General features: G+C 51.4%; 5 protein-coding genes and 1 non-coding gene across 9 annotated transcripts; 3 read left to right on the top strand and 3 right to left on the bottom strand.

Annotated features, from left to right (window-relative positions):
* The first annotated feature begins 23,869 nt into the window (after window positions 1-23,869).
* On the top strand, window positions 23,870-30,662 carry POLR2I (RNA polymerase II subunit I). Its single transcript, XM_044989300.1, has 6 exons — window positions 23,870-24,046; window positions 24,714-24,768; window positions 26,360-26,433; window positions 27,621-27,695; window positions 28,523-28,574; window positions 30,442-30,662. Exons 1-6 carry the CDS (start codon window positions 23,988-23,990, stop codon window positions 30,502-30,504), a joined length of 378 nt encoding a protein of 125 aa, XP_044845235.1. The 5' UTR covers window positions 23,870-23,987; the 3' UTR covers window positions 30,505-30,662.
* Window positions 30,663-33,636: 2,974 nt separating this feature from the next.
* Window positions 33,637-36,557, bottom strand: OVOL3 (ovo like zinc finger 3). Its single transcript, XM_044989111.1, has 4 exons — window positions 36,455-36,557; window positions 35,706-35,854; window positions 34,477-34,660; window positions 33,637-33,926 (listed from the first exon to the last, which is right to left on the bottom strand). The coding sequence occupies exons 1-4, from the start codon at window positions 36,555-36,557 to the stop codon at window positions 33,637-33,639; spliced, it is 726 nt and encodes a 241-aa protein (XP_044845046.1).
* A 7,662-nt stretch (window positions 36,558-44,219) lies between these two features.
* Window positions 44,220-86,989, bottom strand: WDR62 (WD repeat domain 62). 2 transcript variants are annotated; one of them, XM_044989286.1, is made up of 30 exons: window positions 86,841-86,989; window positions 81,164-81,255; window positions 78,589-78,651; window positions 78,155-78,212; window positions 77,583-77,753; window positions 75,950-76,084; window positions 75,200-75,382; window positions 74,752-74,912; window positions 73,689-73,863; window positions 72,125-72,262; window positions 70,828-71,000; window positions 68,572-68,663; window positions 67,719-67,844; window positions 66,216-66,283; window positions 65,707-65,828; window positions 64,125-64,200; window positions 60,772-60,883; window positions 59,955-60,018; window positions 59,054-59,176; window positions 58,104-58,237; window positions 57,704-57,756; window positions 56,289-56,492; window positions 55,595-55,746; window positions 53,692-53,816; window positions 53,263-53,421; window positions 51,392-51,518; window positions 50,363-50,474; window positions 48,702-48,768; window positions 47,445-47,530; window positions 44,220-44,926 (listed from the first exon to the last, which is right to left on the bottom strand). In XM_044989286.1, the coding sequence occupies exons 1-30, from the start codon at window positions 86,898-86,900 to the stop codon at window positions 44,660-44,662; spliced, it is 3,678 nt and encodes a 1,225-aa protein (XP_044845221.1). In that variant the 5' UTR covers window positions 86,901-86,989; the 3' UTR covers window positions 44,220-44,659. The 2 variants fall into 2 exon arrangements, with proteins under 2 accessions (XP_044845221.1, XP_044845220.1); XM_044989285.1 differs by lacking the exon at window positions 86,841-86,989 and adding an exon at window positions 84,196-84,320.
* On the bottom strand, window positions 73,223-73,360 carry LOC123350690. Its single transcript, XR_006573798.1, has one exon. It is a non-coding gene; the product is annotated as a small nucleolar RNA SNORA16B/SNORA16A family (small nucleolar RNA).
* A 6,661-nt stretch (window positions 86,990-93,650) lies between the features above and the next one.
* THAP8 (THAP domain containing 8) lies at window positions 93,651-106,633 on the top strand. 3 transcript variants are annotated; one of them, XM_044989001.1, is made up of 4 exons: window positions 93,651-93,862; window positions 95,633-95,825; window positions 96,958-98,052; window positions 104,549-106,633. In XM_044989001.1, exons 1-4 carry the CDS (start codon window positions 93,780-93,782, stop codon window positions 104,693-104,695), a joined length of 1,518 nt encoding a protein of 505 aa, XP_044844936.1. In that variant the 5' UTR covers window positions 93,651-93,779; the 3' UTR covers window positions 104,696-106,633. The 3 variants fall into 3 exon arrangements, with proteins under 3 accessions (XP_044844936.1, XP_044844938.1, XP_044844935.1); XM_044989003.1 differs by lacking the exon at window positions 93,651-93,862 and adding an exon at window positions 94,808-94,880; XM_044989000.1 differs by lacking the exon at window positions 93,651-93,862 and adding an exon at window positions 94,808-95,067.
* A 5,827-nt stretch (window positions 106,634-112,460) lies between these two features.
* On the top strand, window positions 112,461-138,719 carry CLIP3 (CAP-Gly domain containing linker protein 3). The gene is made up of 14 exons (XM_044989288.1): window positions 112,461-112,583; window positions 115,512-115,666; window positions 124,514-124,653; window positions 125,398-125,491; window positions 126,790-126,951; window positions 127,730-127,848; window positions 128,861-129,097; window positions 129,510-129,645; window positions 129,854-129,982; window positions 131,897-132,031; window positions 132,208-132,331; window positions 132,853-132,917; window positions 133,651-133,723; window positions 135,354-138,719. The coding sequence occupies exons 2-14, from the start codon at window positions 115,531-115,533 to the stop codon at window positions 135,406-135,408; spliced, it is 1,605 nt and encodes a 534-aa protein (XP_044845223.1). The 5' UTR covers window positions 112,461-112,583; window positions 115,512-115,530; the 3' UTR covers window positions 135,409-138,719.
* The last annotated feature ends 1,665 nt before the right edge of the window (window positions 138,720-140,384 follow it).

Raw genomic sequence — 140,384 nt, 5'->3', positions numbered from 1 at the left:
GGTAGAGGCGTGGGGGTTGAGCCGGCTCCGCAAGCCTTTAAGCATCCCCTCCATGCAGGGGGCGCCCCTGCCAGTATGGTGCTGGCCTAAGGACACAGCTCAGCTATTCTCTCTGTCCCCCTCCACCCCAGGGCCCATAGGGGGTGGATCCAGGGTGAGGCCAGAGTATACTGTGTGCTGGTTATTCTCTGTCCCCACCGGGACCACAGGGTGTGGAGCTTGGATTCCAGCAGCAGCCCTGAGGTTGCACTAAATGACACCAGGGGAGAGCAAGGCCCAGAATAGGGGGAGCACAAAGAGGGTTTAAAGTCACCTGAATCTTTTCCATTCCTGCCCCAACGGAGCGGAGTCGACTGAAAATGAGGCTCAGGCTAGTGTATGTGGATGTTGCCCTCCGCTGGATGGGATGAAAACTGCTACTGTGTGTCATAGGGCCTATACTGCTAAGTGCTGGTGGGGATTCTCCGGAAGCTCAAGTGGTAGGGATCTGGGGTTTGGAGCAGGAGAAGCTCCACAACAGTCCTAGTGGATTTAGGCAGCTGTGTGTTTGTGAGAACCTCCAGGAGAGGGTAGCAGAGTAACATTTCCTGTAGCAACCTCCATGCTTCTTAGAGTCTCAGAGCTTCCCTGTCCAAAATCATGCTGAAGCAAAAACTAATCCCTGCATAATTAGGGTGACCACACATCCCGTTTTGGCCAGGACAGTCCTTTTTTAAAGCCCTGTCCCGGCCATCCCGACTTTTTTGGCACAATTGGGCATTTGTCCCGTTTGCTCCTGCCAACTGATGAAGCTTGGGATGGGACCAATGCCCACTTTTGTCAAAAAAGCGGGGTGCAGAGAAACATGGGAGGGCGAGCGGCGATGCCAGCACCACACGGGGGGGGAGGGCGCCTTGGCAGAGCAGTGACGCCAGCCGCAGTGGGGCAGGCAGGTCTCAGGCAACTGGCTCAGGCCATACCTGCACGGGGAGCAGGGGGCAGGGCTCAGGTGAGCTGAGTGCCTGGGGTCAGACCCACGTGTATGCGTGGGGGGAACCTCGGGTGAGCCCTACACCGGGTCCCCTTTTCCCTTTGGGAAATATGGTCCCCTAAGCATAATCGATTTGCCCCACAGATAGTCACAGTGAGGAGTTAATTACCGATGTACAAATCTCTACTAACCCCAGGAGAAGGGCTTGTCTACACTGGAAAGGCTTCCACAGCCCAGCTTCAGTGTGGACCTGGCCTAATATCACGAGAGCTGCTTACAACTCTCTGCGTTCAACACCAGCTGGTTCTGACCCACCTCCCTCCTCCGCTGGTTCTGACTCACCTCCTCCCTCTCTGGTTGCTCCGGTTCCCACCTGGTTCTGACTCATCTTCCCCCGACCCTGGTTCTGACCCACCTCCTCCCTCCCCAGTACCCCCTCATCCCCCCAGGTTCCGACGCACCTCTCTGTAGATCTCCTTGTTCCCAACCCATCCCTCCCCCCGTCCCTCTGACCTCCCTGTCTCTGGTTCTGGCCCCCACCTCCTCCCTGTCCCTAGTTCCGGTTCTGACCCTCTTCCCCCTCCTGCTCGCCTCTGGTTCTGATCCACCTCCCTCCGCACCATCCCACTTCCAGACAGGAGCCATGGTGGTACCAACCCAACCCAGACTCACCCAAGATCTCCTTCCTTCTCTCTGTATGAGGCTGATCCGTATAGACCCACTCAAAGTCATCCCTGGTGACCCGGTTCCCCATGCTGCGTCCTCTCCACAGGAACCGGCCCAGTTCCCACGGTGGCGAAGGAACCAGGACTCCCGGCTGGGGCAGTGTCGCCTGCGCGGGTGTGCTGTATCCTCTCACTGACTTTCCCAGAGGCACCGCACCGCAGACACCCGCCTGAGCTGAAATGCCTTCCTGCTTGCCCTTCCCCGAAGCACCTGCCAGACCTGTTTGGCTGGGCATCCGAACTCCCTGGGGTGGAGTTGGTCTGTAAGTTCCTGGTATTGGGCCCGGGGCCAGATTAATGGCTCTGGCCACTAAGGGGGCATCTACGCACAGTTCTTTTGAACGGGAGCCCGAGTCTGCAAACCTGGGCCCCGAGACGCGCTGCCGCAGGCTGTGCAGCCGTTCCCTTGCGCGGTCACCGACGGCCTGATGCGACCGGCCTGGGCGTCCTTTCCAGAGCCTTTGAGGGGGCCCATAAAAGCCAGGCTCTTGGGGGTTTCTTCTTGGGAAACAGGCTGGCAGAGCCACCGCGAAGATGCGGCTTCCAGTGACCCGGCACCACAGTCCCGCCGGGTGCCAGGAGCCGCACCGATGCGCCGGAGGAAAAGGACACCACCACGGGCTCATCCACACAGGAAAATGGACTGGAACAGCTCCTGGGAAACAGGCTTTTGCTGTGGCAAGGACGGCCGGTCGGGAGGCATTGGACGGGACAGAAAATGCCGAGCCGTCGAACCCGAAGCTTTTCCCACAAGAGGAGCAGCTTGGGCTGAGCTTTCTCGGTTCCACGATGGAATTCCTTCTCCAAACCAGCCAGCTGCCGTCGCCTGGTGCTCACGGCGCTCACCTCACCCGCTGGAGACGGGTGGGCTCCGGGTTCAAATCCTTGCTTGGCTTGATTCAGAGCAGCGGCTTGTACCCAAATCTCCCCCCTCCCAAGTAGGTGCCCTAACCGTTGGGTTATACAGTGGGTGAATATAATGAGTATTTCATCGAATTACCCCAAGCCAGAATAACGTCCCTCTGTAGACAAGCCCCAGAGAAGTGAAGCAACTGGCCTGTATCTTTGGCTCTATGGCACTTATAAAAAAAAATTGCTCTGCCAGGTGAGATCACAGGCCCAGCAATACCCATATCCTGTCTCTGAGAGCAGCTAATCTCAGGTGCTCCAGAGCAAAATTCCAGGAACAACCTCCCACCCCCACCCCCACTCCCACCCCCACCCAGTCATCAATGGTGCAATAATCTGTTTGGCGGGGAAAGAAGAAGAGCTCTGTGTAAACTCAAAAGCTGGTCTCTCTCACCAACCAATAAAATATATTATCTCCCCCACCTTGTCTCAGCAGGGAAAAGAGATTGGTTTCCACCCTGAAGTAAGAGGGCTGAGGTTGGAGGCAAACATTAGCCAAATATTCCTAAACTTTTTGACTCGAGAACATCATGTGGCATTGAGTTCCACAGGCTAATGATGTGTTAATGGGGAAAAGGGAGCGCTTCCTTTTAGCATTGCTTTCACTCTCACTGAGGGTCTCCTGGTCCTTGTCAGAAGGAGACGATGGGGACGAGGCTTCCACATCTATATGAAAGCTGCAGGAACAGATTTTAAAAAAAGGACACAAAAGTAGCCATTTTAGTGCACATAGTGGGAGGAGGCGGTTCTGGAGGTTTATATACCATGGTCTGACAGCTGCCACCTGAAAATGCTCCCACTTTGGTTGTGGTGTTACTGCTCAGGGAGGACTGTAACCCCGAGAAAAACGCCGTGTTTGAACGATACCCGTTCTGATCTCACGCAGAGAAGTGTCCCTGAGCTGAGGCACAGTGCAAGCAATGGAGAGTCTGGAAATACTGAGAAACGGCATCGTCACAGGGTTCGCTACTCACAGCTAGGGGCACCTCCTGCTGGCCGCTCTGGGGATTAGCTCTTTCAGCCCCACGCCCTCTTCTGGCCGTTTCTCGGCTCGTCGTCTCGCTCTGTGGCCCCCTCTCTTGCTCCTGCAGCACCCCGTCTTGATGGCTTAGCTTCCTGGCCACGTCACAAGAGTCCTCCCAATCTGGGGTGCTAACAAAGTTCGTACATCCACTTCCCTGGTTGAGTCACCCCCCGGTCCTCCTGGCCAGTCTTTGAGATCACTGCCCACCTGTGCCACTCATTCAGGAATAGGGGAACCCAGGCCCACCCTGTACTCCGGCTTCCAGTCCAGGGTCCCGAACTCCTGCAGCCATGGTCTGTGCTACCCTAAACCTTCCTGTCTCTCCCCAGGACAACTTCCTACCTTGTCTGTCCCAGGCTTGCATTTTCCATCCTTCCTCTTCAGTCCAAAACCCCCTTATCTCAGGGGGAGCAGCGGTACCTCTTCTCCTGCTACCAGCTCCCTGGCTTCCCAGAAACCCCTCCTGCCCCAACACAGGGGAGCTTCCCCTCATCAAGGTTTTCCTCCCAGTGTAAACTATGTTCACCCCTTCGGTGCCAGCGTGGGGAGAGAGGCTGGGGACAGGTATGTGTACCTGGTAGCGTGGGTCCCGTCTGAGGGCCCCAAACTCTCTCCATGGTGTAATAATAGAATAAATTTTGACTCAGGAGTCTCGTTAGGTGCTGCAGAGCTGAAATCACTGATTCCTAGGTCTAAGCATTAGCCCTCCTTTGGGCTAGTGGTTCTGAGTGTGCCAGAACTGAGGCTCCCCCCGCTACGAACAGCTGAAATCACTGAGAGCTGTGTTAAGCGGCGGGGGTCCTGAAGACAAGTTGGTGAGGGGCTAGCAGGATGGCTAGCGGAGAGGCACGGCTGGCAAGAAGGCGCAGTTGGTGGTGACATTTTTTTTCTCTCTTTTTTGGGGGGAGGGAGAGCTCGATGGTTTGAGCATTGACCTGCCAAACCCAGGGTTGTGAGCTCAGTCCTTGAGGGGGCCACTTACGGATCTGAGGCATAAATCTGTCAGGGACGGTACTTGGTCCTGCTGTGAAGGCCGGGGACTGGAGTGAACTCGATGACCTTTTGAGGTCCCTTCCAGCTCGGTGAGATAGGTATATCTCCATAGAATAGCCCATCCAGGCATGCTCAGAGACGAAGCGTTCTCACTAAAAGACAGCCGGAAAGGGAGCCCTGTTTGCTGAACCTCACAAGCCATAAAGACACAGATCGTCTCTGGGCCAGCTACTGCCAAGTGCGTAGGGGCTCTTGCGCATAGAGAGGCGCGGGCCCGGGCCCAGCCACCCAAACTTGGCAGCCAAGTAGAATCAACACCAACTTCTCAGGTGCCAGGTTGCGTCACAGAAAGCAAACGGAGAATGGAAGTCAGGGACACGTGCCAGCATACCGTAATACTGAGACATGGAAGGCAATTTTATGCAAGCGATGATGGGCAGAAACAGATTGAGTCAATGATACGGGGTGAACTTTCCCTGCTAAGCATTATCAACCTCTGACTCACGGAGCCATCAGCAGATACTCTGCTCAGGCCCTGGGTGTGGGATGTTGTTTGTCTGAGACGGGATTTACTAAGAAAGGGAGATGTTGCCTATGGTGCTACTGTGGCCTGGTCTACACTACGCGTTTAAACCGAATTTAGCAGCGTTAAACCGATTTAACCCTGCACCCGTCCACACAATGAGGCCCTTTATATCGATATAAAGGGCTCTTTAAACCGATTTCTGTACTCCTCCTCGACGAGAGAAGTAGCGCTGAAATCGGTATTGCCATGTCGGATTAGGGTTAGTGTGGCTGCAATTCAATGGTATTGGCCTCCGGGCGGTATCCCACAGTGCACCATTGTGACCGCTCTGGAAAGCAATCTGAACTCGGATGCACTGGCCAGGTAGACAGGAAAAGCCCCGCGAACTTTTGAATTTAATTTCCTTTTTGTCCAGCTTGGAGCTCTGATCAGCACGGGTGGCAATGCAGTCCCAAATCCAAAAAGAGCTCCAGCATGGACCGTACGGGAGATACTGGATCTGATCGCTGTATGGGGAGCAGGGGCGGCTCTAGGATTTCCGCCACCCCAAGCAGGGCGGCACACTGCGGGGGGCGCTCTGGTGGTCGCCGGTCCCGCGGCTCCGGTGGACCTCCTGCAGACGTGCCTGCGGATGCTCCACCGGAGCCGCGGGACCAGCGGACCCTCCGCAGGCATGCCTGCGGGAGGTCTGCCGGAGCCGCCTGCTGCCCTCCCGCGGGACGCCGCCCCAAGTGCGCGCTTGGCGCGCTGGGGTCTGGAGCCGGCCCTGATGGGGAGGCAAATCTGCTGTATCAGAGCTCCGTTACAGAAGACGAAATGACAAAGCATTTGAAAAAATCTCCAGGCTATGATAGACAGAGGCCACAGCAGGGACTCAGCACAGTGCTGCGTGAGAAGCGTAACGGAAAGCCAAAGAATCAAATGGACGCTCATGGAGGGAGAGAGGGAGGGGGTACTGAGGACTCCAGCTATCCCCCCCCCCGAAAGAAAAGGGGAAAAAATAGTTTCTCGCCTTTTTTCAATGTCACCCTATGTCTACTGCATGCTGCTGGTAGACGGGGTGCTGCAGCGCTGAACACCAGCATCCCCTTCCCGGTGGCAGATGGTACAATATGACTGCTATCCATCGTCATCATCAGCCCGTGAGTGCTCCTGGCTGGCCTTGGTGAGGTCAGCCGGGGGCGCCTGGGTAAAAATGGGAATGACTCCCAGTCACTCCCGGCAGACGGTACAGAAGGCCTGGTAACCGTCCTCATCATAGCAACCCTGGGGGCTGAGCTCCATCAGCCCCCCCACCCCTTTCATGTCTAAAGAAAAGATTCTGTCCTGCCTGGACTATCATAGCAGCTGGAGGCTGCCTCCCCGTCATTTTATCTCACTAAAAAGTCAGCGTTTCTTATTCCTGCATTCTTTATTACTTCATCACACAAATGGGGGGACACTGCCACGGTAGCCCAGGAGGGTTGGGGGAGGAGGGAAGCAACGGGTGGGGTTGTTGCAGGGGCACCCCCTAGAATGGCATGCAGCTCATCATTTCTGCGGGATCTCTGGGGCTCTGACACGGAGCGGCTGTGCTCTCTGGTTCTCTAGTACACTTGCCCCATATTCTAGGCAGGACTGACTCTATTTTTAGACAAAACATAAAGAAGGGAATGACCCAGGGAGTCATTCCCATTTTTGTCCATGCGCCCCTGGCCGACCTCAGCGAGGCCAGCCAGGAGCACCCATGACAGCAGCAGACGGTACAAAAGGATTGATAACCGTCATCGCCAATTTCCAAATGCAAACGGTGCAAAATGACTGATAACCATCATCTCATTGCCAATTTACAATGGCAGATGGTGCAATAGGGATGGTAATCGTCTCTGCTACCTTGCAAAGGCAAATGAATGCTGCTGTGTAGCACTGCAGTACCGCCTCTGTCAGCAGCATCCAGTACACATACGGTGACAGTGACAAAAGGCAAAACAGGCTCCATGGTTGCCATGCTATGGCATCTGCCAGGGCAATCCAGGGGCAAAAGGGCGCGAAATGATTGTCTGCCGTTGCTTTCACGGAGGAAGGATTGAGTGACGACATTTACCCAGAATCACCCACGACACTGTTTTTGCCCCATCATGCATTGGGATCTCAACCCAGAATTCCAATGGGCGAGGGAGACTGCAGGAACTATGGGATAGCTACGGGATAGCTACCCACAGTGCAACGCTCCGGAAATCGACGCTAGCCTCGGTACATGGACGCACACCGCCGAATTAATGTGCTTAGTGTGGCCACGTGAACTCGACTTTATACAATCTGTTTTAAAAAACCGGTTTCTGTACAATTGGAATAATCCCATAGTGTAGACATACCCTCAGTCTTTGAAATTAGGTTTGTCTACGCTGGGACATCTAGGAAAACTAATCCAGATCAACAAAAGGGGTGAATTGGCTGCTTGTGCTTGCTAGAAAACAGGACCGTCCCAGGGCTCCGCTCTCTAGGCCATTCACCCTGAGTCTTCCCAGCTTCCCTTCTCTCCTATGCCACTTCCCGGTAGCACCGAGCCAGGACTCTGCTTCTGGGACTCCCCTCCCCAGTGCCACCCAGGGCCAGCTCCAGGCACCAGCGCAGGAAGCAGGTGCTTGGGGTGGCCAATGGAAAGGGGCGGCACGTCTGGATCTTTGGCGGCAATTCAGCGGCGGGTCCCTCAGTCCCTCTCGGAGCGAAGCACCAGCTGCCCAATTGCCACCGAAGAATGAAGCGGGATGGTTGAGCTGCCGCCAAAGTGCCATCGATCGCGGCGTCATCTTCTTATTTTCCCCCACTTCGCCGCTTGGTGCGGCAAAAAAGCTGGAGCCGGCCCTGGTGCCAACCCTCTTGTTTTGGGCTCTGCTTCCTCTAACCAGGCTGCTTCTTCCCCGTCGGTCCCTGCCAGGGCCGGCTCCAGACCCCAGCGCGGCAAGCACGCGCGTGGGGCGGCCCTTTCCCGGGGGGGCAGCAGGCTGGGCCGGCGGACCTGCCGCAGTCATGCCTGCGGGAGGTCCACCGGAGCCCCAGGACGACCGGACCTGCCGCAGGCATGACTGCGGAGGGGGCGCTCGTCCCGCGGCTCCAGTGGACCTCCCGCAGGCATGACTGCGGACGGTTCGCTGGTCCCGCGGCTCGGCTGGACCTCCCGCAGGCATGCCTGCGGCAGCTCAAGCAGAGCCACCGGACCTGCAAACCGTCCGCAGCTGCGGGAGGTCAAGCCGAGCCGCGCGACCAGCGGACCCTCCGCAGTCATGCCCGCGGGAGGTCCGCGGCTCCGGGGCGCCTCCCGCGCATGCCTGCTTGGGGCGGCCAAAAAGGTAGAGCCGCCCCTGGTCCCTGCCCACAGCTGCCAAGGGGCAAAGTGGTGGGGGTGGTTATGGGGCGAGAGGGAAAGGATCAGCATTGGGGTCAGCACTGACTCCAAGGGGAGAGTGCCCCCACCCCCGCTCCCTGCAGTGCAGTGCCCCCTAGCACTGCACTGGGGTATTGGGGTCAGCATGTACTGCAAAGGGAGAGCGCCTCCATCCCTGCAACACAGCGCCCCCTAGCATTGCACCGGTGCCAGCACTAGCTACGAGTGGAGAGCGCCCCCTACTGAGCCCCTCCACTGCATGGTGAATAAATGTACCCTCTAGCGCCACTCCCCTGCAGGACAGGGGCAGTCTCCCAGGGGGGCCATGGTGGGACGGTTGCGCTGCTGCTGACCCTTCTCTGAGCAGGAAGCCGCCCTGAAGAGGTTTGGTTAACCAGGAAGCAATGCTTCCATTTGCAAAACTCTCCCGTCCCACACCTGGTATCTCTCTGTTCCCCTGCTCTTGCACTTAGGGCAGGAACGGGAGAGGGGGGAATGTAACATTAAGCCCCCCCCACACACACACACGCTTGGTATGGGACATGCCTGGTCTCTGGGGTAAGATAGAGGACTCCCTGGTTCTGCAGGACTCTATGAATTTTCCCACAAGAAATCTTGATCTTCCTCAAACTGCATTTTCCTGTTGGTTGGGAATTTTCTGTTTTTGTTTTTTTCCCAGCTCCAATATTCAGCCCCCCTAAATATGTGGGCCTGGGCTTACATGAAGTCCAGTACTCAACCCATAGTGATTACTGTCTACCCATCCTTCCACGCTGTCTCTATCCATCCATCTCTCCATTCTTCTGCAGTAGCTTTCTAGCCATCCAGTAGCCACCCAATGATCTACCCCCTTACCCACCCATCATCTATCTAATCTATCCTCATACCCACCCACCATCTATCCCCATAATCACCCACCCATCATCTATGTAATTTATCTATCCTCTGTGACACTCTGTATCTCACGGGAACACCCTGCACCTCCATGTTCATCCTTATGAATGTGTGGTATCCAATGCAAATTTTGTCATGTTGGGTGTCTTCGGGAGGCTCACAATGCACTGAGCATTGTTGTTATAGTAATGTTATAGGTTGTAATTTCATGTATATAGTTATGAGGCTGAAAATGTGTCCTTGTGGCTTAAAACAAGCCCAGGCAAAACTCTCCAAGAGCAGAGGGGCAGTTCACACCTCATCAGGGCATGTACCGGACAAACCCAGCCCAGCCTCACAGGAACAAAGGACGCTGGCCTAGGCCGCAACAAAGGATCTGTTGGACTCTCGAGTGAGTCACCCCTTATTCCCTTGGTCAGTTTGGGACTGCGATGAGGTAATGCAGGGGTGGGGTGCAAAGCCAAGAGGGAGGAAAGGACATGATAAAATGGAGAGACGTTTGCCATGCTCTTCTCTCTCTTCCACCTCCATCTACAGACACCACCACCACGCAACTGAAGCACTGATCAATCAGCAGGTAAGTATGCCCAGTGGTCTGTGATGGGATGTTAGATGAGATGGGATCTGAGTTACTACAGAGAATTCTTCCCTGGTTGTTGGCTGGTGAGTCTTGCCCACATGCTCAGGGTTTAACTGATTACCATATTTGGGGTCGGGAAGGAATTTTCCTCCAGGGCAGATTGGCAGAGGCCCTGGAGGTTTTTCGCCTTCCTCTGCAGCATGGGGCACGGGTCACTTGCTGGAGGATTCTCTGCAGCTTGAGGTCTTCAAACCACAATTTGAGGACTTCAATAGCTCAGACATAGGCTAGGGGTTTGTTATAGAAGTGGATGGGTGGGATTCTGTGGCCTGCGTTGTGCAGGAGGTCAGACTAGATGATCATAATGGTCCCTTCTGACCTTAAAGTCTATGAGAGCCTGGCTGAAGGGCACCCAGCCAGCCTGTGGCGAAAAGCATCTAAGTTTGTAAGGGCACTGAAAGTGTTAAAATCAGCCTAGAATGGTGCAGCGACTCACCCCTGCGGCGCCTCCTGCTGGTCATCCAGGAATTAGCTCTTCTTACCAGCTCTGGCACACCCTCTGCCAGTGTCGTGCCGTCGCTGGCCCCTGTGTCCCTCCCAGACCCTGGTGCCCTTTTACCTGGGGTGCTGGCTCTCCAGGCAGTACCCCACAGATCTGGGTCTCCCCTCCCTGGGGAACCCCCACCCTCTATCCCCACCTTGCCTCAGCCTATGGGCTACTGCCAGTCATCATCTAGCCCCCTTTCACTGGGGCCAACTGCAGTCTATATAAGCCAGTCATCATAGGCAAGGGATTTTTTGACCTGCCGCCTTTCCCTGCAACCCAGTACCTCCAGGGGCCTTGTACAAGGCCCTGCAGCCTGGGGAGTTGCTGGCCCGGAGCACCCCAGCTCGTCTGGCCTTTCCCCAGCCCTGCTCTGCTCTGCTCTGCTCTGCTCCAGTCCAGTCCAGTCCCCTTTAGCACTCAAGCAGCCAGGTCCAGGTCCATCTCCCTCCTCAGCTAGAGGGAGACTCTTTCACCTGGCCCACTGCCCTCTTATAAGGGCCAGCTGGGCCCTGATTGGGGCGTGACCACAGCTGAGGCTGCTAGGCCAATCCCCCAGCCACAGCCGTGTTTACCCAGGCGGGGGGCAGCCGTCCCACTGCACTGTGTTTTGCTTTTATTTCATTTGACCACATCTGACTTGTGTTTTGACTTATAATCACTTAAAATCTATCTTTTGTAATGAATAAATCTGTTTGTTTAGTCTACCTGAAGCAGTGCATTTGGTCTGAAGCGAGTCAGAGACTCCCCTGGGGATAACAAGCCTGGAGCATATCAATTTCTTTGTTAAATTGACAAACTCATATAAGCTTGCAGCGTCTAGCGGGCATAACTGGACACTGCAAGACGGAGGTTCCTAGGGTAGCGTCATTCGGTTGCAAAATCCAAGCAGCAGCTGGCCAAAAGTGCTTACTCTCATAACTGGGAGCAGCTTACATGCCAGAGGCTATGTGTGAACAGCCCGGGATGGGGGGTTCTCACAGCAGAGCAGGGTAAGGCTGGCTCCCAGAGTCGAGGGTTGGAGTGACCTACCAGATAACAGCAGCGGAACATCACATCCTCATACCCACCCACCCATCTATCCCCGTACCCACCTATTCATCATCTATCCTCAAACCCACCCAACCCATTTTCTATCTATCCTCATACCCACCTATCATCTATCCCCATACACACCCACCCACTCACCCATCATGTATCTATCCTCATACCCGCCCATCTATCCCCATACCCACTCACCCATCATCAATCTATCCCCAAACCCACCCAATCCATTTTCTATCTATCTATCCTCATAGCCACCCACCCATCATCTATCTCCATACACAGCCACCCACCCGTCAAGCTATCTAATCAAATCTATCTGCCCGCACCCACCCCCCATCTATCTATCTATCTATCTATCTATCTATCTATCTATCTATCTATCTATCTATCGCTAAACCCACCCACTCATCCTTTATTGATCTATTTTAGGTACTTGTCTGGCCCCTCATGGTCTGTAATGTATTTTATCGTCCCAACCCCTGGGAGACAGGGGATTGCTTCCAGAGAAGAGCTCAGTACTATTATTTATTCTCCAAGGAGATCGAATTACCTTTCCACAGGGCTCTGCTCCCACTCACTTTGAAGTCCTGGGCCATTTATTTAGGTGCCTAAATATAGATGCCGGAAACTAATGGCAAGCCCTTGTGTCTGAGCATGATGCCCAGAGCCAGGAGAAAGACTCTCCAACATCCCAGACAGGGATGGGTCCTGCATTGCTGTAGGCGCCGGCCTGCCCGATTACACCTCTAAGCCTTAACTAGACCAATATTTAAAAGCCTTGGCAAGAATCTGTGATTTTGAGGGACTGGCTCCAACCCCAGCAAGGAAGTGTGACTAGCGAGCGAAGACACGGCTCAGAAAGGAAAGGGAATTGCGAGGTGTCACTGAACAGAGCACAGAGCAAGGTGCCAGTGTGGTCCAGCGGGTAGGGGCCCAGAGTGAGGACTGAAGCCGTACTGCCGGCTCTGCTGCTGGTTAGAACCTCAGATGCATCGCCTTTCTGGGCTGTTTTGTGTCTTTCGCTGAGGGCTCCTTGGAGGACTGTCGGGGCAAAGTGATGCCACAGCATCACGGGTGAGCTTGCAGCTCAGATTCTCACATTCCAGCCTCCGGACCATGGCAGCGAGGGCCTGCGTCTTTTCGTTATGGCTTTTGCATCTCCTCGCTGGAGATCTGACAGCTGTTGTGCTAGACTAGGGGTTGGCAACCTTTCAGAAGTGCGGTGCCAAGTCTTCATTTATTCACTCTGATTTAAGGTTTCACGTGCCAGTCATTCATTTTAACCTGTTTAGGCCTCTTTCTATAAGTCTATAATATATATCTAAATAAGGTTTTTAAAATGTTTCAGAAGGTTCATCTAAAAGTCAATTAAAATGCAGAGCCCCCCGGACCGGTGGCCAAGACCCAGGCAATGTGAGTGCCAGTGAAAATCAGCTCGTGTACTGCCTTCGGCACATGTGCCATATGTTGCCTACCCTTGTGCTAGACTCACGATAAAATCCATCTCCGACGGAAAGGAAAACTATCTGTCCAAAGGACTTTGCCGGCTCCCCTCTCTACAGCATCTGAGCACCTCGCAATCTTTAATGTATTTATTGTCACAATGCCCCTGTGGTAGGGCAGTGCTGTTATCTCCATTTCACAGATGGGGAAACTGAGGCCCAAAGAGATTAAGTGAAATGCCCAGTGTCACACCAGAAGACAGTGACGGAGCAAGGAATTGAGTCCTGGTCTCCCAGAGACCAGGTTATTGATCTAACCACTGGGCCATCCTTCCTCTCTGGTGTTACCTGAAAGTGCTGTTTAGTAAACTCCTACTCACCATGGTCTCTGCCTCTAGCCAAACCAGCTGGTTCTTACACTTCTCAAGGTGCTTATCTAAGGTGGATATTCCTTCCCTATACATGAGGGTAGGAAATAAAAGCAAAACGATTTACTTAAGGCCAGACAGCAGGTTAATGGCTGAAATACCACCCACGCCTCCCTGCTGGACCATACTCCTTCACTTTACACTGCTCTCGGGTGGAGTTCAAAGGCCCAGCCCCTAGCAGAACAGGGCATCAAATCTTACTGGGGATTCTAGCGTCTACTGTAATACAAATTGTAAATAGCAGTAATGTAATACACTCACCACGCATGCCTGTAGCCCTGCTATGGCTGATCTGAAAGGGATAACTGCCTTCTATTGCTTCCAGCTGTTGGAATGAGTCCTTTAGCTCTCACGGTTGAGATCTGGGTTTGGAGCTAAAGATGGCAGGCTCCATCCCTGCTGCTGACTGACGGGTGATACAGCAGTCATAACAAGTGACCGGTCAGGAAAGAGGCACCAGAAAGATTTGAAAGTGCCTTACAGAGAGAGACTTAACGAGCTCCATCATAGAAATGTCAGGTTGGAAGGGACCATAAGAGGTCATCCAGTCAAGCCCCCTGCGCTGAGATAGGACCGAATAAACCAGCCCACCCTGACAGGTGTTGTCCAACCTGTTCTTTAAAATCTCCAGTGATGGGGATTCCACAACCTCCTTTGGACGCCTGTTCCAGAGCTTCACTCCCTTGAGAGTTAGAAAGTGCTTCCTTAAATCTCCCTTGCTGCAAATAAAGCCTATTACTTCTTGTCCTACCTTCAGAGGAGACATGGAGCAAAATGGATCACCGTCCTCTTTATAACAGTCCTTAACATCTGTGAAGACTGCTCTCCGGTCCCCCACCAGTCTCCTTTTCACAAGACTGAACAGGTCTAGTTTTTTTTATCCTTTCCTCACAGGTCAGGTTTGCTAAACCTTTTCTCATTTTTGTTGCTCTGCTCCGGGCTCTCTCCAATTTGTCCACATCGTTCCTAGACTGCGGCCACAGTTGGACACAGCACTCCACCCAAAGCCTCACCAGTGCTGCTACCAGTCAGCTCTGTGTTCTTGGGGAACCAGGGTGCAGTATCCAGCCTGACTCATGAAAGACACCCCCCACCCCCGCCCCAGCCTCTGCTTAAACCAAAACCCATCAGAGGAAAAAACTTGCAGAGAGCAGTGAAGGGCGTTGGGAGACACACCTAGCCCCCTCCTGACAAGACACCTCCATTTGCATACAGAATGAAGAACAGAGACAACTCCCCTAGCCTCATCTGCATGAAAGATGGGACAGGGAGACATCTCAATTTGCATACAGAATGGAGAACAGAGAACCGCACTGAACTCTGGGACCAGAAAAGCAGGGACGCACTGCATCCTGGGAATCTCTGCTCCAAATGCTAATGAACCTACGCCTGCCCACACCCCGCTCAGCAATTATCAGATCAATTCTAGTAATGAATCCTTGATTGGTATCCAAAATACTGAAGGAGCCTAGTTGTGAGGTCCCTGGAAGGAAACACCACCCATAGCCAAGAGTGATCAGCTCCCATTGTCTAGGCTAAAGAAAACCCTGGAGTTATCAGTTTACCCATAAACAAATCTAGTGTTCTCCCTTGAACCATTGTTGTTTCTCTACCAAAATCCCTACTCACCCTCCAGTCAGGATTCTGATGCTTAGATCCAAACTCTGCATCAGTTCCACTGGGACTCCGTATTCTCCTGACTGATCCTGCTGGGGGCTCTGCCTGTCTCCAGCACTCAGGACCCTGCGCTACCACCATCACTTGGGAACCCCGACCAGTTCAAGCCTCATGGAGTGGGTGAGATCCCCTCTCTTCCTCTCTCTCTGTTTTCCTTTCTGCCTTAGGTATTAACCTGTCATAATGTAGGTTATGTTGGTTTAGGCTCCTTGTGTGGTTATCACTATTATTCAATAAATAACGTGTATGGTTAAGCTGGTTGCTTCTCTCGTTGAACTTTACTGGTTTGGGTTTTAACTTCCCCCATTCACTCTACAGCAACGCTTCTTTTACCTAAGCTAAAGATCCCTGCAGCGCCCCAAATCCTCTAGGGTTTGCTCATCCAGTAGGCTACGGCCAGTACAATTGTGTTGTGAGAGTGGGGATAGGGACGTGCTGAATCTGGGACAACAGGCGCCAACTTTCTCGGGTGCCGGTGGGTGCCTGTGCCCCCCCCCGCCCCTTTCCCCGCCCCGGCCCCACCCCAATTCCAACCTCATCCCCAAAGTCCCCACCCTAACTCTGCCCCCTCCCTGCCCTTATTGGATCCCTTCCCCAAATCCCCGCCCCAGCCCCGCCTCTTACCACAGTGCGCTGCATTCCACCTCCTCCCCCCTTCCTCCCTGCCCCGCAAATCAGCTGATTTGCGGCGCAACTGCTGGGAGGGAGGGGGGAGAAGCAGGACACGGTGGCACGCTCACGGAGGAGGTGGAGGCGGAGGTAAGCTAGAGCAGGGGGGGTGAGGCAGGGAGCTGCCGGTGGAAGCTGAGCACCCACCAATTTTTTTCCGGGGCTGCGGAAGTCGGCGCCTATGTCTGGGACGCATAAGGGTAACAGCTTGAAAGTGCTGCTTCCTCCAGCCCAGTGAGTCCAGAGACGTGTGTGTGTGTGTGTGTGTGTGTGTGTGTGTGTGTGTGTGTGTGTGTGTGTCCGCGCGTGCGCCCAGCCCTGGGGAACCTAAGTCCTCCATTGGGAAGGGACTTGCAGAAGGGAGAAGTTAAGCTCCATATGAAAACACAAGTGACACAAGCACATTGATAGAATTACAGAACCTGGGCTGGAGGGGGTTTCAGTTTGGAGCTGGCTGGGGAGGTGGCGTGAAGTACAGACGTGGGTGTCTGGCTCACTGCCCCCCAAAATGGACCCGGCTGAGGGGTCCTGTTCTCTGTACCTACAAGCTCTGTTTTAGACTGTGTCCCTGTCATCTAATAAACCTCTGTTTTACTGGCTGGCTAAGAGTCACGTCTGACTGCGAAGTTGGGGTGCAGGATCCTGTGGCTTCCCCAGGACCCTGCCAGGGTGGACTCGCTGTGGGAAGTACACGGAGGGGCAGAGGATGCTGAATGCTCCAAGGTCAGACCCAGGAAGGTGGAAGCTGTGTGAGCTTCTGGCCCTGGAGACAGTCTGCTCACAGAGAGGAGACTTCACCAGAGTCCTGCCTGGCTTCGTAGGGAGCAGTTCCAGAGCATCGCCCCGGGGACTCCGTGACAAATGTACAGCACCGGGAACAATTGTAGCTGAGGCCTGGCCTGACATGAGTAATTAACACCTGGAGGGAGGCCTAATTTTTCAGATGATATAATTAGGGATGTAGATAAATCTCCCAGTTGAAAACAGACTGTTTGTGCTCAATAAGGTAAGTAACTAGGTCAGTAGGCTAAGACAGAGACAACTAAGATAAAAGACGGTTACTCACCGTTGTAACTGTTGTTCTTCGAGATGTGTTGCTCCTATCCATTCCAGTTAGGTGTGTGCGCGCCGCGTGCACGTTCGTCGGAAGATTTTTACCCTAGCAACACTCGGTGGGTCGGCTGGGCGCCCCCTGGAGTGGCACCGCTATGGCGCAGGATATATACCCCTGCCGACCCATCCGCCCCTCAGTTCCTTCTTGCCGGCTACTCCGACAGTGGGGAAGGAGGGCGGGTCTGGAATGGATAGGAGCAACACATCTTGAAGAACAACAGTTACAACGGTGAGTAACCGTCTTTTCTTCTTCGAGTGATTGCTCCTATGCATTCCAGTTAGGTGATTCCCAAGCCTTACGTAGGTGGTGGGGTCGGAGTGAGATGTTGCAGAACGCAAAACTGCTGAGCCAAAGGCTGCATCAGCTCTGGACTCTTGGGCCAATGAGGCAAAGGTGTGGACCGAGGACCAGGTAGTTGCACGACACATCCCCTGAAAGGGTATGTGAGCCAGGAAGGCAGCTGAGAAGCGTGAGCCCTGGTGGAATGTGCAGTAAGATGGCTCTATGGAACATGGGCCAAAACACAGGAGGTGCGGATGCACAACGTCATTGAAGATGAAATCCTCTAGGAGGAGACAGGTATGCCCTTCGTCCGGTATGCCGGTACGACGAAGGTTTGGGGGCGTTACGAGAGGGCGCTGTCCGCTAGATATAGATTGCGGATGCCCTACGGACGTCTAGGGAGGGCAATTGTTGCTCTCCTTGCAATGAGTGTGGCTTCGGAAAGAAGACCGGAAGGAAGATATCCTGGTAGATATAAGAGGCCGACACCACCTTAGGGAGGCAGGTCGGACGTGGTAATAACTGCCCTTGTCCTTGAGGAACACAGTATACCGTGGGTCCATTGTGAGAGCCTGAAGCTCGGAGACTCGTCTGGCTGCTGGAAAGGCTACAGGAAAACTGTCTTCCAGGACAGGTATATCAATGAGCATGTTGTCATTGGCTCGAATAGGGCAGTCATCAAACTGGTTAGAACCAGGTTGAAGACCCAGGTTTATGGTGGGGCCCCACTGGGGGGGGGTATAAACGCTCCAAGCCCTTGAGGAACCTAGAAACCACAAGGTGTAAGAATACGGAGCGGCCAGTCTCCGCTGGGTAGAAGGTAGAGATGGCTGCCAAGTGTATCCTTAATGATGATCGCGCTGCTGTTTGAGAGACCAGAGGTAGTCCAAGATGGAATGGATCGGGACCTCGGCGGGAGAAACATTGCGTGTTTCGAAGCAGCAGGAGAAACGCTTCCACTCGGCCAGATACGTTAACCGAGTGGAAGATTTTCTACCACCCCGGAGAATCCTGTAGAACCGAGGCAGAACAACGTAACTCGGATCGGTTTAGCCACGCAGCAGCCATGCTGTGAGGTGCAGGGATTACAAGTCTGGGTGGTGAAGCTTGCCGTGATCCCGCGTCATGGGGTCTGGGCAAAGAGGCAGGGGAAGAGGGTTGGCTACCGACAGGTGTAGCAACGTGGTGTACCAGTGCTGCCTGGGTTACGCTGGAGCGATCATGATCAGGTGCGCTCTGCCCCCGCGGAGTTTTAGCAGGACCCTGTGAATCCGCGGGAACAGCGGAAAAGCGTACAGGAGATGGCTCATCCACGGCATCAGAAAGTCTCCTACACTGAGCCTGGGGAGAGGCCTTGGAATGAGGAGAACTTCTCTCTCTTTTCGTTCTCGCAAGAGCGAAGAGGACTATGCGGGGAAAGTCCCACTTCCGGAAAACGGAATGGATAATGTCCGGAGGAAACGACCACTTGTGAGACAGGAAGGATCTGCTGAGGCGATCCACCAGCTGAAACACCTGGTATACAAGGCAGACTGCTCTCAGCTCTCGGACATTGATGCGGAAGGCCAGCTCTTGCGCCGACCGAAGGCCGTGAGTGCGAAACTGACCCAGGTGAGCACCCAGTCGAGAGATGGGGTGTCTGTCATGAGGGGTGAATGGAACAGCATCCCTGGATACACCAGGGAAGGCGCTGACTCCCGGTCAAGGGAGCCTAGGATGCTCGGGGGGGAACGAGGTGACCATGAGTATGCTATCTCTGCCCGGGTGGTACACCAAGGTGAGCCACGATTGAAGTGGATGGAGGCGAAGCCTGGCATGTTTGGTTACAAACGTGCAGACAGCCACGTGACTCAGGAAACCTAGGCGAGTGTGAGCCAAAGTTGTCGGGAAGGTCCGTAGACCTTGTACAATTGTCACCCTCGCCTGAAACCGAGGCTGAGGTAAGCAGGCTCTGGCGAGACTGGAGTCCAGGATGGCCCCAATGAATTCCATTCCCTGTGTGGGAATCAGAGTGGATTTTTCTACTGATCATCAGGCCTAGACACAGGAATAGGTCCGTGTCGATGCCCACATGACTGGTAACTTGGGCCCGGTGGTCCCTCGAATGAGGCAATCGTCTAGATACAGAGAACGTGTATCCGACAGTGGCGAAGAGAGGCGGCGACTACAGCCATGCACTTTGAATACACTTGGGCTGTATAGAGTCCAACCGGGAGGGCCGTATACTGGAAACGACGGTAGGCCCCAAACTGGGGGTACCTTCTGAGTGGAAGAGAAATGGCGACGTGAAAATACGCGCCCTTCATATCGAGGGCGGCATACCAGTCTCCGGGATCCAAGGATGGGATGACGGTCCCCATGGGTACCATGCGGAACTTATCTGCATCGTGAACTTGTTGAGTTCCCGCAGGTCTAGGATAGGTCTGAGACCTCCCTTCGCCTAGGGGATTAGGTTTCGTCCTTAGGTACCTCCTGTATAGCTCCGATGAAGAGGAGCGTCTGCACCTCTTGCAAGAGGAATCGCTCGTGAGAGGGGTCCCTAATGGTTAGAAGGATCCTAATTTCGGCTCCTTTGGGGTCCTGATTGACGCCTACGACCGCGTAAGCCATGCCCGCTGGCAAAGTCCTGTCTTTGTCTAGGCGTAGGGTAAGAGCGGTGAGGCTGGGGACAGAAAGGTCGGCGCTGAAGCCCCGGCGTGTGCATGCCGAGAGAGAGCGCAGAGTGACCCTGCTGCCCTTTAGGCTTTGCAGCCTAGGGCCAGTGTTTTCAGAGAACAGGCCTTTGCCATCGAAGGGCAAGTCCTGTATAGCGTGCCACAGCTGCGAGGGAAGGCTCGATAACTGGAGCCATGAAATACGCCTCGTGGCAACACCTGAGGCCAGAGTCGTGGCAGCGGAGTCAGCTGCATCCAACGAGGCCTGGAGGGAAGCTCTCGCCAGCTTCTTCCTGTGTTCCAGGAGGGCATCGAACTCTTGACGGGAGTTCTAAAGAACCGACTCTGTAAATTTGCCCACCGCCACCCATAGTAGCGGCTAAGCAGGGCTTGCTGGTTTGCTACACGAAGTTGCAGGGCCCCCGCCGAGTACATCTTACGGCCCAGTAAGACCATTCGCCTAGCCTCCTTGGCTTTAGGGGTTGGTGCCTGCTGGCCATGGCGTTCCTTCCCATTGAGGGACTGGACGACAAGGGAGCATGGGGGGGGAGATGTACATATAGGTACCCGTACCCCCTGGAGGATACCATGTACTTGCGTTTCGATTAGAGGAGGGCCCGAAGAGTACGTTCCTGCCCCCGCCTCATCTGGGGAGGAGGAAGAAGAAAGGCCAGGGACCAGCGGGTCCTGTGTGGGCTCGCGCTCCTGGACGACCTCCTGATCCGGTGGGATCTGGGAGCCCGGTGGCTGAACCGGGGCTTGCTCTGTACCGGTCGGAGGGGGACGGCCAATTGTCGCCTCTGGCACCCAGAGCTCCGATGGAACGGAGCGAGATGGGATCACCGGTATGCCTCTGGCGTGGTAGTACACCCAAGGTGTCCAGAATGACCACTGATAGGTCTCCTGGAAGGCTCTGGAGGGTGCATCGGAAAACAGAGTACTGCGCATATGAAGTGTCCGCACGGGACGACACTGATGCGTGGCTGGATGGCCCTGGAGGACCTGAAAAGCCCTTGGTAGAGTCTCCCTCTCTAACTGACGTCGCTCGACGCGGCACCCGGGATCGGTACCGGGAGACATACCGGTACCGAGAACGGGACCTGCCACCGGAGCGGTGCCGGGCGGTCGACCGAGATCGCGAGGCTCAATGTTCGGGAGTGGCTACGGGAATCCCGGTGCCTGGGGCGGTGCCGGGAGCTGGATCGGTGCTGAGTGTACCGGGCCGGCGAACGGAACGCTGACCGGTGCCGCGAGTACTACTGGTACCGAAATGGAGATCGGTGCCGAGACTGTGAGCGGCGTCGGGACCTCGATCGGTGACGGGACCGAGAACGTCTGCAGGACCGCGATCGTGAACGGTGCCGCTCTGCGGTGCCGAAGGGGGGTGGTCTGATCAAGGCAGGCTTGCCCATCGACTATGTAACCCGCACCGGCGGTGCCGGGGGTTGAGGCAGCGCAGACGCTGTCATTGCAATCAGCTCCCTCGCCGTGGACACTGTCTCCGGCGTGGAGGGAATAGTGAGCTCGACCACAGCTCGCGCCAGGGAGCTTTCAGGCACCGGACTCAACGGCTCTTGCGTGGCCGGGGTCGACAGTGCCGGTATTGTCGGTGCCGTGGCAGGTATCGGAGGCGGGCGGTCCGACCTAGTATAGCGCTCGGGCTGCGGAGCAGGGCTCTGACACAGCTTAATAGTGAGCTCGACCACGGCTTGTACCGGGGAGCTTTCCGGCACCGGACGCAACGGGTCTTGCGTGGCCGGGGTCGACAGTGCCGCTATTGTCGGTGCCTCGGCAGATGTCGGTGCCGGGCAATCCGACTGAGCATAGCACTCGGCTGCGGAGCAGGCGGCTCGGACGCAGCTTCATAGCGAGCTCGACCACGGTCCGTACCGGGGAGCTTTCCAGCACTGGACTCGACGGCTCTTGCCTGGCCGGAGTTAATGGTGCGGATATTGTCGGTGCCGCAGCAGACATCGGTGCCGGGTGATCCGACTGAGCATAGCGCTCGGCTGCGGAGCAGGCGGCTCAGATGCAGCAAGGATATTGTGCCTCTTCATCCTCCAGGAGAGGGAACCATGCCGAGGGGACGTCGGAGCCAGCGACGGTCGGTGCCGAGAGGCCTTGGCGGCACCAGCGATCCGGTGCCGAGGGAGCGCTCCTTGAAGACTAACCAGCGGTCAGCGCTGAGAGCGGAGGAGCAAGAGCTGCCTCCCTCAGGAGCTGTTTGAGACGAAAGTCCCGCTCCCCTTTGTTCTTGGATTAAAGGCCTCACAAATGCGGCACTTATCTGTGAGGTGAGATCCCTCAAGGCACTTAGGAGAGGCTCTCTTGTCAGCAGCGGCTTGTGGCCGGCCGAGCATTACAAAACCCTGTGGACTGGGCATCGGACCCGGCACCGGGTGAGGGGAAGGGGATAAACCCCGAACCCCTGTGAAATAAATACACTATACTATACTACAAACAAATAAAGTTAACTACAACTATAAACATCTGAACTATATACTTAACGAGAGAAACTACGAGTAGCTAGGGAAGTGGAGGTCAGCTAAGCCGCGCTCCACTGTTCCAACGACCGTCACGGGCGGTAAGAAGGAACTGAGGGGCGGATGGGTCGGCAGGGGTATATATCCTGCGCCATAGTGGCGCCACTCCAGGGGGCGCCCAGCCGACCCACCGAGTGTTGCTAGGGTAAAAATCTTCCGACGAACGTGCACGCGGCGCGCACACCTAACTGGAATGCATAGGAGCAATCACTCGAAGAAGAAAAAGGAGAATTTGCAGGGAGCTATTTCCTATGACCTAGCTAGCCTGGGGACATTAGGAATGTAGAGATGAGGTAAAGAGGAAGTCAAAGGCTGGTCAGAGCGTGGACAGCGCGTGCTGCACAGGGATTGGTTCCTGCAAAGTAACCAAGCCAGTCCAAAAATGTGTGATGCAATGTATGGTAAATGCAATGAGATATGTGATGTATACAAAGGGAGAAGGTTTCTGTGAGGTACCCTGCAGCCATCCCCCTGCGTTTGAATCTGATCAACTCAGCGTAGGGCTGTGGTACGCCAACCAAAGACACCTGAGTGACGGAGGCTGGAGTCGAACTGAATTCTTGGGAAGCCGAGTGGAAAAGGGTCTCGGAGGGAATCCCAACAAGGCGGGCCTAGTCCAGTGGCTCTCAAACTTTTGTACTGGGGACCCCTTTCACACAGCAAGCCTCTGAGTGCAACCCCCCCTTATAAGTTAAAAACACTTTTTTATATATTTAACACCATTATAAATGCTGGAGGCAAAGCGAGGTTTGGGGTGGAGGTTGACAACTCACAACCCCCCATGTAATAACCTCACAACCCCCTGAGGGGTCCCGACCCCCAGTTTGAGAACCCCTGGCCTAGTCCATGACTGGGGTGCCTAGCTACTACCGTAATGCACCCAATAGCAATAACAATGCCCAGCTTTTCACCTCTATCTGCCTCTTCCCAGGCAGGTGATAAGGGCAGAATCACCCTATTATCCCTGTTGCTCATAGGAAAGGAGGGGGGAGAAGGCAGTTCCCTCCTCCATCCCGGTGAGAATGGCTTTGGGTAGGTGGCTGAAGGGAAGGGGAGAGAGCTCAGCCAGATGCAGCGGTAGGTCTCAGAGATGCTTGAGGCCGGTGGCTCCAGCCCCAGATCCCAACACTGCGGGGAAAAACGTGGCACCGATGATGTCACAACTGAGTTCAATATCGCATCACCACGTGATGACATCACGATGGGGCAGTGTTGTGTCACTGGGCGATGACATTACGGTGTTGTGTCACTGGGCGATGACATCACAGTGGCATCTCAAGACATCGTGGCTACACAGATGTCATTGCATCATCACCTGGGCGATGACATCACAAGACAGCCTGACCACGGGATGACGTCACTACCTGGCACGGGCATGGAGTGGCGTAATATGGCCGGGGGAAGGTCATACGTTCCCCTCCCCCACCCTGCCGGCCACATGCAGGAGCCCTGGGCTCTGGCAGCCGCCGCTTTCGGGCCTCTCTTGTCCCTGCTGGCGGCCCGTAGCGGCGCGGCCGAGGCGCGCCTGCGCGAAAGCGGCCAGGCCTCGGCGGAAGGCTTCTGAGCCTGCGCAGTGCGCGGCCCGGGTCTGGCGCGGTTGCTATGGAGGCGGACGGGACGTACGAGCCGGGCTTCGTGGGGATCCGCTTCTGCCAGGAGTGGTGAGCGCTGGGGGGCGGGGCCTGGACCCCCCCCTCCCAAACCACCCCGCCCCCCGGACCCCCCCCCCCGGGGGCCAGCCCCCCTCCCCCAACCTTGCTCCCCCCAGTCTCCTTTGAACCCCTGCGTCCCTCAGGCCCCTCGGGTCCCCCCCCCAGGATACCCCCCCCGCCAGGTTCCCCCTCCCCCCCCCCCGGCTCCCCTCCCCGCCCCCTGATCCGTCCCCACCCCCTCCCCAGAGAGTGGGGAGCTGCAGAGGGTTTTTGCCTTGTGACCAGGCCAGGCACGTGGCTTGGAGCAAGAGACCCTAGACTAGCACCGAGGAGCCTGTAGCTGGGTGCCCTGACGCGGCAGTAGGCCCTACAATAACATGCTCATGGGGTGCAGCCTGGGACCCTGATTAACTGCAAAGGCCCTACAGTAACAAACCTGTGTGTCTGCAGCCTGAGGAGAGAATCCCCAGAAGCGAGCCAGGCCGTGCGGTCCTACAATCCACACGTCCCCCCACAATCACAGACCCGCGTTGTAGCTGCAGTCAAGACGGGGACGGGGAGGGAATTTTTGCCTCCCAGGGTCTAATATAAAAAGCTTGGGAAGTGTAGCTATCGCCTGCCCGCTGACCCGTGCAGGGACCTTGCTCCTCATTGTCGTCCTTTGTGTCTGTAACAGCAACAATATGCTGTACCCCAAGGAAGACAAGGAAAACAGAATCCTGCTCTACGCGGTGAGTTTCAAATGGCCGAGGCCAAATTCAGCCCTGCTCTGAGCCCACTGAATGTAGCAGAGTTGGTCCAATTTCATACTGACTCTGCTGTTAGTTTAGTGTGAGGGCGAGATGGCTGAGGCGAGGGCTGATCTTGGCTTCCCGAGGGGAAGAAACCGCTTTAAAAGATCCTAGTGTTTAACCTCAGATGCACCTGGGCTGCTTTCTGCAATAGCCTGTTGAGGATTTTGTTGTCAGATGGAGCTTGCTATGGGAATGCTTGGCCGTATCCTGCGCTCCCCTTCCAGGTCTGAGCCCGCCATCCCAGTCCTTTCCTTCTGAGAAAGCAGGGTGGGATTTCCTAAAGCACTGATCCTCTAAGGTATTTCAATAACTCCCATTGATTAAGTGCCTAAATACCTTTGAGATCTGAGCTTGAAGTGACTTAGGAGTGCAAATCCCATTGAATTTCAGTAGGATTGATGCTCCTAAATCACTTAAGCTCTCTTGACACTCCCTCCAATCCCAACAGAGGGAAGAGGTGATTCTTATACTTGACACGACCGTTGCATTGATTTTTATAAGGGTTAACTGGGCTCATTAAACGACTAGTCACTGCTGTGTGTTAGGAAATGGTATGTATTTGGGGAGAGGTTTTCACTGATTCCTACTGGCTTTTTCTCTTCATTTTACTTCTTCTCCCTCCAATCTCTTTTTCCTCCTGGTTATGGAGGGCTGAGGATCGCTTCCCCCTCTGATACGGGTATCCAGATCCCGCAGCAATGGGTGTGTTAGGAATAGCTAGATCGGTGGTGAACTTCGTGCTGTCAACAGCGAATCATTAGGTTGAGGAGTTGCGTTCTTCCTTCTTTGCTCCCAGTTTCTGTCTGTGCAGGAATAAGGAGTCCAGCTCTAATATTCCCTTCTCCACACACACGTGTGCTATACCTCTGTGCCTCCTGTTTTGCCACAATTTCAGGGTTATATTTAGAAGGGTTTAAGTAGAGATTTCCTGCCAGGAAAAGCAGTGAGAAATAAAGGGTATATCCAGGTTTTAGCCCCAGCCTGCCCTTATCATCTACACAGAAAAATCTCTGATGCAGGTCTGGAAATGCATTAAGTCCGGGCGAGCTGGAATGGCTGGAGAGGGGATGTTAGAGCTGGGTGCTTCTTTCACTTGGGTTGGAACCTGTCTACTTTGCAAAATCACTGTCCTGCTGATAGTCCTCCAATGCCCTTCCCACAATACCTCTGTGAAGGACAGACAGTTAACACAATTGACTGGGAAAGAATCCGAGAGCGTCTCAGCGTGAAGACCCACGGGACCTGCCCCAGACAGACACCGGCGAGTGCACAAACAGCGAGGACAGTAACACGGGTAGGGTGTGGGGTTGCTTGCACCTGATCTTTGCCAAGGTTGGTGCTCAGATCTGGGAACCAGTCACCTCGGCTAACTGTGCCATGAAGACCTACCCCTAGGTTTGTCATGGGAGGAGGTGCATCTAATTGCTTATATTAGCGAGCCTGAACAGAGCTTACTTCGGTAGCAACTTCCGATTGGATATCCCCATTCCAGGGTACATTTTATTTCTCTCTCGGTTTCCTTCCCAAGTGTCGAAACTGCGATTACCAACAGGAGGCCGACAACAGCTGCATCTACGTCAATAAGATCACCCATGAAGTGGAGTGAGTATGAGAGGGCTCGTACCTGGTGCTGAACAAAGTCTGTGGCCATTCCAAGTCGTTGATGTTCCCCTCCCCCATTTACCGAGCTGTTGATTAAACACACCTCTCAGGGAGAGAATGTGGTGCGGTGGTCAGAGCCAACGGCTGGAGCAGTGACTGCGCTATCCCAGTTGGAAGTGTAACTGTGGCACCGTGAATAAAAGTTTATAAAATGTTATAATGGTTTATAACAAATGTTAATGAGCAAAGATGTAAAAGGAAGACAGACTAAAATAGTTTAAACACCTTATTAATACAGTGTCAGGACTGTGTTAAGGTTATGCCTGGTAAAGAAAAGAAATGAATGGACTAAAATTGGTGTAGGGTTGGGAGTCAGGAATTCCCAGCTTTAGTCTTGGCTTTGGGAGCGAGCATGGTCTAGTTGTCAGAAACGGGGGACTGGGAGCCGGGACGCCTGGGTTCTCGGTGTGAGTGTGCTCTAGTGGTTAGTGCAGGGGAAGGTGTGTCAGGACTCCTGGATTCTGTCGCTAGCTCTGCCATGCTGTGTGATGTTAGGCTGGTGTCCCCCTCCCTGTTGAATGGGGGCAGCCCCATTGATCAGAGGGGTGATGATAGAATCATAGAAGATTAGGGTTGGAAGGGACCTCAGGAGGTCATCTAGTCCAACCCTCTGCTCAAAGCAGGACCAATCCCCAGACATATTTTTACCCCAGTTCCCTAAATGGCCCCCTCAAGGATTGAACTCACAACCCTGGGTTTAGCAGGCCAATGCTCAAACCTCTGAGCTATCCCTCCCTCCCATGAAGCACTTAGAATTGGTGCTGCACTGTAGAGGGGAATGTGGGTCCAGTTGCCGTGAAGGGTGACAAGCAGCCCTTTCACCTAGTAGAAAAAGTCTTAAGCAGCCAGTGGCTGGAAGTTTGAAGGTAGACACATTCAGACTAGAAATAAGATGCGTATTTTTAAGGGAGGGTAATTAACCATTGGAACAACTGGCCTAAGGACAGGATGGATTTTCCGTCACTTGAAGTATTTAAGTCAAGACTGGATGTCTTTCCCGTAGGTCTGTCAGTCTTAACACTGCACCTGTTGGGTGGAGTCGTATGATTATCACGGTCCCTGTCTGCCCTGAAGGCAGCTCGTTACTCATAGATTCTTAGCTCCTAACAGGTCTGTTTTCATTGCAGTGAATTGACACAGATCATTGCGGACGTTTCCCAGGACCCAACTTTGCCCCGGACAGAAGATCACCCCTGTCAGAAGTGAGTGTTAACCCCTTTGGAGCCTGCTGCCAGCCATTCTTTTAAGTGCTTGTGGTGTGGAAATTGCCAGTGGCCTGAGGGTTACATTAACTGGTTAGCTCTGACATGCAAGATTTCCAAGAGTCGGAAGATAAACCAACACAGTCACTTATCTGGAAACTAGCTACAGTCCTGCTGGTTCTCACACACTAAGCAGGATTTCCTGGTGGGGAGATCTCCAAGGAAAACCCTGGCTGCAGCAGGCTCTACTGTTCAGTAGGGAGGGCTGGCCCCTCCAAGGCAGCTCCATGTATCTAGAGATGCCATTTCTCAGATACACATGTTAAACAGAGAGCCTCCCTACCTGTGACCATTAAAGATCCCAGGGAATGAGTCGGTTGTGTGTGTCCAGGCTCGGGTAATTGCATTCTGCCTCCTTAAATTCTCCACACAGTTTTACTAGCAGGTGGGATTGTGTCTATTTCCTGGACTCCCCCTCCAGCTCTTGCCCCCTCCAGTTTTCCTAAAACCCCTGCTCGAGCCTGCACTTCTGCACTGCAATTCATAACCCTGCAGCCTGAGCCCTCATGGGACTTTTATTGCAGTGCTGACATATCCTGGGATAGGAACTGTCTGTACAGAACCTAGCACCATGGGGCCTGATCTTGTTTGGGCTTTAGCCACCACTGTAATAAACATGGTTAACAATAACATCATGTGTTTAACCACAAGACTCCCAGTGATCCCGCTGGTTCGTTCCCAGCTAAACACTGCTGCCAACCCAAATCCGTTCTCTCGGAGCTTACATCCCTACTCTGATTCAATGCTGACCTGTCCCTTCTTTCCAGGTGCGGGCACAAAGAAGCAGTATTCTTCCAGTCTCACAGCGCAAGGGCTGAGGTGAGGGGATCTGCTCCTAGGTTTGGAATAATGTAGAGTTAGCAGTTAGGGTCTTATTTCCATGTAGCTGCCTGTCTTGGGCCCATGTGGAGCGGTTTCAAAGTTGTAACAGGATCCACTGGCTGGAAGTTGAAGCTAGATGGACTAGGCTGCATCCCATCAAGGAACGGATTAGTCTGAGTGTGATGCACCTCACCACCAGCTGCCCTTAGCACGTGGAAGCTTGGTCTGTGCCTGCCAGGGCTTAGCTCTCTACCACCACCAGCCTCCCCTCTAGGCCTACGCCTTTTGCAGGTTAACAACAGACACTGCAATCCTCAAGAATCCCCCTGTAGTGTCCAACCCCTGATCCACTGGACACTCACAGAACTCTCAGCTCCTCCCCACAGTACATCACAGCATATCAGTTACACCACAGAACACAGCTTTGCTCAACTCACAGCACTTAATTTGTTTATAGAGAAAGTAAGAGTTTATTTAATGAAGATCAGCATCAAAGGATAGACATCAGAATTACTGGAAACAAAGGGTTACATAGAAAATAAAACCATCCACGCATCCTAGAGCCTAAACTTAACTAAGACGATATTTTCATGCCATAGAGCAAAAGCTCTCTCAAAATCCTTCCAGCGTATTACAGCCAGGCCTGGCTGGGATCTTCCGTTCATGAAACAAGCACCCGTTCCTCCTCTGTGGAGTTTGTCTTTACAGTTATAGTCCAAAACTCCATTGTCCGCAGTTGCAAACAGGACAACCCTGTTGCATGGGTTTTCCTGCCTAGGGTCGCCCCTGGAGACTCTGCGATCACTTGATTAGCATTTTGCTCAGACTGTAAATGGATGTCCAGTGTGACCCATACAGTACTCACTTTACATGTAGGCAGGCAGCTAGATAAACATCACTTGCCTGAAAGAAACCCAGTTCTCACCTTTTCTGGTGACAGGCCCCAAGCCACAGACCGTAAGAACATAATGTTGAGTATAGATACCCAGTTCCTTGCATATTATTGGTATGTACATTTTGCAATGATTATGGACACCAGTGAGCCACAGGCTTTTAGTAGAGACTTTGTGACACTCCTTGGAGAACTAGTGAGATACCAGACCCAGGGGATCCCTGTAAACCTCCTGCATTTTAGCATAACGAAGAGAAGGTGAAGGGGTGACTTGAGGGGTCTCTCAGTACTGACAGGGCTCTTCAGTCTAGCAGAGACAGGTCGAACAGTCAGACTCAGACTGATGCTAGAGAGCCGCGGGTGGCTCTTTAATGTCTCTCTTGCGGCTCTGCAGCACATATTAAAGCACTTAATTATTAACCAATCAGGATGCTTGTAATATGTTATTAGCCAATTGTAGTTGATAAAATAATGTGGTCATTTTGCTGTGATAATTATATATTCCCATCCTCCTGTTTCAACATGAATCTAGAGTACTATAGAAAACGAAACAATGAATTCCCATGACTGTGGCTCTTTCGGGTAATGTTGCTTGTTAATCTGCCTCCTGAACCACTGAGGTTGGAGTATCCCTGGGCTAATATACTCCAGTGGCTGGAGGTTGAAGCTAGAGAAATTCAGACTGGGAATAAGGCATTCACTGAACAGCGAGAGTAATTAGTTGTTGGAACACGGATCCTGGTGGATTCTCCATCCTGGACAACGTGTAAATCAAGATGGGGATGTGTTTCTAAGAGACCCGCCCTAGGAATTATTTTGGGGCTATTCTCTTGCTCAGGCTAGGATGGAGGTCAGATTAGATGATCACAACTGGCCCTCCTAGCCTTGGAATCCGAGTCCCTGCACGCTCCACTAGTTGGCATCAAGATGTTCCTGGGCTGCACTCAGTTGTTGCATTCTCCTGTTGTCTAGGACGCCATGAGGTTGTATTACGTATGCACCGCCCCGCACTGCGGCCACCGCTGGACTGAATAAAGGAGCAGCTGTTTGAGACCTGACATCACCTCTGGCCCCCGGTTGTTAGAAACACTTGGGCTCTGTTCCCTTCTTGGAATAGCCTCTGCTCCTGGTTCTGCCCTGGGGTCATCGAACGGTGGTATTTTTGTTAATAAAAAGGTTTTATTTTTCAAGTCGCACCAGCACGTACTTCTGTGAAATGCGGCCTGTCGTAGCCTAAGACTGTGTCTTCACTACCCTATTAACTAGAGGGACCTGCCTCTCGGGAGAGAGGGCACAACCCCCTGGGCAGGATCGGTCACCTTGCTCTGCTTTATCATTAGATAGAATTACCATGGAATTAGTGTGTAAGTTTGTCCTGGCTTGAGCCTAACCAGGCTAATTACATCCCACCTCTGTACATTCTCTGCATTTCCTGTTGCATGTGGGAATGTCCAACCCCTGCTCCACCCAGCCACCCTAGGGTCCTGCCCCCTACCAGCACATCCTGTGGTAGGTAGGACTGCAGGGAGCTGCTCAAGGGCAGCCAAGATGAAAGTGGGATGAACCCAGCAATTAAAGGAAACCAGTTCTGGGGGTGGCCTGCTCCAGCTTTGTGTCTGTGGCATTTATTCCCAGCAGTGGCAAGTCAACTTGGACCTGTGACCGATACCAAACTCACTTTGGGAAGAGGAGGCAGATCCAGGGCACAAGACCCTCGTGGTGGGCATTTTGTCACTCGCACTCTGCCTCGCAAAGCTACAAACCTCCCTCCCTCCTGTTCTCTGCCTGTGGCACCCAAGAAGTTAGGCTCTTGTTAGTCTAACCCGGGTACCTGGGTGGCCTTTGCAGGGGCTGTGATATGCAGAGGTCAGATGAGCTGATCAGGGCAGTCCTTTCTGACCTTAAATTTGAGGCTAACCCTCGATGGGCACAACCAGGGACAGAAGCTGAAGACTCAGCTGATTAAACGGTATAAACCAGTGGCACTTAAATGCTCTGGGAAAAGCTCACTAGGATTTTATTACTGGACCAATGACTAGAGCTTCCCCAGACTAGAACAGAAGGCTCAAGGGAAGATTTGGGCTCCGAGGAAAGGTACACACCTCTTTGCCAGGGGTGGGTTTTGTGTTTTTTGGAAGCCCCCATCCCCTTTGTCTCTAATCTGTTTTCCTTCTTTACCACCACTACTGTACCCTTTGCTTGACCAACGGCTACCTGGGATGCTCAGTACAAATCGGGCTTCTCTGGTCGTTCCGCCCATTCCCATGCTTTCAGGATGAGGGCAGGGTATGGCTATAGATCCGAGATGCCAGTTAATTTAACATGCACGCTGGACCCCCTTCTGTGCCGCATCAAAGCCGTTTCCAATTCAGCATTGATCTGGGGCTAATTAGCAGCCTCCTTAGGGAAAAGAGAGTAAATGCTTTACAACCTGAGGGGAATGCACTGTACCTAGGGGTCTGTCTGAGCTAAAGGTGTGATTCCCAGCTCAGGCAGACATACCCACACCAGCTTTGATCTGTCGAGCACACTAAAAACAGCAGCATAACCACCCTGCGTGCAATCCTGTCAGAAACCTGTTGCCACAGCGCTAGTTTTAGGGCGCTCGCGCCATCAGAGCTACCGTGGATGTGTCTGTCTGTGCTAGAAGTTATACCTCCAGTGTCGCTGTACCCTGCTGGAGGCAGTAGGGTTCAAAGAACAGAGCTGAAAAAAGGATCTGTCAAGGGCTACAAGCAGCTGGGTGAGGATTATACCACAGTAAAGGCAGTTAGAACAAACAAGTTGTGTCCCGTGCAGTGAATACTCCTCTAGGCTCTGAAAAGGTGATGCTGCCGGGATTGTTTCTAGGGATCCGCCCTCTCAAAGGCCCCTCAGGTTTGTTGTCCTTTCAGCTCTTTCCTGGTTGAAGGTTTCCGTTGCTACCAACAGGCGGCTGTCTCACCAAGAGAGCAGCTAATGTGTTTCGGCTACCGCGATGCCTTCCACGGCAGCAGCTGCTCATCAGGAACACAGGGACCAGCCAGACGGGCTCAGACCCGAGGCATGTCGCCCACTATCCTGGCTCTGATAGCGGCCAGGACCAGCCGCTTCAGCTGAAAATGTAAGCACCTAGCGGTGGCAGTTATGGGATAATCTGCCCCCACCCTAGTTCTCTCCTCCTCTCTATTAGGGATCAGCTTAAACCATGCAGCAGGAGGTTTATCCCCTTGCCTAACGCATGAATGCTGGCTATTCTCCATGTAAATATCCAATCGCTTTTGGACTTAGCATGATCCTGTGACAGAGAGTTCCACAGGCTAAATAACGCATTATGTGACAAAGCACTTCCCCCTGTCTCAACACAAGGATAAAGGGGGACCAGAAGCTCCTGCTTTCCCTTCTCCCTCCTGTCTCTGCTTATTTGCATCCTAAACTTTAGGATCTCTCTTCCTCTGAGGACTTTTCCAGGCCTCTGATCCTTCTCCGAACCCCCTCTCATTCTAACGAGGAAGGACGCTCAACCTGCGTTTAGAAAAGATCTTGCTGGGAGGGCTGATCTCGGGGGAGATCACTAAGGGATGCTGTAGTTCAGAGAATTGGTGACTGCATGCCTGAGGACTGGAAAACAGGCCTTCTAGAAAAAGGCTCAAGCCACTCCAGATCAACAGAGAGAAGAAGAGGTGACACGATCACAGCCGGAGAGTACTTACGTTGGGAACAGAAGTTGGGTAACAGAGGGCTCCTCAATCTAGCAGACAAAGATCTAACAAGATCCGATGGTTGAAAGCTGGAGCTTGACACACGTAGACTAGAAATTTTTTTACAGGGAGGCAAATCAGCCGCTGTACGTGCTGTAGGGTTGTGACGGAGCCTCCTGCATGGACCGTTTTTCTAAGAGCTCTGCTCTCCTTCGAACAGGACCCAACTCCAGGCAGCCCGAGGGCCTGTGTTATACAGAGGCCTGACTCAGTGATTACAGGGATCCCTTCTGGCCTTAAACTCTGTGAATTGATGAAAAGGTCCCATCAGCCCAGTAGATTCTTGTCTCTTAGGAGGGGCTTGGCTGTAGGGAACAATCCTTAGTAGCCGCGTCGGGTGGCTAGATATCCCCTGGACCGGATTGCTGGGGGATCCCAGTGTGCACTGGTGCTAGAGGTCCCACCGCATGAGGCTCTGGGCCCAGCCTCAGGCGTAATAGCCGCCGGGGTAGAGGAGGAAGCGGAGCGGGGCGGCGCCCTGCTTGCGGAGGTACTTGCGCAGCAGGGCGTTGCCGGGGTGGAGCCGCCGCACGTGGGTGTAGTACTCGTCGCCGGCGGTGCAGGTGAAGCCGCACTCCTCGCAGACGAAGAGCTTGGCGCGCCGCTCGCGGTAGGCGTAGTTCTGCTGCACCCCGTGGATCTTGCGGAGGTGGGACTCCAGGGAGCAGCGCTGGGTGAAGGCCTTGGCACAGACGTGGCAGCGGTAGGGGCGGATGCCTGCAGCGAGGGGGCCAGGGTTAGGGGACAGAGAGAACCCAGGACCTAACCTCTCTCCGGTCCACGCACAAACCTTCTCCCCCAAATCGGGGGAGGGCATCAACGCAGGCTAGTGGGCAGAGAGGCAGGATGATCCAGGGTAGGCCACCAACCGAGCACTTGGGAGACTTGGGTTCAGGTCCCTGATTTGCCCCAGAGACCCTGCGGGGCCTTGGCCGAATCCCACCTGCACACAACTCTCAGCTCTGGCTTTGCCAGTGCTTTAAACCCAGACTAGCCGGGGGGTTGGATGCTCTAACCTGCCCACTTTGTGCAGCGTGGACCCAGGCTACTGACGTGGGGTGCCGATGGTCCTCCAGTGCTTTCCCACAATTCCCCTGGGGCTGCCTTTTCCTGCCATTCCACCTAGCTCCCCTCTCCTGTCCCAGGAGTCCACAAGGGAGAGGGAGAAGGAGCCTAATTATAAGGGACCTGGGCAGAAGGGAGGGACTGAGCCGGAGCCGAAGAGCCTCCCCCTTAAGCTGCTTCCCAAGCGCAGCCCCAGCCTCACCAGTGTGGGTCCGCGTGTGTCTCTTCAGGTCGAAGGTGTCGTTGAAGCCCTTCCCGCAGTACCGGCAGACGTGCTTCTTGACCAGGCTGTGGCACTTCAGGTGGCGGGTCAGCATGCGCTGCAGCGGGAAGGCCTTGCTGCACACCGGGCAGGGGAAGTCGCCCGGCCCCTGGGGGCCTTTCCCCTGCAAAAGGGAGCGGGGGGGGACTGGAGCAGGGGGGGAGCACTGTCCTGGCCGGCCCCTGACAGAGCTGCTGAGCCAAGCCGGGCTGAGCGGTGTCGCTTGTTGGCTTGAAAATCTGCATGCCCCCTGCTTTCCCTTCCCCCCTCATGCCAGGGGCTCTGGGTGCCCCCACATGCCTCCTCCCATGCCAGGGGCTCTGGGTGCCCCCACATGCCTCCTCCCATGCCAGGGGCTCTGGGTGCCCCCACATGCCTCCTCCCATGCCAGGGGCTCTGGGTGCCCAATCCCCTTTTCCCACCTGGTCTCGGGGGAAGAAACCCCCCCGTGTTTCCACAACCAGGGTCATGGCAGCCGTGGGGATCTTCCCCTCACGCTGATTACGATCTAACCCTGGTCAGGCCCGAGGGGGAGCGTGATCACAACCCCGCAGGAAGGGGTGTGACCTACCCTATGCAGGCACCCAGGCCGCTGTGCTGGGTCCGGTTCTACTCTCTGACAGCCCCAGGGGCTTCGAAGGAGCTGTATGGGCTGGAGCGAAACCTCCTCCCTCCAGCCTGGGAGAAAGGGGCTCTGTCCTGGGTACTCACCACACTTCCCCTTTGGGCAAGGTCATGAGGTGCAGCGGTTAGAGCAAGCCACAGAGAATCTAAGGGGGGAGGGTGTCTATTGCTGGCTCCTCCATTGACTCACTGGGGAGCTTGGTCCTCAGCCATGGCCACACGACCCAGGAGTCCCGATTCTCAGTCGCCTGCCCGCACTGCTAAAGCCACTCCCCAGAGCTGAGAACAGAACCCAGGAGTCCTGACTCCCAGCCTGCCCCACGCTAACCCACTTGACTTCACCCATGAGAGCCTATTCATCTGCTCAAACTGCTAAACTCATTCCCCAGAGCTAAGCATGGAACCCAGGAATCCGGACTCTTCGTCCCCCACACCCGCTCTGGTCACTGCATGGCACACTTCGCACCCAGCCAGGAATCGAACCCAGGAGTCCTAGCTCCCAGTCCTCCTCCCTGCGCTTACCAAATAGACCCCACACACTTTACCTTCGCTCTAGGGTATTTCGTTGCGGCATCAGGGGGCAGCAGGTTTGGACGGGGCCTGGGGGAGCTCCTCTGACTTGGTCCGTCCCAGCCGCTCTGCCTGTCCTCTGGGAACGCCCCCGAGGCTGCGGGGCTAATGCTCATGCTGGCCTCTGGAAGGTCAAAACACACATGACTTTAGACTTCCCTGGCTTCTGGGTGGAAATCAGGCGTGGAGAGAGAGGCAGGTGGGGGGGGGGATCAGTGGGGGAAGCCTGATGGGCAGTTGGGGGGCACAGGTTGGGGGTCTCTGCATGTGGGGAAATCCCCTGAAGGAATCGCTTCCTGCTGGGTTTCATCCTGGTTAGACTGCCCTGCGCCCACACATGGAGCCAGCCAGCCAGGCCGCCGCGGTACAGGCAGGACACCATGGCCATTACGTGGGAGGGAGTTGGACGGTTCAGGCTAGAACGAATCTTCCCTCTTGGCCGCTGGTTCAAATCCCACCCAGGGCTCTCTGTTCCCTGTGCGGGCTGGGTGGGAGGCCTTATGGGGGGCTGGCCCAGGTCACAGAACCCACCCCCGTTGTCCCTGCCTCATTCACAGCCTGATCACAGAGGCAGTGGCTCTACCAGGCCTTGGAGACGGGTGCAGCTCCCTGGGCTGGGCACTCGGAGGGTAGGCAGAGAACGTCAGAGCGGTGAATCTGGCCCATGCCCTGAAGAAAGTAGAATCCCCCACCACCCACCCAGGGTAATGAACTAGGCACCTACCTGGGACATAGGCATCGCCCCGGAGCCGGTCCGAGAGCTCTCCCCAGTCCTGGGATCCCAGAGTGGCTGCTCGGTGTCTTTTCACCAGAAAAGCCTTCGGCATGGCGGATGCAATTACAGGCTTAGCCAGGGAAGTTCTCCGAAGTCCCCGTCGACCATTCCAATGCTCCCCCACCTCGACGTTCCTTGTTCGACACCCCGTTGCCGGGAGTAATAGGGGCGCCAGGGAGCAAGTAGAAATGGGAACGCCTGTGGTACAGGCAGGCGGCAACACGGGGTCTTGTGATCGAGAAGCAGCTGATCCCAAGCATCTTCAAAGAACCATGCATGCTTCATGCTCCCCGCAAGGTGGCACGGTCTCCATTTTACAGATACAGAAAGTGAGGCACAGAGAAGGGGAACTGACTCCGTCGAGCTCTCAGGACCCAGGAGTCCAGGCTCCCAGTCACCCACTAGACCCTGCTTCCCTCCCAGAGCCCAGGAGTCCTGGTTCCCAGCCCCCCTGCTCTAATCACTAGACCCCACTCCCCTCCCAGAGCTGGCGATAGAACCCAGGAGTCCTGACGCCCAGTCCCCTGTTCTATGCACTAGAGCAATCCAAGCTTCTAATCTATTGCTCTAACATCCAGACACGCTGCTTCCCTGCTGCAAGGTGCGTCACTACTTATTACCCTCTTTTGACACATGGGGAAACTGAGGCACACCCATTCAGTGCGGCTAGTCTCAGGTCACATCACAGTAGGATTAGAAGTTAAAGTTCCCAGAACTATGCTCAGTGCCCAAGCCTGCACTGCCTGTCAAGCAAATAAATATGGATAGCAGCTCAATCTCCTCCTGCAAAGCTACCACCTATCCTGCAGATCAGCAGGACAGGGAGCACATGTGTGTGTCAGGGGGTGTTTATATAGACACTGATCGCAACGAGGATTTGAATTGCCTGCACGGAATACGAAGCCTCGTTCTTTGCATGCTCCGTGCTCTTAGCTGCCAGCAAAATAAACCCTCCATCCTCTTCATGCAAATCTACAGCTCCGGCCCCAGGCGGAATCGCTGACGGTTACCTGCCCTTTGTCAGCAGGCTCGGATGGAAAGCGGGCTCACACCGCATGGGTGATCAGGATCCGGCCTTGTTAACTGCACATCTAAGGGACCCACCTGGCTCCCGCTCCTGTAGCATTTGAGCGCCTCGCCATATTCAAAGAAGTCACCCTCACGGCCATCTTGTGAGGCTGGTATCGGGCAGATGCAGAACGGAGACAAAGGCCCAGCTTCTCCGGGGTTCTGGAAATGAATGGGAGTTAGGCACCCAAACACCTGAGGATCTGGGCCCAGGTCACACAGGGAACCTGTGGCAGAGGAGGGGCTTGGACCCAGGTCTTTCACAGCCTAGGCTAGTGCCCCAAAGCACTAGGCCATCATTCCTCAAATTAACACCCCTCGTCCGATCTGTTTCCTTCCAACGCAAATCAAGTCAGTGGCAGGTGCCAGACGTGCTTGGAGAAAATCATTCCTGCTCAGATCATTTTGGATGACCCTGGGGACCGGGAATGGGAGACTGAGTCTTCTGGACTCCCTGCCAGACCCCAAAAATCACTGACTCCAACCCAGACTGGGTGCCCTTGGAACCAAGACGGGGGTTCCCAGCCACATCCTCGGACCTTCACCGTGCTGGAGCAGCAGGACTTCGCGAGTTACTGCATGGCACGTGACACAGGATTCACATCCTGGCTTGCCACACGCTAAAGGTATGTCTACACTGGCAGAGTTACATCATCGGCAGTCACAGCGCTGCTCAGAGTGCGCTGAAAGGAAAGCGCTGTTGTGTTCACACTGTCAGCTGCCTGCGCAATAGCGTGTTCACACTTGCGGCACTTGAAGCGGTATTCGGAGCGGAGCACTCTGGGCAGCTATCCCACAGAGCATCTCTTCCTCTTCTGCCGCTAAGAGTTGTGGGAAGGCAGAAGGGGTCGTGGGGCATCCTAGGTCCTTTCCCAATGCCCCATGATGCATTGCTTTACATCCCATCAGTCCATGTGCTTCCATCCGCATTCGGCGCCATCCTTCAATGGTTTGTGTACTGCGTGCTCTGCCTCTTCGGTCTGCAGGACTGGATCCCGCACTGTTGCCCAATATGCTGCTCGCTCTGACTAACACATCACGAATGGTAGTGGAGTTATTCCTTAAACTACAAAGGCAAGAGTGTGACACTGATCTTGCCACGTGTAGAAGCTACGACACGAGAGTGCTTGTGGCATTCACAGAGGTGCTAACCACAGTGGAACGTCGCTTTTGGGCTTGGGAAACAAGCACTGAGTGGTAGGATCACATTGTCATGCACGTCTGGGATGACGAGCAGTGGCTGCAGAACTTTCACACGAGGAAAGCCACATTCATGGGACTGTATGATGAGCTCGCCCCAGCCCTGCGGTGCAAGGACACGAGAATGAGAGCTGCCCTGTCGTTGGAGAAACGTGGGGCAACTGCACTGTGGAAGCTGATTACTCTGGACTGTTACCGATCAGTCGCTAACCATTTTGGAGCGGGAAAGTCGACTGTTGGACTCGTGTTGACGGAAGTGTCCAGGGCCATTAATCGCATCCTGCTCCGAAAGACAGTGATGCTGGGCAAACATGCGTGACATTGTGGATGGCTTTGCACAAATGGGCTTCCCTAATTGCGAAGGGGCGATAGATGGGATGCATATTCCAATTCTGGCACCAGACCACCTAGCCACCAAGGACATTAATCGGAAAGGGTATTTCTCAATGGTTCTCCAGGCGCTTATGGATCACCATGGGCATTTCACAGACATTAACGCAGGCTGGTCCAGAAAGGTGCATGACACATGCATCTTTCGGAACACTGCCCTGTTCAGAAAGCTGCAAGCAGGGACTTTCTTCCCGGATCAGAAGATCACCGTAGGGGAAATCGAAATGCCCATTGTGATCCTGGGAGACCCTGCCGACCCCTTAATGCTGTGGCTTATGAAGCCTTACACGGGGCAGCTTGAGAGCAGCAAGGCGCGGTTCAACAACAGGCTGAGCAAGTGCAGAATGACTGTTGAGTGTGCTTCTGGCCATTTAAAGGTCTGCTGGCGTTGCCTCTATGGGAAGCTGGACCTGGCTGATGACAATATTACTATGCTTATAGCCATGTGCTTTATGCTCCATAATATTTGTGAAGGGAAAGGTGACAGCTTCACACAGCACCTGGAGGCTGAATTTGAACAGCCAGAGACCAGGGCTATTAGAGGGGCGCAGTACAGGGCCATAAGGATCAGGGATGCCTTGAGGCAGTAATTTAAAGCCACTAATATTTGTTGCTATGCTCGGGAGTACAGTGCTTGTAATGTTAGGTGGTGATTGTGATTGGTGCAGATTATGCACTACCAAGGTGTAAGAAAATTGCTTGTGGCTTTCCAGTGCTTTCAGTTAATGGAATAAATATAGCTTTCAAACCAAAACAATTCTTTTATTAAAAAAAACAACCACCAGAGGAGAGAGAGAAACAAAACAAAACAAAACCACATTAGCACTGAGGGGGAGGGAGAAGGGAGGATCCTAGGAGGAGGAGGGGGGGTCCCAGGACGGTTAAAGATTTGTGTATGTCCAGGTATCATCTCCAACCGTCTCCTTTGGAGTACGGTGCAGTGGGTACTATACTTCAGCAGGGCTAAACTGCAGAGGGATGGGCGTGGAGTGCAGTGGGTACTGGGAGTCCGCGGGGCTGGACAAGGATGGGGCAGGAGTGGAATGTCTTCTCCAAGAGTAGGGCTTCTGCCCTGGCCCTTCCACGGCTCGCCTGCGTGACAGCAATGGTCCCTCCCAGCGACAGCAGAGTGGTGCGGGAAAGTTACCCTTAATGGGGGCAAGAAACAAAGGCAGCTCTGCCAAAGAGCCTGCGGCAGCGGATTGCCCAGTGTCTCCATGAGAGTTTCCTGGAGATCTGAGGCAGATTCCCATGAAGTGGGGGAGTCAATCAACACCCTGTTCGGCGGCTCTGACTAGGCATGTGGTGGTACGCGCATCTTACACACACAAACCTGCTTTCTGCAACCCTCCTGCCTCCAACAACTCGCTTCAGCGAGTCCCAAAATCAAGGCCACTTACCAGGGGCCTCCTCTCCTGTTTGCGCTTTGCCAAGATCCGACAGCTGAGACCGGCTAGCCTCCTCCAGGAGTAGAGAACTCCCGGCTGCACGCATATCCGACCTCCGAATCGTCCTCTGCCTCTGGGCCCCCCTCCACATCCTCGTCCAAGGTCTCCTCCTCCTGGCTTGGTCCATTCTCGACTGGCACAGGAGCCACTGAAGTATCCACAGTGGCCTTCGCAGTGGAGGTGGGGCTGCCACCAAGTATTGCATCCAGCTCTCTGTAGAACTAGCAGCTCGTGGGAGCAGTGGTTTGCCTCCCGCGCCTTGTGTTTCTGCAGCTCCTTCACTTTGGCCCTGCACTGCAGTGTGTCCCGGTAACGGCCCCTTTCTGTCATGCATTGTGAAATATGTCCATAGGTATCATAATTCCTACAGCTGGAGTGCAGCTGGGACTGCACAGCTTCCTCTCCCTAAATGCTGATGAGGTCCAGCAGCTCGCATTGCTCCAAGTGGGGGATCGCCTGGTGCGTGGAGCAGGTATGGTCACCTGGAAAGATGCGCTGAGATCACTGCACACGTCACTGAGCAAACAGAAAGGGGACTTTCAAAATTCCCAAGGAATTTAAGGGGTGGGGATGATGATTGATCACCTCACGGCAGGGAAGTAGAGTTCAAACCGATGACCAGAGAGGTGAGAACAGGCATTGTGGGACACCTCCCGGAGGCCAATCGCAGCGCTGTAAATCGACCAGGATGTCTACACTGGCACCACGGTGCTGTATCCCTGGCGCAGAAAGCTCTACGCCTCTTGTTGGGGTGTTTGGTTTTGTTTTTGTTTTTTTTAAATCAGCGCTGCAACGGCGCAGTTTCCGCGCATTAAGTGGCTTGGCAGTGTGTACACCTCAGGAATTACAACGCGGAAAGCTGCTCTACTGCACAGAAACTTGCCAGTGTAGACAAGCCCTTTGTTTGCAGCTCTGCCTCAGAGAGCTTGCATCTGCCTCTTTTTAGAAAGAGCAGTGAGATCAGCACTGGGTCCAAACACAAGTGCTTAGGTTGGATAGAGGAATCCATGGGTTCAGACTAGATGATCATTACGGTCCCTTCTGGCTTGGAAATCTACAAATCCAAAGCACTTCCAACACAGTTCCGGTCAGACCCATTAGATTTGCAGAACTGAAACAAAGATAAGAGGTCACCCTATTTAGCCGTTCAGACACAGGCAGGAGAGCACCAGCTGAACTCTTCTCTTGGGATGTTTGTTAGTCAAATAAAGGGCAAATGCATAAAAATCAAACTGCTCGCAAAGCTGTCCATAGAAACAGGTTTATTCAAATCAAAGCACTAAGCAAAACCGTGGCAGAGGGATATGAAAATGTGGGTCTGTTTAAAAGAGATTTATTTACTTTGGTATCAATTAAGTGTCCGAGGAGCAGACAAGGAGCATTGGCTAGTGAACCCAAGAAGCAAACAGATCCCATCCAGTCTACACTTTGGCTAGTGTAACAAGAACTTGGCTTACCTCTAACAGCAATTTCATCTGTAGGCCTCAAAGCACTTATACAAGTCGGCAACTATTCTGCAGAGAGAAAAACTGAGGCAGAAGGTGGAGGGGAAAGAGGACTTTCCAAAGATCAAGTAGCAGAGTCAGGAATATAATTCAAGTCTCCTGGTTCCCAATCCAGTGCACCATCCACTAGACCATACTGCCTCCCAGGAAAGGCGTTGTTCTGTACAGTGTGTCATCCAGTCAAGGTTTTAACTGCGCCAAGTTCTGGGCTTTCTACATCATTCCCTTAGGACTGTTCCACCGGCCAATAGCTCTCATGCTGGAGCCTTGGTTCCGTAGCCACTCCGGTGCTCAAAAGGTTGTGTGTAAGGTTCAGCTTTGAGCAAGACTTTGTCTACATAGCCAGTTATCTACCACTATAGTTATACAGGTCTAGTTACACCAGTTTAATGCCCTGTATACACACTTTTATTCTGGAATAGCAGTGGCTTTTTTTTCCCCCGATCTAGTTTAACCCCCTTCACAAGCAACATAACAGGCATGAATTTTGGAATAGCAGCAGCCTCACAGGCAGTTATACCAGTACAGTAGACGTATAATTACACCAGTAAATTTCCCCAGGTAGACAAGCCCTCACTTGCATTACACAGAGCCCAGGGCGTTCCCCTGCGACTGACAAAGGGCAGGCTTGAAAGGAAGTTGGGGTTATTTATAGCTCCTCTTCACCTTTGGAGACTAGAGCGAGGCTGCTCTAGCATGCGGCACACGTTTCTCATTTGGTAATGAAACCCCTGCACACCCACTTCTCTTCACGTCCCCTTGTGCCGCTCAGAACCCTCCGTGGTCTTGCTAACTTCTCTCCCTGCTAATCTAACATTGGCCTCCTCTCTGGCCCATAGGGGACCAAGAGCCTTCTCCTCCGTAGCTCCTGCCGACTGGAACAGCTTCTCTGTGCCTCTCGCCACCCTGCCATTTTCCATCTCGTTTCGAAGCCCAGTCTTTGTGCAAGAGACAATTCCTCTGTCTCCTGTTTTCCCTGCTAGACCTCGTCTGGGAAACAGAACTCCCATTTTCCCATCTTCTGACGGCTCTCGCCCCTTGCCAAGAGCTCTCTGCCATCCTCTGGCCTGTCCCCCATTATCTTCCTGGATCCCGACACTCCGATCTCTGCCAGCCTCTGTAGAATGCCACCCTGAGCTCCAATTCCAGGCTTCCTTACTCTCTCCTCCCAGCCCCGTGTTGTCGGCCCTTTCCAAACAGCTGAGCAGCTTGGTTGGTTCTAGCTCCTTTTCAGTCCCAGCGCTTATCAAGTCAGTTTCTATCCATATTCCCGCCTAGCCTCCTTCCTTCACTGTCCTCTCCATTAAAGTGCATTCGCTCACCTCCCCCATTCCACTCCCCACCTGGTGCCGGTCTGATCTGAGGGCGCTCAGAGGATGCCTGCCTCCTGCTGCACAGTGCCTCAGCTCACTGATATACCCAGCTTGTATACTCAAGCCGTGGCTGCCTGTAACCATTACAAATCCCACAGCCAGGGTAAGGGTTGAAGCTCCATTTATCTGTAGGACAAGTGGAGCATGGGCAGTGACTGGCACAGCTTCCCTCACCTCTCTTTCAGGAGCTCGGGGGTTCTATAGTCTTAACTCTGCCACTGACCTGCTGTATTGCTTTAGGCAAGTCACTGCCTCTCTGTGCCTCAGTTTCCCCCTCTAAAATGGGGAGACTTTTGGTCTTCTGGGTGACCTTGACAGTCTCTGCCCCTCCCTGTGCCTCAGTTTCCCTAATGGAGATAATGATCCTGACCTCTGCAAAGCATTCGAGCGCTCGATGTGAAGAGTGCGATATTAAAAGCATAGTAGATAGTCATTAGGCTACTAGGCAGTCTTCAGATGGGCTTCCCATCATGGTCGACGTAGGCGGGATTTGAACCAGCCGACTAGAGGTGAAAGGCTCAGTTATCCCACTACCAGCCTTCCAAAGCCATCAAATCACCAGTTTCCCCAAAGCTAACCCTTAGAGCAGACCAGGATGCTGGGCTGTGAGCCCTGAGACAACAGCAACGTTGAAGTTCTCCAGCAGTGCCACGCAAGGGTCAGAGAAGATATTCGAATGATGGCCCCTTTAAAATCTATTCAATCTATGAAGCACTAGGAGGATCATTCCTTCAAATAAAACATTTATTTTTAAAGACTTCTTGAAAGTATCAGGGATCTAAAAAACCCAAACCACTTTTGCCGAAGCAGCTTACAACACACCAACCTAAAATACAGATCCAAAACATAGCGACGGCGCCTCACTCCTCTCCCCTTGTTTCCGCTGTAACAGTCTGAGCGCTTTCTTCCAAAAAGGCCGTTTGTTAGGCTATTGCTTAGGACCGTGTTTGCTGAGGCCATTAAAATACAATTTACACACACAATAAAACCAAAACCAACAACAGCAACAACAACAAAAAAAACAGTGCAGAAGACAACCGTTAACACGCATATTATGTAAAAGGTCCGACTCCGCAGGAGTCACGTGTGGGGCCTCGATTTAATGTGTGGTCTCTCAAGCTCTGCATCGCAATAAAACATACCCTTGGCGTATCTACCTGCCGGGGTCACTCAAGCCACTTCTGGTTTAATAGAGTCATCAAGTTTTTTCTGGACCATTCTCACCAGCGATTCCGAGTAATGTTTCAAGAGATAAAGCGTCTCATTGTCATGCAGGCGTTTGAGCTGAGGGGACGGACTGTCTGTAGCCGTTGCAACGTCAGCGTTGTTTTTGACTGCTCTGGAATCCAGTTCAGTTTTCATCCAGCTGAAAGTGCTGGCAAGCATGGTTTTTATCTGGAGGAGCTCTTCCTCCGTGGAGTCTTTGCATGAAGTCACCTACGGGGAGAGAGCTTTAAGTACACTTATGGAAAAACTAAGAGCCAAGTAAGCTATTTGAGTCCGGATCAGATCTATAGCCGCCTGTTCAGTGGATTTTTGTCAACATAGGGTCAGTTTTGTCATTAAGCTCCTAGATTATTGACATGATCTTACATTATATGCTGTATTGAATCTTAGATTTAAAGGATCCTAAAGAGTGACACAAGCTGGTATGCAAACTATACCCTATGGGTGCACAGAGCCCCAAAGCCTAGAAAACACTTCAGGCCTGGCTCTGCCACCCTACTTCTTCAGTGGACTTGTGCAAGTCACAACCTCCATACCTCAGTTTCCCCTCAGAGCGACATTCATGCCTACCTCTCAGAAGCATTCAGATCAGTACCTGTGAAGCACTTGGACAATGCGCTGCTGTTTAAGTGCTCCATGTGAATATGCATTTTCAGCCATGGGGGGTGGAACCCAGCTGTTTTACAAGGCACAGGAATGCCACGCCAACCTCTGCGAAGACCTTTTCCAGCTGATGATGCAGATGGAATCCAAGGCAGCAAGTGAGAGCACTCAGGATGGAATTTTCCTTCAGAGAATGCTCCTCAGCCAGCTCCGAGCTCCACAGATGAAAGGCTCTGATCCCACTGAGTCTGACATGCTACCTCTGACACAGCCTGGGGGCACATACCTGACCTGAACTGTATGCTATTTCAGGCATACTCCTTTCAACACAGCAGCAGTGACACTCCCATCCTCTAGGCGAGGGACTACAGGCATTCAGAAATACACCAAGCAAGCACACACACCCATCCTCCTCCACTCTCCGGTTAACACACAAGGTCCTTCTTTCCCCATCCCGAGACATGCACAGCTGTATTGGGAAATGGGCCGTAACTGCACCTAGGCCTAGCACTTATAGAATCACAGAAATGTAGGGCTGCAAGGGACCTCGAGAAGTCATCAAGTCCATCTCCCAGGGCTGAGGGAGGGCCAAGTTTGTCTGACAGGTGTTTGTCTAACCTGCTCTTAAAGACCTCCAATGATCCCACAACCTCCCTTGGACGCCTATTGCAGAGCTTCACTCCCCTGGGAGTTAGAAAGTTTGTCCTGATATCTCACCTAAACCTCCCTTGCTGCAGATTAACCCATTGCTTCTTGTCCTACCTACAGAGGACATGGAGAACAATCGATCGCTATCCTCTTTACAACAGCCATTAACATATTGGACCATTGGTATCAGCCCCCTCCGTTTTCTTTTCTCAAGACTAAACATGCCCAGTTTTTAATCTTTCCTCATAGGTCAGGTTTGCTAAACCCTTGATTATTTTTCTTGCTCTCCTCTGGACTCTCTCCAGTTTGTCTGCATTTTTCCTAAAGTGCGACAACCCGAATTGGACACAGCACTCCACCTGAGGCCTCACCAGTGCCAAGCAAGGCAGGACAATTATCTCCCACGTTTCCCAGACTTGTACCTCCCATGTGGTGTTTTGTATCTTCATAATGCTATTAAGGAAGCCTTGGCACCTCTGTGCTATGAGAATTATCCCAGTTTATAGCTGGTGAAGGACAGAAAGGTTAAGAACCAAGGGCCAGATTTACAAAGGGATTTAGGCACCTAAAGATGCAGATAGGGGCCTAGTGGGGTTTTACAAAGAGCCTAAGCAGGTTAGGTACTTAATTCCTATTGAAAGTCAAAGGTATTTAGGTGCCTAACCATTGCTTTCACACGCAACAGAGAGCTATGCACCTTCCCTACCATGCACCCACCCATTGAAATCAATGGGCGTTAGATGGCTAGAATACCTTTCAAAATTTGGTCCTAAATCATCAAATATACACATCTCTCTGATTCAGGTGCGCAAGTGCTAGAAGAGCATGCACATGTCAGGGCTGTGTGTGTGTGTGTGTGTGTGTGCGCACGCGCACACACACACACACAATTCACGAGCTTACACACAGTGGAAGGATTTGAAAATTTCAGCTCAGTTACTTGCCCAAAATGACATCACGTCAGTTTCAGAGCTGGGATTGAAACAATAATTTAGCACCAGCACCTCCATCTGTAGTTACTCTGCTACAACTGGACATCTCTAGTAGCCACGATGGCTCCATACATGGACCACTTAGGGAACAGAGTATTCCACATCTGTCTACTATAGGATTCTTTACACCTTCCTCTGAAGCATCTGGCCCTGGCCTCTACAGGATACAGGACTAGGTGGACCCAGCATGGCCACTCCTCTGACAGGCCTAGTCTAGATAAACCACATTGTAAAGTCACCCAAGCAGGCTCAGTGGGCGAGAGTTAAAGACCACTCCTTGACCTCTATGCTAATCTATACATCATTAACAAATAGTTTGTAGCCATTTTGATGATAATCACCACGGTGAGTTTCAAAGGCCAGTAATTCCAACAATAGGTAGGGCTGGCAGCAAGGATGTTGGAATTTGTTATTCCTTCCCCAGGTGTGATAACATCCCGTGTTTTCAGTTTAGTTTAATCACACTTCTTTCTCCCACACTGTACCTTGTCATAAAGCTGCAACGTCTCTTGGAACGCAGTGCACAAAGGCTGCAGGTTCATTTCAAAACTTTTGATGAGGATCTGGGTTTCTAAGAATAAAAAGATTTACTGGGTTTGGACATGCAGTTTCCACATCTGGAGCCTTCCTAGACAAACTTCATCAAGTGGTTGTACTGCAAAATTCAGCTGTAATCTTCCATTATTTTAGCCAGCTGTTTTCTTTAAATGACGGTGCTAAACCTTTCCAAGAGAAACGAGGAGTCCTTGTGGCACCTTAGAGACTCCCAAATTTATTTGGGAGTCTCTAAGGTGCCACAAGGACTCCTCGGTTTTTTTCCTGATACAGACTAACATGGATACCACTGAAACCTTTCCAAGAGGACTCCTCTAATTGTTCCTGCAGATTTAGTGATAAGTTTTTGGCTCTTCAAGGGCAAGTTGGAACTTTTCATTCTCTTCACAAAGTCAAAAAGACAACGACATCAGAATAATCTCAGTCTAGTAAACCAATTACAGCTAGAGCAGATTAAGTCGTGGGAGAGTTTACACAGAAGGCAGAGAGAGAGAGTTCAAGGCTCAAGTGTCACAGAATTCATTAGTGGAGGAAAACAGTCCCATTTACATTGCTGGTCACCTTAAAACTTTCACTTCAAGGGCTCTCTCTGTCTGGTGTTGGAACAAGCAAAGCTACCATGAATTAACAAGGGATGCAAAGAAAGGTCTTTCTGAAGAGAGGAGAGCAAACAATGCCACCTTGTGGAAGTCAGGAGGAAAGGCGAGAGTACTACAAAAAGCATGAGTACTTGTGGCACCACTCCTGGTCTTTTTGCGGAGACAGACTAACACGGCTGCTACTCTGAAACCTGTCAAGAGCTACTACAGCAACTCTGAGGATTCAAAGTGCGGTGCGCATGCCATTCCTGCTTATTATGGACATTACTGTCACTGATGTTAAACCAAAGAGAAGGGCCATGTTTTCAGAAGCACCTAAGTGACTTAGCCTCCTAAGTCCCACTGATTTTGAAAATTGATTTTAGGTGATTTTGAAAATTGTACCCAAGCTTTTTCAGACCTATATTGTTAAACTCCAACAGACAAAAAGGCACTAAATCATGTTCCCGGGCCTTTTTTTTTTTTAAAAAGCCAGCTGCATACTTGTGGGAACAAATGTGAAGCATGCTTGGGTCATTTTCTATGTTTTTCCCTTCCCCAAATGAAGCATGAAGCATCTTGTCTTGCAATTAATCAGCATCTTCTTACCTGAGGGATTGCATGCCTTGGAGTCTGTTTTTCCTACCACCTCAAGGGGCTTTTCTTCCAATGGTTTCTTTAAAATACACACAGAAAAGAAGGAAAATAAACCCATAAAACAAAGATCCTAGTTTGGCTACAGTGTGTTACGAAAGTTTGAAATGATCTTCTCAGGTGGAATTTTCAAAAATACTCCAGTCCCATTGATTTTCAAATTGGATTTATGCATCTACATTACATACTTTAATAAATCACACCCTTAGTTTTCATTTCCTCTCAATAAGACATATACTATATGTTTCGTATATCCCGGTTTTCATATTGCAGTAGCCATTGTGCTATGTTACACAGAAGAATACAGAGGAAACCGGTATTTATTAGACACAGGAACTACAATCTTAACAGAATACTGAGGTGGACGTAAAACTACAAATTCATGAAGATAATTTTTTCCCTCAACTTCCAACACTCATTGTAACTGTTCTGAGTTTTCCCCGCTAAGAGCAAATAACATTGCTAAAACAGGAAGCAAGTGAACAATGAAAATCCTGCTGTACTGTAGCTGATGATCTATCACCATAGGTCCTGAGAGCCTCATAATCTTTAATTGCGAAAGTGACTCTGGAATTGATTCAGTTTACATGTCAAACGGTGATTTCTTAACAGGTGGGGTCAGAAATGCCACTGAGCATCTGAAAACTCAGTGGTGCCCTTTTTGCTTTGGGTATCAGCCCTGGCAATACAGATCCTCCAGTCAGAGACTAGCTGGCATATCTGGGGTACTTATATTTCCCACAGTATCTCGATGCCTCACAGCTCTTTTATGTTTATTCTCACAGCACCACTGGGAGGCAGGACAGTGCTATCATCTCCGTTTGCAGAGACGGGGAACTGAGGCCCAGAGAGGCTAAGACCCAGATTCTCAAAAAGGTATTTAGGCTTTTGAGTTCAATGGAAGTTAGGAGCCTAAATACCTATGAGGATCTGGGCCTAAGTGACTTGCCCAGAGTCACACAAAATGTCTGCAGAAGATCAGGAACTGAACCTGGGTCACCCAGCTCTCAGGCCCTAACCACTGGACTGTCCTTCTCTAGTTCATTTAATGCCATCACCTCGGGGGGGGCGGGGGGGGAGGGGAAGGAGAACAGGGAGGGGGAAAAAATAACTGTTGGATAAAAGATAACTAGAGCCCTGTGAAAATGACATTTTCACAGAAGGCATGGCGGAAAATGTCTGCCAAAAGACTTCAATACAAAAAATTATCTTAACTAGTCAATTTCAAGGATGGAATGACTTTTTACAAGTAACTAGTCTCAAATGTTACTTGTAAACTTCATTCTAACCTTGAAATTGACTAAATTTACTGGAAAGGTTTATTCTGTGCAAACGATGTAAGATTCAATACTTCACCATTTACGCGGTTATGAATTTTCTAAAAATTGTGAGTTACACAGGGCTCTAGACCAAGAAACAATGAACCATGTTATTAACGGTTTATTGCTTTGAAGATTAAAGATTTCCCATCTGGTCAGTGTAATTTGTGGTCAAACAGCTTCTAGGATTGGGGTTAAAAACGCACCCTTTGTCACACTTCTGTCACTTGTAATAAGACACAGTGTCTCATTCAGTATTCTGGATCAGGAAGGGTTCTCTTTGGAAGATGAACATACCTCTGAATTCTTGGCCTCCCGAGATAATTTACTCTCTTCCTTAACTTGGTCTATTGCATCTGTAGTACTTTGAGATTGCTGACGTGCTCTTGGAAGAAAGGCAGCGGCAAGCCTGGATGTAAAATATACACGAGTCTGAATCAGGTTTGATCTATCAGTTAAAGTTGTGTACCAAGCAACCTTTATGATAGACAAGGAGCTTTACCACGAAAGCCCTGAAATTACCAGCCAAGAGACAAGATTTGTCAGTTTACATACATTAGATTATTGTGTGCAGTGTTGTTGTAGCTGTGTTTGTCCCAGGTTGGTTGTTGGACAAGGAGGATGAGGTAATAACTTTTATTGGAACTACAGAGCTCTTCTTCAGGTCCTTTAAAGACCTGAATCTAATACTTTAGGTTAGTCCTCTCTGTTCCCAAGTAAAATATTACAGTTCTATTTGAGTTTCCAAAAAGATTAGACCCTCCAAGAGTCCATATGTTCTACTTTCTAGAGCTAAGATGCTCAACTTGCATTTTAAAGTTGAAATGAAACGAAACCTCTTCAATGGAATGCGCACAAGCAGCTGCCTTATCGACTTAGCGCAGGATTTTTCAGACGCACCTAACTGAGTTAAATGTTTAAGTTGCACTGGAAGTCAAGGAGATAGTTAGTTTAAAATTGTTTAGGTACTTTAGAAACCCCCACCTTTAAATCACTGTCACTATCTTTTATCCAGCTGTCTTGGACTAGAAGAACTAGTGCACACAGTTAGCAGCTGGAGTCGTACCGATGAACAGTACCACTTTCTGAGAACTCAAATGACAGAGAAAAAGTGAATTAAAATAAAAAATAAGTGATCCAGTATGCATGGCACTTTACAGACAAGACAAAGTCTCTGCACCAAGTATCTTGCTGTCTTAAGTTATTTCAGATACTATGGTGATTGATGCTCTATGAACAGGATATATTGAGACAGATTGGTGAGTGAAAGGGAGAAATAACCATATGAAAAGATGTATTTGGACCCAGGAAACACGCTGCACCTACCTGCTGTTCTTCTGGCAGCGTGAGAGAAATCTTGCAGAAATACTCAAACGCGGATTCAAGAACGGGGTTTTTCCATCATCCACATCTTCAGGTGGCTTCAAATCTTTTAAGCAGCCATCAAACTTTTCTGTGTTTAAGGAGAGAGAAACATCCTATCAGAACTGTGTTCTGATTCCCTAGTCCCACTGCTCTATAATCAGACCAATAATGAAAAAGTTCAAGAGAAAAAAAAATCATGTTTATTAGGGTAGTGCCCAGGGACCAAGTGAGAACAGGGTCCAATTGTGCTATACCAGGGATCAGCAACCTTTGGCTGGCGGGCCGAGCTGGTTTGTTTACCTGCAGCGTCCGCAGATTCAGCAGATCACAGCTCCCGCCGGCAGCGGTTCGAATGGGGGCTGTGGGAAGTGATGGACAGCACATCCCTCGGCCCACCCTGCTTCCCGCAGCCCCCATTGGCCTGGAATGGCAAACCGCGGTCAGTGGGAGCTGCGATCGGCCGAACCTGCAGACGCTGCAGGTAACCAAACCAGCCCGGCCCGCCAGCAGATTTCCCGGATGGGCTGCGTGCCAAAGGTTGCCGATCCCTGTGCTATACAGTAGTAGACAGATCTAGCTCCAAAGAGCTTACAGTCCAGCAGACTTGACACCCACAAGGTAGGGGAAAGGGATAGAATATTCAGGCAGAGTGAAGTATAGGGATAATTATACTGACTGCCTTTGTAAAGTGCTTTGAGATCAGAGATTGAAAAGTGCTACATCAGAGCTAGGAATTTATTCTTATCTGATTTCAAAATACAGACTCAGAGTATAAAAACCAAGACAGGCCACAGAATTTGTGCCTCAAGAGAACGAATCATGTGCAATCTGCCCGGGATCTGAAGTGAACTACACTTTAAGCCTCAGTACGCTGTGCATTTCAGATACTGAATACATACTGATAAAGGCAAATAGAAGAGCTTCACATACATGAAGCAATTTCAGAAGTTGCTGCCAGAAGCGAAGCTCCTTGAAATACCCCCAAGAAAGACAACAAGCCTTTAGACAGGCTGTGGTAATAATTATGTCTTCGAGCCATACATGACAGTTGTATTGGCTTTGAGATGAAAAAGACAAGATCTTTGAAATCAAATGCAAAACTCTCACTGACTTCAATGGGAGGGGCTGATCCTACTATACAAACAATTCCAGGTAAGATGAAAAATGGGTGTGACTTTACCACACTACATAGATTTTTGATATATAGTAATTATGATTGAGGCACATGGGTACAGAAACATTACATGTGGTTATGCTGAAAGGTGCTTATGGCTTGGATCCAAAGACAATCACAGACTTGTTAAAGCCAATGGGTGAGCCAAGCACTCTTTCACGCTCAAGGGAGAAAATCAAGCCTCTTCAGGTAGTTTAAACAGCTGCTGCCTTGGGCAGTGATTCCTCATCATCAATAGGCCACAGTGCTGAGCTGTGTGGACTGAGGGGTTTCCCTGGCTGCAGACACAGGCTAGGAGACTGGTTGTAAGCTGCAGGATGGGTGTAGAAGGCAGAGAGCCAGAGGAAGAAGCTAGTAGACTGACCCTGAAAGGAAGCAGAGGGACGGGGCTCCTTGTGCACAGAACCCACTAGAAAGGCAGATGTGGGATTTCTGAGAGGAAATGTTTGATTCTACTATGTGCAGGGAAACAGGACCCTCTGGACATTTTCCTGTACATAACCAAGACCACACAAGCATATACCTGATTTTTATCATCAATTTCTCATCTTAATGAAGACAACCCTACAAAGCCCCAAGTTTGGGTGAACCACTGCGACCAAAAGGGGCAACCATCTGTGGCATTATTTTCATAGTTTATTTGGTACTTAAGTGGTACCTTCAGCATGGGCATCTGCCAAGGTCTCAAAATGATGTTTCAGGTACTTCTCTTGTTCTGGGGTTTGGGGTAAAGAACTGTCTCTCTGGAAGTTTCCATCCAAATCAGTTGTTTCTATTTCCACGGCCAAGTCTCCATCTGAGCCCACGGAGTCCTCATCTAGCATTACATTACACCGATCAGAAAGAAAAAAAAGAGTTAAAGAGGAGAGGCAAAAGGAAGTGATAGTGGAGTCTGGCATGTTTTCTATTAATAAAGTCACCCCCAGCTTAAACAGCTTTTCTGAATACTTTTAAATACTTCAAAAACTGCCATGGATATACAGCTCCATACAAGTAGAGATTTTTAAGCCCCAACCAGCTGCTTTATCATCCTCCCACCTTTTAATATTATAAAGGCTGGTTATGCGGTTGTATTTTCAAACCTTACCTTCCTGTTGTTGATCAAAAGCAGATGTTTCAGAATCCAGAGATGTGATGGGGCAGCCTTTGTCTTTCCCATTTTTGACTTCCTTCTGATAAAGGGGCTGAAGATGTAGCTCCTTCACATATTTACTTGAAAACGAATGGGGAAGAGAAAGCAGATTGACGCATTAAGAATTCTCACAATTTTCAAAGCACTGTTATAGCATTGGCTTTTTTATGATACACTGGGAGAGTCAATAACTCAGGCACAGAGGGTCGTTCATCTGTAGGCAATTAGATTTGAATCCAATCCATGACAGCAGTGTTCAGCCATCACTTAGTAGGTTTTGATCTACATTATATGACTTGGCAATTCCAGTCTGGCTTTTCACAGGTGGATAACACTGAGTGGGGAAAAAAAAAAAAATCCCACCATCACAATTATTCTAGCTCAAAGGCTCAGCAGGAAGGATCAGGACTGAGGCCCAGATCCTCAAAAAATATCTAGGCTCCTAACGTCCATTGATTTCAGTGGAAGTTAGGAGCCAAAATACCTCCGAGAATCTGGGCCTGCTGCTTCTTGAGGCTAAAATACTCTTTCATCCTGAGAGGTATTCCCCACATCAGGGTATTAGAGTGAATGAACTTTTAGAAGTTACACTGAAAAAGGTTAGTTTTGAAATTCTGTTTGAGAGTCTCAGAATAGCCACATCACAATAAGTGTGTTTGGATGGTAGAATATCTAGTGATTCCATTTGTCATCTCTTTTTCCATTAGCAATCAAGAACCATTACTCCAACCTAGCAGATACTTTGGAACTGCCACCCTCAGGTGAGAAGCTTTCTGAGCTGTCTGAGAAACCAAGAGCTGGATATTAACCAGGCAAGTAGGACAGATGGAAAATAGCAGGAGGGCAGGAAAGAGAAGAATAACAAGCAGCAATTACAGATAAGTAGTTTTATCTTGTATGTCTCTCTCGAGATCTGGTGAAAAGAAGACAAGGCCTAATAAGCTGAACAGAGTTGCAGAAGGAGCTCAGAAAACCCGAGGAATGAACTCAACACTGCAACCAGTTCTACAGGAAAGTTAGCTGCAGGGTGGTGAAGGAGTAAGCACTACCTCATGAAGGAAGGGAAAAGACACGTCTCAACTATCATGTGGCTGACCCATCACTCTAAGGGGACCATCACTTGCTCACAGCATGAATCGGGGAGAGGGAGCAATAAATGATATAAAGCCAAGTTTACCCAGTTGGTTTGCCAGAAGCTGGGAATGGGCGACAGGGGATGGATCACTTGATGATGACCTGTTCTTTTCATTCCCTCTGAAGCACCTGGCACTGGCTACTGTCAGAAGACAGGATACTGGGCTAGATGGACCTTTGGTCTGACCCAGCATGGCCGTTCTTATGTTTTTCCAATCTGCCCAACAATAGTTGTTTGGATTGCTTTCTGACCTAACTAGGGCCTTCCAGTGAAATTATTTTGCAACATAAATAGCCTTCTATTGTCCTTTGTCTACAGAACAGCTTAAGGTTGCAACCTCACAACAAAGACATGGTGATTCACCAGGAAGGTGGCTAGATAAGTGTCTATATGGAAAGCACTAAAGCAGACACTTCCCACAAACTTACTTTTTCCACCATAGGAGACGTTAGACTAGCCTGTCTTGCAGTTCTTATCGTAGCACCTGACATGGGCCAAGACCCCATTGTGCCAGGTGCTGTACAGAGAATTGCCAGTACTTTGGGGAAATTAATTCTAGATCACACAAGTCACTCAGTCCAATAAGACCAATGAACTGCTAAGACTAACATATGAATGAATACCTTGATACAGCTCTACAAATAGTTTTAATTTGGCACAAAGGAAGGGAGGGCTAATACGTAGATACGGGCAAATTTAATCTTATTGCGTAGCAACACTAACCTTTCTGCCTCTAGAGAGCTGTCCCCGGTCTGTGCATCATATATGCTGTTTCCACTAGTTTCAAGAGATTCAGGCTCCTGATTTGTTTCGTCCTCTGAGAAGAGATCCGGGCGTTTGAAGTCCTCAATGACATTGCTAGGGGAATTCTCAGTCTGTAAGAAATATAAAGGTTCTCAAGCTATGCATTGGCCTGCAGACATTAAGGGTATGTCGTATCAATGCTACAGTCAGAGGCGTGATTGCAGCTTGCATTGGTATACTTGTGCTAGCTTTAATCTAGCTAGCGCAACTAAAAAATAGCAGTGAAGACGACACGGTGACATGGACCCCAGCTCAGGCTAGGAATGTGAACATGTATCCAGAGTTCTAGGTGGGCTTGTATAGTCCACGTTGCTGCATCTTCACTGCTATTTAAGTTGTGCTAGCTAAATTAAACCTCGCAAAGGTATGCCTACCTGAGCTGCAATCACATCTCTGACTGCACTACACGGACTGCATTGAGGCTACGTAGACATACTCGGAGATGGCTGGATGTGGTTCTTTATACGAGGTAGGGTAGATACAAGTGCCCAGGAGTCATATTTATTGATAAATAGCAAGTGCAGTAAACAAGGGATAGTGACAGAAATGAAATTTATTCTGAACAAAGTGACTTTGGTTCTCTTAAAAGAATAAAAAGAGGGCAGTCACTAACCTCCAAGAGCAGTTGGTCCAGATTCTTTGGCTCGAGTTCAGTGTCACCCAGGAAGTCATTTTTTATTGGGGTAAAGTAACTAATCTCGGTGTCTAAAAGGGTTTTAATTGGCTCTTTGTCAGCACGTTCCGCCCATCGTCCTTGAGGCTGGTAATTCACCCTTGGGTTAAATGTCATGCTGTCCGAATTTTCTGCCTCTCCCAACTAGAGAAAGAAAGTTTTCCACGTTTTTAAAGCACTGTGTGTAGTTTCTATGGATCAAATGCAATTGCAATCATTTTTTCATTTCTCAGTGAAGTAATGAAATGAGTAGACTTAAAATATTTAAAGGGCAAAAACAATGTGTTTGAGAGGGAGAAAAATCACTGTTTTACTTAGCCGCCAAGACACTAGTTTGAGATCGGAGGGTTACGCATTTGGAGAACTGCAGTTAGTAGATTAAAAGGCAAGGCATTTTGCTAAAGTTTCTAACAGAAAAGCCCAGACTGATTGGTGGCTGACGTTTTACTAATAGAAGACATTTCTTTCTGAATGTAGATGGCCTGTCTTGATCTGGGGGAGAATATCCAGAAACCGTTCAAAATCAATGGAAGAAGAGAAAGAGTTTGAGATGACCCCCTTTTATAAATCTGGTTTATGATGTCAAATCCATGGCCACTGTATGAGCGTTTACCCCTGTCCCATGGTCAAACTGTTTGACAATGATTTCAGAACCCTCAACTCAAAGTGGGCACCTGCAGAGGCAGTTTAATGATGAAGACTCCTTAAAACATCTCACATGCCCCATACTTTTAAAATCATTTTTGTAATTAAATGAGGGAAGCAAAGGACAACATCTTTCTTTTTAAGCGCCCAACTGTATCTCCAATAATTGTTTCGAGCGCCGGCAATGGGACAGAAACACAGCTTTAGTGATCATGCGATGAGAGAGTTTAATGCAACTGAAAACGGAGCACCAATAAAAACTACCTGCAGAGTCAGAATCTTGTCAAATGCCTCAGCTTTCATGAAGCTCATGTTAGATTCTATGTATCTTTGTTCCTGCCCCTCTCATGGGTATATTTAAGGCAAGGGAGAGAAATGTGGCCAGCAATTTGTTGCTATTATTGTTACATGGGGGACGTGTGGAGGACAATACCAGCCAGCTCGTAGATAGTGCTTTTCATCAGAAGATCTCAAATTGCTGCATAATCTTTAATGTATTTATCACCACAACACCCCGGTGCTATTGTCCCCATTGTATAACTGGAGAACTGAGGCCCAGAGAGGCTAAGTGACTTGCACAAGCTTACACAGGAAGTCTGTGGCGGAGCAGGGAAGTGAACCCAGGTCTCAGACTAGTTCCCTAGCCACTGCATCATCCTTCCTCTCAAATAAAGCCCTTTTATACAGCTACATAAGAACGCCCAGCTTACCAGTCTCTTTGCCCACATAGGTAGCTTGCCATTAGTTAGGATGCAGCTAGGATCTGAAAAACAAAACCAAGTGACTGTTGAGATAAGCAATACAGCTTGTGCTGGGAAGCCTTCACTGCAGTGATTTCTAGTCCTGCATGTAAAAGGATGGTTTGACCCTAAAGGGTCAGCGGCCAGCCAACCGTGTTACACTGTGTTTTAACCACAGGAACATGCTCCCACTCTACTGAAGTTTAAAAGACTCCTTGACCACCTAAAATATTTTCTATTCCCCTCTCCCTCCTCTGTGATTCTCCAACAAATTTCCAAAAGGCTCAGGGTGTACAAGCAGGAGAGTGCAGAAGACAGTAAGTTTACATGAACATCACAACTGATCGACCCACTAAGCTGGAGCGCATGCCTGTGTCAAAGTCTTCTTTGGCTGGAGTCTGCAGAGAGGACTCCTCTTCCCTCTCCTCGTCAGTATCGTAGTCGGTCGGCTCTTCTGCCTTCTGGGACATCCTTCCACTTGGCACAGCAACATAGGTCTGCCGCCTGAGGAACATTGTAAATGTACGACCGTTACCCGCATCCTCGCTCCACTCTGCCTTACTTGTAGGACATGTGTGTGAGTAACGTTAGAAAATTCCGGATTAAGATAACAGAGACGGCAGTGATCACAATCCCCAGCGGAAGTTCAGGCTACCAGCCCAAAATACCATTAGGCAGTGCAGCACGCATTTGGCCAACTATTGGGCTGAAGCGGTAGTTCCCCATGTGGGCCAATAGATGCCGCCATGGAGCCCAGCTTCGGGCAGACACAGAACATGTCTTCCTCCTGTCTAGCTGATTCCCCTGCTGCACTGGAGCAAGGAAGAAATAGTGGGCAGTCATGGCACCCACTGCAGCAAGCGGTGGGGAGGTGATGACGGCTGATGAGTGGGGACGGATGGCAAGGGAGCCTCAATACTAGCCCCAGACACCACCCACCTACCTGCCCCAGCACTCACCCAACTCCAGTGACCTACTCCCCCAGCACCCATGCCCCTACTTGACCACACCCAGTTATCCCTAGGCAGGGCTCAGACCCCCCAGTTAACCCAGACACCCACTTGCACCCTTCCCCCCGGGATATCTTCCCACCGCTACCGGCCAAGTTTTGTGCAGCTCCTTCTCCTACCCCCAATCACTGCTTGGGGAAGGGTGTATTAACCACAAACTTAGCTTCATGGTCATCTGCGAATTATTCAAATATCCAGGTTAGCTCACTGCATAATTTGCATAGAAGGTCAAACATGGAGCTGCCGAAAACTTGCAGCTGCAATAGAATCAAATTACTAACACGCAGTTAATGAAAGCCCACTTCAATACCTGATTTGATTAGACCAGTTTAATTCCTTTGCTTTCTTCTGCTGTTGTAGTTGATTGAGCTCCACTAAGTGCTGTTTCATACAGTTTGTAATCTCAGGGCCAAGGTGCCATATAAACACACAGCTGTTGATAAAAAGATTTGTTTAGGACCTTAAAATTCTGGCATGTCTTGCATTTCTGCAATACCTTTCAGGCTGAAGAATCCCAAATTGATTTACAAAATCCAATCCTACAAATTACTGAACTCTTCTCAGTTCTGAATACAGTCTCTAGCCAATGGTCATCAAGTCAATTCAGTGAGCTAGAACCCAGCCAGAACTATTAAAAAAACCCAATAGCCACCCAACACCCTCAAACCAAGCCAAATCTACTCCAAACACCATCATCAAGATACAAACAGAACCAGAAATACTAGGTACCGCCTCACCTGTTCATACCATCAGATTCAACTCCAATCTGGTAGACCCAATCCAACTCCCACTGAAGCCAACACTTAGTTAAAACATATCTGTAATCTTCCACTGATGATGCTCCATTGGCAGTAGCAATGATGGGAGCTGTAGCATAGAGATGGTGCAGTTTTCTAACAACCATCACATTGTCTACATAGTGAATTAAAAAAAAGCCTGTACCCTGGCTGCACTGCAGATTCCACCATTGCTACCAGTGATGATGAGTTGTGTATTCTAGGACAAAACTCGTCGTACAAAGCCCCCATTAACTTTGATGGGAGAGAGAGAGGGCCTCCTCCCTTCCCTCCCATTCCCCTCCCCCAGGAACGATGGCTTACGGAGTAAATATGTTAAAATATTCATATTTGCCCTACTTTAGTACCTTCCCTTGGAATATTACATTCAAAGTAGCATTGACATAAGCATATTTGGTCAAGGGGCACACGTACCTGTCTCCTGAGACTGTGATTAAATGCTTGCAATCATAGGTAAACTTCATCCCAGTTACTATTTCTGTAACACAAGAAATTAAGCACTATTGATCTCTTCTTCAGAAGACGAATTTGTGCAGTAATTTTCCAGTATTATTCAAGATGATTTTAGGAACAAAATGAGTTTTGGTTAGTAAGGACATATGAAGTGACTGAAGACTGAAGCCACAGCTAACAAATTACGGGAGTATCCTGATTTGAATTAATTTAATCATATGCCTCTTTTCTCACTGGAATAGCTCTAGTTAAGTGACAAGCTACCAGTGACTCCTGATAAAAGCTCACATTTCCTATATATTAGCTCTCTGGATGCAAGCAATTCTGGAGGATAATGTTAAGACAGCATGCAGGTTTTGATATCTTACTGAATATTCTGATTAAAATATTTCTAAAAGCTTTGGAAAAACGTATTGAAAAACATTGTGGAGTTTAAAAATGTTCTAAAATATGCTATTACTGGGTGAAATGAACTATGTAACTATGATTAGAGCTGGATAATTTAATGAAAGGCATTTTAAAAAAAATCATCATGTCCCTTTTACTACATTTGCTACTAACTATGCTTTATAGTTTACCAGGAATAATCCTGTGTGTTCTAAACGAACAGTAAAGTTTCCCCTGAGGAATTATTGGCTTGGACAATGCTTTGGGGAAAATCTCTAATAACTCAGTAGTTTTCAATTCACAGGTGAAATGACTAGTGGAAGAGACAAACGCTAAATTCTAGATTAAGTGTTCTTGAGATAAGCAAATATGATAAAATGGAAAAGCACACCTGAATGGCCAAACATTTTTGCAACACACTCGCCGGAATGGAAGTCAATGACCGAAATACTCTTATCAGAGCAACTGGTTGCTAGAAAAGTTCCCGAGGGATCCAGCTGTACCTGCAGAAACAAGATACATTTCAAATAAGTCCTCTTATTATGAGAAACTGCGTATCCTCCTTCCAAAACCTAAGGAGCACAGGTTAGTTACCTGTAACTACAGTGCCTAGATAATTTCAACCACAACATTATGGAGTTATACATATTTACTGTTGTAGGAGCATTAGAAACTGTTGAACTGGTAGATTTCCAGTCAGCTCTGTCATGTCCAGAGTTTTTTTTGTTTTGTTTTTTTAAACAAGTAAACATGTTGCCTTGGAGGGATTAATCCTCCAAACGGTTTGAAGAAACAGCTATTAGATTGTTTTAGAGTGGTTTCTGAACAGAGGAGATGCTCTGGGGAACCTACCAAGAGGTTGGATTTCTGAGAAAATATGACAACTGAATGGATAAATATAACTCTCCAGATGAGAGCTGGACTGAGATTCCCTGTGGAAGAACTGATCAAACATGCACAATACACCAGTGCTGACTCAAAAACAAAGCAAAAAGAAGCAATTGTCAGTGTTATGTCTAAAGTCATTGTATGGATGGCTCTCTTGTCCCTACCACAGCAAGAACATCTCAAAGAGCGCAGCTCTTGACAGCTCACATTCAGCCATTGCTGACAATGTTGGCAATGCCGTATCAGGGATAAAGTTACAAGACAGGAGATCCTACTAGCCCTTTAAACGTGAGGGCTCTCTAACTGTGGAATTTGTTTCCTCCCTTGGTCTACTCTATAAACTGCATCCGAAGAAGTGGGTATTCACCCACGAAAGCTCATGCTGCAAAACATCTGTTAGTCTATAAGGTGCCACAGGATTCTTTGCTGCTTCTACAGAACCAGACTAACATGGCTACCCCTCTGATACTATAAACTGGATTTCATTATTTCCCAAGTATGCTGTAAAACCCATCTCTCCCACCCAGACCATCACACACACAGGCTTTTGGGAGAGAAGTGTGCATACGGATTGTAGATGGCACAGAATATTGTAGGCAACCTGTGAGTCTAGTAGATATTTTTCCCCTGCCATGACAGTCAGAAATAAAGGAAAATTAATTGCAGACTTGCAGGATAGACGACTGAAGAACTAAATTATTATACTGGATTTTTTTTTAAAATGTTGTGGCTGTGTAGATCAAGAGAGATGTGCAGCGCTTAGTGCTAGATAAATTGGAATAAAACAAAATAGGGAAACAGTGATCAGCAAGAAATGGACACGTATTATTAGGACACAATAAATGGTTTCATTCTAATGAGTCAGCTAAGGGTCAGGCATTTAAAGCCTTATACGCAGAACTACTAACAAACCAAGAGGAAAGAGGAATATATGGAGATTAGCCAAGACTAAGCAAAGAATTACTGAGGACTTGGGAGCCGTAAAGCGTGTCAAAGATGAAAAAGGAAAAGTGCGGATGGATAACAGTGAAATCATTAGGAGGTGGCAGCAGTTTTATGAGAAACTGCTCAATGACCTGAATGTGAAGAAACAGCGGAGGTCAGTATGCGCAAGCAACAACCTCACAAGAGCTAATCACCATGGTGGAGACTTGGACATCGGCAGTGGGACTGGATTGAGTGTTTGGCCATGGGGAAGTGGTGACAATGAAGAACTTTTTCAGCTTAATTATCTGTACTGGCAAAATGCCTGATAAGTGGAGGAAGAGCCCACTGGTCCCTGTTTTCAAGCATAAAGAAGCGTGCAAGAATGTAGAAATTACCAACCCATCAAAGTTAATGAGTCACACGATGAAATGGCTGGGAAGAACTATGGAGGAAAGACGTTTGGAGGAGCTGGAGCATCAAGTAAGCCGCAACGAATTTGGATTTATGCCAGGAAAGTCAGCAATGGATGCAGTGTCTGCAGCTCGACTATTGCAGAAGTATAGGGTGAAAAGCAGGGAGCTGCACTTAGTGTTTGTGGATTTGCAGAAGGCTTATGACAGAGTACCTATAGAATTGTTACGGTGGTGTCTGTGATCGTACAGTCTGCTGGAGACATAGGTTCACACTATCATAGACATGTACCAGAGTAACACAACAGTAGTGAGAAGCAGCTGTGGTTTCAGTGCGTCACTGACAGTGAGGGTAGATCTAGATCAAGGATCATCAGCCTTAAACCCATTCCTATTTCTGGTTGTAATGGATACCTTGGTGTACCAGATTAAGACAGAGGCTTCGTGGAACATGCTTTTCACCAATGAGGTTATGTTGTGCTGTGAAAATAAATATGAACTGGAGAAAGACATAGAACTATGGAGGGCTGCATTAGAAGCAAATATGTCTTATAAATCAGCTGACAAAAGGCCGAATAGAAGCAATCCCTTCTTCAGAGGGACAACGAGAAGCCAGTAAAACTAGATGGTATAGAATTAAAGTCTGTGCAACAATTTAAATAGCTCAGTTCAGTGTTGAGCCATGATGGGAACGTTAGGATGCTAGCAGCTGCATGACGAGTGCTTGGTGTAAATGAAGGGGGCTGATGGGAATTTTCTGCGATAAGAATATGCCAAGTAAACTAAAGAGTAAAGTGTATAAGATTGTGCTTAGACGTATGGGTCAGAATGCTGACCAACGAGGAAGAGAGAAGAACAACTACATCCCACTGCCAAAGTGAGAAGGCTCAGGTGACTGCCACGTAAGATAAGAGCTGATAGACTATGCAATGAAAGGGTATGAGCCATGAGGCAGGTAGCCCCATCATCAAAAAGCTGAGGGAATGTCGACTGAGATTGCATGGTTATGCGAGACAGGTTGGCCAGAGAGTACAAGAAGCAAGAGAAAGACCTAGGGGGAAAAAATAAAATAAAAATAAAAATAAAATAAAAGTAGTTCAAGTTGCTGAAGGAGGACATGAAAAAAGTTGGTGTCAGCTTGGAAGATGTACTTGACAAGAACTCGTGGAGATGAACAGCAACTGACTCCAAGTGCCAGGACATGGGAAAAAGGAAGAGGAAAAGAGTTTCATCCAAACCAGGGGACCATTGTGACTCCTGCCTTGCTAACCTGAAATGTGACAAATCCTAGGGAAATTTTGGAAAATTCCTATAGTCTCTTGCAAACACCTATAATATGTTTCACCGGACTGTAAATCTAGAAGTGGCGGCACTGTAATCTCTCTACATCAGATTATGTCTCTAGAATTTAGACCTACAAACATGCAACACACAACATTATGCTAAAATTTCATATATGCATACCCATAGCACAAGTTTCAACAGAGCACTTTAAAAGCTGCAGCAATTACTTGCTTACCTTTAGTAATGACCCATCATCACCTTGCGATCCTTTGTAGCACCACTTTTGTTTCCCACTGACAGTGTTGTATACCCTGTAAGAAGGTCATTCCGTATTTTAATGGTGTGCAGTAGACAAGTGATTTGGCTCAGTCAAGACTTGCCTTACGTGCGCACATAAACGGAACAGGGTAACTTTGCCAGGTAGTTTTCAAATCAAGAAAGACCTTTATAAAGTACCTGCTTATAAAAGCATAAAGCTGCTAAGCTAAAACGCTTCTGCAGTTTGCCTTAGGGCTTGTACATATTTCTACTTATGTCAGTATAATTTATGTTGCTCAAGAGTGTGAATAAGCCGTAAGTTACACCGACCTAAGCGCCAGTATGGACCGCGCTATGTTGACGTGAGACCTTCTCCCACCGGACACAGCTACCACCCCTCACGGAGGTGGTTTTATTAAGCTGACGGGAGAGCTCTCTTCACCAGACTAATATAGACTAGCCCCTTGTCTCTGATATCCCAAGCACCTGCAATTCACCTTGGAAAAAAAAATCAGGTCCTAAATCTCAAGACAATAATGCTGCTTGAACTCATATGCACTTAGCTACATGTGGACTCCCTATAGAGGTCACCTTTTGGCAACCTCACAGAAGCATGTTACCACCCCTCTGGTACAGCTGGACCTTCTGAAAGGGGAAAATCTGTTGGGTTATTAATAATTATTATTTTAAAAGACTGACTTGAAACTAGAAAGCCTGGTTAGGTGCAAGTTCTAGCCCTCTACACCAAGAAAGTAACTTTGCCAAAATGCCATAAAAACTATTTATAAATGGCAGTTTTAGTTTACATATTCAGGGTATTTTAAAATTGCATTTATTCTCTCATAAGCTGTTTGCAATTTTTGCTGTACGTTGTGCCATGTTTTAGTTCTGAGTCTTCTTAATTATTGCTTAGATTTCAACAGTGCAAAAATAAAGTGTGCTAAGCAATTTCTAAATGCAGAGGAAGATGGAACTTGTCTCAAAAAAAGAGTATGATGTACAAACAGTTTCTATAATGAGAGTTTACTTCATACCTGGTTTATGGAGGACAACAGACAAGCCAGTAGCATAACAAACTTATCTACTGAAAGTGAAACAGAGCTTTGGGAAAAGTATGGGGTAAATATAGTACTCTGATGTTGTGGAAAGTCAGCAATGAGGATTGGACCGGACTGGTTGGTATTTGCCAGTGATTGGTTCCACCAGAACCATTATCGAAAGATGAATTCTTGGAAGAATTGGACATTTACAAATGGTTCAGTTTAACTGCTGCAAGCTTTGTTGTCAAAGCATCAGAGGAAGATAAAGAACCTTGGAGTACCATTTGTCTGAGGGATTACTGAATAAAGAATTACCTTTTCATTAAAAATGGGCATGGCCATCATTAGGGCACTTAAGACCCTGGTGTCTTCTGACCTTTGAGTTTCTCGACTCAAAGGCTACCAGACAACCCTTGAGATGTATTCCTGTTATTCAGACATATTGGGGAAAATCTCTCTATTAGAGACAGCATGTTTTATAGTCTAGCCTGCATAAATAAAGCAAATAAAACAGATCACCTGACATTTCTATCTTGGCAGGCAACAGCTACGTATTTCTGTGTGATATCAATATCCATGTCATATAAGGTGGTTTTTTCAGCAACATGATGAGTTCTGATGAAATTAATCCCATCTGCAACCTGCATAAAAAAACGTGCAGACCAGAAAACAAGATTGGAGCACTCGGCTTCTTGTAATATAACCTTGCCTTCTGTCAACAATTTTTCCTATCTGTGTTTATGGGTATGATAAAAAAATCCCACATAGAATGTACAACTCCATGTCAGATAATGCCAATAAATCCCTGCTATGGAAACCCTGTAAATCTACAGTGCCTGCAAGGACCTGAATTTAAATCTCAAACTCTAGACAGAGATTATTCAAATTGATTTTTCAGGGGTAAGTTTATAGCATACAGTGTAACTTCAATTTTGTTAAAAAAAAAAAAAAAAAAGAGTACACACCACTGAGAAGACAGTATCTTGCCAGTGATAAGCTGCTATCTACAGAGGGATGCTACAGCTTACCTTCTGTGCACTGCGAAAATAAATACTTTTATCAGCTCCACAGCTTATCATTTGAACTTCTCCATTACCTGAAGGAAAAGGAAGGAAGGGAAAATGAAGTCAGAGTTTAAGGTAGGCACCAAGACCTAATAAGGATTCATTGCAATACCTCCCTTTGAAGAGCTGTAAAGCAAGAAAGCTAAAATTGCACTAAGTAGCTCCTTATAAAAATGAAATGCTTAAGATCTAAAAGGTCAGATCCATAGTGGATATAACTCTGCCAGGATGTATGAGAGTCAATGAAGCTACTCAGTTTCCATCACATGAGGATTTGGTTCCAAATTTCCATTGACAAATAGAGAGTTATGAGAACATGCCAAAGATTGCTTCCCATCTGGGGCAAACGAACATATGGGAAACCACTCTTGCAAACTGGGGTAATTCTTTGTCATTATGCATATCTATGAACTGACACTCAATCACTAGTCCCTGGGTCAGGAAAAGGGTAAGAATAGACTGGTGGTTCGGGCGCTCACCTACGATGTGAAAGTGCCCATGTTCGAGTCCCTGCTCCAATGACTATTTAATGTCTACATGGGGGAACAGCTTCAGCAGGAGGAACCGAAAAAAGATTTGCCCCAGAATATGCTACAGCCTAGAGGTTAGGACACTTCCCTGCAGTGTAGGAATCCAAGTTCAAATCCCTTCTCCACATCAGGCAGAGGAGGGACTGAACCCAGGTCTTCCACATCCCCGGTGGGTGCCTTGGCCTCTGGGCTAAAGGTTATAAGTAGGCTTGGAAAGATGTAATTTTTATGTCAATAAACGTTGATTTCACCACACACAAAACTATTTCCATCAATAATAAAAAGTTTACAAACAGGCAAAGTTCTCAAGCAGTGTTTTACTCAGAGTTTGATTTACGGCTATTTACTTTGTCAACATCATATGTCAAAATATACAATGTGTATTTTAAATGGTTATAAAGATTTAACTTTTTAAATCTTGACATCAACATGCCCCTCCCCAATCTCCCACAACTGTGAAAATTAAAAACAAACAAAAAAAAAATCAATAAACAGAAAAAAAATGCTTAAAAATAAACATTGTCAAAATTACAAAAAAAAAACCAAAAAACAAAAATCGAATGCTACCAAGTCTAGTTATAAGGGAGTGGACTTCACTAGCCACTTTAAAAGTGCCCCCCACTCCCCCCCCCAAAAAAGAAAAAAAAAATCTATTCACTGCTTTTTTAATTTTTGTATGTTCAAATTTTTGGTTTTGATTCGAGTCAAACTGAATACCCCCCCGCCCCACACACACAATTTTTCTGAACTTCCAGCAAATTGGAAAAAAAAATTATTTGCCCAGTTCTACTTCCAAGCTATGCAATGGGACATCCTTTTAAAGAAAAAATTCAGTTACTTTACAATAGATTTTTAAATTCTCTCTTCACAGCACTGAGACAGATCAATGAAAGTTTAATAGAAACAATAAGTGTTAATATGAAGTCTGGAAACTTACCTGCAAATTTGACAGCTGTTATGGCAGATGAATGATCATCCAGAGTTTGCTCCAATTTATAATTTTTATCTACGTTTAATACATGAATCAATCGGTCTCTGCTTGCTGAAGCCAGCAGTGCCATCCCTAGAGACATTAAAGGGACATTTGTAAAGGCATAGGGATTTCTGTTCCCTTTAAAAATAAGCAACATTTGTTTGAAGCATCATATTCTGAAAAATTACGATGTAAAAATGGAATCTGCTTACACAAATGATCATGTGTATTCAGACTCAGTCTCATTTTACTAAAAAATATTTAAAAAAAAAATACAAAAAAACCCCCTTTTTTTCCAGTAAAATATATTAAAATCTCAGATAAAATATTTAACAGAGCTAATCAACAGAAGGCAGTTTTAAATGAATATTTCTGCTAAACTAAAGTTACACATAGCTTGACACAGACTGAAGCCAAAGAAACATAAATAATCCTTCAATATATTTTCAGCACCTTCTATGTCAGGGGTAGGCAACCTATGGCACGGGTGCCGAAGGCGGCACACGAGCTGATTTTCAGTGGCACTCACACTGCCCGGGTCCTGGCTACCAGTCTGGAGGTCTCTGGATTTTAGTTTAATTTTAAATGAAGCTTCTTAAACATTTTAAAAGCCTTATGTACTTTACATACAACAATAGTTTAGTTATATTTTATAGACTTATAGAAAGAGACCTTCTAAAAATGTTAAAATGTACGACTGGCACGCGAAACCTTAAATTAGAGTGAATAAATGAAGACGTGGCACAGCACTTCTGAAAGTTCTATGTGTTCAGTTGTGCTTTTGTCATTTTCCTCGAGTTGGTTTTCAAATATTTACCAGTTTCTGGTTTGGAATACTCCAAGCAGAGAACTTCTGAATCATGAGCTTCCACCTTCACCACTTCATGCATAAACTGTAACTCATGTATCCTACAATAAAAATGCAGCAGTGAAAAGCCAGCAATTTTACCCATTGATGGGTGGGAGGAGGAGCAAACCAGTCCAGCAAAGCACTTATTAATTATGTTTATTATGGTAGTGGCCTAAGGGCTAACCAAGAATGGGTCCCAGTTGTGCTAGGCACTGTACAAACACACAACAGCAGATGGCCCCTGGGGAGTTTACAGTCTTAATAGACAAGACAGACACAGAGCGGGGAAAGGGATAACACACACACGAGCACATGCTTATCTTTAAGCATTGAGTAAACCCACTGAAGCCTCAAAAAATGATTTGAGGACCGGGAAAAGGTCTTACAGTGAGAGATTTAAGGAGCTCGATCTGTTGAGTTTATCTAAAAGAAGACTGAGAGGTGACTTACAGTGTATAAGTACCTTCATGGGGGAGAAAAATACCTGGTGCTAAAGGGCTCTTTAACCTAGCAGAGAAAGGCAGAACAAGAACTGGAAGTTGAAGCCATACAAATTCCAATAGAAATGAGGCACAGATTTTTAAACACAGTGAGGGTGATTAACCGTTGGCACAAAACTCTCCCAAGGAAACGGTGGATTCTCCATCTCTTGGAGTCTTCAGATCAAGATTGGATGCCTCTCTGGAAGAGGCAACAAAGAGTCCTGTGGCACCTTAGAGACTAATAAATGTATTGGAGCATGAGCTTTCGTGGGTGAATACCCACTTCGTCCGATGCATGTCTGGAAGAGATGCTTTAGTCAACACACAAATTATTGGGCTCAGTACAGGCATAACTGGGTGAATTTTTTATGGCCTGTGTTATACAGGAGGTCTAGATGACCTAATAGTCCCTTTTGACCTTAAAGTGGATATATCAATGGGATTACGTACATGCTCAAAGTTGAGCACATGCTTAAGTGCCGTGCTGGATCAGGGCAGAACTATACAGTCCCAGCTTATTACACACTGGCCAATCAGGTAATAAGGACAATACAAAACCACTAACATTTAAGGAATAAGACTACTCTCATGATTAGTTTTGTAAATAGACATAGAAAAACCCCAATATGGAGAAATCACAACCAAAAGCAGGTATTAGCGAGGGGATGAGATGAAGTGGGACACTTCCTCCAAAGACAGGATTGAAAGGTATCTTCATCTATGCAACGAAAGAATGTAAATTTAGCAGTAACAGGAATTCTTGGAGCACTGCATGTGCATCCTGCCCTCTTGGGATGAGCATGTAATCCTGGATCTGCAGGTCACATGCTCTCTTACAGATTCAAACATTCAGACCCAGGTATAAAAGAAATCACCCCAGTTGCTTACCACACACCCAAAATCCATGAGGCCTAAGCGGAGCTGTTCAAAGCGTTTTGCCCTTTTGGCACTAGTAGCAATTTTGGCTTACTGGGAGGACAAGACAGGGTACTTATGGGAACTGTTCATTCAAACCAGTCATACTGCAGTATAAAATACCCTTTCCTTCTTAAGGAAAATGGAGCTATATCTATTTACACTGTCCAGAAAAGTTAGTGTTGCTGATCTATCTTAGGGATTTATATTGCTGCCCATCATGGTGGTATCCAACCATCTTCCATGTAAAATCAATAGCAGCAAAGTCCCTAGTGGGGTTCATGGAGTCTCTGGCACATCTCACCTTTTAGGGTCAAAACTCTGCTTGCGATAGGGGGTTTTGGAGTAGAAAGGGGGTGTCAATGTCAAGCATCACCTTTGTGGTAGCAAGGTTTGAGATCTGGACCCAATAACCCTCCATGACTGAATGGAGTTGGAGGGTGTGTCTACACCCAAAATTAAGATGTAGGATGGGAAGGAATAGCTGTGCTAGCTTTAATGTAGCTAGTGCAGGTAACAATAGCGGTGAAGACAATGGCATGGACCCCAGGTGTGCTAGCAACCCTAATGTGCACCCAGGGCCCCCAGCAGGCTTGTACTATGGCAGCTGTGCCTTCGCTGCTATTGTTACCTGCACTAGCTAGATTAAAGCTAGCATGGGTATGCCTACCTGTGCAACAATTATACCTTAATTTGCAGCGTAGATGTATCCTGACAGGTACAGAACCTGTAGCTGCTTTGCATTTCCAGGATAATTTCTGTTAAAATGTGCAACATTCAGTGAAACAGAGTAGAGGTGACAGTTGATAGATATGATAATACTTGCCTCAAGTTGCCTCCTCTGTCACCTGAGGCTAAGTGCTGGCCATCAGGGCTAACCTGCATCACACGAACACCTGCTTTCACATCTAGATACCCTGCATTTTCATTTCTGTCAGGCACACTGGTTGAATCTTGTAAATGCTGACTATTATCCATGTACACCACCTTCAGCAAGTTCTTTATAGCGTGAGGGGGAAGAAAGAGTGAGTTAGGTATATACCATAACAATAAACAATAGAATGCTTATTACAGTCTCTGATAGTAGAGTAATTTTGACTTCAGTAGTATACTAGTACCTTAAGGATGGGATTTTCAAAAATGTTTGGATGCTTGAGGAGCACAAGCCCCAGTGACATTCAATGGGACCTGTGCACCTCAGTCACTCAAGTTTTTTTGAAGTCCCACCTTAATGTTTATAATGCTGTCTGCCCCAAGAACTCAAATCAACATCATCCCTAGCTGTGATATGGGGCTTTCCATTAGCAGATCTGAATGCGCATTATAAAAGAGGGCAGTGTCCTTAGCCCCCTTTTACCGATGGGGAAACTGAGGCACAGAGGGGGCTGTTCACCCAGTGGCAGAGGTAGAAATAGAACTCAGGTCTCCTGAGCTGCAGTTCAGTGCTCTATCCTCTAGGCCACACTACCTCCAAAGCACTGTCAGATACTGACTGAGCCTCACGGATACACTCTTGCGAGGGTGGTAAGTATCCCCATTTCATAGATAGGAAAATGCGGTACAGAGAGGTGAAAACAGTTTACCAGTCTTGTTCTTTAACCACTAAATCCCCATCTTTCGCTTTCAAAAAAAGACAAATCTGTACAGAATATTGTTGGATATTCTGATAAAAGTGGATAGGAACTGTTCCTATAGGCAGGAATAGGATATCCAGGAACCCTCGGTTCTTCAGATCATTGTAAAACTTCTGAACATGTTTAAAATAAAAGCTAAATACCTAAAGGCTTTCATTTGATTTAAGTTGGAAGTAACTTGTTTTGAGTCAGACAAATGCATGTGAAAGAGAGAAATGACTGCTGAAGAGAGGTACTGAACCAGTACATCCCACCTCACCTCAATGTCTTTCCAGCCAGCACCAACCATTTTTTCAGCTGTGCTCTCTCCCAATACTCCAGCACAGGGGAGAGATTTTATAGAATTTCCACCACTAGAGTTTTCCCTCCCTGCAGTACACTTAAAGGCTCATCTGCCAGGTTTTAGACTGGGGTAAGCCACAGGTGAATTTGGCCCCGTTATTCTAACGCTGTGTGTGCCTGTCAACAAAAAACCACCATGGTGCTTACATTACTGTAAATGTTCTTCTGGAACACAGGTCTAGTGTCGCTTTCCACATTCCAGAACCGTATGGTGTTATCGGATGAACAGGTTAGAAAAGATCCTGGAGGTAAACAGGACCTGTGATCCTCAAACTCAGGGTAAACCTACATATTTCCACAACATAAAAGGGAGGTGGGGGACAATGGAGAGAGGAAAGGTACAAATTAGTTTACATTCCAAAAACAGAGTGGGAGTCCAGGAGCCTAAGTAACAGCAGAAGTTTGTTCTACAAGACTCCTCTGCAATCCTCCTCTTAAAACTGGAGAGATTTTCTCCCCATCCTGGCTTTTTTAGTAGGTGAAACTGACTAAAAAGGAAACTGGAAATTTGTCCAAATGGGGTGGGTTTTTTTTGTTTGTTTTAAATATAACTGCCCTAACTCAGATAAACAATCAATAATGATAGAATCTCTTTATTTGTGCCTAAAAGGTCCCCATCCCCATGATGTTAGGCACACTACAACATATAAAAGACAGTTTCTACCCAGAACAGCTTTCACTCTAAGATCACAACAGGTGGATACCACCGACAGGGAAGCACAATGGAACAGTGATACTGTTATAACCGTAACAGACAAGAATCACTATGACCAGCTGTCTCACCATCCCTCACCACTGCCCTTTCAATGAGCTCCCTCATCATCAGATTCCTTGTCATAGCCCCATGGGTATCAGTTCCTCTTCTAGAGGAAGAGGAGCCATTTCAGGGTGGATAAAAGTCAATGGGTAGGTTTTCTACCCCCTCCAAAATACTTTGTCTGAAAATAAGTGCTAGAGTTTACTTTGCATTTAAGAATCTGCCATAGGTAAGGTAATAATTGGAGATATACCAATCTCCTAGAACTGGAAGGGACCTTGAAAGGTCATCTAGTCCAGCCCCCTGCCTTCACTAGCAGGACCAATTTTTGCCCCAGATCCTTAAGTGGCCTCCTCAAGGATTGAACTCACAACCCTGGGTTTAGCAGGCCAATGCTCAAACCACTGACCTATCCCTCCCCCCCATGTCCTATCACATCACCAGTCTGGACCCGGTCAGCACAAAGCTCGTATATAAACACTAAGTACAGGTGTATTTTTGTGAAATGTCGCTGTCCAGCGACAAAGCAACAAACTGAACAGCGACCGTCAATGAAAAGAAGTCACTTGCAGCTCCTGTTTGACCACATCAGCTACACAAGAGAGATAGCGGCGATCAGGGTCATGGGCGCTATTAAAGCGGAGCAACTGGGGGCTGCCTAGTTTTATTTTCGGTTGAACATCTGAATCCACCCTAAAGATTAACTCTGCTTTTTCCCCATCCTTTGTTCTGCCTCAAGCTACTGCACTATAAAGAAGGTTGATCGTATGGTCTGACTAGAGAAAAACCTTTATTATTAACCAGTTACTCTTTTGATATGGAAATAATATGAGGATAGTAAAAATCATATTTTCTAAGTGGGTGAAGCTAGTAAAGAAGCTTATAAGTCATTTTTATTCCCCACTGTCATCTCCAGAAGCTCTGTTTAGTGCTAGCACATGAACTGCATCTTACCTCAACATTCCATACAAAGGAACTGTGGAAGAGGTCTGACCACACTTTGCCAACTTTGTTTGTGTCTTTAACATCCCAAATGTATATACTGTGGTCTTTATACACACAAGAGAGCCAACGATTGCATGGGTCAAAGGCTAAGGCAATGGTGTCTGGGTAGACGGAATCTGGTCGTCTTAAGAGACAGAGAAAGAGGAATTATTCTTTTTAGCTGAATTTTAAAAACAAAACAAAACATGCAAGCTAAAAGTACGGTATATACAACAATTTCTGTTTTAAACATCTGAAATTCACTATTCTTCCAGCCTACCGAACATCTAACCACAGCTACATTTTCTGAGCATGTTCCTAGTCTCACAACATCCATGCTAGATGCACTTCAAGTCTTACAGTGCATAACATTAGTCTTGGGTTTTTACCCTCTGCCATCCAGAATTTCGTATCTGTGAAAAATCTCTATGTCCCGGGTACAGCTCAACAGACTGGTTTGATGATGCACAGCTCTGAAAAGCCACCTAGCTATTTGGAAAACATTCATGCCAGTTAGATACACTGAAAGAAAAGTCAAATTAATGATACCTACCTCATCCGTAAAGTGCTTTGAGATCTATTGATGAAAAGCCTGATACGAGAGCTAAGTATTTTATTAAAACAGGCAAAGAAGCCGTCAAGTCTGATTTGTCTTAAGTCCTTACATTGTTATATGCAAAGTATCAGGTTTTAGCTTCTTCAAGCTCTTTCAGAAATTCATTTTAATGTTAACAACACTGGGTTAGAGACCTCTGAAAGATTACTGATTTCAAGTCAATTTAATCTTAGATATCCCTTTTCTTAAATGTAAGACTGAAACGCACAAACTTTCAGGATCAAATTTTCAGAAATGCTCAGCTCACATTAATAAGGGTCACTGGCCACTTCTGAAAATCCGGCCTTTGCTATTAGCCACTATCTTTAGAAGCTGTATGGAGTATTTAAGATGTACAAAGAGAAGGCACTTTTTCCTTCAAGCCAAGTCAAACATAATACACAGTGAAGCACTATATTTCATGTCAAAACTTTGTACCTTGGTTCAAGCTCTTTGGCTACATCAACGCCCAAGTAGTGAGGTTTCGGGAGATCAATGAGATAATGCATGTTGTGGGAATGAAAGATCCTCACAGTTCCATTTGCACAGCCACAAAAAATAAACTCTTCACTAACACAGATGCAATTTGCTAGCGATACCTGAAGGAAGACGTCCACATGCATAAAGTTACATTTTTTTATAACAGAGACCAACAAGGAGTCCGCTGGCATCTTAAAGACAAACAGATTTATTTGGGCATAAGCTTTCGTGGGTAAAAAAAAGCCACTGAACTCGTTGTTTTTGTGGATACAGACTAACACGGTTACCCCCGATACTATAACAGCGAACATATTTCTATAAAACAATTACAGTAAGATATAAGGGAAGCATAGGTATCCGAAACAAAATGGAATTATTTTACAATAAATTAGACAAGGCATTTTACCTTCAGATCAATCCATTTTTCCAGCATTCGCTTCTCGTTAAATTGACAGAGAAGTCCAGAATAAGAAACACAAAAAGTGCTGCCCAACAGTTTCCCTTGCCCGCATGCTACACCACAAAAGATGTTATTGTGAAGTTCTCCCAGAAGTCCAGAGCGACCAACCAATGGCACAGTCTCTTTAATCTGCAATGAACACATTAGTTTGCATTATAAAAACCAATACATTTGTCCTTCTGACACCTTTCACCGAGGATCTAAAGAAAGCCTCAAAATATCCCTATGAGATAAATAAGTTCCTCCTTTTTAAAAATGGGAAACAGGATGGTCAAACATATTGATTCATGTTTTCTGGAATCCGGCACGTATGCAATAGCTCTGTCAAAGAACTGAAACATCCTGCAAATGCGTTTTAAACGTTAATTTAGCAATTTCTTGCCCCTTCATCCCTGTGCTCTATTGAGAGTGTGATTTTTGAAGACTACTCCCAGAAAGCAAGATTCAAAACCCACCTAGAGCTGCCTGGCCATAGATCGTTCCTGAAGCAGGGCAGGAAGTTGCGGTATGACAGAGAGCTTGAGTGTAGGGCATGATAAGCCTTACTGCTGTTTGGCGCCAGCCACCTAAACGAATATCCCCGTCCGCTGCAGGGGACAGACTTGGGATAAACATCTAGTCAGCTGTCTGAACATCCTGAGCACCTTTTTTCAAACGCGTGTACTCCCACATCCAACTGGTACAGCCCAGGTTTACCTTAACTTCCCTCGATGCGTCCAAGAACCAGAATTTAACATGGCGGTGGCCAACGGTAACAAAGTAGCTGTCCTCAGAGAAGGATATTGCAGTAACTTTACAAGATACTTTGTTTGATGCTACTAGAGTATCCTTCTGTAAAGAGACAAAAAATGAACACCCAATAATTTGGACATGAGAGATACATGGCACAAGAGACATGGAAGAGACTGAATTCCCGATTCCACTACAAGGCCAATTTTAACACAACCCCACTTCATCCTCATCATAACTTAGCAATTCATATGAACATTGACATGAAGTACAATTTAGCATACGATTCATCTGCCAGGAAAGATGGTTTTTCTGACAATTTGGACAAGGTGTTTTTGTGAACCGGCGATTCTCCTCAGTGCAGGATGCTGGAATGCTGGAAGCTCACTAGAAATGCAGGGGCCGCCAGTGCCTGAACCATGGCCCCACCCCTCCCCCAAGGCACCAACACTTCCCTCCCCCCCCACCCCTGAGACCCCCACACTCCACCTCTTCCCCCAAGACCCTGCCCCTCACTTGCTCCTCTCCGCGCCCTCCTCCCTCCCATCGCTCACCCTTAAGACAGGTAAAAAGTGATGGAGCCATTGACTCCGCCCTGTTCCGGCCCCCCGCTGGCGTAGGGAGGAGGAAAAGGTTTTGAAAAAAATTTTGAAAAAATTCTAATGCTTCCTCCACTCTCCACCCCTGTCTCCTAATAACTCTAAGGCAGCTTGACCTAGAAGCTTCATATGTATATGGTTGAGCTGGCTCAATCAAGCAGGAGTGCCTTCACTGGACTTCTCTGTTTGGGAGCAAACATACTACAAAAGGTGAATAAATCCTTTAGGATATGCATGTGATCCTGCAGGCATTATAATGTATTACCTTCCAAGCTCTGCACGAATGATACGCGATCTCCACCTGCTCAAGATGACAGGCCCTAGGTACTTTCATATTACAATGAGTGTGACAAACAATACAGAGGGGAGGCAGGAAGGAGAGAAGACAGTGAGATCAAATAGTGTTAATCTGGGAGCAGGAGGCAGGATAGACAAGCAAGTGAAGAGGAGAGATCAGATAATGTTCATAGATTATAAGGCTAGAAGGGACTATTGTGATTATCTAGTCTGATCTTCTGTATAACACAGGTCATGGAATTTCCCTGAGTTAATTCCTGTTTGAACTAGAGCATCTTTTGTTTTTTGGATGGGGAGGGTAAAAGATCCATTCTTGATTTAAAAATTTCCAATGATGGAGAATCCACTACAATCCTTGGTGAGTTGTCCCAGTGGTTAATTACCCTCCCTGTTAAAAAACGTGTGCCATATTCATCAGGAAAAGGGAGGCAGGATAGTCTCAGCAAAGTCCTCAGCTCTGAAACTTGCCCTTGGTCCAGGAATGCTAGAGTTTGCTATGTGCCTACAAGATCATCAAAGTTCAGCTGTTTTCCCCAAGTGAGAGCATTTTCTTGGTTTGAATGAAGGAGGGGTTTTTTTGATTGCATTCGTTATCATATAGCTAACAGATAGATTACATTTTATTGTAAGTGCATCAGTAAATTCTTTGCTTTTCAGTGAGAAATGACAGAGGCTGTTTGTCCCTGACATCTGTAGTTCCTTACCTTCCAGTCCCATACGTTGACAATCATGTCATGCTGATAGCCCACTGACACAATATACTTCATGTTGGGAGAAAAAGCCACACAAGCCACTCCATGCTTATGGCCATGCAGTTCAGATACTTGCATCTTCTCCTCGACGTCCCACACTCGTACAGCTGGTCTGTGCCCGTTCTGCAAGAGTCATTTGAATATGTGCTGCCATTTGAATCGTACACACACACACACACACACACACACAAAAAAAAATAGGAATTGCCATCCCAGATCAGAACAATGGTCCACCTAGTCTAGTATCCTAGTGTGGACAACTCACAGTTGAGCCACGTTAGTCTGTAGTTTAAATGTTAATCTTTACAGTTTAAATTCCAAGTTAGTACTACCTGATCAACTGGCCAGAATTCAACCAATGTACAGAAGCCGGAAAGCTAGCATCAAAACAGAGGGCACTGACTGGGCATTCCTTCTAGTCTTGCTATGGCAGGTTTTCCAGGCATACAAGCATTTGCATTGGTAGAGAAATCAGAAATTCCATTCCAAACGTACGCACTATAATACATTTCAGCAGAACTCACCTCACCAGTAACAATAAATTTTCCATCAGGTGAGAAAGACAGAGCACTCAGCGTTTTCCTGAAAGAAAGATATAGCTTTTGTTTTCCCTCAGAGAAAGTTCAGACAGCACTCACTGCAATAAACACTATGGTAAGGAAAAAACATTCTGACATTACCCAGCATAGTGTTATTCAAACACACCGTCTACAATAGCTTATCTACTTAGACTGTCAGGTCTTTGGGGCAGAGACTGTCTTTTTGTAACGTGTTTGTAAAGCGCCTGGCACAGTGGGGTCGTAGTCCATACGTAGGCAGATTGCGGATACTGTGCATGGCTGCTGTTACACGTTGCTCAGCTCAGAGTCACATTCCTTTCTCAGCAACCCAAATCCCAAAAAGCAAGTTTGGAATAAACACTATCAAGGTGTTGAGTAAATTTAAGCATTGACAATACCTGGAAGTATTAAAGATGTGTCTTTGTTTATTCTTTTGGGGATTTAAAATTACAACCACACACCTGAAAAGAAAGAACAAGACATTTACATGAATAAGTGCTTCACCTGGTTTGTGGAGTGGTGGGGTGCTCAGAGGAGGATGGCAATCTTCAGGGTTTGGAAGACTTCCCAGAAAAGGGAAAGCATTGCAGAGAAAAAGCACATCCTATTTTTTTTTTTAAATAAAACAACAACAGCAACCCTAACTCGGCATCAGTCAAGCCCCAAGTGCTTGACAAAGGGGGTCAGAATCATTATCCCCATTTTGCAAATGGGAAACTGAGGCACAAAGTTGTGACACGACTTGCCCAAGGTCACCCAGCAGGCCAGTTGTAGAGCCAGGAATAGGACAAAGGTTTCCAGAGTCCAGCCCAGTGTTCTATCTACTAGGCCACACTGTTATACGTTTATGTTGTGTTCTATTTTTAGAAGGCTTTTGTTCTAACACTACGCTGGAGATGACTACAATAACTAAAAGTGTTAGCTGAAACCCCTGTTCCCATCGTCCAGCAATAAGCACTTAACCTTAAAACATGACTGAATCTGGTTTCAGCCTCTGACAATGGATTCCAATGGCAATAGTGTCACTTTTGACTAATATTTTAAGTTAAACAGACCATTTAAAGTATAATTTAAAATTTAGAGTTTGTTAAAACAAGCTTTTACAAGGCTAATAGTTTTTTCATTTGTTTTGGGGTGGTTTTTGTTTGTTTTTAAATAATACCAGTGTAAATAGTGGGATAAGAGAGACAATCCTGCAGTGTTCGTATGTCAAACGCCACAGCATCAGGCCAGAAAATGAATCTGACTAGTAGTTGCCTTTTAACAAGCAAGACAGTTAACATTAAGAAAAGTTTTCAATTTTAAGAATTCTTTCAATTGTAATAATTCAGATCAACAGTTTTTGTTCTGTGTTTGTCCTGCACCTAGCACCAGGCCGTCCTGGGCCATGATTGGGGCAGCTACGTGCTACAGCAGTACAAATAAATAATAAATTTGTAAAATAGGTAAGAATGTTTCTTAAAAATAATTCTCAACACAATTGACTCCTTCCTGCTATTTCAGTTGAGCACCATAAAGGAAACAAAATATTTAAAAGTTTGTGTTAAAAAATACATTTGTATTTTGTTCTTTTGAATAATTAATCCCGCAAACATTTTTTAAATTGGCTGTAATGTATCTGTTATGTAACTGTGCAAGCTAATTTTGACCTGTGCTGTTATAACTTTCAGTGGGTTAGCTACTGATTAATCAGGTCCCTTGATTTGCTGACTGTTATATGTTCATAGCATACACACAGAAGTTAAATTAAAAACAAAAACACTCTTGCTGGAAGGTTGCAAAGTAATACGACTTTGTTTCTTAGAAATCAGAACGATGACACAAGAACCCTCAACTCAAAAACAGAGAGAGAGAAAACAGGCTGCTCCCTAGGGCAGCAAGACATATAAGCTGGCTCTTTTCAGAATGACTCGGATTGCATGCTTTGCTACAGACCCACCCCCCCAAGTCTGCAAGCAGGACCAAGAAACCACCCCACATTCTAAACATGAAAACTTGCAATTCCAACATAGTCCTCCATACCCCACACCTAACATGTTTTATAAACAGCAAGCCAGGCCAACTGGTAACTCTCATATTACGCACTTTCATACTGGGATCAGAGGTCAGGACTCTTGCTTGGTCACTTTCTTGACTCTCGGCATCAGAGACTGAGTCTGACCCTGGAAGTAGGGGTTCCAGAACAATTTTTATAGTTGGGGTGCTGAGAGCCATTGAACCAAACTGTAAATCCTGTATATGATGGAAACCACGTTTAGCCAGGGTGTGCGGCAGCACGCCCAGCACCCTAAATTCCAGCATCTATGCCTGGAAATGGTGGAGTCAATACGGAGGAAAGAAAAAGTATATCTAAAACTACTCCATTCCCATGAAACTGACAGGTCTAATCCAGCCGTGATATCAGACTTCTGGATGCCCATGAATGAGAAGGTTAACTTAAAGCACTCGAATATACCTCTTTAGCCAGATCTAGAAGATGTGATCGTTGTTAAGCGTTTTACATTTCCAGCCCTTGGCTGCTTGAGGAACCCTGTGAGAAGTTTTAGAGAAGCCCCACAAGGGGGGAAAAAAAAAAACAAAAAAAAACCTACTAAGGGCTCACAGCCCTGTGAAATGCTGAATGTCTTCATCTCCTACCGAAGCCAGTTGGAATTTTGGTGCTCAAGCATGCCTCTAGCTACTCTGAATATGCTTACAGTGGTAGCTGATTGTGTCATGGGATGGGATCCACCCTTTACTCACGCAAGCTGTCCCATTAGCCTCTGCTTATGTAAAGCCTACCTGAGTGACAAAGGACTGTAAGATGGAGCCCCAAAGTAACAGTGAAACAACATTACTGCATACACAGAGTTGGCAAAACAAGCAGGCCCCATGTCCATTTTTTTCCTCTGTAAGTTGCAGTGGTTTCTATAATCACGCAGGTAGACAGAGAACATAAACTTACACTTTTTCACATTTATATAGTACACTTACCCTGTAGGATATGCTATCTGCCCGGTGTTTGGGTCACAAGCTAAACCACTGCTGGTTTGGGTAGTTATTCCCAATACTTTCTCAAGCATAACCTGCCCAAAAAAAGGGAAAAAATATTGAAGTCTAGTACAGTCAGAACTATGTAAGCTTATAAACAACTCCCAATTATTAGATTCTTGAAGCAGTTGTTCCAACAACCTGGAAGGCAAGGTAAGAGGGAACCAATACAAATTCAAGCAAACAATCACGCACAATATACAAGCTTAACACTGAACTTTATTTAAAAAAGGAAGCATTGCTTAACAGCCCAAATCATTAGAGACTATATGTTCAGGCTTTAAAACAGTGGCTGGAAATAATTTCCCCCCCTATACTTCCAAAACCAGAAATCAAAGTTTATGATCAAAGATTATGTTTATACTAGTCTATGCTGGCATAGTCCCTAGCATAGATGAAGCCTACACTGACAGAAGGGCTTCTGCCTATGCAGGAGCACCACCTTCCCAATGGACACTGTACTCTTCAATCTGTGCGGCTGTGTCTACACTGGGGGGTTTGTCAGCACAGCTGTGTCAGTCACAAAAGTAGGGTTTTTTTACACTCCTGATCAATCTAGCTATGACAATACAAGTTAATTGTAGGTACTTATCAAGCCTCCCGTTACTATAGTATCTGAACACCTCTCTAGCTTTAAAGCATTTACCCTCAACACCCCTGTGAGGTAAATAAGGCAGCTTTAGATCCCCATTTTATAGCTGGGGAACTGAGACACAGAGGCCAAGATCCTCAAAAGTATTTAAGTGCCTAACTCTTATTGAGAACCTTTGAGGAGCTGAGCCACAGAGTCTAAGGCCTGGTCTACACTTCAAAATCAGATTGACCTAACTACATCACAAACAGCAGTGAAAACATCTCCTGCCCTAATTGCCAAAGTTAGGTCGACCTAACCACTAACCCTAACCAAGCATAGATACAGCTAGCTCAACGGAAGAACTCTTCCATCAACCTAGTCACTATCTCTCGGAGAAGTAGATTAACTAAATTGACAGAAAAACCCCTTCTATTGATGCAGGAAGTGTTTACACCACGGTGCTACAGCAGCAGCACCATAGCTGTGCTGCTGTAGCATAGAAATGGCTTAAGTAATTTGCCTAAGGTCACACAGGAAATCAGTGGCACAGCAGGGAGACCATAGGAATACAGCTCCCCGCAAAGGCTTAGGTGTCAGTGATACAAACTGTTTGAAGAGGAAATAGAATTGTGAATGCAGGTCTCACTAGCTAAAATGTTTTATTCAACGTTTCCAATCTGTTACTTTTGAAGGGATGCTTTCAGAACAAGTTTGTTTAAAAAAAAAAAGGGGGGGGGGAGCATTGTAGAAATCAGTTTTCATTATTTTCAAAATACTGTAGTAGATTTAAAAAAAAATAAATGAACAGTTCCTGTTGCATTTCTAACACATATGCTGCTGCACTGGGACGTGAGACCCTAAATGAGATATAAACAAGAAAAGCAGACCAAGCAGAAACCATATCTTTTTACAGTGAAGTTATTTTTACATCAAGACAACTAACTCTCTGAAAAATTCTAGTGGAAACAAGACTCTGTGGTTTTACTTCAGTGTAGAAAATCGAGGTCAACCACAGCTGGAGGGAATAGCTTTGTCTTCACTATTAAAGGTATGGGTTTTTTAACCTCGAGGTAACTAACATGTGCATAGTGAAGATAAGGTGTTTTATTTGTACCGTGAGGTCAGGCTTACCTCAGCAAGTCTAGCTTGCTGTAAAACTTTGATCTTCACTGTGCTTTTACCTGAGGCAAAGTTACCCCCAGGCAAAGGACACACCTGTTTTGGCAGGGAACACAAGGTCTATAGGGCTGATCTTGTCAAGATAAAAACCAACTAGCCATGCTGTCTCCAGGAGGATTTTACAGCAAGTTGGCGATCTCGCTGATGGGGGAGGTAAGGAGTTGAATCCAACAATGAGGAATCCCAAGAATGCAAGAAGTGAACAAACCGCCCCAATGGCACAACAGAGTGTACAGCCCCTAGGTAATAAAGGTAATAATTGGAGCTATACCAATCTCCTAGAACTGGAAGGGACCTTGAAAGGTCATTGAGTCCAGCCCCCTGCCTTCACTAGCAGGACCAATTTTTGCCCTAGATCCCTAAGTAGCCCCCTCAAGGATTGAACTCACAACCCTGGGTTTAGCAGGCCAACACTCAAACCACTGAGCTATCCCTCCCCCTGGAAGCAGTGTGTGGGGGGGTGTTATTTGTAACTTGTATGTGTGCAACTCCTCCACCAAGAGCCTTGCTCCCACTGAGACCCAACCCCCACCCTCAAAACACACCCATTCCCCAAATAAGTTAGACCCACCCAGCGCCCACAGCCCATACTAGGGGATGCTGGGGGGGGGCTACATCCAAAGGAGGGGGGCTGGTGAGAGAGACACCCATATGCATCCGATGAAGTGGGCTGTAGCCCAGGAAAGCTTATTCTCAAATAAATGTTTTAGTCTCTAAGGTGCCACAAGCACTGTTGTTCTTTTTACCCACAGGAGGGTCTGAAGTCACCGCTCCTTTTCACCTCTAGCTCGCCAACCCAAGAGACGATCCTGCCCACTTCCTTACCCGCATCCCCAAGTTTCTCTCACTGCCCCCCCAAACCCCATCTCGCATCTGGAAGGGTCCAGAGAAGGTGGATATTGATTAAGCATCTCCCACCCTCCCTATTTCCCTAAGCCCCACCCCCTTTGCAGCGGCCCACCCCTCCGTGTCGCCCCGCCCCCTCACCCAAGCCCCACCCCCTTTGCAGCGGCCCACCCCTCCGTGTCGCCCCGCCCCCTCACCCAAGCCTCACCCCCTTTGCAGCTGCCCACCCTCCGCCGCCTCATCCAAACCCCGCCCCCTCACAATTCACCCACGCCCCGCCTCCTTTGCGTCTGGCCACCCCCTACGTCACCGCCCCCTTATCCCAAGCCCCGCCCCCATTGCCTCAGCCTCGCTCCCGCTCATCCCGTTCCCTCACCGCCTCCTCCGGCCCCTGGTGCCTCGATCTCCGCCTCAGGCTTAAGAGCGGCGGCGAGTCGGCGCCCCCGCCCCGGGTGTAGAAGCCGCCGCCGCCGGACCCCGCCATGGCTGCGGCGCCCTCCGCGCCCCTCACCCGGCTGCCCCCCCCCTTGAGCGGCCTCTGCCCTCAGCAACCGCTCCGAACTGCGCGCGGAAACCCGGCTCCCCGCCCCCATTGGCCGCCGCGCACGCCAAACATCTCCGCTTGCAGCCAACGGCGGCGGCTCTTCCATAAAATCCCGCCTCCTTCACGCCCCAATGGCTGTCGTGTATGCTAATCATCCTTCGGTCAGCCAATAGTGACGGCGCTCTCATTAAATCCCGCCTCCCGTGAAATATACTGTGAGCAGAATCTATTTTCAACATCAGCCAATCGTGGCGGAGCTACCGTAAAATCCCGCCCCTTGTCTCCCCTTAGGGTCTGTTTTAGGTCTAACAGCCGGCAGGGGCCGGAAGGCTGTGGGTTCGAATCCCAGCCCGCCAATGCCATGAGTTACTTATTTAAAACCCAATTAATGAATTAGCACCAGTTATAAGCAATTAAACCATAGATCTGGGAGGAGAAAACTGGAGTCCGATTGTGCAAGCCCTCTCCATACACAGACTCCCGTTGAACCCCATGATCGTTCTGTGCCAAGTAGGGCTTGTTGGATCAAGCCTAATATTCAGACTCCAGAAGATTTAATATAACTGAAAGGATCCAAAGATGCTTCACAGCTTGTACACACTAAACTTATTGCACACACCAGCAATTCCCTGCATCCCTCTATTTGTCACACACACACACACACACACACAGAAAAGGCCCTATGCATGCTCCTTTTCCCCCCATGCTTCCTCAACAGGGTCCCCATTTCCCCCTCCCCATGGTAGGGGCTTTGCGTGTGCCTCCTATTTCCCCCAGCCTCTTCCCCAGTTAAGCAACTTAACAACAAGAACAGTCATAGTGCATCCATAATGGTCCATCTAGCCCAGTATCCTGTCATCCAACAGCGGCCGAGCCAAGTGTTTCAGAGAGAATGAACAGAACAGGCAATCAAGTGATCCATCTGTCCTTCACTCCCAGCTTCTTCCACTCAGAAGCCAGGGATACCCAGAAGATGGGGTTGCAGCCCTGACCATCTTGGCTAATAGCCATTTGATTAACTTATCCTTCAGGAATTTATGTAGGTTTTTTTTAAAAACCTCATTACAGTTTCGGCCTTCACAACATTCCCTGGCAATGAGTTCCACAGGTTGACTGCATTGTGTGAAGAAGTACTTCCTGTTTGTTTTAAACCTGCTGCCTATTAATATCCCCTAGTTCTTGTGTTTGTGAAGGAGTAAATAACACTTCCTAATTTGCTTTCTCCACACCAGTCCCAATTTTATCATATCCCCTTTTAGGCATCTCTTTTTCAAACTGAAAAGTCACTGTCTTTTTAATCCCCGCCCCCCCACACACAACAGAAAGATGACATTCAGGGTGTTGTCAACATGCTAAATTCTATTGGGAAGATGATCAGAGATGAGGTAGAGTATTACAAATTGTTTGATCAATAGACAATTGCAGTGGAGCTCCGTGGCATTGGAATAATTTTTATAGTGTGGGGGGTACTGAATGCTATTGAACAAAACTGTAAACCTTTTATCTGATGGAAACCACTTCAAGCCAAGCGGTGCTGCCACACCCCCAGCACCTCTGGTGGTGCTTGAAGCTGGGGCTGTGCTAACTAGATGAGAATACCATATGCCCTGATTTTGCCCATTTGGTTTTCTCCAAAATGGGTTTGGTTCTGGCCATTGATGTCAGGAACATTCCCTGAAGTTTTGGAGTTGATTGAATAAAGCATTCTAGAGTTTAACACATTACAGACAGAGAAATGTTGTTGAGTTGACTGTGGACTTCACAAATTTACCCAACCAGGCTGTTTGGGGGAGGGGGGCAGGGTAGAATAGGGGACAAACAGTTCCTCCCATAGGGGGAGAATGGGGGACCTGGAAATGGGGGTAGTGCAACTCCCATCCCTTATTTGAAGGGACCATCCCTTATTTGATTTTTTTCCCTTAAGGTGACCCCCCCCATCCCTTGTTTTAAGATGTATTGAAATGTATTAAACCTGATCAGAAGTCCCATTTTAAACATTACATTGAAGCAAATGATAATTGCATTGTATCCTTGAGGGCAGTAGAAATGTACACTTCTGAGAAAAAAAGAATACATGATCTGCTAAGGGAAATAGTGTTTCTTTAAAATATCCCTTAAAATAAAGCAGCCTCTTATTTTTCCATGTGGTTTTCCCTTACTTCTATCCAACAAAAGTGGTCACTCTAACCAGGGAAAGGGGGAATAGGAGCAAACAGAGCCTCTGGCTGGGGGAGGGAAGGAGAATTGGCCCGGGGGAGGGGGGAAGTCCTTGAAAAAGAGGGGGATGGAGGGATTCAAGTCCCTGGAGTGTGCAATAAGTCAGCCTATACTAGCTACAAAGTGTGTAGTCCCCATAGTAAATATTAATAGTATAAGTCAGTACACTTAAATCAATAACCTGAAAACATCCTTGCTAGACCCAGGAAAATTTCTACTTCTATAGAACATCTACTCAGGGGAGCACATCTTCCATTTACCTCTGACTGGCTTATCTTCAAGCAGTTAATTCCCCTTCCTCCTTTCACTCTGGGTACCATGTTCTCCTCCTTCTTCCTCCCCAAAATGAAGGGGGAAATGGTTCTGCTGTTTTGCCCCCAGAGGGATCCTCACTGGTTTGCTCTGGGAAAGCCCAATCCAGCTCTAGGACTGAGTTTTTAACCCTTGGGGGAGGGCTCTTTTTTTAAAAAAGCTTTATGTATTTGTCATATCTCAGTGCCATCATTAAATGCTTGGTGAGAAGAGAAGCCCAGAAAGCAAACGTAATGAGAATCAAATTGGTCTATAGACCTAATGCTTATGGCCAAGCTAGATTTGAGGTATAAAAACTTAACAGTTAGGGGGTCGGGGAGGTAAAGGCAAGGTAGAGGAAACTCAATACAGCTGAGCTGCTGGTCTGTGTATTTATCTGTTTACAACTTACACCTGTGCTGTTTGCATCAGTGGCACCAGCAATCAAGGAATCTCTAAGGGCCTAATCATTGAGATAGCTAGGCACCATAGAATCATAGAATCATAGAATTCAAGATCAGAAGGGACCATTATGATCATCTAGTCTGACCTCCTGCAAGATGCAGGCCACATAAGCCGATCCACCCACTCCTTAGCAAGCGACCCCTGCCCCATGCTTCGGGCATAGCATCAAGAATTTCACAATAGACCATACTTCCTGTCCTTTCCCTACTGCCCAGGTTCAGCTGTCATCACTTAATTAAAAACAAAACAAAACAAAACAGGAGTACTTGTGGCACCTTTGAGACTAACAAATTTATTTGAGTATCAGAGGGGGAGCCGTGTTAGTCTGGATCTGTAAAAGCAGCAAAGAATCCTGTGGCACCTTACAGACTAACAGACGTTTTGGAGCATGAGCTTTCGTGGGTGAATACCCACTTTGTCGGATGCAAGTAGTGGAAATTTCCAGGGGCAGGTATATATATATATGCAAGCAAGAAGCAAGCTAGAGATAACGACGTTAGTTCAATCAGAGAGGATGAGGCCCTGTTCTAGCAGCTGAGGTGTGAAAACGGAGATTTCCACTACTTGCATCCGACGAAGTGGGTATTCACCCACGAAAGCTCATGCTCCAAAACGTCTGTTAGTCTATAAGGTGCCACAGGATTCTTTGTTGCTTTTACAAATTTATTTGAGCATAAGCTTTCATGGGCTACAGCTTTTGCTTCAGGCTGGGGGGCTGTCTGTAAGCGAGGACTGGTCTGTTTCCCAAGATCTGTGAGAGTGAGGGATCATCTCTCAGGATACATTCAGGGCCGGCTCCAGACCCCAGCGCGCCAAGCGCGCGCTTGGGGCGGCGTTCCGCGGGAGGGCCGCAGGCGGCTCCGGCGGAGCATCCGCAGGCATGCCTGCGGGAGGTCCACCAGAGCGCGGGACCAGCGGACCCTCCGCAGGAACGGCTGCGGGAGGTCCACCGCAGGAGCAGGACCGGCGACCGCCAAAGCGCCCCCCGCGGCGTGCCGCCGTGCTTGGGGCAGCGGAAATCCTGGAGTTGCCCCTGGATACATTGTAGATCTTTGATGATGCGCTGGAGAGGTTTTAGTTGGGAGATGAAAGTAACAGCTAGTGGTGTTCTGTTATTTTCTTTGTTGGGCCTGTCTTGTAGTAGGTGACTTCTGGGTATTCTTCTGGCTCTGTCAATCTGTTTTTCACTTCAGCAGGTGGGTGTTGTAGTTTTAAGAATGCTTGATAGAGATCTTGTAGGTGTTTTTCTCTGTCTGAGGGATTGGAGCAAATGCGGTTGTATCTTAGAGCTTGGCTGTAGACAATGGATCATGTGGTGTGTCCTGGATGGAAGCTGGAGGCATGTAGGTAAGTATAGCGATCAGTAGGTTTCCAGTATAGGATGATGTTTATGTGACCATCACTTATTAGCACAGTAGTGTCAAGGAACTGGACCGCTTGTGTGGACTGGTCCAGGTGGGATGGAAATTGTTGAAATCATGGTAGAATTCCTCAAGGGCTTCTTTTTTTATACACTTCAAAAGCTAAGCTCTGACAGCAGTAGCCACTTTGCAGCGAGGTGGGAATTTAGGGGCCAGAGCACTGGACTGGGACTCATGAGACCTTGGGCATGTCACTTCAGCCCAGATCCTCCAAGATCTATTTAGGTGCCTAACTCTCATTGTCATCAGTGGGAGTTAGGCACCTAAATACCTTTGAGGATCTAGGCCTCACCCCAACGGGCCTCAGTTTTCCCATCTGAAAAATGGGGATAATGATACTGACCTCCTCTGTAAAGCGCTTTGAGAGCTATGGATGAGAAGAGCTAGAGGATAGTGAAGAACAAAACCAGTTCTGTGTGGGCCAGAGCTTCTAGCAAGCTCGTTTCCCTATGGCAAAGAAAAGCAGAAGGATGGTCAAGAACGTGTACACTCATTGGCTAGCCAATTTTTTCCTATTATTCATGTGGGTCTTAAACACAGAGACAGACCTTTAGCTGGTGTAAATCAGTGCAGAGCCATTGACCTCGATGGAGCTAGGCAGGTTTACACCAGCTGGGGTTCTGGCCCATGGCTTCAAACACAAGGGAGATAGAACACCTGTAAAAATAGGAAAATGTGACCTTAAAACCACAAATTTTGGCAGATGGACCGAGAGAGAAAGATGGGGGACAGGACCTGGGACTAATTATGGCCTCCTCCCTCCCTGGTTTTTTTTTTTTTTGGATTGACTAGATTTCAAGTTGATGGCACCTCTTAAATTATGTTCGGTTGTTTTTTAATTGGTGTAAAATTCCTGGGACCTGCTCTTAGTGATCCACGTCTGTGCTTGGGGCATGGACAAGTTTGGGTGTAAGGGGGAATTTAAGGCCATCTGTACACGCCTCGTTATCTGGAGACAAGCGGGGGTTTTCTCTGGGGCCCCCCATGTCAATTACAAAAGACTCAGAGGCCCCCTGCATTGGGGGGGATCCTCAAGGGGCTCTTTCCTCCCACTTTAAGGCCCCTTAAATCTGTCAGAGTAGGGCAAAAATATTTTAGTTTAAGTGGCCATCAGCCTTCTGGAGTGGTGGCCAGGTGCTGAAAGGGGGCAGGCTTTGCCAAAGCCCGAGCGAGTAAGGCCACGTCTACACTACAAAATTAAATCAACCTAACTTATGTCAGCATACAGCCATGGTCATTACAATCGCTTGTGTGTGTGTACACTTTGCTCCTTGTATCAGCGGTGCTTGTTCTCAGTGTGGGGCACTGAAAGGCTCCTGAAAGCCAGTACCAGTCGACATAAGCAGCGCAGTGCCTTCTACACTGACACTGCATTGATCTAACTACAGCAAACTTGACTCTCTGCCGCTCGTGGAGGTGGAGTTATTAAGTCAGTGGTAGCGGTTCATTGAGGGGCAAATCCCAACGAGCCTTTATAGACCCCAGGGGCCAGCCATGCCCAGGGGATGCTCCCCAGAACAGGTTCCCCCCTCCCCGCCCCCTGAACTCCCCTGGAGGGTGCACAGCCCCCTTTATAGACCCCAGGGGCCAGCCATGCCCAGGGGCTGCTCCCCAGACCAGGTTCCCCCCTCCCCGCCCCCTGAACTCCCCTGGAGGGTGCACAGCCCCCCGTGAGCCCTCCCCACCCCACCCCAGTGGCCCCCGCCCCGAGTCCACTCACAGGCTTTGCCAGGCTTGGGCCACTGAAGCAGCTCAGCAGGTAGCAGATGCATGCGGGCAGAGGCCCCCATGCGCCCCCCCCCGGCTCCTCCTTCACTGCGCTTGGGCTCTGTGGCTCCCAGGAGTGTGAGCTGCTGCCGCCGCTGCCCCTCTCAGAGCAGGCTCAGGGCCCCACATCCAACGGCAGCTCACATACGCAGGAGCCGCAGAGCCAGAGCATGGTGAGGGGGGAGCTGGGGGGCGTACGGGGGCCTCTGCCCGCATGCATCTGCTGCAGCCTGCAGGAGCCCCCCCGGGGAGACGCCAGGCCACAGCCCAGGCAGGAGGGGTAGGGGGCGCGGCTGCTCCCCACTAGTGGCGCTGCTGCCTTTGCAGGGCTCCTGCCCCACTGCGCCGTGCCGGCTCCTCCATGGCTGGGGCTCATCGCCCCCGGAAGCAGGGCACTCTGGCTCTCCGGTGCCTCCAGAAAGCGGCTCCTCCCTGCCGAGCCAGGGCACTGCTTTTTGGTGCCCCCAGGGCCATCCTTAGGATTTATGGGGCCCAATGCAGTATTATTAAACTGGTGTCCCTATGCCCGACGGCAGCCTAAGCTTGCAGCCTGGCGGGGGCAGGAGCGGAGGGACAAGGCAGAAAGAATAACAAGACCCCAGGCCCGCCTCACGGTGGCAGAGAGTCACAGTTTCCCGCAGACACCCCTGTACCCTCTCCCTCACACAGAATGGACATGCAGAAGGTACCTAATTAAAAGCACTAAACTTGGGAATAAAAAATGTCAGTCACAGGTTTTTTTATATGCCTTGAAGTTTGTCAGACATTTATTTGCAAAAACTTTGTAGCAAGGGTGAGTCAGCTGTCTTGCTGAATACAACATTAAATATTATGGAAAACCTGACGCAGCTCTTCTGTTTTATATTTCTTTATATTTTAAATGTACTCTTAAATGTACTCATTCCAGATTACTACATATTTAACTCACTGAAACAGACATTATTTTAAATTAATCAGGCACAGAGGTTTAGTGTGTTCATAACAACGTTCATTGCTTTTAGAAAAAGGGAACACTAATTTACTGTGTGATCTCCATAACAATACACATTTATGAAATTTCACCTACTTTAAAAAATATGTTTCCAAAGATTTTAGGCATAACAAAGGATTTTATATCTTACTAAGGGCTTGGCTACACTGGATAGTTGCAGCACTGGTGGTGGCTTTACAGCGCGGCAACTCACTCACCGTCCACACTTGCAAGGCACATACAGTGCTGTATCTCCCTGGCTACAGCGCTGGCTGTACTCCACGTCTGCCTGGGGAATAACGACTGCAGCACTGGTGCTGCAGCGCTGGGGTGCCAGTGTAAACAGTGATTAATTTTACTACGCTGTAACTGACCTCCAGAATTTTCCCATAATGCTTTTAACTAAAGAACTCTCTTTGTTTTGTTGTGATGCCTCTCTTTGTTTTGTTGTGAACTCAGGGCTCCCGGAGCTGCTTATCTAAAAAACAAACACAGCTCCTGTTTGCTGTGAATGAGGCAGGCAGGGGGATGAATGTCTACAGCCTAGTGTTTGCTTGAGGAGAGAAACAGCACGGCCGGGAGGGGGCGGGGGGGCAGGGGGGAAGGCACCGCTCTTGTGAAAGCCACGGAATTGAATAATCAATTATTCAGTCACCTCTAATCCCTCGCTCTTCACTGCCCTTCATTCCTTTTAGAGCAATGCCCCACCAGCCCAGACCCCTCCTCCTTTCTAGGGTGGCACCCCCACCTCAACATTCCCAAGGAGACCCCACAGCCCAAGCCCCCTAATTCAGCCCCCACCTCCAGGGTGAATCCGCATCCCAGGCCCCTCCTCCCTCCTGGGGTGACACCCCCTAGCTCAGCCTCAGCCCCTCTCATAGCAACCCCCCATCCCAGGTCCCACCTCCCTCCTGGGGTGACACCCCCTAGCTCAGCCCCTCTCATAGCAACCCCCCATCCCAGGTCCCACCTCCCTCCTGGGGTGACACCCCCTAGCTCAGCCCCTCTCATAGCAACCCCCCCTCCCCCTCCCTCCTGGAGTGACACCCCCTAGCTCAGCCCCTCTCATAGCAACCCCCCCTCCCAGGCCCCTCCTCCTCCCTCCTGGGGTGACACCCCCTAGCTCAGCCCCTCTCATAGCAACCCCCCCCTCCCAGGCCCCTCCTCCCTCCTGGGGTGACACCCCCTAGCCCAGCCCCTCTCATAGCAACCCCCCCCAGGCCCCTCCTCCCTCCTGGGGTGACACCCCCTAGCTCAGCCCCTCTCATAGCAACCCCCCATCCCAGGCCCCTCCTCCCTCCCGGGGTGACACCCCCTAGCTCAGCCCCTCTCATAGCAACCCCCCCCAGGCCCCTCCTCCCTCCTGGGGTGACACCCCCTAGCCCAGCCCCTCTCATAGCAACCCCCCCTCCCAGGCCCCTCCTCCCTCCTGGGGTGACACCCCCTAGCTCAGCCCCTCTCATAGCAACCCCCCCTCCCAGGCCCCTCCTCCCTCCCGGGGTGACACCCCCTAGCTCAGCCCCTCTCATAGCAACCCCCCAACCCAGGCCCCTCCTCCCTCCCGGGGTGACACCCCCTAGCTCAGCCCCTCTCATAGGAACCCCCCCTCCCAGGCCCCTCCTCCCTCCTGGGGTGACACCCCCTAGCTCAGCCTCATCCCCTCTCATAGCAACCCCCCTCCCAGGTCCCACCTCCCTCCCGGGGTGACACCCCTAGCTCAGCCCCTCTCATAGCACCCAGGCCCCTCCTCCCTCCCGGGGTGACACCCCCTAGCCCAGCCCCTCTCATAGCAACCCCCCCCCGGCCCCTCCTCCCTCCCGGGGTGACACCCCCTAGCTCAGCCCCTCTCATAGCAACCCCCCCTCCCAGGCCCCTCCTCCTCCTCCCTCCTGGGGTGACACCCCCTAGCTCAGCCCCTCTCATAGCAACCCCCACCAGGCTCCTCCTCCCTCCCGGGGTGACACCCCCTAGCTCAGCCCCTCTCATAGCAACCCCCCCTCCCAGGCCCCTCCTCCTCCCTCCTGCGGTGACACCCCCTAGCCCCGCCCCCCGGCGGCCACCCCCTGTGTTACAGCCTTTGCGGCTCGAGTCTACGGCCCTGTTGCCATGGCGGCAGGGCCCGGATATAGCCCCGCCCCCTCCGCCCTGCTGCGCAGCACGCGCGCCCTCGGACGGACGGCGGGCGGGTTCTAAGCGTAGCGACGCACGGCGTCGCCTTGCGTGCGGCCGTGGCGCGGCGCGTGTCACGTGCGAGGGGAGCCGGCCCGGCGCCGGGGCGCGCGACGATGCCCAAGTACTGCCGGGCGCCGAACTGCTCCAACTCGGCCGGGCAGCGCCGGCCGGGCGGCGAGCGCCTCAGCTTCTATAGGTCAGTTCCGCCTGCGTCACGCGCCGGTCCGTGACGTCACGCGCGGGGCGCGCTCGCCTTGCCCCCGAACAACGCGGGCTGGCAACGGGAGGCGAGCGCCGGCCGGGAGGGGAGCGGCCGAGCCCGCGGGGCCGCCGGGGGGAGGCGCAGATGGGGGGACCGGGGAGGGCTGTGAGGGGACAAGAGGCGTTAGAGGGAGGCGGGGGGCAGGAGGTAGCGGGGTGGGGGAGGATTGTGAGGGGGCAGGAGGTAGTGGGGTGAGGGGGCGGGACACTGGGGGGGCAGTCTGGGGGGCAGGAGGCAGTGGGGTGAGGGAGCGGGACACTGGGGGGTAGGAGGAGGTAATGGGGGCAGGAGTTGGCAGTGGGGTGAGGGAGCTGGACATGGGTGGTCTGGGGGGCAGGAGGCAGTGAGGTGAGAGGGTGGGATGCAGTGGGGGCTAGTTTGGGGGGCAGGAGGCAGTGGGGTGAGGGGGAGCACCGTGGAAGGGGCAGGAGTTGGCAGTGGGGTGAGGGGGCTGTACATGGGTGGTCTGGGGGGTAGGAGGCAGTGGGGTGAGGGGGAGCACTGTGGAAGGGGCAAGAGGAGGCAGTGGGGTGAGGGGGCTGTACATGGGTGGTCTGGGGGGTAGGAGGCAGTGGGGTGAGGGGGAGCACCATGGAAGGGGCAGGAGGAGGCAGTGGGGTGAGAGGGCTGGACATGGGCTGTCTGGGGGGCAGAGGGGTGAGGGGGAGCACCGTGGAAGGGGCAAGAGGTGGGGGGGTAGGAAGCAGCAGGGGAGCAGGAGGCAATGGGGGATGGTCTGGGGGCAGGAGGCAGTGGGGTGAGTAGGAGCACCATGGAAGGGCCAGGAGGAGGCAGTGGGGTGTGAGAGCTAGACATGGGCGGTCTGGGGGGCAGGAGGCAGTGGGGTGAGGAGGGGCACCGTTGGGTTGGGGAGTGGGCTGTTCATGGAGCAGGTCATGGACTGTATTAGAGTGGGGTATTTGTCCGATGTGATCATAGCAGTGAGCACCAGGTGACGTATGTTAATGGAGGGAGTGGAATTCCCCTCCCCCAGTAACAGGGTGGTGCTGTCATATAGGTATGGGCCATGTGGTGGGTGTTGCCAGGTGCTGTATGTTACTTGCAGGGAAGGCGGGTCCTTTATGTAACAGCAGTGAGTTACAGGTGTCATATGGTTACAGGAATGCTTACAACACCAGGTATAGCCACGGTTAATAGGTCCTAGGCACTGTACCGTACGGGGCAGGGAAATGGGGCATGTAAGGAATGGGGCAGGGAAATGTGGTGGGGAGCAGACTCTGTCACTGCATCTGTTTTTATTGGTGTCTGGCTGAGCCCATGCACCTGCTCGCCTGGGGTGCAGGGGGAGGAAGAGCTGGGTGTCAAACATCTGGAATTTAGTACTGCCCTGGGGTTGATATTCAGGCCCTGCCACCGAGTCCTGGTGTCTGCTGCCACCTCTTTAATCACTGGTATCTGTTTGGATATTTGATAGAATGTGAGCCAAGAGCAGGAGTCAGGATTTTTAGGTCCTCTTCCTAGCTATGCTGGTGACTCACTGCTTGAATCTGGGCACGTCTCTTCGTCTCTGTCCCTCAGTTTCCTCATCTGTAAAATGGGAATCATAACACGGACCTGTCTCAAAGGGGGCTGTGAAGCTAAATCAGTAAATGTTTGTGGGTTCCTTGGTGACCAGAGGCTGAATGTGGTCATGACAGCATGAGGTTTGATTGTCACTGAAGACCTCTTCTGATGTCCATGCAGGTTTCCCTTGCATAACCCAGAACGACTCCAACAATGGCTCTCTCAGATGAACCAAGAGAAGTGGGTACCCACCAGATACCAGCATTTATGCAGTGAGCACTTTGCTCCGTCATGTTTTGAATACAGGTGGGGGGTTCGCTATCTAAAGCCTGATGCTGTCCCCACCATCTTTCAACTGTCTGAAAAACCCCTGGTAAGTCTCTGGTCATCAACTGATGTGGGGACTTTCCAGTGTGAATTCAGTGGGGGATGCTTGGGACAGGGTTTTACAAAATAGCTGACTTGGGGGGGAGCATGGCTGAGTAGCTAGTGTCGAGGACTGAGCTCTCTTCCTTACTCTGGGAAGGAATTATCCCCATTTTTATAGTTGACCTTGGACAAGTTTCTCCCCCTCTCTGTAGCCTAGTTGTCCCATCTGTAAAATAGGAAGAATGATATTGACTGCTTCCTGAGGGGACTGTGAAGCTTTGAGCTCCTGGGGGCTAGCTTAAGGCACCGTGTTGATTACTTGTGCAAATCTGGCAAGATGATCAGAAACCGGCCTAGTCACTGCCAGGTTGCCTGCCTATACCTGCCCGCTGGTTCAGGAGGCTATTGACAGTCTGTCACTCCCGGAGCAAACAGCTTGAGAGTAAACACCTCTGTCATGTGACCCAACGAAGGCTAATGGCAATGGAGGAAGAAATTGCCTAATTGGAACATAGGAGGGGGAGGGGAGGAGCATGTGGGTCGGTCTGTCTGTGCATGTTTGTGTAAGATGTTGGAGAGCGGGCTGGATTGATGACTTAGGGACAGGCCTTTGACAGCGCTTTAAATCTGGGCAGTCCCTGCAAAGCCCGGGGAATGGGGCCTGTGAATCAGACCTGTTGGAAAACCTAAAGCCACTTTGCACTGTTCTGGAGTGAGCAGAAACAACTGCTTGAGCCTCCCTCTTGTGTCAGAGGCCTCCCCAGCTGGCATAGAGCATGTGTAAGGGCCCTGTTTGTAACACCTGGCACGGGGGTAGATCAGGGTACGGCCAGAGCACACGGCAGAGTGTGTGTGTGTGTGGTGGAGGGGGTGGTCAGGGGAGCAGCCAGAGTGCACTGTGCTATGTCCGTCCTCTGCTCCCCAGGGCCCATAAGAAAAGCATAACTTAGAGCAGCCCTGAGGCTGCTGTAATTGACCCTGGAAGCCAGATAAGGCTATCCTGCAGCACAGGGGAATGCAAAGGGAACTTATAGCCACCTCTTCCTCCTGCCCCAAGCAGGGCAGGTAATTGGGTCCCCTCACCTCTGCATTGTCTTTCAGAGGCAAATACATGTTGTTTCTTTGGTGGCTTGCAGAAAAGGGAGAATCCTGCCAGGCCCCCATGCGAAACACAGGCCAAGAAGCTAATTGCTGAGAACAGCATGGACAGGACCTCGCAGGGGCCACAAGCCGTGGCAGCCCATCCCACTCCGGACACACTGGAAGCTCTCGCCATAGCTATCGACCCGGGTCTGTCCTCGGCCCCGATCTACGTGGAAGCCCAGCCCTCTGTCTCGGATCTGGACCTTCATGCCCTCTCCTCCCCTCTGGTCGGGGCGGTGAACCTGATGCCTCTCGTTCAGATCATGGAGCCGCTCAACGCTGTGGCGCTGGCCGTGGCCTCACCCACGGAGGGTGTAGAGTCCATCCCCATCCATCTCCCAGGCCAGCCGTTCCCTCCTGCCATGGACCAGCGTGTGGATTTCTCCGTCGAGGCCTCTCCGGACTCTTTTGTGGCGGACGTGCCTGAGCAATTTGCGACAGAGATCATGGTCTCTTGTGAGGACGCTGCTGTAGTGGACCAGCCCGAGGGCACCTTCGCTGCTGATCAGGCACATACCCTGGTGGCCACGGTGGACCCACAGGAGATTGCAGACCAGGGCACCCTCTTCATTGAGAACGTGTCCATCCAGCCCCTTCTGGAAACTGACCCTTCCACCGCAGCTGTCCTCAGCTCCCTGCAGGTGTCGACCACCCAGATGGTGGCGTATTTTGAAACCATCCCCACTGCGCCGGTGGTGTCCTCTAGCACCATGGGGCCGCTGACGTCCAGTGCATCGCCTCCCGAGACCGTGTTGTCCTCGGCCTTGACGGTGCCCATTGTCTCGACGGTGCCCATAGTGTCGAACTATGCTGCCGGCTCCCTGGATGACGACTCCTCCTCCTCCACCATCGAGGTGGAGCTCTGTGCCGAAACCCTGGAGGAGCAGCTTGAGGAGCACCGCTACCACAAGAACGAGCTGACCACCCAGCAGCTGGTCGACCTGGTGATGGGCCTGCAGAAGAAGGTCAAGGTGCTGCAGCAGCGACACCGGCGTCACTGCACCAAACTGGAAGCCATGGAGGGCGTGGTGGAGCAGCTGAGGAAGGAGAGCCTGGTGTCGGATGAGAAGCTCAAGCTGCTGGAGATGGTAGGTTGGGCGTGTCTAAGCTCTATCTGGCTGTTCTGATGCTTGCCGGGTCCCTCACCACTAGTTGCCCTTAGCATGAGGGGGTCTTGTCTGTCCCTGCTGTGGGTCGACCTCCTGAAACTACCAGCCTCTGGGAGAGACAAGCACTGCCTTCCAGGCCTCTGGAGGCCCCACTCTCTCGGTACAGGTAAGCGATAGGCACATCCCCCCCCGCCAAGTCCTTGCCACATGTCTAGCCCTGTTCCGCTGAACACTGACAGAACTTGTACATCTGTTGTTCCCTAAGGAACAGTATACTCCAGCTTGTAAGATTCAACTCTGGGTCACCACTTTAGCGCACGCACATGCACACACACACCACACTTAGGTATCTATATAGTGAAAACAAGAACAGGTTCAGCATCCAAGGACAGGAGTTCCAGTGATAGTGGGTAAGAATATTGGGAACGGTTACATATGGAACAAAATCATAACACGGTTTCTAGAGCTGATATTTAATAACACAAGACATTCCCATATCTCCTACACAGGGGTTCTCAACCTTCTTCTTTACGAGGCTCCCACAACATGCTATAAAAACTCCATGGGATAGCTGTCCCACAACAGCTGTTTTTCTGTGTATAAAAGCCAGGGCTGATGTTAGGGGGTGGCAAGGAGGGCAATTGCCCGGGGCCACCACAAAGTGAAGTTGATCAGGCTTTGGCTTCAGCCCTGGGTGGTGGGACTTGAGGACTTGGTCTGCAGTCCCACATGGCAGGACTTTGGCTTTCTGCCCTGGGCCCTAGCGAGTCTAATGCCAGCCATGCTTGGTGGACCCCCTGAAACCTGCATGTGACACCCCAAGGGGACCTGGATCCCTAGTTGAGAATTACTGTCCTACAAGATAGCCTAACCCAAGTCCTTTCCCCCGCATTTTCAGCCAGTAAGATTGAGCCTCCTTCTCATAAAATCAGGCCCACTGACAGCTTGTTCTTACAGATTGAAGGAATAATGGCGGTTCATAGGGACCCCCTAGAAATAGTCCTCCAAACCATTGTTTGCAAACAGGATAACCCCCTGTGGCTTGTTTTTTCCTGTGTGCTGCTTTCTCTTTGATGTCACATCCCGCCATTAGTATTCGACAAGCCAGACCACAGAGAGGAATGTTTCTTAGCTCCTGTCTGGTGAAACTAAGGCAGGTCACCTTATACATTGCTTTAAGAACATAATTTTTCTACAGAAACAACTCCTCAAATATCCCCTGTGCTCAAGAGGACCAGTATATGACACACTTTCAGTAGACCCTAAAATGGACTTTTGGTGAACTAGAATGTAAATACCAGACTCTGGGGATCCCTGTAACCCTTATACCCTGTGTCAGTTGGCACCATGAGGTCCCTGGGGCACACGTGTATGCATACATGGGTGTGATTTGCAGTTCGTGTGGATGTACCTGTGCTAGTTGCACTTTAGAAGTCAGGATGTGGCACTGTGGGTAGCTGGAGTACATCTCCAAGACAAACCCCTGGCTGCAGTGTAGACATAGCTGTAGGTACTGTCATGGTGGTATCTCTGCACTACACAATCTTTAAAATCCTATGGAGCAGGGCTCTTATCCCTGTTGTACAGATGGGGAGTTGAGGCTCTGAGAGGCTAAGTGACTTGCCCGAGGTGTCACAGGAAGCCTGTGGCAAAGCTGGAAATTGAACCTGGGTCTCCCAAGCTAGTGCTCTAGCCACCAGAACACCCCTCTGTTCTACCTAGTGGCCGTGCCCCATAGAGAAAGCAGTAGCAACTCATGCAGTTAGAGCTAGGGGGTCTCATGTTCGATACCCACAAACAGCCTGAGCAGGATGCTGTGAGTGCCTTGTGTGGGGATACAAGGGGTGGGATTTTTTCCTGCTTTGGTGGGTGGGGGACATACTGTATAGCCTATTTGTTCCCTACTCTGTACCGTATGTGGGGCCAGATTCATCCAGCTGGCTTCACTCTGCTCTGTGGACCAGCTCCAGGGAAGGATGTGGCCTAGTATGCTGTCCTGAGGACTGGATGGCCCAGTGTCTTGTGGGTGCCTGTTCCTAATGGTGGTGTTGCTGCTATGGGAATCAAGGCTACAACAGCCGTTGGAAAGTTGTTCCCATCTGCCAGCCTGTCTGGCTGTCCCTGTGTGAGGAGAAGCGGGGGAGAGGTGTTTTGCAGCGAGGCTGTGTCAAGCCGAACCACTAACTCCCACGTCATCTTAGTCCAGAATCTGTCGGGCCGTTGGGACCAAGCACCCTCTCTTCCCTGCTGGGGTGATGATGGAGGCACCTTGGTAGGAGGAGCTGTGACACTTTTCAGCATTACCCAGGATGACTGGGGTTAATACTACCACCTGCTTACAGGGGGAGGACACCCTGTCTGTGCCATACCAGGGGAAACTCTCCCCAGCCACCAGCTGCTGGCAACACAGGTGCACTGCTCTGGGCTCCAGGAGCCCCCTCTTTCCCAATGCCGGCTAGCAGTTTAAACACCCCGCTTTGTCACATGCGAGCGCCCAGTCCCCTATCTTCTGGATGCCTGCAGTGTGTGCCAACTTGCTGCCTGTGCGGAAGCAGTGCACCGCAGTTCACCGGCTTCTCAGTTCAGCGCTCTCCTTACACACGTGCCACAATTAAAAAAAATAAAGGTCTGGAATCGACCATTCGGTATCTTGCTAATGGGGGTGTAGTTGGTGAAAGGGTCATATCTTGCCGGGGGTGGGGGTGAGGAGAATCAAAGCCTGTGACTTAACCCTCATTGACTTCAGTGAGGGCAGAATCTGGCCTTGAGTTTGTCCCCGTTTGGAAGCAAAGGAGCTTTCCTAATGGAGCTGCTGCAGTCCTGGTAGTGCTCCCCCTGCTGGACACTCGGGTTGTTTGAGTCCCACCACCCTGGGCTTTGTCTTCTTTAAGCTTCCAGGCTGGGTGGTCCCCGACTCTGTCTTTTGGTTCTCGGGCGCACTCCTTGGGCACAGGCAGAAATGGCACCCCATGGTCCAGCTGCCCTAGGCCCCCCAAGAACAGTGCTGACCCCTCGCAAGGCACATCCCTGTTGCTCAAGCCCACCTTCTCCCAGAGTGCCAACCTGGTGGCCTCTCTGCTGTTGAACTCCTCGGGGACATGTGACTGTTGACATGCACCATACAGAGGCTTTGCAAATAGGGATTCTAAAACAATCACTCTCTGCTGGAGACGGCCCAAGAAATACACAGATCCAGACAAAACACGCACACCTCCACGCATTCCCTGCATCAGTTTCCTCACCTCTCTGAAACGTTCTTTGGACTTAGATCAGAGTAGAAAAGTAAGTGGCACCTTTTATTGACTTCTGGGGCAGGGACACAAGACACAATAAAAAACCAGGTGTCCAGGACCCTCCTCCTGCAATTCACGGCTTCTCTTCTGAACACTAGTCTCACTCTTTCCTCTCCAGCAAGCTTCTCTGACCTTGAGTGGTGCTGCACTCAGAAAAGCTGTCCTCAGCTATGAAAGTATGTCCCTTTTTCTCCTCTCTATAGTCTGAGTTCATATGGCTTAGCAGTAGCATCCAGCTTCTTTGTTTCTCCCCTTCTGGGAAATTCCAGTGCTCCAAACCCAAGGCCCCGCAGAGGTGCTGGAGAAAGCCAGTCCTTCTAGCTTCAGCCAGCGCCTGGTCCTGAGGCGCGCTTCCATTTGAATGAGAGCCATTCGGGTTAATGACTCTCCGTTGTCCCTGGTCTGGAAGAGATGTGCTTCAGCCCTCAGAGCAGATGGTGGATCCCACATACACTGAGACATTCAGTGATACAGCAGTTTCATAAAACCAGCCAATAGGAGCCAGTTCTTGCAAATAGCACTAGCAAGACAGCACGATGGCCCAGCGGTTAGGGTGCCAGCATGGGATATGGGAGACCTAGGTTCAATTCTCTGCTGCTACAGACCCCCGTATGACCTGGTATCTGACAAGGTTCATAGCTCTGTATCTTTCCCCTGCCCCGTGAGAGGCTGTTAATACCTTGTGTCATGGAGATAGGGTTGCTCAGAGCCCCTACTGCAAACCTAAGGAATATGGTCTTTTCATTGACTAGTACCATAACCTTCCATGCCTAATAATCTTTTGTGGGAGTGGCTTGCGTCAGTCCTTAAGTGCCAAATTAGCTATGGTGTTGGGTTCTTTGTTAGCACATCTGTTCTGAGGTCTGTTCAGTCAGCCGCTGGGCTCGGATGCAAAAAGATTCACACACAGCTCTTGTTTTAGAAGGGTTTTAATTGTTAACTTAGAACTTTTCCTTCCTCCTTAATTGGAATTCACTCAGCCGGTTTATTGTTCTTGATCATTTTAATTGAACTGGATAAATGCGCGTGGATGGAATGAATCCCCCAGTCCTCTTCAGATCGCAGCTTGAAATTGGATCTTTTCCCGCCGCTCGCTCATGCTGGTCTTGCAACCAGAGGCTTTGATTTAATTTATTGCCTAGACAGTATTGTGGGGGTGGGAAGTTGAGGGCCTGGCAGAGTTGGCTCTGTTAGGATGAGAAATTGATGATACGAGTCAGGTAGACTTATGATGTCATCTTGTCTACATACAACCATCTCTGCCAAGTGCTATTTCCCTGAATGCAGTACAAACAAAACAGGCGTCTTCCTTACTCATCAATCTTCAAATCTGTCCCTCCATAGCAGTCTGTACCCAAGAAACTCCATCCCTCTGCTTCCTATCAGGGTCACACCCACAGCTCCTTCCCCTGGCTCTCTTGCCGAGCCTCTGTGTCTGCAGCCAGGGCCATTCCTCTGTTTACATGGCATACGCCATGCAGCCTGTTTCCTTGGGCAGTCAGTATTCTTTGTCTGCAGCTGCCATCACTACATCAAGTGGCTTGATTGCTCCTTTTGTTTAGCCTAAAAGAGTGCTTGGCCACACCCATTGGCTATAGTGAGGCCTGTGATTGTGTTTGGATCCAGGATTTGCTTGCTGGCAGCCTGTAGCCCTTTCAGCATGACAGTGTCTTTATACCCCCACTCTTTCCTGTAGCATTTTGGAATAGGGGTATGGGAGAGGCAGCTGAAGCAAAATTATGTTGCATGAAACACGGTCTGCTTTACCCAGGCCAGACTAAGATAATGTGGTAGTCCCTTCTAACCTTAAAAAAACAAAACAAAACAAAAAAACCTACTGATCTGTGGACCTGAGGGTTTTTCTACCTGGGGAAACTGACCAGAATAGCTTCCCATATGGATACTCTTATTCCAGAATAGCTATAGGACTTGAAATCCATACCCTGCCTTGTTCTGGAATGACTTTGCATGTTGATGAGCCCTAAAATAGCTTGGGTGGGGTCTGAATGGCTTGTGGGCTTGACTAGGGAAGAGGCAGCGTCTTTCACATCCAGGTCATCGGTTCAAGTGGAGGATTCTGACCTCTGCCTGCAGTTCCCATCACAAACCAGGCCTCTTCCCAGCAGCCTAGGCGGAGGCGCCAAGGAATGCACAGGCCACTGAGACTGAACTCCTCTGTCGCCCCCTTTCTCTGTGATCTGCAGGACCCTCTCTAGGGCTGAGTGGGGAGAGTTCAGCCCCCCAGGGTCTTGGCTTCTCTGCTGAGGCGGGCCCTAATTGCACCTGTCTCCTGCACCCTTGTTCGATAGCTACCAAACTTGTTTTATCCAGGGGCCACCAAACAGCTGTCAGACGGGAACGACTCGTTTGCTGTTCCCCGGGGCTGGACCTAACGAGCAATCTGGAGCTAGATTCAGAGAGCTAAGGCCAGACAGGTCCACCAGACCATCTAGACTTATCCGCTGTATCTCACAGGCTCCCATCAGCATCTGCGTGCTTAACTCAGCCACTGAAATTAGACCAAGTAGTGCAGCTTGCAGGAGACTGAACTATCAAGTGCCGCAGGCAGTGAATAGGAGGGACCGAGGGGCCCCAGGGCCCCAGACCCCAGCAGTGACAGGGGAATGATGAAATGAGATAGACCCAGATCATCACGCCAAGTGACCTGCCCCCCCCACGCTGGTGAAAAACCCCTGAGGTCCCTGCCAGTGTGACCTGGAGGGGGAAATTCCTTGTCAACCCCACATATGGTGACCAGTTCGACCCTGAGCAGCAAGAACCAGCCAGCCAAACACCAGAGGGTACGTCTACACCGCAAGGCAAAAACGCACCGCACCGAGGCTTGGAGCCCGGGTCAGTTGACTTGGGCTGTGGAGCTAAAAATGGCCGTATAGATGCTCAGGCTGGAGCCCAGGCTCTGAGACCAACCACTCGCCGGGTTTGAGTCTGGGCTCCAGCCCAAGCCTGGCCGTCTACACGGCAGTTTTGAGCCCCGCAAGCCAAGTCAGCTGCCCCGGGCGAGCCCTGGCTCTGCGGCGGGTCTTTTATTGCAATGTTAGACGTACACAGAGAGAGCAAATGGTCAGTGCCGCCTCTGAGCCCTGGCCCCTCCTGTCCTTTAAGCAGCACTGCCTGGAAACCTCCCCAGGCAAAATCTTTAACCTCCCATCTTGCTCCCCCAGGCGTGCCTGCAGTCCAGCGCGGTGATGCCAGAAAGCGGCAGCACAGTTGCCATCATCTGCCAGGAGGAAGACCGGGCTCTAGTGTACGCTGTTCCCCAGCTCCCCGAGGAGGGGAATGAGACAATCATCCACGTGGAAGAGCAGTAACCAAGAGACCCATGCTCTAGAGCCCTCCGCTCCCTGCTTCACTGAGCTGCACGGTGAGGGATCACCTGGGTCCTTCTCTCCCCAGCAACAGGAGCAGCGATTCCCGTGCTGCTGGCAATGATGCAGCAGCTGCATATTCAATGGCCTTCATGCTATGGCACTTTATTTTGGTGGGGAGTGGAGAGGTGGGTTTGTTTCGAGTTGGAATGATTGTTTATAAAGGGTCTTCTCATGGGGGGATTGAGTTACTGGCTTGTCCAGGTATCTACCTCCCTGAGCTGCAGGGTCCTGCTGTCACCGGGTTAATAACTACCGATTAAAAGCTGTATTTACTCATGGACTTGCTCTGCCTGCTGCACATAAGCTGGCTGCCTGCTTGAGTGACAACAAAAATGAGCAGGGTGTGTATAAGCCAAGCCAACTCACCCCTTCCTAAGCTCCTGAAAACTCCTGTCAGCTTTGCTGCTGGCCCTGAGTTTTCTGCCTCTCTGGCACTGTTGGGGTAGTTAACTTAATTGTTCCTCTGGGTCATCCTGTGTATGAGCCCTCCCCGGCTGCTGCCTTGGAAGCCTAGCACAAATTTGTCGGCCTATGCACAAGTATCTGTGTGAATGGGAAATGGACCGAGCAGACTGAAGCGGCAAAGCTGGGCTGGAAATCTTGAGGATAGCAGTGCAGAGGTTCTGGAGGGATGTGTGACTGTGTCTCAGTTAACACTGACCAGCTGCGGTGTCACCCAAAACGCTGTCGTTACAAGGCTCACCGTTGATCCCCGGGGTGCCACGCATCCTGGGTGTGCACAGTTTGCCGTGATATTTAAACGGCTTGTTCTAGGCAGTAGCGCCCACCCCAAATGTTCAAAACATCACCAAAAAATCACGAGACAATGTAAACATAATGGCGTTGGTGTTCTTTTTATTTGCCTTTTTGAGCCTTTAGGGTGCTCGGGTCACATTTGGAAGCTTTCTCTACAGCCAGGAGGGCTAGAAACTTACTTTTTCTTTAAGAATGAAGGCTGCAATCATCACATCTCCAGGAGCTGGGGCTTTAAGGAAAACAATAATTATCATGAGACTCATGACAAAATCATGGGAGTTGGCAACACTGTGTAGGAGGCTTGTAATGCTGTAGGCTTAGCAGCTGGGGAAACGGGCAGGGCCAGTCACTTCAGGGAACATGGACATGTGCACTAGCTCAGGGGAGAGGTTTGGGGCTGCCAGGAGCTGGGGTCATCAGAAAGCTTGATAAAGGCAGAGGAGTTGGGCACCTGGGATTTTTTTTTTGAGGGGTGTGTGGAAAGATGGGGGTGTCTCCTGCCTCCCATGACTCCTGCTTTTTTCTGAGCCCAGCCCATGAATGTTTAGAGCCTGACCCATGACTCCAGTGGGGGCTTTTGTGCTGGGTACCCTACCATTGCAGCCAGCTCTTGTCTCCAGCTTCCTGCTATCAGGTTCCCTGTTTGAAAACACTGCAACTAAGCAATTCTGCTGCTGTTGAGGATGATGGCAAAGCTCCCACTGACTTGAGTGGGTGCAGGATTGGTCCCTGAATTGCAAAGTTATCAGTAGAGGAAAAAGCTTTGTTAGATCTAAGAATAACTCATCCTCCAAAGGCTTTAAAGCCAGGCTACTCACCCCACCACCACCATGTTGTCCCGTTGCCATTGGCTTTCCCTGACTAGCTGTGTACTTGATTCTTTCCTGAGGGTGTGAATAAATTCTCTTCCACTTTATTTTTTTATTTAAGTTTATTTTTAATACGATTGTTTGCAAATGAAACAGCCGGAATCAAAGGTTGACTGGCAGCGCCACGATTGTTGAATGTGTTGAGGGGAGGGACGGGGACCTCATCGTGTTTAAATCTTGATTTGTCTCTCCCCTGGAGAGATTGTGTTTGTACCTGGTAAAAAATGCTTTAATAAAAATGAACGATGATGACAAAGAAGTGGAGGTTTCCACAGTGAAAAATTCTTCCCTAGAGTGTGTCCTTCCAGCCTTTTGGGTGTATTAAAATCAGGGGTCTGATTTATTTATTTTTTCCAACCTCACGCTCTCCCAGTGTAAATCAGGAATAAGTCCACTGCTGTCAGCGTGTGGAGCTGGGTGCCAGTCCTGGGTCCGCATGACATCTGTACTAGAGCAGGGTGCCTGAGGGCACGTTTGTGCTGCGGTTTTTGGAGCCTGCCAGCCTGGCTTGACTGACTGGGGCTGGTGAGGCTTGCTCTGGCTTTCCAAAAAGGGCCGTGTAGATAATGCTCTGAAGTTGCATCTTGGGCTGGAGATCACATCTTCAAAGCGCTCCTGCTACCCTGAGTCTGGCAGATTTGAGCTAGCGGATCTGGGCTGGGGAGCATCGCTGCTTCAGGCTCCAATATGCAGTGTGGACACACCCTGAACCACTGGGCAATCCAGCCCCTCTAGGCACCTTTGGATGGCTAAGTCTCCTGCAGCAAACTCCAGGTTGTTCCCTTCCGCTTTTTATTTGGGCTAACGCCATTCCCTGCCAAAGGAACGTTCCCTAAAGCCCATTATAAATCACACCCTGAGGCCAGGTGTGTCCAGGACGTTTGAAAGTTGAGCTCCCCGTAAGGAAAACACAATCCTACCCACAAGCGTATCGGTCACAGCTAGTCCTTCATGTGTCTCCTTGCCACCCCGCCTGCTCTCTGCAAAATGCTGTTGTGGATCTCCTTACTTTGAGCCTGCCTCTCCTTTCTGACCCGCGTTAATGAGCAGGGGAAGGGTTAATAATTAAGGGAGGCCTAGTGGCTAATGCACTGGCTTGGGTCTCAGGAGATGTTGGTTGGATTCCCAACTCTGCTCACTGGGTGAGCTTGGGTAAGCCAACCCCTCTTCTCTGTGCTTCAGTTCGGGGATGATGATAGCTACCTCCTTTGTAAATCTCCTTGGGATCTACTGATAAGTAGCATATGAGAGCTAACAATGTGCCCCCCCCTTTGGGTGGCCCTGCAAGTGGGACAGTTTGCCCCAGGCCCCACGGGTGCCCCCACAAGAATATAGTATTCTATGGTATTGCAACTTTTTCTTATGGAAGGGGCCCCCAAATTGCTTTGCCCCAGGCCCCCTGAATCCTCTGGGCGGCCCCGAACAATGGGGACATTTGGGCTTTGCCTTCACTAAGGAAAGTAGCTGAGTTTTGGGCTGGCTTTGCTAAAGTGCCAGCTAAGCCTGACTTAAGTGTGTCCACTTTTCTGAGGCAGGATAAAGCCTTGAAAACATAACCGGCTTAGCAGCCGTTGAAATCAGTGAGGCAGTCTCCACACCAGAGCTGTCGTTCCAGGCTCTCTGCAAACTCAGGCTCTTCTGAATTGGTAACTCTCGGGGCAGCTCTCCCCTCTCAGATTGAGCTTAGTGCTGGTCTACACTTAAAAATTAGGTCAACCTAGCTATGTCACTCGGCTGTGAAAAATCTCCTGTCCTGAGTGCTGTTGTTAGTTCAACCTAACCCCAGAGTAGGCACGGCCAGGTCAATGGAAGAATTCTAGCTACCTCCTCTTGGAGAGGTGGATTAGCAACATCAATAGAAACCCCACTTCCGTCAATGTGGGAAACATCTACCCCGGGGGTAGGCAACCTGTGGCACGCGTGCACGCGAGCTGATTTTCAGTGGCACTCACGCTGCCCGGGTCCTGGCCACCGGTCCGGGGGGCTCTGCATTTTAATTTAATTTTAAATGAAGCTTCTTAAACATTTAAAAAACCTTATTTATTTTACATACAACAATAGTTTAGTTATATATTATAGACTTAGAGAAAGAGACCTTTATTACTGGCACACGAAACCTTAAATCAGAGTGAATAAATGAAGACTCGGCACAGCACTTCTGAAAGGTTGCGGACCCCTGATCTACACTATGGCACTACAGCAACATCAGTTACACTCAGAACAGTTACCCTCTCTCTGCCAGTGTGGCAGGCTCTCTGCAAACTCAGGGAGTCTCTGCATCAATCCCACTCTTCACATTTTGAAGATTTCCTTTGTAAGCGTAACAGCCAAAGACTTCTTTTTTTCCGTTTATACAAAAGCTGAGGCTCTGAGGAACACCTGGGAGGTCTGGCTACACCCCCTGCCCCAAACAGTTGTTCAAGGGCACATCCCGTTCTCTGTGAAACCTGGTCCGAACAGGAACGCAGCCCTAGCTCTGAGTTGTTAGTGTGGTGCTGCTAGGTTTTTCCAGCACACAGCGGCAGGGCGCAGCATTGCCCTTCTGCAGTATGCGCTCCCACAAGAGCTGCGTATGTGCAAATTGAGCCTCGCGTTGCAGAATGTCTGCGTGGAAAAGCTAACCTAACCCCAGAACAATCGGATGCTTGACTAGCATCCACTGTACGTACTTTAAACATCAGTCTCCCAGGGGCATTGCAGCTTCCCAGGCACCAACCTCCATTTTATCCAGCATGTGTGGAAGGAAATCGACTGATGGGGGGGATGGAGTTTTATAGCCGCTTTTATGATGATTTGTAGTAATGGACGCTCGGTTTTCTGCTAGCTCCATGCCAACTCCCTCCTCTGAATTACCGGCAAAATCTTTCACGCTTGACACAAAGGATCACGCACACACACGCTGCGGAAATGGGCCTTCTCCACTGAAAAGCTTTTCTCTAGAGCTGGGATTGAATTTATTACCCTCTCCCCACCCTGACCTCTGAGCTCCTAATCTGATTTTGCAGATGGCTCATGCCTTTATCATGGAGCGGGAGGAGGTCAAGTTGGAGGAGGGCGGAGGAATAAAAAGCGGCAGTGCTTCAGCAACAACCTGTAACCCCCCTACTCTGCCCACAATGTGGAGTGTGGGGGTAGCTGCCATTTTTACTGTATATGGTCATCATTAGGGTCCAGAGTTATCATTCATTTGCGATGAACAGGACCAGCTGCCTTCCCAAATAGAGGAGACTGTTGTAGCTGCGGCGGTTATATAACCGGGTCCAACGTGCTCGGAAGGTGTTTGCCGTTAGAAACTTTTACGAGCTGTTAAGGGCCATCTGTGGCAGGCAATGCCCGTGGATGGGACGGAAGCTTCAGGCCCCGCCCCACAGATCTCATGGGGTGTTTGGAATCTGGTCTGGGTCTCCCATCCTGGGTCCAGAAAAGATCTTCTGCTAACAACTGAACTCTTCACCCCCACCCTCACCCCCACCCCCACCTGATTCATAAGGGGGTGGTTCTGTTCAAAAACCCCGGGCACAGCAGGGCCTCAAGCACTGAACTCAAGTCTCGGGAGCTCCAGGGTTGCTCTGTCACTCCCTGTCCCAGCCGGTGCAGGATGGCCCTGCGCTGGTAGAAGAGCCACCAGAACCCCACCCCTGAGGCAGCCGCATTTCCATGGACGGGGGAGGGGGGGGTGCACCCACAGTCCGCTGGGCACTTTGAGGCCCCATTATTGGAGGGGAGGCGTCTCTCTCACTCAGTCACCCCCCAGGACTCTCCCACTCCCTTCCCTCTGCCTCTCTAGCTATGCTCCCCCTTATCTTACCCCACAGCCCCAGCTCTCCTCTAATCCCTGTTCCCCCTCACCTTACCCACAGCCCCCTACTTCCCCATAGCCCCTATAGCACCAGCTCCCCTCTCAACATCCTGCTCCTCCTTATCTTACCCACAGCCCCAGCTCCCCTCTACATCCCTGTTCCCCCCTCATCTTACCCACAGCCCCCTACTTCCCCTATAGCCCCAGCTCCCCTCTCAACATCCTGCTCCCCCTTATCTTACCTGACAGCCCCCTACTTCCCCTATAGCACCCGCTCCCCTCTCAACCTCCTGCTCCTCCTTATCTTACCCCACAGCCCCCCACTTCCCCTATAGCCCCAGCTCTCCTCTAATCCCTGTTCCCCCTTATCTTACCCCACAGCCCCCTACTTCCCCTATAGCCCCTATAGCACCAGCTCCCCTCTCAACATCCTGCTCCCCTTATCTTACCTGACAGCCCCCTACTTCCCCTATAGCCCCTATAGCCCCAGCTCCCCTCTCAACATCCTGCTCCCCCTTATCTTACCTGACAGCCCCCTACTTCCCCTATAGCACCCGCTCCCCTCTCAACCTCCTGCTCCTCCTTATCTTACCCCACAGCCCCCCACTTCCCCTATAGCCCCAGCTCTCCTCTAATCCCTGTTCCCCCTTATCTTACCCCACAGCCCCCTACTTCCCCTATAGCCCCTATAGCACCAGCTCCCCTCTCAACATCCTGCTCCCCTTATCTTATCTGACAGCCCCCTACTTCCCCTATAGCCCCTATAGCACCAGCTCCCCTCTCAACATCCTGCTCCCCCTTATCTTACCTGACAGCCCCTTACTTCCCCTATAGCACCCGCTCCCCTCTCAACCTCCTGCTCCTCCTTATCTTACCCCACAGCCCCCCACTTCCCCTATAGCCCCAGCTCTCCTCTAATCCCTGTTCCCCCTTATCTTACCCCACAGCCCCCTACTTCCCCTATAGCCCCTATAGCACCAGCTCCCCTCTCAACATCCTGCTCCCCTTATCTTACCTGACAGCCCCCTACTTCCCCTATAGCCCCTATAGCACCAGCTCCCCTCTCAACATCCTGCTCCCCCTTATCTTACCTGACAGCCCCTTACTTCCCCTATAGCACCCGCTCCCCTCTCAACCTCCTGCTCCTCCTTATCTTACCCCACAGCCCCCCACTTCCCCTATAGCCCCAGCTCTCCTCTAATCCCTGTTCCCCCTTATCTTACCCCACAGCCCCCTACTTCCCCTATAGCCCCTATAGCACCAGCTCCCCTCTCAACATCCTGCTCCCCTTATCTTACCTGACAGCCCCCTACTTCCCCTATAGCCCCTATAGCACCAGCTCCCCTCTCAACATCCTGCTCCTCCTTATCTTACCCACAGCCCCAGCTCCCCTCTACATCCCTGTTCCCCCCTCATCTTACCCACAGCCCCCTACTTCCCCTATAGCCCCAGCTCCCCTCTCAACATCCTGCTCCCCCTTATCTTACCTGACAGCCCCCTACTTCCCCTATAGCACCCGCTCCCCTCTCAACCTCCTGCTCCTCCTTATCTTACCCCACAGCCCCCCACTTCCCCTATAGCCCCAGCTCTCCTCTAATCCCTGTTCCCCCTTATCTTACCCCACAGCCCCCTACTTCCCCTATAGCACCCACTCCCTTCTCAACCCCCTGCTCCCCCTTATCTTACCCCACAGCCCCCTACTTCCCCTATAGCCCCTATAGCCCCAGCTCCCCTCTCAACCCCCTGCTCCCCCTTATCTTACCCACAGCCCCCTACTTCCCCTATAGCACCAGCTCCCCTCTACATCCCTATTCCCACTTATCTTACCCCACAGCCCCAGCTCTCCTCTAATCCCTGTTCCCCCTCACCTTACCCACAGCCCCCTACTTCCCCATAGCCCCTATAGCACCAGCTCCCCGCTACATCCCTGTTCCCCCCTCATCTTACCCACAGCCCCCTACTTCCCCTATAGCCCCTATAGCACCAGCTCCCCTCTCAGCCCCCTGCTCCCCCTTATCTTACCCCACAGCCCCAGCGCCCCTCTACATCCCTGTTCCCCCTCATCTTACCCACAGCCCCCTACTTCCCCTATAGCACCAGCTCCCCTCTCAACATCCTGCTCCCCCTTATCTTACCCACAGCCCCCTACTTCCCCTATAGCCCCAGCTCCCCTCTCAACCCCCTGCTCCCCCTTATCTTACCCCACATCCCCCTACTTCCCCTATAGCCCCTGTAGCCCAGCTCCCCCCGCCCCGGGATCGCCCCGGCAGCCCCATCCCCCCGAGGAGGCGGGGATGCGGCGCTGATGCTGGTGCTGATGCTGCGGGCGGCGCATGGGCTCTGAGAGGCTCCGGACCCAGCGCCAGCGCCCGGGCACCGAGCAGACGGAGGATCCTCAGCCGCGGTAGGTGCGGCCCGGGCCGGGCCGGGCCCCCATCGGCCGGGACAGAGGGGCCGGGCCGGGCCCAGCGGCCTCCGCCCCGGGGGGGTGGACATGGGGGGAGGGTCGGTGTTTATCTGGGGCCCGGCTGGGATCAGCCCCCGCCCCCCAGCCGGGCGAAGATCAGGTCCCTCCCCTGCCCCCATCGCCCCCCTTCTGCCCTCCCCACCCGTCACCCCATCGCCCGCCAACCAACCCGCCTGTACCCCATCGGCCCCTGCCCCATCGACTGATCACCCCACCTGTACCCATCCCCCATCCACCCCCATCGCCCCCCAACCAACCCACCTGTACCCATCCCCCATCCACCCCCATCGCCCCCCAACCAACCCGCCTGTACCCCATCGCCCCTGCCCCATCGACTGATCACCCCACCTGTACCCATCCCCCATCCACCCCCATCGCTCCCCAACCAACCCGCCTGTACCCCATCGCCCCTGCCCCATCGACTGATCACCCCACCTGTACCCATCCCCCATCCACCCCCATCGCCCCCCAACCAACCCGCCTGTACCCCATCGCCCCCTGCCCCATCGACTGATCACCCCACCTGTACCCATCCCCCCCATCCACCCCCATCACCCCCCAACCAACCCGCCTGTACCCCATCGCCCCCTGCCCCATCGACTGATCACCCCACCTGTACCCATCCCCCCATCCACCCCCATCGCCCCCCAACCAAACCCCCTGTACCCCATCGCCCATCCCCTACCCCTCCCATCCTTCCCCCGTCCACCCCATCGCCCCCCAACCAACCCACCTGTACCCCATCCCCTACCCCTCCCATCCTTCCCCCGTCCACCCCATCACCCCCCAACCAACCCGCCTGTACCCCATCGCCCCTGCCCCATCGACTGATCACCCCACCTGTACCCATCCCCCCATCCACCCCCATCGCCCCCCAACCAAACTGCCTGTACCCCATCGCCCCATCCCCTACCCCTCCCATCCTTCCCCCGTCCACCCCATCACCCCCCAACCAACCCACCTGTACCCCATCGCCCCTGCCCCCTTCCCCATCGACTGATCACCCCACCTGTACCCATCCCCCCATCCCCTACCCCTCCCATCCTTCCCCCGTCCACCCCATCACCCCCAACCCGCCTGTACCCCATCCAACTCCCATCCCCCTCCCATCCTTCCCCCATCCATCCTCATCGCCCCCAACCAACCCACCTGTACCCCATCCCTCCTCCCATCCCTCCATCCTTCCCCGTCCACCCCATTGCCCCCCAACCAACCCACCTGTCCCCTGTCCCCTCTCCCCCTTCCCTATCAATTGATCACCCCACCTGTACCCCATCCCCCTCCCATCCTTCCCCATCCACCCCATCACCTCCCAATCAACCAGCCTGTACCCCATCCCCCCTTCCCTTACCCCTTCCCATCCTTCCCCGTCCACCCCCATCACCCTCCAACCAACCCACCTCTACCCCATCGCCCCCCAACTACCCTGTCACCCCCACCCTTCCCATCTGTAGCCCAGTGCCCCCCACTGCCCCTCCATCCTCCCCCAACTATCCCATCACCCCACCTGTCCCCCCAGCCACCCCATCATCCCCACCCTTCCCATCTGTACTTCCAGGGCTCCTCCCGGACCCTCCATCCTCCCCTGCCCCAATCCACCCATTTCTATCCCCATCCACCCCACAGTCCTGTCTCGTGTGCCCCATTCTCCCCTCTAGGCCTTGACAACCCCCCCCACCCCCATCGCCTCCTTCCACTCTCGTGTCCTGATCCTTCTCCCTCACCCGCAACCATCGGTCCCCCCCCCCCTGCAGGGCCACCCCATTTGTTCCCCTTTGTCCACCAGTCCTGCGGTTTCTGGGGCTCTTGTGCCCTGCAAGGGACTTTTGGATGTCAGGCCAGGGGTGTGTATAGGATGGGGGGGAGGGGAGTGTCCAAGGGGGCCCCCACCAAGCCCCCCTCGGACCGGTGGCAGGAGAGGCCTGGCTCACCTTTCCCATAGGAGCCGTTGGGGGGCAGGAGGGAAGGGGTTCTGAACTGCTGGGCTTTCCTAAGCTGGAGCAGGAGGCAGCAGTGTATGATCTGGTGAGATGGGCAGAGGGAGTGGGGTCTCGTGGTTAGAGCCAGGACTCCTGGGTTCTATTTCCAGCTCTGGGAGGGGAGTGGGGTCTAGTGGTTAGAGCAGGGGAGGCTTAGCCCTAGGACTCCAGGGTTCTATTTCCAGCTGTGGGAGGGGAGTGGGGTCTAGTGGTTAAAGCAGGGGAGGCTTTGCTCCAGGACTCCTGGGTTCTATTTCCAGCTCTGGGAGGGGAGTGGGGTCTACTGGTGAGAGCAGGGGAGGCTTAGCCCTAGGACTCCTGGGTTCTGTTTCCAGCTCTGGGAGGGGAGTGAGGTCTAGTGGTTAGAGCCAGGACTCCTGGGTTTTATTTCCAGCGCTGGGAGGGGAGTCTATCTGTTGTGATTGCAGTGGGCCTAAGCCCACCCATAGCTAAACACCCTCCCACTTAAACATGGGGGAGGGACCAGTGAACCCAGCCCCGAGTGAGTACTGGGGACAACAGATGAAAGAGCAGAGACAACAGTGGGGCCTAGTGTTTAGAGCAGGGCACTGGAATTTGACCCTGGTTTTCAGTTCCCCGTTCTGCCTTGCCATGTGACGCTGCAAGGAAGCCCCTTCACTGGTCCATGCCTCAGTTTCCCCATCCCAATTTTTTTTAATCATACCAAACTCACTGTGGGGAGCGGGGGCGAGCCTGTGGGGCTTAAAATGAACGTGAGCCCCTGGGACAGAGGGTGCTGCAGAGATGCCAGGTCTGATCGTATTAGCTCTGCCCAACGGCGGCGAGTCGACCCTCGGGGGGCGCGGCGGGTTCTGCTGATTGCTCAGAGGCCTGGACATTTTTTTTCACCCTCTTCCCTCCGCAGCCAGGAGTAACAACCCATCATGACCAAAGACGACTCAGCCGAGCTTCCCTCCGAGGAGGCGCGCCAGCCGCTGGAGTTCCAGAGCCCCGTCCTGGAGCGGAGGAAGAAACCCATCGTCCATCCCTCCGCCCCTGCACCCTTGCCCAAGGACTATGGTGAGCTCGCCCCGCCACCTGCCTGGGGGCTCGTCAGTGTCTTGCTCTCACCCTCCTTTCGTTCCCCAGCCTTCCCCCGGCTTGGGATCCCAGGGACCCCCGTCGCCCAAGACAGCCGCACGGGGTAACATTTCCCAGAGGTGCTGAGCAGCAGCCAGTGAGAGGCAGCGTGGCCTACCCGCTGGGGCCATGGGAGAGTGGGGCTCAGTCCCCATCTCTGCTGCTGATCTCCCACTCTCTGTGTGCCTCAGTTTCCCCTCCTGCCTGTTGTCTGGTTTGACTGTACGCTCTCTGGGGCAGGGGGAAAGGGGGGCTCTTGCTCTGTGTCTGTGCACAGCCCCACACAATGGGGCCCCGATTTCAGCTGGGACCCCAGGGCGTTGCCATGATGCGTGTAAGAAGAGTGGCAGGTGCTCAGAACCTCTGGGGATCAGACCCCAACATCCAAATCCCTAGCTCTTATCATTAAGGGGTCTCAGAGCCCCATTTTACAGATGGGGAAACTGCTCCATGCCTCAATTTCCCCAAAATCACCCAGCAGGGTGGGGGCAGAGCTAGGATTAGAACCCAGGTTTCCCGGGGCCTAATCCAGTGGTGTATTCACTAGGCAGCACTGCCTCCCCGCATTGGCCTATGGGTGACAAGGATGTAGTTGTATTCTCCTCCCGTGTGACGCTGTGTCATTCAGCTTTTAACCCCAGGGCCAGGTGCCCTGGCGTCTGAATCCTTCTACTTATCCACCATGCGTTCCACCCCGCCCCCCGCCACAGCGGCTCACCGCTGCTCGGACAGGGCCAGCTCTGAGCCAGCAATCTCCATGGCCCAGTCAGGCCCCGGTGTCTGTGCTGAGGCTGCCAGCAAGAGGTGACTGTCTGACGTCTGAGAAAACGGGCAGAGACCAGCCAAACTCGCTTCATGTAAGCCGCCGACCCGCGTGTCAGTGCTAATGGAGTTGGGCCATAGAAACTGAGGTCTGATCTGAGCAGCGTTAGGACCAGTTTGTGTCAGGTGGGAATATGATTCTTCCCTATACAACCCGGACGGGTTATGCCGGTATAGCTCCTATAGGTGGGAATAGTTATCCATGTCTGAGCCAGCGGCGGCTCCAGGCACCAGTGCTCCAAGCCCTGCAGTGGGGGCCCTGCCGGTCCCTGCGGGGGTGGCAGTCAGGGAGCCTTCGGCGGCTTGGCTGCAGGAGGTCCGCTGGTCCCGGAGATTTGATGGCAATTCGGCGGCGGGTATGCTGAAGCCGCGGGACCAGGGACCTCCCACAGGCAAGCTGCCAAATCTGCAGGACCGGGATCTCCTGCAGGCGCGCTGCCGAATCCGTGGGACCGGGGACCTCCCGCAGGCGCGCCGCCGAAGGCAGCCTGACTGCCGTGCTTGGGGCCTCAAAAAAGCTAGAGCCACCCCTGGTCTGAGCACCTTTACGCCTGCATAACTGAACCCAGGTCTCCTGCTTTAACTAGACTGGGATAGTTAAGGCAGGACAATTTGGGTGGGGAGACAAAATCCCCAGGCTGGATTTGAACCAGAGGTTCTGAAACCCTTCCTTTGACTGCTGGGGCGGGCAGGCTGCCTGGCTCCGTGGGTCTGAAACTTGCAAACAAAGTACCCCCATGAGCCCCTCTCAGGAGCAGGACCCGGTGGAGGTGTGCCGGGGACGAATTGGCAGGTGATCGGTTTCTAAACACAGCCCAGTGACTCAGTGTTGCTAGATGCAGACACAGTGCGTCATTGGATGCCACTATTCTGGAAAGTCCCCCCCCCCCCCCCTCAGCTGCCTTTGCATGAATTTGGCTAGGACTGTGGCAAGAGCAGTATAGATTTTTGTTTGCGGGGGGGCGGGGAGATGAGAGAAGAGCACGTGTCTCACCAGCAATAGAAATGGGGCGGGGGGGGGGGTTGACTTTGGAGCCTTTATTTATTATTATTGGATTATGCTGTGAGTATTTTGGCAAATAAGATTAGCTATGAAATCCATGCTAGGAATATGCTTACAGCAGGTGCTGGTACAATAAGCTTAGGGGGGAGTTTTTGCAGCGTGGATTGTGTGGGAGCCCCATTGGCTCTGCGCAGTCTCCAGGTGCCTACCCCTTGCTGTGATTAATTAAAAGAACCCAACAATTTAAAACAAAAGGTGACTGTAGTGGAAGGCTGATCTTGCTTGCCTGAGACTCAGGATAGCGAGGCTCTATCCCTGGCTCCGCTACTGACTCCTTGTGTGAGGCAATCGTACCGTGCCTCAGTTTCCCCATCTGTAAAATGGGGAGAATAACCCTGCCTTTGTCTATGTAGATTGCGTGCTCTTTGGGACAGGGACTGTCGCTCACGCTGTGCCTGTGCAGTGCCCAGCACAATGGGGCGCCGGAGCTTTAATAATTTAGCAGCGGTGGAAGGTGTCAGATAGACGGCCCCAGAGAGGCAGAGACATGATTTGTTTATCTGAGAGTTCAGTCTCCTGGGCCATTTAGGCCCCTGATTCTTTGCTTGCTGTGAGCTGAGGCCCACAGACTCATTTCACCAAAACAGCCCTTGACCAGTAAACGACTGCTGGTGACTACCCCGCCTGGCTAGGGTTGGAACCAGTGACCTACGCATCTCCACCCAGATGGTTCCTTATGTAGTTAAGATAGTCATTTGTTTAATCATAATTATTATCCTTTGTTTCATTTATTTATTAATAGTAATACTGTAATACCTAGTCATGGCCCAGGAGTCCACTGTGCAAGGTGCTGCACATATTAATGCTATTAGGTGTGTTACGGTAACACCTAGATGCCACAGCCATAGACCAGGAGTCCACAGTCCATGTACATTTTTATTGCTATTAGATGTATTGCAGTAGAACAGGAGGGAGAGGGATAGCTCAGTGGTTTGAGCATTGGCCTGCTAAACCCAGGGTTGTGAATTCAATCTTTGAGGGGGCCATTTTGGGATCTGAGGCAAAATCAGTACTTGGTCCTGCTAGTGAAGGCAGGGGGCTGGACTCAATGACCTTTCTGGCTCCCTTCCAGGTCTATGAGATAGGTATCTCTCTCTATATAACCTAGGAGCCCCAGTCACAGACCAGGACTCCATTGTGCCAGGTGCTGTACATTTTTTTTGCTATTAGGTGTATTGCAGTAGCACCTCGGTGCCGCAGTCATGACCCAGGCCCCCATTTAGCTTACGTGGCAGGGGCTGGGCTTTCCGCTCCGCACGGCCTGCTCCCATCCTGCAGCGGCTGCACTGGGAGCGGGACGAAGTCTTAGGCAGCAGGGCATTTTTACAGCATTTACCAGTAATGACAATCGTGGGTATAGCCGGGATTGAAAGCAGCGGCCTGGGCTGAGCAGTGGATCCCGGAAGATGTCCTGCCAAATGGAAAGAGCAGCTGATGTTATGCAAATGGGCGGTTGGCTCAGCCTAGAAGAATCCAGCAAAGGCGAATGAACGGCAGGGTGTGATGGGATGTCTGATCAATCACGGGGCTGGGGAATGGGACCTTTCCCATCAAGGGGGGCTGGCTCCAATCCAGCTCTAGGGTGGGGGACTGGCTGACTCAAGGGGGCAGGGAATGGGACATGGGGCTTTGCCCTCTGGGGAGCGCTGGCTGTGATCCAGCCCCAGCGAGGGGGAATGACTGGCTCAGGGGGCTGGGGATTGGGATATGGGGCCTGTCCCCTCTAGGGGGTGCCAGCTCTGATCCATCCCCAGGGTGAGGGAACTGGCTGGCTCTGGGAGTGGGGAATGGGACACAGGGTCTTTCTCCTCTTGGGATCTCCAATTCCAATCGAGTACCTGGAGGAGGGGCTGGCTGGCTCAGGGAATGAGATCTCTCCCCTCTTGGGGGTGTGGGCTTTGATCTGGCCTCAGATTAGGAAGACTGGCTGGGATATGGCGGGGACTGGGACATGGGACCTCTCTCTAGGCGGCGTGGTCGCTGATCTGGCCTCAGGGCAGGGGGACTGGCTGGCACAGGCGCTGGAGGCGGCCTGTGAGGTGGGAGCCGCAGGGGAGGATAGCAGACAATGCAGCTGCCTCGTCTGCGGAGAGACGCCATCAATCTGGCACCTTTCACCCGTGTGAAATTGACTCCAAAGCCTCCCCGTCACACAGCCCAGCTCTTGTGCTGCTCACGAGTTGGGTTTTATCCCCGTGCGCTGCCTCCTGACAGGCCGATCTGAAAAGCTCTCTCCTTTGTCCAAGGGCCCTGCACTCCGGAAATCTATAGCTCACCCTGGAGTCAATTAGATGATTGAAACAATTGAAATGATGTTTATTCCTCCCTAAATCAACCTGAGAAACTGAAGTACGGTTCTGCTTTTATTAGATATATGATGGTAGTGTCTGGAGCCCCCAGATCAGGGCCCTGTCGCGCTGGGCGCTGCCCAGACACACAGTGACCGAGATCAGGGCCCCATCGCGCCGGGCGCTGCCCAGACACACAGTGACCGAGATCAGGGCCCCATCGCGCCGGGCGCTGCCCAGACACACAGTGACCGAGATCAGGGCCCCGTCGTGCCAGGCGCTGCCCAGACACACAGTGACCGAGATCAGGGCCCCATCGCGCCGGGCGCTGCCCAGACACACAGTGACCAAGATCAGGCCCCCATCGCTCTGGGCGCTGCTCAGACTCAGCGAGAGATGGTCCCTGCCCAGAGAGCTTCCAGGCTAAACAGACACGGCAAACCAAGGCAGGATGATTCTCCCCCCAGTACAGCTGCGGAAGCTGAGGCCTAGAGAAGTCAGGGTCAAGTTTTCAAGCCACACTTGTGGCCAGATTTTCCAAAGAGCCGGGGTCAGCCCTGCAAAAGGGAGCAGATGTTTCAAGCGAGATGAGTGCTCAACGTGCTGAGTGTTTTTATTTGTGAGGGTTATTGCTTCTGTCTAGTGCATGAAAGGGAGGGGAGCTCTCAACATCTGCTTCTCTCCTACCCCACCTGTGTATGGCAGAGTGGATAACTGAACCTAGGAGGTCTGCATGGTAGCCCACTGCCTTAACTACAAGGCTGTGGACAGGATGAGGGGCTTGTGGATGAGCTCAGGGGGATGGTGCCATGCTTAGGGGGCTGCCAGGAAAGGGTTTATTTGCTGGCAGGCGTAAGGGATAATTCTCCACTGGCATAAAATTCATGGGACCTATTTTTATGGCTTTATTTTCGGTCTTTGCTAAAGCTGCTTCAGGTTTTGGGTTATAAACTCGGGCTTGAGCCTGTTGGACTCGGCGGTAAATCGCATGTTGATTTCAACAGCAACTGGCTCAACGCCCCTTTCGCTCGCCTCCCGTGTCCCCGCCCGGCGGCCCCGGTGCGCCCGGCTTCTGCACGGCGCCGCCGAGCGGCCGCGCTCTCATCTGCACGTGTGCGGTGTCGAGACGCGTCCCCCCCGCCCCTCGTCCGTGGCAGTTCGGCTACGTCTGCCGGCGTGGCTCTCTGCGTGGCTGGATCGGAGCCCGGAGCGCTGCCGTGCCGTGGTGCTCGCGAGCGACAGTCACGCTGGCCTGTTTTGGCTGTTGGGCTGCAGCTCAGGCGGTGTTTCATAAGAAGCCGTTGCTGGGGGAGGGAAGATCCAGGCTTTGTGTTTCCCTGGCAGGCTGAGACAAGTGCCCGCTGCTGCCTGGGATATTTATCTCTAGGCTGCCTGCAAAGGGGATGAATGTGGCTGCAGCCCATATGTGTCAACTGCACGGCACTGTCGGCTCACTAGAATGTTAATCCAAAGGACCCTGTGAGTCAGGACTAAGTCAGTGCTCCAGGGTGGTACTGGGGCAGGGGGGAAGGTCCATCAAAGTGTGGGTGGAGAAGCCTATAGGAGATACTCTTCCCTCTAATTAGTGCTGGTCCCTTTGCTTTGCTGCAGGGAGCAGGGTGGGTGACTCAGTAGAGGGCGCTCCGCCTTTGTATGCAGTGCTGGCCCCAGCGTGGGGCTAGACCAGGGATAGGCAGCCTATGGCACGGGTGCCGAAGGCGGCACGCGAGCTGATTTCCAGTGGCACTCACACTGCCCGGGTCCTGGCCACCGGTCCGGGGGGCTCTGCATTTTAATTTAATTTTAAATGAAGCTTCTTAAACATTTTAAAAACCTTATTTACTTTACATACAATAATTTAGTTATATATTATAGACTTATAGAAAGTGACCTGCTAAAAATGTTAAAATGTATGACCGGCAGGCAAAACCTTAAATCAGAGTGAATAAATGAAGACTCGGCACGCCGTTTCTGAAAGGTTGCCGACCCCTGGGCTAGAGGGAGCTGCACTGCAGGGCTTCAGTAGGGGGCGCTCTCCCCTTGCAGTCTGCGCTAACCCCAAAGTGTCACTAGGGGGCGCTGTGCTACTTGACTTAGCGGCTTTCAGATCAAATGCAAAACTGAAACCCGAAATCCTTCCAGTGATTCTGCGACGCTCTTTGCAAATATAGTGACGTTAGCCCTTTTAGCCAGGGCACTGTGGTTAACTGCAGCCTGCTTCCTTCCAGTCCCCCATGCTGTGTCAATTATATACAGGGTTTTTCTTTACTTTCTATCCTAAACTAATGTACCATGTTGCCGTTGAACGCTGCTGCGCCCCACCCCAGAGGAGGCTGCATTGTAGCACTGAGGAGCGATCCCTGTACAAATATGAAAGGAGGGTTGTTTATATGGTTATGGCGGAAGTCGCCAGGTGGTGCTGTGACAATCTTATCAATTCTTTCTCTTAGCCTGTGAGCAGTGTTCAGTCTTGGAAGCCACGCTGGGCTCTTTTCCGTGCTGCTGCTGTTTCTCTTTGGAGGAGCCGTTGCAAGCAGCGGGAGAATTGAGCCGCTGCTTCAGTCTCCCCAGCTCGACTCCCGAGTCTTTGGGCAGAATTGCTTCCTGGGAACCAGCCATTGGTATTTGTCCAGAAAGAGGGCAGGGGTCAGATGGGAGAGAAGAAAACGAGGTGATACTCTTCCAAGCTCCGCCCACTAAATAAGCCCCGCCCAAGTGTGTCGCCAAAAGGAGACGCTGCCAACAGCAGGTCAGGCAGATGTTCATAAAGGGGGCCGTGGTGCCGCTTGGTTATCTCAGCTCCTTACGCTGAGGTGCGCCTCGGTGGGGTTTGTCCCTGGGCTCTGCTAGACCCCTGGGCTCAGTGTGACAGAGAAGGCAATTTCCTGCAATCTCCTGGCCCAGCCTGATTGAATTAAGCGTCGGTATCCTAAGGTTTGTCTACATTTGCAACGCTACCGTGGTGCTGCGCTGCTGGAGCGCGCTGGTGTAGACACAACCCGTGCCGATGGGAGGGGTTCTCCTGTCACTGAGGTTAATCCATTCCCTCGAGAAGCGGAGCTGGCGTTACTCCATCGGCGTCACATCGGCGGGAGATGCATTTGAGTGGAGACACATGTGCCGCTAAGGCATAGCTTTGTAGTGTAGACCAGGCGCCCCGAGGAGACACCTGTTGTCGGCCGATCAGCTGTTACAGGGAGGACGAGATCAGACGCCCAAACTGGACCGGGGAGTGACTCTCAGATTCATGGCGGGGCTGGTTCTGAGTGAGACTGAGCCGTTGTGAACTTGTGGCCACAAAAAAACCGCTGGGTGGGATTAGAAGGACTGATCACCGGCCAGAGCCCTTATTAGAGCCCAGGCGATTGCCTGATCCTTGCCCTCTGCCAGGTCACTGGAAGAGCAGCGAGTGTTGCAGGAGATGGTTCGTATTTTGGGTCTCTCTGCCGCAGTCACTGCACCCTCATTTGATCAGCGTGTCTCTGGACCGGCCAGCTCCAGTGCGGAATCGATTAATAGCCCAGGGCTGTTCTGTGGGAGAGGCTCGGCTGGTGGGAGCCAGAGCGCGCAGGCGACAGGCTCGCTGGTGTTTGTCTGACCGGGTGACGGTGTTCGGGCTTTAACGGTGGCCAGAAAACTTTGTTGGGACTTTAAGCAATTGGGTTACGTCTTGGATCCGTGCGTCGCCTTGTGCGCTTGACTCTACTAGCAACGTCCCAGGGTATCTCAGGAGGAGAAATACGTCCGAGGCAGGCAGATTTGCTGGGGATCAGGCTGCCTGGATGTATCCCGCTGAGACGCATGACTCCGCCCAGGAGAGGCGATGGCTGAGGAACCGGGAATCCAGAGCGGGTGCCCGTGCTGGACCCCAGAGGGGGAGCACAGGCGCAGTTACCCTGAACTGTAACCAATGACTCCTTCCTGATTGCGGAGGAGAAACAAACACTCTTATGGCTGCTCCGAAACCCCACCCAGCTCATTGGGCGTTTCCGTGACCTGCTCTGGCCTGGCCTCACATGGAATCGTTAACACAGCGGATGTTTAAATGGACTCACTCCTCCCTGAGATGAGGGGGGTGGTTCACACCTCTCTGAGCAATTACTTTAGACTCTGCATGGGGACGTGTTTTCTGGGCAGCCAGAAAAGCTAGCTGGCTTGCAAATAAAAGCTGAGATTCTGGAAAACAGGCGAGTCGGTTCAGAGAGGGGCAGGTCTGGCATGTGGGCACATACTGGGTGTAGCTGATCCCTGGCGGACGGGGGGCCTGCATGCTGTTTGCAGCCACCTCTGTCCAGGGACTGGTGTAAATGAAGCAAGCTGTGCTCAGAAAACACCCAGACTCTTCATCGCTCCCGGCTCTGCCACTGGCCTGCTGGGTGACCTTGTGCACGTCCCTTCCCCGCTCTGTGCCTCAGTTTCCCCTCCCACTTCGACTATGTAGGCAAGAGCTAACAGCACAAGGGGGCCCTGATCTGTATAGGGACCTGTAGGTGCTACTGTCATACAGGCTTGGCATGGTGTGGTCTCGATTTTGGATGGGGAGTCAGGTGCTACCGCAGTGCACCTAATAAAGGGGTAGATCCCCCTTTTTAAAGACCTTCCTTCTCTTTCCAGCTTTCACTTTCTTTGACCCGAACGATCCGGCTTGCCAAGAAATCCTCTACGACCCCAAGACCACGGTCCCGGAGCTGTTTGCCATCATCCGCCAGTGGGTCCCCCAGGTGCAACATAAGATTGATGTCATAGGCAGCGAGGTGAGTGAGGGGAGCCGACGCGCCTTGCGCAGCGCCTGCATGTGCGCAGCCTGGCGCTGGGGAGAGGCACCGGGTCGCCCGCCCTGGGGACACGGGATGCGCCGCGGGGGGCGGGGGGGGCTGCAGCTGGGTGGAACTGGCACATCCTAATCAGATAAAGGCCTGATTCCACTGGGGGGTCCGAGATCGGCGCCGCAGTGGATTGGAAAACAGCCCACAGGAAATTCCGAGGCAGAGTCTAGTGGGTAGAGCTGGGTGGGGGCTGGGCGTCAGGACTCCTGGGTTCTGTTCCCAGCTCTGGGAGGGGAGGGGGGTTGAGCAGGTTAGAGCAGATTGGGGCTGGCAGTCAGGACTCCTGGGTTCTATCTTCAGCACTGCCACTAAGTCGCTGTGTGACCCTAGGCAAGTCCTGTCCCCGCTTTGTGCCTCAGTTTCCCCCCTTCTGCCAAAGGGGCAGTGCCTGCCCTCGAGATCCCCGGAGCAGAGGTGCACCGTGTTGCTTCTGTCAGGCCTCCCTCACTGCACCCCCCCAAACCCCCATCACCAGGGACCTTCCCACTCCATGCTGGGTGCTGTTCTGACCTGGCAATTAACCTGAGACACAGCGGGATGGCTGGTGGGGGTGGGGAATGCGGCTTGACCAGCTCTGACCACCCCCACCCCCCTGCTCTCCCTTTTCCCCTCCCCTTCTTCTCCTGCCCCCACCCTCTCTCCCCCTGCCCTCCTCCCCTCTCTCCCCCCCAGATCCTGAAGCGCGGTTGCCATGTGAACGACCGGGATGGCTTGACCGACATGACGCTGCTTCATTACGCCTGCAAAGCCGGGGCGCATGGTGTCGGTGAGCTGGCGTGGGGGTGCAGGGAGGGGGACGGGCTGCACGGTGGGCTGGGAAGGGGTAGGCTCCCTTTTCGGGGTCACCCTGTTTCTCAGCTGAGGCACGAATGGCTGAATCCCCTGGTTGGGGGGCGGGGAGCTGCTGTCTGGGAGCAACTGGGACAATCTGGGGGGCTCACACTGCCCCACGCAGGCTCTGCCTCCGTGCCGTGGGCCAACCCCGCACTTGAAGGGGGGTGGCAGACGGCCCCCATCCCCTTGAGGCAGGGCCAGCGTTGTGGGACCCATTCCTTCCCCGGTGGAGCAGGATCGGGGCCATTTTTCTCCTGCACAGAGGTGTGGGGGGGCCCCCCCTCAGTGCTCACCTCAGCTGCTGGGGTGTCTCTGCTTGGTGGTGGGGGGTGGGGCCTGCTGTACTCTCCCCAGTCTGCCCCACGCAAAGCTCCCTGCTCGGGTAGGGTTGGCCGGACCCACTGGAGCAGGGAGGCTGGGAGTTTAAAAACCCACTGAGACCTGGGGCAGCTCCCCACACTCAGAGCAATGGGCTCAGGCTCTCGGCAGACCCAGGCAGCATCAGTTACACCCAGGACAGCTCCCCATGCTCAGAGCGATGGGCTCAGGCTCTCTGAAGACCCAGGCAGCGTTGCTGCGTTAGTTACACCCAGGTCAGTTCCCCATGCTCAAAGTGATGGGCTCAGGCTCTCGGCAGACCCAGGCAGCGTTGCTGCATTAGTTACACCCAGGACAGCTCCCCATGTTCAGAGCAATAGGCTCAGGCTCTCAGCAGACCCAGGCAGCGTCGCTGCATTAGTTACACCCAGGACAGCTCCCCATGCTCAGAGCAATGGGCTCAGGCTCTCGGCAGACCCAGGCAGTGTCAGTTACACTCGGGATAGTTCCCCATGCTCAGAGCGATGGGCTCAGGCTCTCAGCAGACCCAGGCAGCATTGCTGCCTTAGTTACACCCCGGACAGCTCCCCGTGCTCAGAGCGATGGGCTCAGGCTCTCGGCAGAAACAGGCAGGCATTAGGCACATCCATTCCTGTATTTTTGGCTTTTCCCCCTATTCGCCGTGGCTGGAGAGCTGCTTCCTTTCCAATGCAAGCCAAGCTCCTCCTGGGATCCCGTGACTCAGGGAGCCGGGGCTCCATCCTGGGCCCAGTGCGCCTCTGCCTTCCTCCAGTTTGGAGTGTGCTGCTGTTTCTCTCCTGCAGGAGCCTCAGGGGGAGGGTGGTTCCAGGGGCTGTTGTGCCAACTCAGGGGTCTGAACCCATCGCCTTTGCCCCCCTCCTCCCCCCCCAGGCGACCCTGCTGCTGCCGTCCGCCTCTCCAACCAGCTGCTGGCCCTGGGGGTGGACGTGACCCTGCGTAGCCGCTGGACCAACATGAACGCGCTGCATTACGCCGCCTACTTCGACGTGCCTGAGCTCATCCGCATCCTGCTCAAAGGTTCCAAGCCCAAAGGTGAGCGGGGGCGAGAGGAGGGGACACAGGCCGAAGAGGGGGACGCTTCCCCCTGAGTCCAGCCGGGGGCCCCCCAGAGTGCTACTGCCCCCTGGCTCTGAGATTGCGTTGCCCTGGCCCGAGCAGCCCAAGCCGTGTTTCTGGTAACCGGTGAATGTCAAAATACCTAGGAAGGCAAAAGCGACCTCAGTGGCGGGGGGGCTGGGAGCCAGGACTTCTGGGTTCTAGCCAATGTTCCCTCTAATTTTTGACAGGCCGTGTGTGCAAAATAATTCTTCTGTGCAAATTGTTGTGCTTCTGTACAAATTTTTGTGTGTAGTGTTTCGCCGTGTGCATGGGGTTTAGGATCTGTGTGCGCACGCACACGCGCACAGCTTAGCGGGAACAGTGGTTCTAGCCCCAGTTCTGGGAGGGGAGTGGGGTCTAGTGGTTAGAGTGGGAGTGGGAGAGGGCTGAAAGTCAGGACACCTGGGTTCTATCCCCAGCTGTGGAAGGGGAGTGGGGTCTGGTGGTTATGGGGAAGGGACTGGGAGCCAGGACTCCTGGGTTCTATCTCCTGCTCTGGGAGGGGAGTGATGTCTAGTGGTTAGAGCAGGGGGGCTGCTAGCCAGGACTCCTGGGTTCTGTTCCCACTTCTGCCACTGACTCATCGTGTGACCTTGGACAAATCACTCCCTGTGCCTGTTTCCCGTCTAGCCGTTGGCATGGGGGGTGGCAGGTCCCTTCGGGGCAGGGGTCGATGTCTCACCCTGGGCCATGTTTGCGCTTTGCCTTGCAGTGCTCAATTCGACCTGCAGCGACTTCAACCACGGCACGGCCCTGCACATCGCCGCCTCCAACCTGTGCCTCGGGGCTGTGAAGTGTCTGCTGGAGCACGGGGCCAACCCTGCTGTCAGGGTGAGAGCGCGGGAACGAGGGGGAGGGGCGCGGGAATGGGAGCTAAACTGCCTGGAGGGGAGGGGATGATCTTATACAGACAGGAGACCAGCTGGGGCAAGATGAGGGGGGAGCTGATAGCACATAAAAGACACCAGACTGTCAGGATATGGACTGGGGGGAGGAGGGAGGGAAGGGGGAAGTGGCAGCAAAGAGAGGACCTAACTGCGGGGATATGGACCAGGGGGAGGGGCTGCAGGCAAAGATGAGCCCTGGCTCTGGGATATGGACTGGGGGAGGGGCTGCAGGCAAAGAGGGAACCTGACTGTGGGGATATGGCCTGGGACTGGGGCTGCCTGCAAAGAGGGGATGTGACCCGGGGGGATATGGACTGGGGGGAGGGGCTGCATGCAAAAAAGGGCCCTGACTCTGGGATGTGGACTGGGGGGAGGGGCTGCAGGCAAAGAGGGGACCTGACTGTGGGGATATGGCCCGGGACTGGGGCTTCCTGCAAAGAGGAGATGTGACCCAGGAGGACATGGACTGTGAGAGGGGCTGCAGGCAAAGAGGGGACCTGACTGTGGGGATATGGCCCGGGACTGGGGCTTCCTGCAAAGAGGGGATGTGACCCAGGAGGATATGGACTGGGGGGAGGGGCTGCAGGCAAAGAGGGGACCTGACTGTAGGGATATGGCCCGGGACTGGGGCTGCCTGCAAAGAGGGGATGTGACCCAGGAGGATATGGACTGGGGGGAGGGGCTGCAGGCAAAGAGGGGACCTGACTGTAGGGATATGGCCCGGGACTGGGGCTGCCTGCAAAGAGGGGATGTGACCCGGGAGGATATGGACTGGGGGGAGGGGCTGCAGGCAAAGAGGGGACCTGACTCATGGGGATATGGACTGGGGGGAGGGGCTGCAGGCAAAGAGCGGCCCTGACTCTGCGATATGGCACAGGGGATGGGGGAGTGCACGCAGGCAGCCTCTCGGGCCCTTCCCCCCCGTCCCAGCCTCTCTCCCACTCTGCCCCCTGCAGAACAGCAAAGGGCAGGTGCCGGCCGACGTGGTGCCCGACCCCATGGACATGACGCTGGACAAGGCCGAGGCCGCCATGGTCGCCAAGGAGCTCAAGCAGCTGCTGCTGGACGCCGTCCCTCTGAGCTGCAACCTGCCCAAGGTCACGCTGCCCAACTACGACAACATCCCCGGCAACCTGATGCTCACCTCCCTGGGCCTCAAGCTGGGGGAGCGCGTGGTGGTGGACGGACAGAAGGTACCGGCCCCTCGGCCCCCTCTGGGAGCTCCCCAAGCGAAGGGGCGGTGGGTTGGGCCGGGGCTTGGATGGGGGATCTTGGAGCAGAGCGGGGTGGGGGCTCAGTAGGGGGCACTCTCCCCTCAGTGCCTGCACTGACCCCAGTATGGCAGTAGGGGGCGCTGTGGTGCAGGGAGTGGGGTGGAGGCTCAGTAGGGGGCGCTCTCCCCTTGGTGCCTGCGCTGACCCCAGTATGGCAGTAGGGGGCGCTGTGCTGCAGGGAGCGGGGTGGGGGCTCAGTAGGGGGCGCTCTCCCCTCAGTGCCCGCGCTGACCCCAGTATGGCAGTAGGGGGCGCTATGCTGCAGGGAGCAGGGTGGGGGCTCAGAACGGCCCCAGCCTCTGGCTGTGATGATGTGTTTGCGTCTCTGTAGCTGGGCACCCTGCGTTTCTGCGGCACGACGGAGTTCGCAAGTGGCCAGTGGATCGGGGTGGAGCTGGACGAGCCAGAGGGCAAGAATGATGGAAGCGTTGGAGGAATACGCTACTTCATTTGCCCTCCGAAGCAAGGTAAATGGAGCCCGGACGCCTGGGTTCTGTTCCCAGCTCTAGGGTGGGAGTGGGGTCTAGAGGCTAGTGGGTGGGACTGGGAGCCCGGACGCCTGGGTTCGGCTCCTCTCTCCAGAAGGGAGTATGGCTTAATGGATACTGGGCTGTACAACTAAGCATTTTCTGAGTCCACCACTCACTGTTGGGTTTTTTTCCTCCATCTTCTCAGGGGTTTTCGCCTCTGTGTCTAAAATCGCCAAAGCCACAGACCAGATGCCGTCATCGGTGACGTCCACCCCAAAAACCCCCCGCATGGACTTCTCCCGCATGACCGGGAAGGGCCGGAAGGACAAGAAAGGTAGCGGGGAAGTTCTATCGACTGAAGCAGCAGGGGCCGGGAGCCAGGACTCCTGGGCTCTGCTCCCAGCTCTGGGAAGGGAGTGGGGTCTAGTGGTTAGAGCAGCGAAGGGCTGGGAGCCAGGACTCCTGGTTTCCACTCTCAGCTCTGCCACTGATTCCGGGCATGACCTTGGCTGTGCCCCTCCATGTCTCATTCGTCCACATCTGGAAAGGTACTTGGCTAATTAACACTGAAGACCCTGTATCGCCGGGGGTGGGTGGAAAGAGCTCACCTGGCCTTTGGATTTGAAATCTCATCAAGGGGCTTGACATGGCAGCTGATTAATCAGGGGCAGCTGGGGCAGCGCTGCGCACCGGGCTCTTTGCTAGGAGATAAACCAGGCACCCCCCGGCCCTGTCCTCGGATCGTGCCTGCCCCTCCGTGTCTGGCGGGGGAGAGGGCAAAGCCCTGGCAGCCTGGCTGGCTCTAGCGAAGGGGAAATTTGCATGCTATTTACATATGCAAATTAGAAAGGCCCAGCCTCCCCACAAACCAATCTCACCAGTTCTTCCCACCCATGTGCCTCAATCCTCCCCCATATTCCAGTCAGTCTCCTCCTCACCACCCCCTGCCCCCTTTCCACCCCTCCCTCAGCCAACCTGGGCTTGGCATAGAATATCAGGGTTGGAAGGGACCTCAGGAGGTGTCTAGTCCAACCCCCCCTGCTCAGAGCAGGACCAACCCCAACTAAACCATCCCAGCCAGGGCTTTGTCAAGCCTGACCTTAAAAACCTCTAAGGAAGGAGATTCCACCACCTCCCTAGGGAACCCATTCCAGTGTTTCACCACCCTCCTAGTGAAATAGTGTTTCCTAATATCCAACCTAAACCTCCCCCTCTGCAACTTGAGACCATTGCTCCTTGTTCTGTCATCTGCCACCACTGAGAACAGCCTAGATCCATCCTCTTTGGAACCCCCCTTCAGGTAGCTGAAAGCAGCTATCAAATCCCCCCTCAGTCTTCTCTTCTGCAGACTAAACAATCCCAGTTCCCTCAGCCTCTCCTCATAAGTCATGTGCCCCAGCCCCCTGATCATTTTCTTTGCCCTCCTCTGAACTCTTTCCAATTTGTCCACATCCTTTCTGTAGTGGGGGCCCCAAAACTGGACACAATACTCCAAATGAGGCCTCACCAATGTTGAATAGAGGGGAATGATCACGTCCCTCGATCTGCTGGCAATGCTCCTACTAATACAGCCCAAAATGCTGTTGGCCGTCTTGGCAACGAGGGCACACTGCTGACTCCTATCCAGCTTCTCGTCCACTGTAATCCCCAGGTCCTTTTCTGCAGAACTGCTGCTTAGCCAGTTGGTCCCCAGCCTGGAGCAGTGCATGGGATTCTTCCGTCCTAAGTGCAGGACTCTGCACTTGTCCTTGTTGATCCTCATCCGATTTCTTTTGGCCCAATCCTCCAATTTGTCTAGGTCACTCTGGACCCTATCCCTACCTTCCAGCGTATCTACCTCTCCCCCCAGCTTAGTGTCATCTGCAAACTTTACAATTCATCCCATCATCTAGATCATTAATAAATATGTTGAACAAAACAGGCCCCGGGACCAACCCTTGGGGCACCCCGCTTAATACCGGCTGCCAACTAGACATCGAGCCATTGATCACTACCCGTTGAGCCCGACGATCTAGCCAGCTTTCTATCCACCTTAGAGTCCATTCATCCAGCCCATACTTCTTTAACTTGCTGGCATCTCCTGCTGGGGGCTCCTCTCCCTGCTCCCTCCAAGTCACTCATTGGAGGAGAGAGGAAAAGTTGATGGCAGGATTGGCTTACAGATGGGCAGGGTTTCAATCACCGCTCTGGCACCCGGCTACCGGAGGTCTGGGCAGCCCTGGGCTGGTCTCACTGCCTTTCTGCTCAGCCCTCAGGAAGAAGTCTCCCTCCGTGGGCAGCCTGGACCGAGAAGGGCTGAAGATCGAGATCGGGGACCAGGTGCTGGTGGCGGGGCAGAAGCAGGGCATCATCCGGTTCTACGGCAAGACGGACTTTGCGCCGGGTAAGGGACCGGCTGGCGGGAGGGCAGAGCTGCCGACTGGTGGGTGGAAAAGACTGTAACAGGGTCTTTTCGCTCTGGCGTGGGAGTCTGGTGCTCGTAGAGCCGAGGCTCCGGGGTTTGAGCCCGCGTCTCGTGCTGGGAAATAGACTGCTGACGGCTTCTTATCCCATCGCCAGGTTACTGGTTCGGCATCGAACTCGACAAGCCCACGGGGAAACACGATGGCTCGGTCTTTGGGGTCCGGTATTTCACCTGCTCCCCTAAACACGGAGTCTTTGCCCCACCTTCCAGGGTCCAGAGGTACGTTTCTCCTGGCTCTAGCTACGTGTGAGCGTGAGCGATTGCCTTCTGGGGGCTAACCCCACTGAGGGACCTGCTGCTACTTTAGCTCAAGGGTGGGAACCTGCGGTTGGGGTGCTGGGTTCAAATCCTGCTCCCTGAGGGGGGCGCGTGTGTGTGAGTACGATTTCCTGAAGCTCCTGACAGCTCTGATTCTAATTGGCGAGGCTGAGACAGCCTTCAAATCATCCTAACGAAGCCCCTTTGAGTGGCAGATATTCTCCCCGGAGAGCAACGGGACTCGTCTAAGGCGAATGTCACAGAAGTGGCTTCCCCCGGATTATCCGCCTCCCGTTTTTAAGAGGGTTTGGGACGGAACTCAGGCCTCGCCTGTGTGGAGGGTTTGCCCTGATCCCAGTCACCGGTATGCGAGCAGCCTTCCTTGCCTATCACCGGTGGTTGGAATCTGGGCCACTCCTTGGCGTCGGTAAGGTCCTGGCTGCGCTGTGAACAAGCCTCTTTTCTCTGCCCCTCCCTTGCAGGATCGGCGGCCCCAAAGACTCCCAGGGAGATGGCGGTTCGGTGAAGAAGGTGCACCAAGTCACTAGTAGGTATACTCTGGATCCTCTGCCTTTCCGTTCCCCCCAGCGACGGGAGGGACCAGGGGCCAAGCCCACCCCACCTGTGACTCCATTGGCCTTGCACCGGGGGGGGGGGTGACTTAATTAGTGAGGCCACGGGGACACCCAGTCTTCCCCAGCAATTCCATCTGTGCCCAATGGCCCCATGGAATCTCTCTTCGGTGCTTATGTGACCCCTCCACCCCTCCTGCACTGTCCTCTCCGAGCATCTCACAATCGTTAGGGTGTGTTTAGCTTCACATCGCCCCTGGGAGGCAGGGCTAGTTATCCCCCTTGCACATATGGGGAAACCGAGGCACAGACTGGCAAAGTGACTTGCTCAACATCACGCGGGGAGTCTGTGGCGTAGCAGGTAGTGCTCCAACCCCTGCTCCACGCCCCCCTCATTCTGCCAGCGCCGTTCCCCCAACACACACAGCCCTCGATGCAGCAGCAGCGCTCCCTTGCCTCCGCCTGCCACCCCCTCTCTCCTCCGTGTTTTGAGCCGTAAGCCCCGTCATCTCCGCGATCCTTTGCAGCCACCGTGCAGGGAATTGAATCCAGGCCGCCCACATCCCAGGCGAGCACCCTAACCACGAGGCCTGTGCACCCTCCTGGGTTTGTCGCACTGTGATTCCACCTGGGGTTGTTAGAGGGCGTGGGTGGCCCCTGGGTACAGTGACTCCATTTAAAGCGACAGCGTTCTCCCTTCTCTCGCAGTGTCACAGCCAAAGCGCAACTTCACAGCAGTCAGGACTCCAAAAGACATCACGTCAGAAAACTCCATCTCTAGGTAAGGCGGGGAAGGAGCTGGGGGCAGGGTGGGGGGTGACCAGAGCTCTCCCATCTTGGCTTGGGTGGGGAAGCAATCCCCACCCCTGAGTCCCAGACACAGAAATGACCCTCCGCATAGCCCCCTTCCTGACACTGTCCTGGGTAAGTAACATGCACCTGAAAAGCAAAGGGGAAAATTCCCTGTAGCATCCCCTAGCGACTCCCAGCTTAGAACCGGAGCCAAAGGAAAAGAGAGAAACACCATTCCCTGGGCTGGAAGCTGTTCTCGGACTGGGGCTAGGCAGCCAGATGATCTGTGGGTCCCTTCTGCACTTTAATTTAGGGGGTCCCGCTCAGGCCCCAAGCAGAGTACGCTGGATGGAAATAGCCCCCCGGGAACCGCCCCATTGCTGGCCCATGTGGAGCTGGTGAAGAGCCAAGCTCCCAGTGTAGGGCATGGGTTGGGGCATAGCTGGAGTGCCCTGCGCTGTGGTTAATCTCTGTTCACCAGGGCCATAGGGGGCTGATTGGGGGTGTGGCCAAAGCACCCTGCTGTTTCTATTCTCTGCTCCCCAGGATCCATGGGGGGGGGCCTCAGGAACGTCGGGGGAGTGCACTGTGCTGTGGCTATTCTCTGCTCACCAGGCCCCCTGAGGAGCAAACAGGAAATGAGAGCAGCCTCAGAGCTAACTTACTGCTAGAGCAGCCCCGAGGCTGCTCTGACTTTACAGTGCAGGCCGGGCAGGGCCCTGCACAGGAAGCATATGGGGAGGACAAAGCTGGCTTAAAGCCATTGTAAACCACCTTCCCTGTCTCAAGTGAGAATAACAGCACCAGACCCCTGGGATGTGCCAGCCAATGGGGGAAGAGGAGCCAGCACCAGCTGTTTCAGAGGATGATTGATAGAGTCAAAGTGGTTAAGGCCAGAAGGGACCATTAGACCATCTCATCTGACCTCTGCAGGCCCTTCAGTTTCACCCGATACCTCTGTATCAAGCCCTAGACTTTAGCTAGACTTCGGCACTTCAGTCTTCAGGAGGCTAACCTGTTATGAGCCCCCCTCAGATCTAGCTGGGGGGGAAATACCCTTTCCCTGGCTGCCTATGTAGCTGTTGTTGTTATTTATTATGTGAATTACAGTAGTGCCAAAAAAACCCAGTCACAGACAAGGACCCCTTTGTGCTAGGGCTGTACATTTTTATTGCTATTAAATGTATTACGGTAGCTCTCAACCACCCCAGTGGTGGATCAGAACCCCACTGTGCTAGGGGGCTGTAGATTTTATTGCAATTAAGTGTATTACGGTAGCACCCCCAGTCATGGAGCAAGACCCCATTGTACTAGGTGTTATACATTTTTATTGCTATTAGGTGTATTATGGTAGTGCCTAGGAGCCCCAGTCACAATGGTGCGAGGTGCTGTACAGTTGTGTTGCTATCCGGTGTATTACGGTAGCGCCTAGGTGCCCCAGTCTTGGATCAGGATCCTGTGGCGCCAGGCGCTGTACATTTCTATGGCTATCAGGTGCTGTACAATCACAGAACAAAAAGCCAGTCCCTGCCCCAAGAAGCTGACACGCTGCCTTCTCATTTCCTCTCCCCCCGCTGCGAGCAGCCCGGCGAGCGCTCCCCACCTCTCGTCTCTTTCAGATTACTCTTCTGCTGCTGGTTCCCCTGGATGCTGCGTGCAGAGATGCAGTCCTAAGGCCTCGGCGCGCGCCTCTCCCGTCCTCCGCTCTGTCCTCCGTTCTCCAACTAACCGAAAGACTGCTCTCCCCGTTGGGCTCTCATCCCCCCTCCACCCGCCCCCTGAGTCGCAGTTCTAGTGAACCCCAGTGCCTTGGTACCATTGAACGTCGCCCCCTGTAGTCCGCGAGAAAGGCTGCACTAACCCCCCCACCCCACCGCGCGTATGCACCCCACGCCCCGGGTAGACGTGACATGGGCTTGGAAGCTCCCCTCTTTGATTTCTCCCCCCAGGGCACAGTGGCGTGAACACAAAGCCTCTTTGGTACAGATTTGCCCTCTGTGGTTTTATTGCTCTGAGCCTGACGCTCGGGGTCAGGCCGATCCAGGATCCCCAGAACCTGGCCCTTTGAGTTGCTCCCCAGCTAAACTTAATCTAACCTGGCCTCTCTCTACATCTCTGTAGCAGTGCGGACAGGGTCAGGTTATAACACTCCGACTGTGGAAGTAATGATCCTCCCCAGCTTAAGCCGCCTTTTTCTCTGGGAATCATGTAATGCTCACCTTCCAGGATCAATGCTATTCGATTGCTCAGTTCCTTCCAGGGAGGAGATCTGGCTTATAGAAACTGGTCTCGTGTTGAACCTTAAAGAGCAGTGAGATTTGGGGGGGGCCCTCCTCTCTGGAAGTAGTAAAGGCCCCCTTCTGAGAAAGCCCCTGTCCCCCGGGATTCACTCTGGGGCCCACTGTTCAGTTACCATGGGGGGAAATCCGTGCATGAGCGTATTTCCAAGGTACATCAGCACTTACTGAGATTGCTAAACATTTCCCTTGAGACACAGCTGCTCCAAGGACCAACTAATGTTGGCTTCAAAGGTTGGAGCAGCTTGTACCAGGGTCGGGGGTCTCTTAACACGGCGGTTGCCCGGTGTTCCTCCGTCCCTCTTTCATTCTCATTGATTTGTTCCCCTCCGTGCAATCGCTCTTTATTCGCAGGCAAACCTGCCGGGCTGTTTTCCTTTTGAGCTGTTTAGAAAAAAAATTATATTTTTAAAAGAAAAGGACCCTTAATAACTATCTTAAAAGAAAAATTAGCCATGGATGGCATGTTGATGGTCCCCACCGAGCCGAAGGTCTGTCTAAACGTGAATTTTGTCCTGTTTAACTCTCCCGGTTAACGCAGTCCAGTCCCAGTCCAGTTAAAGCACTACTATGGATTTATACTGGTATCAAGGTGCTTATATCAGTCTAGCGGAGAGGAAGGGGAAGAAACTATACTGGCTACAAGACACCTTTATCCTGGTATAACTAAACCCTACACAGGGGTTATATCAGTGTAACGGTATCAGTAAAAAAACCCACACCTTTAGCCCACACGCTTGTGCCAGCACAAAATCTGTGTGTGGAACTGGTGTAAGGGAATGAGGTGCCCAGTTCTCTCCTAGTGACAACCCCAGCCTTGGTAAATAGCCAGCTTTGATCCAGTGTAACCATGCAGTTTGTAAAGGTGCCTCATCCTGTGACAGCTTGTTCCCCTTTCTGTGTGGCAATAGCTATCCTGGTGGAAGCACACAGACCCTGGTAAAACTGTGTCCACACTAGAGGGGAGTTGTACCGCGTTAGCTGGTCTGGTCCAGTGAAAGGGGTACAGTGTTCGGGGGCAGGTCTCAGGAATGCTGGGAAGCCGGAGGCATTTGGGGTGTTGACAACCGCCTCTGAGCGGCTACTTTGGGGAATGATGGAGAGCTCCCTGTCTGAGTGGCTGGGCTCGGCTCCGGGCAGCAGAAAGTACCGCAGCCTGCTCTCGTCGGGGGAGAGCTACAGATAGTTGGCTGGGTACTGCCCAAGACAGGGCGTGGGTCATTGCTAGAAACCAGGAACAGCTGCATAGAATCTATCCCTCCATCCATCCATCACTGTATCCTTGGATCCATCCATCTTATCCCTCCACCCATGCTTCCTGACCCCTCTATCCTCCGATCTATCCATCTTCTCCCTCCACCTCTCCATTCTTCTCCCTCTATCCTCAGATCTATCCATCCATTCTTATCCTTCCCTCCATCCGCCACCGCCGCTGCCATGTCCCCTAATGTCACAAACTGGGAAAGCGGGAGAAAACGACTGGCCAACCTGCTTTCTCTGGGGTGTCCTGTTAGTAAGCAGAGGTAGCCTGGTCCAGTGGGTAGAGGTGGGGAAGCCAGGACTCCCGGGTTCTATTCCTGACACTGGGAAGGACAAGGGAAAAGGAATCCCATTCACCTGTTCTATTCCTGACACTAGGAAAGGCGCGCTGGGCAAAGGAATAGAAAGGCAGGACTCCTGGGCTCTGTTCCTGGCATTGAGAAGGAGCGTGCCACTGACACTATGGGCAAGTCCCCGTGCCTCTGTGTGCCTCAGTTTCCCCCATCTACAAAATGGGGATGAGGATATTGACCCGCCTCACTGAGGGGTCATGGAGCTGGAATAACGAAAAGGCTTTGAGCCCCTCAGAGTGGCAGCTCCTCCTGGAAACACAGCGCAGGATCAAGTGGTGAAAAAAGGACCAGGGTACTTTAAAACACCTCCAAGTGGCATCGCTGCTTGTGCACCAGGCCGGAATTCTAACCACCTTCTCCAGATCCTCCAGCCTTCTTCCATGTCTTTCTGTTGCATTTTGCGAGAGCTGGGAAAAGCCAGGACTCCTGGGTTCTATTCCTGCCACTGGGAAAGGAGCCTGGGGAATAGGAAGCCAGGGCTGGCCCCTAAAGCTGCCCCCACACGCATCGCCATCCCTATCTGCTGTTAGCTAAACACACGCATAACCTCATCCCCTCAGCTTCCTCTCTAGCCCAGTAAAAAGACCCCCCCCCCGCTTTCTCATTTTCTTTTTACTAGCAATAAACCCTCCCCCCTGCAATTGTTCAGCTTCACCCTGGTCGCGAGGGGGTATCCTGGGCCTTCCCCCATTTCATCCAGACCCTGAGTCACCTCAGCCGGGCCCGTGTTTCTGATGCTAACCGTCGTCGGGGACCGGTGTCAAAATACTAACCTGGCCCCAGTCCGGCTCGGACTCCTTTGCAGTGGTCCCCGCCATGGCCTCAGTGTTTGTATAATAGAAATCACACGTCGGATGGAGTTTCTTTAACACTATTTTTAAAATTTGTAACCCATTCTCCTTGTAAATTGTTTAGCGAGTGGCTTGTTACTCCCGCTGACGATCTCGCTGTTAACTCTGCATGCCTTGTCTCTTTCCCCGTCCATCCAGGATCTCTGGAAAACTCAGCATGAGAAGAAATCGGTATGCCTCTTGCTTATCTGTCATTAATAAAGAGTGTTTCTATGTGCATGGTGTAACAGGTCTCTGGCTTTAGGGTGACCAGACAGCAAGTGTGAAAAATCGGGACGGGGGTGGTGGGTAATAGGCACCTATAGAAGAAAAAGCCCCAAATATCAGGACTGTCCCTATAAAATAGGGACATCTGGTCACCCTATCTGGCTTCCACTCCTCAGAGCGCTGCTTGGTCCCATCTCCCCCACCAGCTCATCTTTGGAAGTAATATGAGGAGTGGGAAGGTGGCATCTCAGGTCAGCAGGGCATTTAAAACTAAAGCCTCTGCAGCGTCTAAGTTTAGAATCCGCTTTTTCTCCGCAACCATGAGGGCTAGAAAATTAACTTAAAAAAAATAAATAATTTGAGATTCTCAGCGGCGGCTTAAAGATGCCACCTCCTCTCTCTTTCTGGAGTATGGACTTAATCTCTCCTTCGATCCGCTCCAGCCCTGCCTCTGAGCTCTCCGGCTGCTCCGCTGTCCTTCCCATCTTTGGAAGTGAGGCCCGACCTTTGGAACGCTGGTCAACCCCAAAGTTTCAGGGATTGTTCTAGGCACCAATGAGCAGAACTCCACTGATTTGGGGGTGGGGGAGTGGAGGGGACACAAGGCCCCTGTTGGAGTTTGACGCAGCCACATCTTCAAGCTCCAGATTGCAGCTATTCGTGCCTTCCAGCATAACAGCCCTCCATCTTGGCTCTGCCTATCCTCCCAGTAGAGCTGACATCCTGAATGACTTATCAGGCAGACAGAAAGAAGAGTGATAATGGGGAGGGGATGAGAGTGCACACACAGCCCTTGCCATGGGCAGAAGAGGGTGCACACAGAGCTGCTGGCATAGGGGGAGAATGGGAGACCCTGGTATGGGAGGAGGAGGGAATGGAGGGCACATAGAACCCCTGGCTGGGGGGATACTGGGCAACAGCGGGTGGATCACTTGATGATTCCCTGTTCTGTTCATTCCCTCTGGGGCACCTGGCATTGGCCACTGTCGGTAGACAGGATACTGGGCTAGATGGACCTTTGGTCTGACCCAGTATGGCCGTTCTTATGACCCTATTATGGGGGGAATGGGGGACACAAGCCCCTGGCATGGATTGGGAGAACAGGAGACAATGTTATGGGAGGCAGCCCTGGGGAGGAATGGGGGGCACACAGAGCCCCCAGTCTGGGGGGAGGAGAATGGGGGGCACACGGAGCCCCCAGGGTGGGGCTGAAGGAGAATGGGGGGCACACAGAGTCCCCAGGGTGGGGGCTGAAGGAGAATGGGGGGCACACAGAGCCCCAGGGTGGGGGTGAAGGAGAATGGGGGGCACACAGAGCCCCCAGGGTGGGGCTGAAGGAGAATGGGGGGCACACAGAGCCCCCAGGGTGGGAGTGAAGGAGAATGGGGGGCACACAGAGCCCCTAGGGTGGGGCTGAAGGAGAATGGGGGGCACACGGAGCCCCCAGGGTGGGGCTGAAGGAGAATGGGGGGCACACAGAGCCCCAGGGTGGGGGTGAAGGAGAATGGGGGGCACACAGAGCCCCTAGGGTGGGGCTGAAGGAGAATGGGGGGCACACGGAGCCCCCAGGGTGGGAGTGAAGGAGAATGGGGGGCACACAGAGCCCCAGGGTGGGGGTGAAGGAGAATGGGGGGCACACAGAGCCCCTAGGGTGGGGCTGAAGGAGAATGGGGGGCCATGGT

This window comes from Mauremys mutica, chromosome 15, assembly GCF_020497125.1.
Source record: "Mauremys mutica isolate MM-2020 ecotype Southern chromosome 15, ASM2049712v1, whole genome shotgun sequence".
NCBI classification, from domain to species: domain Eukaryota; kingdom Metazoa; phylum Chordata; order Testudines; family Geoemydidae; genus Mauremys; species Mauremys mutica.
Note: the sequence above shows the minus strand (reverse complement) of the source record. Positions and strands in the feature narration are given on the sequence as shown.

Excerpts from the sequence above, each read along its gene's own strand:
- CLIP3 (XM_044989288.1), top strand. The coding sequence starts at position 115,531 with ATGACCAAAGACGACTCAGCCGAGCTTCCCTCCGAGGAGGCGCGCCAG. Across the intron at positions 115,667-124,513 it reads ACCCTTGCCCAAGGACTATG|CTTTCACTTTCTTTGACCCG; the intron begins GTGAGCTCGCCC and ends TTCTCTTTCCAG. Across the intron at positions 129,983-131,896 it reads GGGCCGGAAGGACAAGAAAG|CCCTCAGGAAGAAGTCTCCC; the intron begins GTAGCGGGGAAG and ends CTTTCTGCTCAG.
- POLR2I (XM_044989300.1), top strand. The coding sequence starts at position 23,988 with ATGGAGGCGGACGGGACGTACGAGCCGGGCTTCGTGGGGATCCGCTTC. Across the intron at positions 24,769-26,359 it reads ACAGAATCCTGCTCTACGCG|TGTCGAAACTGCGATTACCA; the intron begins GTGAGTTTCAAA and ends TTCCTTCCCAAG. Across the intron at positions 27,696-28,522 it reads GAAGATCACCCCTGTCAGAA|GTGCGGGCACAAAGAAGCAG; the intron begins GTGAGTGTTAAC and ends CCTTCTTTCCAG.
- WDR62 (XM_044989285.1), bottom strand. The coding sequence starts at position 84,303 with ATGGCGGGGTCCGGCGGCGGCGGCTTCTACACCCGGGGCGGGGGCGCC. Across the intron at positions 68,664-70,827 it reads GACAGAGGAGGCAACTTGAG|GATACATGAGTTACAGTTTA; the intron begins GCAAGTATTATC and ends TTTTTATTGTAG. Across the intron at positions 53,422-53,691 it reads TTTTGATCAACAACAGGAAG|ATGAGGACTCCGTGGGCTCA; the intron begins GTAAGGTTTGAA and ends ATGTAATGCTAG.
- THAP8 (XM_044989000.1), top strand. The coding sequence starts at position 94,949 with ATGGGCCATGTGGTGGGTGTTGCCAGGTGCTGTATGTTACTTGCAGGG. Across the intron at positions 95,826-96,957 it reads AACTGTCTGAAAAACCCCTG|AAAAGGGAGAATCCTGCCAG; the intron begins GTAAGTCTCTGG and ends GGTGGCTTGCAG. Across the intron at positions 98,053-104,548 it reads AGCTCAAGCTGCTGGAGATG|GCGTGCCTGCAGTCCAGCGC; the intron begins GTAGGTTGGGCG and ends TTGCTCCCCCAG.
- OVOL3 (XM_044989111.1), bottom strand. The coding sequence starts at position 36,557 with ATGCCGAAGGCTTTTCTGGTGAAAAGACACCGAGCAGCCACTCTGGGA. Across the intron at positions 34,661-35,705 it reads CGAAATACCCTAGAGCGAAG|GGGAAAGGCCCCCAGGGGCC; the intron begins GTAAAGTGTGTG and ends TCCCTTTTGCAG. Across the intron at positions 33,927-34,476 it reads ACACACGCGGACCCACACTG|GCATCCGCCCCTACCGCTGC; the intron begins GTGAGGCTGGGG and ends CCCTCGCTGCAG.